Source organism: Alligator mississippiensis, chromosome 1 (assembly GCF_030867095.1).
Source record: "Alligator mississippiensis isolate rAllMis1 chromosome 1, rAllMis1, whole genome shotgun sequence".
In the NCBI taxonomy this organism is placed as follows: domain Eukaryota; kingdom Metazoa; phylum Chordata; order Crocodylia; family Alligatoridae; genus Alligator; species Alligator mississippiensis.
In genome coordinates, this window is record NC_081824.1 from 245314306 (window position 1) to 245458484 (window position 144179).

A 144179-nucleotide genomic window follows, 5' to 3' on the forward strand; every position below is an offset into this window, starting at 1 on the left:
AGGGCACTGTTGAGGCTGTAATAGCCGTATATATGTCCCCTGCTGGAGAAGAAGTTGCAGTCACTGCTTTCTTTCCCTGAGTGATTTTTTTGTGTCTGTTTTTCACCAGCATATTGTCTCCAGAAACAATCTTATCTGTTCATGGGTAATTAACTTTATGATGATAATCTCAGTGAAAAATTTAGTGGAGTTTGCTGGTTCCCAGTCAATAAAAAATGCTAGTAAAAAACTGTAGCCTGAATTTCATGTGGCAATCATAAAATGGGATTATGTTATATGTTCTAATTTAGATTCTCATGCTAATGATAGCCTGTCAGCCATCCTTCCTCAAATTGAAATTTTAGTGCATGGGAAAAGGGTGTGGTTTGCTGAACTCAAAGTTCCTTATAAGAGTCCAGGCTCTTTAAGGAAACAGTAGTAAATGATTTAGTAAAGAGTACACTTGTAGATTAGAAGGAGATAATAAAGTTTAATAAGCCAATAAAGCAGCACAGCATACATTTTACAGGATATAGCAGTAGGATGTAAAACTAGCCATGTGTGTACCTAAGCAAAGCTGAAAGACCTTTTGTTTCTGTGAACTGATGCTTATTTGAACTTTTCCAAATCTCTTTGGCCTGGAAAATGGTCTAGAATTTTTACAAAATCAAGTTATTCAGAGATACGTGCAGCCTACTCTGTATGCAGCACTTCAGGATGCAGATTGCCAAATAGAGAGCGTATGACAAAGACTGACTTCTAAACCACTGGATGCCATTTTCTCTCCTCATAACAACAAATCCACACCCCTTCAAAACTTCTCACTCCCTCCATTGCCTCCAGATGTTCCTTCACTGCCTCCACACATGCTGCTTACCTCACCCTTCTCTTTGCCCACTTCCTGCCTATTGCTTATGAGTTTGTGTTCCAGTGTGCAGAACTGCTAGGTTGAAGAGGAATTCAGTGGATAAAGGGAAGCTTTCACTCATGTTCTGACTTACACTCACCTCTCCACCATTCAGTGATATCCTAAGAATTTCCTAATTTTTTACTATTGCTATCTTTCATCTTCAGACTTCATCCCTTCAAAGTTGCATTCTGCACTCCACTTCCTCACAGGTGAAAGTAATATATATTACATCATAGAGCTTGAAATAGTTACTTGGAAAATGTTTTGTTAGTGTTGGAGTGAAGTAGCCATGGCGGTCCACCTCTTTATTTTAATGCAGAATCCATTGACTGAAACATTTTGTGAATTTGTGTTGATTTGTTAAATTGTTTCAAAATGTGTGCTGAATTTTCCAAATTGTTTAGAACTTCATCATTGCAAAGAGAGAGAGAGAGAGGCTTTGTGTTGATAAAATGAAATGTTTTGGTTTTTTCATTGAAAATTTTATTTCAAAGATTTAAAAAGTTTTAAAACACCTGAAAACCAATTGTTTATGAAGAAGCAGATTCAAAATGAAGTATTTTTTGACTTTTCTATTCATTGAATACTTCTTCAGTTTTTCAGAACTTCCAGTAAACTGAAATCAGTTATTTGCTCAGCTCTTATTTTAGCGTTCATTCTCAACGGGGGTACAAGTATGGTAATAACAAAAGTCACCCACTCTTTCAACACAGGCCAACAGTTGGTCATCAGACGGTCATGCTTTTTAGTCCCTCCTTTCAGAATGGACAGAATCTTCATTGGCTTAATCCTCACAGGTCAGGGAGCAGCAACTTGTTTGACTTTATCCCTTCTTGGAAAAATATGAAAGTTGCTAATGGAGTTGCAGATACACCCCTATTTTGAGAACAAAACACAAAGAAAATTCCACCTCTCTACTCATATGGTCATAGAAAGTAGGGTTGAAAGGGAACTCAGGAGATCATAAAAACATAAGAATTGTCATTTACTGGGTCAGACCATAGGTCCATCTTGTTCAGTATTCTGTCACATAATGGCAGAGAGTTAATGCTGAAAGGGAGCGTGAACTGGACATGACCAGGGTTTTTTTTTTCATTGTTCCTCTCTCACTTGCAGCCTCCAGCATTTAGGCTAAGAACAGACAGCCAAAAAGCCTGAGGCTGAATTGATTTAGTCTTTGCAGGTTAGTCTAAGGTGCGTAGACTGAACCAATACGCAAGTGAAGGACATTCATTCATTTTTGATTCTGGAAATGCAGCCATGTGCCTGCAGTGGCCAAGACCAGAAGTTGCGGGGAGCTAGAGCATGCCCCCCTGCTGTTACCAGATTTGCCCATTACTTTAGGGTGAGCTCATTTATTAGGGATAGTTTCTAGGGTCTTGGTGATTCTGTCAATGTGCTGCTTGTGTTACTATACGGAGCTGTATCTCTCCCTTCTGCAAGCCCTCACCCCCAATGGAGCTATCTTGCAGGACTCAATCTCAATGGGGCTGGGTTCCTCCAGTCACCAAATCAGTCATACACACAAACACACACAAATTAACGTGACACACCTGACCCGGCCGGGCTGATCAGCATGGACAGGCTGACACTCTCATATGCCAAGAATCAGTTCATAAGAGCAACAATAAAATGCAGTCAGACACAAGCACACAGGTGAACAGAATCCCTCTGAATCCGGCTGGGTGTCCAGCTGACACCCTCATGGGCCAGCATTCAGTTCATAAGGGCACATCTGAGTCAAACTGGGTCAATCAGCTGATCCCCTTATGTGTTTCAAACTCAGCACGTCCCAATCTTTGGCCTCTTGATGACCAGACCCCACAGTATTTTTGGGCTTCACAGGGATCTTTAGCTTAGTTAAAAGAAGCATTGCTGCAGAGCACAGGAGGAAAGAGAAGCAGAGAAGGAAAAATATACCCAATTACTACCAGTTTGACTATAAAAGTTATTTATTGCTAAGAATATGAAATATATAATGGTACTAATAATAATAGACATGCAAAAGAAAAACAAACACAAACAATTGCAGTACTACCCTGGTTTCACTAAGTATTTGGGGAAACTTAGCTCAAGCTTAACTGATACAGTTCAGGTTCAGAAGTTTATGCCTAGAGAGAAAAGAGAGAGAGAGTGCTGGGATCTCACCAGTCCAAGGTACTCGGGCAGCAAAGCTGACAGGCACAGTCCTTGAAGGGAGATGATCTGTTCTTCCAGCATCCCAAGAATGACAGGGGATGGTGTCAGCACAGGAGTTTTTTTCTTCTTTCTTCTTCTGAAGCACCTCTCTCTTCTTCTTCTTCTTTCTGAAGTGCACACACTTTTTACAGATTTTTATACCCTCAGTTCAGCTGCTTCAAAGCATCCTTAGTTGTGTAAATCATTGTCTTTTCTATTGACAAGGGGTTATCTGGTTTGGAACGTCTCAAGAAACTGATTGATAATCAGGAAACACTTAAGATTAGGGAGTAACCAAATACTTGGGAGCCAGCTTGAAACTCCTATGGATGGCAGATATACTGATGGGATATCTCATGGTTTCTTCAGAAACAATAGATAGCTTGCAGCATCAGGATTTTGGATTTTTACTTGTTGTGACCAAGCCTCAGCTTAGCATGACTTTTCCAGATCTTACTATAGTCTTTTAACAGACTTAAAGCAATTATTGGGGTGTTCATAACCTTTTGTGGAGAGGACTCCCACCAGTCGTCTCGGGAAAAGTATGACAACACGTGTGATTAGGGCTCCAACGGGCTGGACACTGTGATGAACCTTAACCATTTTTCAAATGTTGCCCATACCCCCTCTGACTCGGTCTCTTGCCTCAGCATGCCCTAACCCGGCAACCGAGTTTTAGTCAATCAAGTTTAAATAGGCCTCCCATATTGGGACCGGGGAATGTACGGCCCGAGATGCCTATTAAACTTGGAGGTGTGTGTGTGTCTGGGGGCGGGGAAAGGTCCTTAGTAAATCCAGATTAGAACTGGTCTGATAAATGCTGAGCTGGGTGTGAGTGAACATGGGTTGATTACCATTTGGAGCACAGATTCCCCATCATGCAGTGCTCCCCTGCTTCTCTGGTCCCAGAATTCACTGCAGTCTCTGCTTCAGGCTTTCTGTTTTCCATCTCTCATGTAAATGAATGGTCATCTGGTTCCATCTCGGATGCAAATGAGACCTAGGGCAGTTGTTTCACTCATGTCACCCTTATCTGGAGGGTTTTAGGTGCGTCTCTCATTGCATCTTAATCAGTTTCATTTATATAGGGAAGGGGAGGGAGGGGGGGTGAGTCCTTGTGAGTCAGACAGACTGCATCCTGTGCCAGGGTTGCCCAAGAACACACAGCTGAGATGTAATGCTGCTCAGCTGGAGCAGAGTGCTTGGGCCAAGGCTTGCTCAACCACACTGTGAGGGGGGTTTGCAGAGAAGGTACAAAGCACCCTGGCATGCGGGGAAACTGTGAGTTCATTTGAATCTGGAGGGGATCTGGGACAGAAGTTCAATAAACTGATTTAACTTAAATCAGTTAAGTCTGATACAACATCCATCCAGGTTTATTTTAAACTGGTTTCGGCCACTTTGAAAGTGGTTTATGTGCAGTAAACTTCTATTGTGTTACAGTTTTGAACCAGCTTCCAATCACTTATACTAGTTTATGTGTAATTTCTGTCCCAGAGACTGCCAGGTCTCTTTCCTGTGTGATAACAGCTACTATAGAGCCCATCATAATGTAACAATGGGTTATAGTGATGGGCGTTGGGTTATTTTTGCCCAGGTTCACCACTTTACACTTATCTACATTGAATTGCACCTGCCATTTAGTTGCCCATTTGCTCAATAGTACCTGATCCTTCTGTGGTTCCTCACAGTCTGCCTTGGTCTTTACCACTTTGAATAATTTTGTGTCATTGGCAAATTTAGCCACTTTACTACTCACTCCTTTTCCAGATCATTTATGAATATGTTAAAGAGCACCAGACCCAATACAGTTCCCTGGAGGACCCTGCTGTTTACATGTTTCCATTTGGAAATCTGACAATTTATACTCACTTTTTGCTTTCTATCTTTGAGCCAATTCCTAATCTACAAGTAGATGTTCCCTGTAGTCCCATGACTACCTAATTTAGTTAAGATGGGGGCATCTTGATGGGGGACCTTGTCAAAGGCTTTTTGGAAGTCCAAATATATTATGTTAACTGGATCGCCCCATTCCACCTGCTTATTGATAACTTTAAAGAACTTTCGGTGAGACATGATTTCCCTTTGACAAAGCCGTGTTGATTCCTCACCAGTAAGTTATGTTCATCTATGTATTGAACAATTCTTTTTTTGTTATTATTGTTTCTACCAGTTTTCCAGGAACAGAAGCTAGTTTTGCTGGCCTATAGTTCCCTGTGTCCCATCTAGAGCCTTTTTTAAATATGGGAGTCAAATTTGCAACTTTCCAGGCTCTGCTACCAAAGCTGTTTTTTGGCAATAGGTTGTATATGACAGTTAAGAGGTTGGCAATTTCTGAGTTAAGAGTTTTTGCAAGTTCTGAGGAAGTTTATACATGTGCTTTGGGAGTGTGTGTGTGTGGGGGGGGGGGATGGAAATATGCTTTAATTAGAGTGGCTCCAGCGCTGAAAAATAGCAGCAGGGGCACTTTAACTAAAGCTTGTCAAATGAGCTTTAGTTAAAGTATCCCTGCTATCATTTTTCAATGCAGGGATGCTAATACATGAGAGGCTGGAGTCTGATGGAGCATAGTAATTACCATGTTCCAGCAGACTCAATTAATTGAGTCTGCTCCAACATGTTGTGATTACAGTGCATTGAAGCAGACTCACTGCACTTGTATAGACACCCTGAGTTGCTTCATGATCCTAGGGTGAATGCCATCAGATCTTGGTGATTTGCTACTGTTTAGTTTATCAGTTTCTTCTATGACCTCATCTTCTGAAACCTCAGTTTGGGTCAGCTTCACTGACTTGCCCTAAGAGAAGAGTGGATTGAGTGATGGGATTTCCCTAACATCTTCTACAGTGAAGACACAGACAAGGAATGCATTTAGTTTCTTAGCAATGGCCCTACCATTCGTTAGCACCCCTTTTACACGCTGATCATGTAAAGGCCCGCCTGACTCCCTGGCAGGTCTTCAGCTTTTAATGTATTTAAATAATTTTTTATTGTTACCTTTTGTGTCTCTAGCAAGCTTTACCTCACCTTCTCTCTTAACTTGTCTTATTACAGTTTTGCATTTAATTTGCCAGTGTATATGATTTTTTTTTTTTTTAATTTTCCTCATTGGGATTTGACTTCTACTTTTTTAAATATTTTTTTTTTCTGCCTATTGCCCCTGTTAGCTAGTCCAAGGTCATCTAGTCTAACCCTGTATTCAAGGCAAGATCAACCCAAACAAATACTTGTTTAACCTCCACTTAAAAACAAACAAACAAACAAACAACACCCCCCACCCCCAACAACTTTGTTAGTAATTTGTTCCATTACTATACTGCTTTCATAGTTAGGAATTTCTTCCTAATAGCCAACCTAGAAGCTACAATTTCAGCCCATTATTTTTTTTTGTGTCCACAGGGGACACAGGGAGTAGTTGGTCAATATCCTCTTTATAACAAACTTTTTTATATTTGAAGACAGCTGTCATATCGCCCTTCAGTGTTTTCGTCTCCCGGTTAAATAATACAGCCTTTTCTCACAATTCACTGCAACTATGGCCCTCACTCACCACTCTCTTATATTTCAAGAATTCAGTGGGTACAGAAGCTAAAAAGAAACACAGGTAGTTGTGGACCATAAGAGCACCATGTCTGTGGTTTGCAACACAACTTTCCAGACCATCACAAATACAACTGAATATTTTGTATATGTCAAAACTAAGTCAATTGTACAGCAGGACGCATCTGACACTTACCTTTCTTTTAACTAGCTGAGCACCTGACAGTGTTTGCATTTCACATTGTTGTTTCCTGCAGAGGAAGTAGCTGACAGGCAAAAGTTTAGTGTGCAAAGGCAGGCCCAGAACACCTTCTCCTTCCGCTTCCCTCTCACTTCTAATTTAGAGTCCCAAAGTTCTTTTAACATTGTATAGAGACACAGTCAGAACCTGTATTGTTTGGAATTAGAGAATCACATATGAAATCATAAGGGACAGACCCTCCAGGTACAACACCTGCTGCAAGTTCTCTATTTCTATTCCTTACTCCTTGTTTCAGGATTTTAAATGTCTTGTTCTGCATGCAGAAGAGGAAGGAACTGTAGGGCCTTGGTGCTATTTAAACGTCAATGGCTTTTGTAGGTCTGTGTGAGGCAGAAAAACTCTAACTCCCTAACACTATATATTAAAGCAGCCTATAAAAGATACTTAAAATGATATATTATTAAACCCATGATACATAGTGTCATGAGTGGTTATACAGCTGAGGTATGTAAGCCATATTTCAAGATGGGCCATTATACTCTGCTGTCCTAAATTCACCTGAAGCTCAAAATTAATTATCTGCTTTCTTTCCTGAACTGCTGTGTAATGCAGCAGTGCATGCACTGTTAATCAAAGGTTGCATTTTAGCAGTGGGTGAAATGACCCTAAAAATTCTATTACTTTCATATAGTTACTCCTCTAAAAATGAGATATAGCCACATGGAGATTATAAATTCCAGGCCTTTATGTTAAACTGAATTTCCCACAACACTGGTTTGAACCAGTCAATCTAAGAGTCACTCTTAAAAAACCACAAGATGGAACTGTCCTGCATACCTCTGTTTTTCAGGAGGCATGATTCTACCTTTTCCAAGTAGTCAACCTGATTTTGTCAGTCCTTAAAAGTGTCTTTAGGCCATTAGTTCTCAACTAGGTGCTGCAGAACTCTGGGGTGGCACAATAACCTTCCAGGGATGTAAAAAAGTCACCTTTTGGAAGCAGCTGAAAGGAAAAGCAGCGCCTTCAGACACGATCTTATGCAGGCAGTTGTGCTACTTCTGCTGTAGCTCTCTCCAGTCCACCTCCGACATACCTCCTAGCACACAGTTCCACCTCCCTGCATGCCTCTGTTTCTCAGAGACACTGTGCAGGGTTCAATGGCAGATGATTGGGAAGGGCTGCAGCAATTAATAACATAATAATTAGAAATAGAATTACAATATGTGTATTATATTATAATATACATAATAGAGTTATATCCATTTTTTAAAATGGGTGCTGCTGAATTTTTAAAAGGTTTGGAGGATTGCCTCAAGTCTAAAAAGGTTGAGGACCACTGCTCTAGTCTAGACCATACCCAGAACAACGGACATAAACAATTCTTAGTGGATAATTTGTTTGATAAATTTTGCTATTTTTTCTGAGTGCAAGTTTCTGACATAAGATTGTCATTTTCTTGATTGTGTTCATAAACTCATAGGGTGCGTCTACACATCGCCCTATGGTGACATTGTTACTGCACTGTGCTTTAGTATTTCCTTTTGGAAGTACTAACACATGGCACAGTAACTGCCTGTACTGCACTATGCATGGTTAGTTTTAGCTGCTACTTCACTGTAGCAGCTTGCTAAAATGGGGGAGTGCGCCACTATGGCGAAGTAGCTGCCAGTCACATGTAGATTCGTGTGATGGCTACATTACCATAGCATGTTGTACGGCAATGTAGCACAGTGCTACGGTGATATAGGGCACTGTGTAGATGCCCCTGTAGAATAGGAGGGTTAGAAAGGACCCTAGGAAACCATCTAATCCAACCCCTGCTCAAGACAGAATCTTTCTTGACTAAATCATCCTAATCAAGTGTCTAATTGGCTTAAAAAGTCCAAGGATGGAGAGTCCATCACCTTTCTGGGCAGCCTGTTCTAATGTTTAAACATCTTCAGAATAAGAAAGTTCTTCCTAATATTCAACATAAACTTCCTTTTCTTCAAGATTATTGCTCCTTCTCCTGTCCTCTGCAGCCACAGAGAATAGTTTAACTTCATCCTCTTTGTAATCACCAGGGATCTGGGTTTTCAGTTTGGGACGGAAAAATGCGGTAAAACTTGGATGTTCTCATTTTAAGGAGAAAACCCAGGAGAAAAATGCAGGAAACTGGGTTTCCCTTTGTAGGCTGGCAGAATTCCAGCCTGCAAGGGACAGGGGGGAGTAGGAGAAGGGCGATCAGCCAGGGGGCACCATGTGCATGTGCACACGTACACATGCAGATGGCCACCAGGCAGCCTGGAGAGCAGTTTTGGAAGGTAAGTCTGGTGGTGGTGGTGAGGGGTTGGAGGTGGATTGATGCCCCCATATTGAGGAAGGGAGGGAGCTAGGTTAGGGGCTGGGGCTGCTGCACAGCCTGTGAGGTGTGTGCGTCTTGGGGCTTGGGACTGGAATGCATGGCAGCACAGCCTGGGTGGGGAGCAGGATGGGTCCATGGATGACTTGTCCGGGGGGCAGTATGGGGACGGGCTCCCCGCCACTGTGTGCACTCCTGGGGAGAGCATGGGTGCCCGTGCCCCCAGATCTGTGTGTGGGGTGGTTGCAGGCTGTCCACTCTGGGCTCTGGCTCCCTGCCTTGCTGCCCTCCCCTCAGGGCCTCTGCAGCCCAGTGGGCATGAGCCAGCGTGGCAGGGCAGAGTGGGGCTGGGCAGGGAAGCTTATTGCCACTGACACAAGCCCCATGGCAAAGCATCCCTTGCCTGCCCAGCAGCAGCAAGAGGCACAACTCCACACTGCCACCCCCACTGCCCAGGTGGGCAGAGGGAGCTTTGCTATGATAGCATAGGGCTTGTGGCAGTGGCACTGAGCTTCCCTGCCTAGCCCTGCTCTGCCCTGTTGCACTCGGTCCCACCCACCCATGGAGGCCCCAGAGGGAGGGCAGCTGGGTAGGGAGCCTGAGCCCACAGTAGGAAGCCCATATCCACCCCTGCTATGGGCTGTGCTCTAGCCATGCCACCCATGGGGGACAGGGAGCTGGGCTCCACACTCTATTCCACCACAGCAGCCACTACTTCTCATGGGGGGTCCTGGTGAGTGAAGGGGGCAGGAGGAGCTCTGCTTTTCCATGATAAAAAACCCCAAATCAGATGTCAAAATGTATAGGTATTTAGAATTAATTTTATTATAGTGATTGAGGCACTGGTAGGCTTCCAAATTGCTTTAAAATTATAAATATATCAATAAACATTGTGTTCAACTGATACCTATATATATAGTGGTGTTTCATTTTAAATCATGGAGAAATGCAGATGTTGGGGTTTTTAATAAGATAACTTGCACTTTTATCAGAGAATTTGTGATTTTTAAGCAGAGAAAACCAGGATCCCTGATAATTATTCTTCAGGTATTTGAAGACTGTTATCAAATGCTTCTCAATCTTTTCTTCTCCAGACTAAACAGTTCTGGTTTTTCCAGCCTATGGGCTCCTATACATGAGCGCTGAGGGTGCTCTGAGATGCTGGAATTTTAGCACATGCTGGAATACGGTTACAATGGCTTGACCATGTTAGGAGAATGGGAGAAGACCGTATCCCCAAGAATAGTTTGTATAGACTCAAGACAGCTCTAGAAAGTGGGGTCACCCTCTATGGTGGGACCACAATGTGTGCAAAAATGATATGAAGTCATCCAACATCAATGTAGAAAGCTGGGGGGAGCACATAGAATCTGGTCTAATCTGGAGGGAACATCTGGCACTGCATGAAGCTCAGCATGAAGTGGCTTTGATCCAGAGAATGGAAGCAAATTGAGAAAGAACAAAACAGCATGTTGTAAATTTGGACTTCAACTTGAGAAACTTGTAACAAGCCATGTTGCTCTCAAATTGGGCTTGTCAGCTACAAACAGATTCATCCGACACCTGACTAGACCTCTTACATGTGCACCATGATCCAGGGGATTGATGATTGCCTACTATTATTTGCAAACATTTTTGCAGTATTTATTCATATCTAGTTCACAGGCAATTTGGCCATTAGTGCTTTCTTGATTACTTTAAAATGGTAGATCCTATCATTTTATGGAAACTGTACAACATGAAAAAGAAAGAAGCCAAACTCAATAGCGACATATATTTTCTAAGCCTATGCAAGAAACACAACTTTGTTCCTGGAAGACTAAACATCTACAATCCTCTGACTACAACACATAACTTCAAATATGCTTCATAGGTATGCAGAAGAACTTCAGAGACAATTAGAAATCATCTACTTCACCTAATCTACTACAAAAGAGACCAACTCAGAAAGGAAATCACCACATACTACAACAACTTAAAAGACAGAAATCCAATCATCTTCGCTAATAATATACAATGGATACAAAGAGACTACAAAAAACTTTCTACAGCATTCATCCTACATATAAAGAAAAAATGGAACAAGTTACTCCAGGAACAAGTTCCCCAGCCACAAAACAACCATCAGAGGAACAACACCAACACCTTACAACATTCCAACCTCAGACTTGATAAAACTGAAAGCAGCAACCAACCCACAAATATTATCAATCTCTCCAGACACACGCTTACCAAAACTGAAAAATCTGTCCTTTCTAAAGGCCTAAATTTCTGTCCAGAAAAATACCCTAATAAAATACTTCAGTGTGGAGAACTAGAAGAATTCTTCCGACGCCTCTGCCTCAACGAATATTTTCATGACCAAACTGAATCCACTCCCAACAACAACTCATTCTCTGATGACATTCAGGAAAAGATCAACTCCAAAAATCCCCCCAAAAATCAGATTGGACACCTCATAGTGGATGAAACACTAACCTTGACCGCTACATTGACTGCTTCAGGGAATGAAATAATCAGCAACACGCGCCACCACAACAACCTCTCTCTACTAGAGAAAAAGGCCATAGAATCTCTAAGATCTAACCACCAAATAGTAATAAAACCAGCAGATAAAGGAGGAGCCATAGTCATCCTAAACCATGAAGACTACATAAAGGAAGCCACAACACAACTCTCTGACACCACCTACTACAAAGAACTACAAGAAGATCCTACTCGCCTTTTCACCAAGAAACTCAACAATACCATCAAATCATTTCCATCAGGACTACAAGAAAAACTACAGACTTTGATCCCCCCGCTACCTAACCCGGGGACTTTTTACATGCTCCCTAAAATCCACAAACAAGGGAACCCCTGGCAGACCTATCATATCCAACCATGGGACCCTAACTGAGGAAATATCAGGTTTCATTGAATCAATCCTAAAACCACTCATCACCCACAAAGCAAGTTTTGTCCAAGACACTACAGACTTTCTATGGAAACTTAAAAACATAGACCACGTTCCCAGCAACACCCTCCTAGCCACCATGGACGTTACCAGCCTATATAGCAACATCCTACACCAGGAAGGCATTTAAGCCTGCCTTATATATCTATAGGAACAAGATTACAACCCAGAATACAGACCCAAAGATATTACTGACCTTGTGCACTTCATCCTCACACACAACAGTTTCACTTTTAATAACCAACACTTCCTCCAGACAATGGGAACAGCTGTGGGCGCCAAAATGGCCCCACAGTATGCCAACCTTTTTATAAGCCACCTGGAAGAAGACTTCCTCAAGGACTGCACCATCAAAACCTTGCTATACTTAAGATATATCGATGACATCTTCATCATTTGGACTGAAAACCTGCAATCTCTGATTGAGTTCCATCAGAAATTCAATCACCATCCCTCCATCCGACTTTCTCTAGAATACTCCAGCACCAACATCTCCTTTTTAGACACGATGATCAGTATCCAGAATGATAAAATACAGACCACATTATACAAGAAACCCACAGACCAACATACATATCTGCACAGAACCAGCAATCACCCGAAACACACCAAAAAAGCTGTGATATACAGCCAAGCCCTCAGATACCACCTCATTTGTACTGAAGAGAACACCCGGGATCGCCACCTCACCAATCTTAAAAAGGCTTTCACCTAACAAGGACAGTCCTCCAGAGAGACAGACCACACATTTGAAAGAGCCACCCAGATACCACATGAAGAACTGCTGCAGTACAGAAGAAAAACGCCCACAAATCGCACACCGCTGGTTATGACCTATCACCCCTCCCTTGAACCCGTACGGAAAGTCCTCAAACAATTGCAACCCATACTAGAAAGAGACCCTATTCTTAAAGAGATCTTCCCAGAGCCACCCATCCTAGCCTTCAAACAAGCACCGAACCTCGCTAACCTCATCACCAGAAACAAACTTCCTCAGGCCCAGAACACACCAAATGGATCCAGACTGTGCCATGACAAGAAATCCAAAACCTGCCGACACATCTCAACCCCACCCCCACAATTACTACATGCCACAAGTGGTGGATGGATTGTACTCAGCCTGGCAAGATGTGAGCAGTGGGGTCCCCCAGGGCTCAGTCCTCGGGCCCGCACTGTTTAATATCTTCATCAGCGACTTGGAGAAGGGGTTTGAAAGCACATTTTCCAAGTTTGCTGATGACACTAAGATGTGGAGTGAGGTGGACACACTTGAAGGGAGAGAGAAGATGCAAATAGATTTAGATAGACTACAAAAGTGGGCAGATGAGAATAGGATGGGGTTCAACGTAGATAAGTGCAGGGTGCTGCACCTTGGGAGAAGGAATCCACAGCATACATACAGGCTGGGGAGTTCCCTTCTTGAAAGCACAGAGGCGGAAAGGGATCTCGGAGTCATTACTGACTCCAAGATGAACATGAGCCGCCAATGCCAGACTGCAGCCAGCAAGGCCAGCCATACCTTGTCATGCATCCAAAGGTGCATCTCAAGCCGGTCCAGAGAGGTGATACTCCCCCTCTATGTGACATTGGTCAGGCTGCGTCCAGTACTGGGTGCTGCACTTTAAAAAGGATGTGGCCAGCCTAGAGAGGGTTCAGAGGAGGGCCACCTGTTTGGTGAGAGGGCAGCAGAACAGGCCCTATGAGGAGAGACTGAGGGACCTGAACCTATTCAGCCTTGGCAAGAGGAGGCTGAGGGGAGACCTGGTGGCTGCCTACAAACTCATCAGGGGAGATCAACAGCAAACAGGGGTGCCAAGGAACAATGGTAATATGCTGATGGAGAATAGGTTTAGTTTAGTGATCAGGAGGCAATATTTTACAGTTAGGGTGGCCAGAATCTGGAACCAACTTCCCAGGGAAGTGGTCCTTGCCCCTACCCTGGGCAAATTCAAAGAGAGGTTAGATGATCACGTGTCTGGGGTCTTGTGAAATCAGCATTCATTCTTGCCTGTGACAGGGGGTCAGGCTAAATCAGGCTTGTTCAACATATGGCCCACGGGCTGCCATGCCGCCCACCAAGCCATTTTATCTGGCCTGCGGCAGCGGTGACACTGCTGCCACCACCGTGCAGCGCGGAGCCACGGCAGCAGAGCACAGAACTGCAGCAGCGGCGGTGGAATGCAGAGCCGCTGCGGCAGCGGCGTGGAGCCGTGGCAGCAGTGTGCGGAGTCACGGTGGTGGCGGCAGAGCGCAGAGCTGTGGCAGTGGTGGTGGAGCGCAGCCACGGTGGCAGACCGCGGAGCCACAGTGGCGGCGGTGGAGCACAGAGCTGCGGCGGTGGTGGCAGCGGCGGTGGAGCCACAGCGGTGGAGTGCAGAGCCGCTGCGGCAGCGGCAGCACCGGTGGAGCCATGGAGCTGCGGTGGTGGAGTGCGGATTCGCAGCAGTGAGGCAGCCAGGGCCGGCCCATGGGCCCCAGCCAGCATCAAGGGGAGGGGAGATGAGGAGACGAGGTGATTAGCCATGAAGGCAAAGAGTAGTGAGTGACACCTGTGTTCAAGAATATGTGATCTAGCCTGGGGAGCTCTGGGGCAGCCTCCCTTTTGAGTTGAAAGGGAAATTGCCCAAAGAACGTAAAGGTGACCAGGGCTTGGGGGGGCTCCAGGGATGTCATGGCCACCCCTGGGACAGTACCCTGTTACACTCCTATTGGTTTCAATAGATTTGTCCTATTAAATATGAGTATTATTTGTTTATTTAGTACATCTAGTTTGTCTGTTGCCTTGGTATACATATTTTTGCAGCACTGGAGAGCTGTGCCAAACAGCCAACATGTTTCTTGCCTTGGAGATTTACTCCAGGGGTACAAACTGAAATAGTACTAGCAAAATAGGACTGTACTGTGATGCAGCCTTTTTTCACCTGATGTGCCTCAATCACCTGTGTTTTCTGCAGCCAGAGAGTGAAAGAGTTCTGCGTATTTCAGGCACAGTGAGAGAAGATAGAGAGTAAAATTAAAAACATAAGAAATGCCTGCGGAGCAGACTCATTTAATTGTCACTTCCTGCAACTTCATTGGTGTCAAAGGTCACGTGACATCACTTCCTCATGTGATGTCACTTCCTGTGAGGTCTTTGAATATGGTTCGCCAGCCCACTGGGTGATAAAAAGTTCATGATCCGGCCCCACATTCAAAAAGGTTGGACACCCCTGGGCTAGATGATCTGTTCAGGTCCCTCCTGACCCTAGCTGCTATGAAACAGCCATCAGTATTCCCGGATCTTACAGCTGCACCTCCAGAAGTGTAATATATCTCATCCAATGCACCAAATGCCCTGATGGAAAATACGTAGGAGAGACCAAACAACAACTGCGCACCAGAATGAATGCACACCGGACCTCTTTCAAAGACAGGAATATCCAATTACCGGTGGGGGCACATTTTTCACAAGAAATCCACTCTCTCCAATCTCTCAGTCCGGATCCTCAAAGGAAACCTACAAAACACTTCCCAGAGATGAGCCTATAAACTCCACTTCATCAACCTCCTGGATACTAAAAATCATGGACTAAATATAGACATGGGATTTATGACACATTATAACCTGCCTGACATCTGACTCCCCAGGTATCTCTCCACTTTCATCCCCCTTCTCTCTTCCCCCCTCCCCCCCAGCCAGCCTATCTCTCACCCATTGACTCCCCAGTCTACATCTTCACTGACTACCTGTCTTGTATGCAGACCAGCCCAGCCTCTGACTTCTTTACTTTTCATTCCATCCAGGAAGAGCACACACCAACTGCTGAAACTTCCTCTGCCTGACGAAGGGTTTTTGAACCTGAAAGCTTGCTTAATAATTTTTTTCCAACTATTTAAGTTGGTTTAATAAAAGGTATCAGATTCACCTGAAGAACCGTGTCTGCTTAGATCCTATCAAGCATTTTCACATCTTTGTGACAGGTGGAAAGCACTGGTTGTTCCATGTAAAAGTGGATACTTTCTCTCCTACTTCAAAGCTTCTTGGGACAGGATAATTTAAAGTAATTGTGCAGTGAACTAACCTGCCTTTTTCTGGTTATACATACAACCTATTAAGGCTATTGTAGAAGTACTGTGATGGCTGTGGAAATTCCTAATGAAAATGCAGAGGCATATACACAAGTCATGATTTTTACCTCATTTGCTCTTTTACATATGTAACCCGGGTGGTGGCCCAATAGTTGCCACCCCTGCCCAATATCAGGGCTGGTGTGGTGAGAGTGGGGCAGGGCTTCCGGCCAGCACCAATTTACTTTCTAGCCGGCCCCTGCTCCCCACAGAGCAGCCTGTGGTCCCAAGAAGGTCTAACACTTAACTGAATTAACTATTTACACTTTATTTAGAAAACAAGAATAATAGGAAAGGTTATTTACAAGTGAACTTAAATGGCATAACCAGAATCACAAAACAAACCAGAATGCATTAGTCAGCCCTTGACTCAAGAACCACGGGTAGGGTAACTGGCAGCTTTCAGCCACTGCTGAGATGCTACCACAAGGAAGCAAGGTGGTCACTGCCAGCAGCTCCAGCAGGCTTCCCAATAAGCGACAGACTGCAACAGGTTAAGCTCTCCTGGTCTGCAGCAATCAAATTGTATCAAACCCCAACCTCCCAAAGAGGCTGAAGGGTGACCCTCCCTGGCAACCAACAAGGCAAGCAACAAGCAACAGAGTAGGTTTCTGCAGCAATCGGCATGACCCAAGCACAAAGCTCAGGGACTCCGTCCGGTGACAATCAGCTGCAGAATAAGGGACAGGACTGAGTCCCCTCTGGGGCAGTCAGTGGCAAAAGGTCAGCAGCACAGGCAGCTCCCAGGGGTTGTTGCTCTAAACCCTTGCTCCAGATGACTGGCCGAGCACCCCACACACCTCGCGGCTTGCCAATCCCACTCTGAGCACCGGCCTGTGCCCCGAGCTCCTGAGAACCCTCGTCCTGGTGCTCTGCTGCTCCTCAGGATCCCAGTGCCTTGCCTGCTGTTGTCCTGCTTCCCCAGGGAAGGTAAGGGGTTTCCTCAACTCACCAGCCCAGCTCCCTGCTCTGGATAAGGATGCCTCCTGTGCTCCTGGCCACTGCTTCTTGTCTGCAGTGGAGTGGGGGGCCAACTGCCACCCCAGCCTCTGGTACGCCCAGCACGTCCAGCACACTGCAATGGGGCCTTGGGGCACCAGCTCTCTGCCCCAAGCCCTGGCTGCTGCTCCCTCTCTGCTGCAGGGCTGGAGCACAGCTGACTGCCGTTGCTGCCTTCTCCCAGGGCCTTCGAGGCTCTTCAGAGGGGTCTCTCTGCTCCCTCTGCTGGGTCAGCTCACCCCAGCTCTTCTAAGGCCTCCTGCATCGTTCCCCGGAGCCACTATTGCAGCCCCCACATGCCAGTTCGGCTGCTGCTTTTATCCCCTCCAGCAGTCCCTCCCTGGCTTGCATACCGGGCAACCAGGGTCAGGGTGGCTGGCCCCCAGCTCCAGCCATCCCCCTTCCATCTAAATGAGGGGATTGAAAACCCTTTCTTTCGATTGGCTTCTCCTTTTCCACAGGGCAGGGCTCCCGTGCTTCATCCGTGGGGTCGCTCAGAATTCAGCAGCAGTTTCTAGCCCAGGATAAATATCATAAGCCAAACTGGTGACCCCACATTGGCAGTCTATTACATATGCATTTACTCTGCAGACAAATAACAGATGTATTTTTTCTATTATATTCAGAATAATTTTTCTTGAAAAAATATTTTAGATTAAAAAAATAATTATATGAAGGACGCCCACAGAGTCCACATTATTGCACATGACCATCTGAACTCTACCAAAATTGTACATAGAGAAAACTGCATATTTTAACTTGTGCACATGATGGGGAGGGCATATCAGTGTTCATGAAAATACTTCAGTGGAACAGGTTAGATCATAGGTAGGCAACCTCAGCACAGGAGCCAGTGTGTGGCACGTGAAGGCATTTTGCTTGGTGAGCCTTGGGGCAGACCGTGGGGAAGGGGCCAGGGCTTTGCTGCCACACCAAGGATAGGGGCCCTCATGGCTCCCCTGCTATGTGGCCCTGGCATGCCAACATTTTATAAGTCAAGGTTGTGGGTGTTTTTGGCATTGTGCCAAAAAAAAGTTGCCAACCCTTGGGTTGGATGGAGCCCTTGGAGGGAAGTGGATCAAGGGAGCAGGAAGTCCATCTCTTCAAAATAGTTTTCACTAAGTGATAGTGTCCTTTGACCCACAAACACATAGGGCATTTTTATGCATGTAAGCACCGCAGTGCCAGGCATTTTGAAAAGCACCCAGTGCTATAATACTTATAGCTGTATAAGTGGCAAAATGTGCATCAGCCCTGAGAAAATGGCAGTGGCATGCTTTTGAACTAAAACACATCAGAGGTGCTTTAGTTGAAAAGCGCACTGCTGCCATTTTCTGCATGCTGAAGTGCATTTCACCATTTATGCAACTGCACACAGTGCAGCACAGCTCACCTCAACTCAATTAATTGAGTCTGCTTGGAAGCAGTGGATCTCCGGTGCATCACGGGACAGAAAAGTGAGTGTATAAATGCCCATAGAAAGATGCCTCTGGAAAAGGGAAAGAAAGTAAAGACACCATTATGGTTTGCCATCTTCAGCATTTAGATAGCATGATGGAAACAACCTAAGTCATGGATGTCAAATTTGTTGGGCCCCACATACCAGATCCTGACTGCAGAGATTCTCATGGGGTGGTTCTGGACTCTGGGGCTTCCTGTGGCCTGGGCAACCCATGAGCAGCAATGACAGCATTAATTTCGAGGGTTGCCAGAGCTGCTGCTTCAGCATGGATCTGAAACCCAAAGAGTTAACACTACTACTGCTTGCCCACCCTTTTCCCCTGATGCCAATCTTAATCTCCAGGACAGATTAAAACTATGATTTGAGTAGTTGCTGAGTGGGTGGAGGTTTGGGGGGGGTGAAGGAAGGGGGATCCAAAGCCATGTTGAAATAGCAAGAATTAGTGCTGCCACCACAATTGCTCTGGCAGTTCTGGTGATGAACACCGTGGGCTGAATCCAACAGACAAAAGTGGATGGCTCCGCTTGCCAGAAGACCTGTGGGTCAGATGACCTACCTCCATGAGTTGGATCTGGCCTACAGGCTATTTGATGCCCGTGACCTAAGGTATCCATACCAAAAGTAAAATTCTGTGGCACTGAACATGGAAGGACACATGGTTGAAAACGTTAGTCTCAAACAATGAAATACATGTTTGATGATTCCCTTCATTTTCCTTTAAATAGTATATACTAGAATTTTTCTTTGAAGACTTATGAGCACTTTTAATGATGCCCTAATATACTTAAGATGTTTTCCTAGCTGCATTTATTAACAACTTTTTAAAAAGCGCACACATGAAAGCCAGCACTCATGAAAAAAAAAATTAAATTAAACGAAAAGTATAAATATTTGTTTGGAAAAGCTTCTTCTTTTACTTACAGTAAATAGCTCTGTATGCATCTGGCCACTCTAGGAGTGTGCTGGTGGTCTTGGACTCCCTGTAACCTACCTCAAAGTACAAATAATGACAAGACAAACTGATAAGTACCCTATTCACAAAGAAATAGCTTATGTATGAACTGAAAAATAAATAGACTCAAGGCAGATGGCCTGCACATTTCACAGGGAGCCCAATGAGCAGTTGAAAACTAGGATGGATGCATGGAAGTAGATGAAGGCTGAAATACATGCAAGTTTTAGTGAGAGGAAAGGATTCAGAAAAATGAAGGCATCCCTGACTACAATGGAGGTGGTAACATGTGTGGTATTCAGAATAGCACTGCCCATTAGTCAGAGGCACAAGACTTTGTGTGTCCTAAAGTAGTGCTTTGTGAAGATAGCCTAAACCACAAGGAGGGAGATTTCACTCTACATCTGTTCATAATTGTCACAAGGAGTAAAGCATTTTGGCCATACCTGGGGAGGTGTAGGCACTTTCATGTAGCTCACTTGCACAACTGGGATTGAAACCCTTTAATAATGGACAGGGTTATGATTAGAAAGCAATATTCTGAGATGTTAGAACCAAAAACCTGTATATTTCCTTGGGATTAGATTCCTTTGCTCTTGCTTTAGATTAGAACTATTTCAAGATAAAGACCTTAATTCTTTGTTTATGACTGCAAAACTATTACCACAGAAGTGGAGTCATCATACACTGAGAACTGAGGCTTAAGTTTAGGGATAAATATTAGGAAAGCAAATGAACTAAGGCACAAAAATCCTTCACTATGGATTCCTATGTAAAATCTCTTGGGTTTATCTTGTGAATCATGTTTGCACAAGCTAACCTTGCCTGGCACCCTGCAGCACCTTTCAAAGGATCACAAAACACCCCAGCATGCCCTGGCACCCTGGTTGAGAATCACTGTTTTAGGAGGAAGAAAAACATTGCTCACAACATGAAGGTGCAATTGCCTTAAAAGATAATTTTTAAAGGATTTTTCAAGAAGCATTATTAAGTTTTTAAATTACAGGCCAACATTTCTGAAGACAGGGTAACTTCTACTGTTACCTCATTAGCCTTCCCCATTAACAGACAAGAGAATACTTCTCTGCCTTTTGCTTCTAATCTTTTCTCCTGGGGTATGTCTTCTATAGGTTTCCATGGTCTTTGGATCAGACACTTACGGTATGTCTTGTATGATTCAGGTAAGCCAATATAGCTGTAAGGCACTAAGGTTTTCTCTTATGTTACATACTGTATAACACAGCCAGCAGTGTTCATCTTCAATTTAAGACAATATTAGGTTTCATTATTGCCTCTTTCCTCCCATAAAAGTCTTTAATGGGACAGCTCATTGTCCTTCCACAGTAAATGCCATCACATTTTTCTCTTTGAAGTTTCTGTTGCAGCCAGGAAGCTGGATAACATCTAAGTATTTTGTTCTGAGAACATCAGGATTTAGGAGCTCAGCAGAATTAAGGATGGAGTGAGTTCTTCAGTGAGTGACCCACAAAAAAAATCATTTTGTTTTAGAAAAGAGAGATGTTCTTTTGGCTAAGACACTGGATTCACCTCCCACTTCAAATTCACCCTTCCTGGGTAACCCTGGCTGAATCATTTAGGCCTTGCCTTATCAAGGAAATATGGGTTTTTTACCATGTAACAAAGAACAAGCATGAATAAAGCAGCAGTAATGTACATACATGTTCACAGGCTGAGATAAACCTTATGCCAGAGCTTTCCAAACTGTGTGCCGCGACACATTAGTGTGTCGGCGGCAGTGTGTAGGTGTGTCGTGCGAAATGCAGAAAATTTTGCGGAAGGGCACCGCGGAGCTCCCTTACTCGCGTCTGCTTCCTTTGGCCCCTCCCCCGGAACTTCCTAAAGCAGCTAATGTTAAAGCAGCTAAGCCTTAGCAGCTAAGGCTTAGCTGCTTTAACATTAGCTGCTTTAGGATCGTGTGGCGTCTTGACGTAGGACGCACGTGATTGGTGGTGTCAGAGAGGTACGGCGAGGAGTGTGGAGAATTCGGAATTCTCGTTGGAGACTCCTTTAACGGAGCAATTAGTTGCGAGTTAAACCACCCCCAACTCTCGGCTGTGCTGAGCGGAGGAGTCCCCCGGAGGTCCTGGACTGGGACTGCACCGAGCGGGCCGTCTACCATCTTGGCCAATCGGAACGGAGCTCAGTGGAGGCCAGAAGCCTCGGAATCAGCATGCTCCCAGTCACCCGGGCGAGCGCAGCTGCAGGCTGTCACCCAGTCAACCCACCTGCTGCTGGCTGAAGGTAGGCCACCCTCCCAAACCCAATGTGGCAAACAGCAAGCCACTCACCACGTGGCACTTATAATTTGATTTCTGCCATTTATTTTTATTTTTACTCTGCTGTAATTGTGGATTGACCACCCACCGGCTGTGTACCACTGGAGAGTGCTGGAACTGGACTCTGGACATAGGCATTGCAAATATTTGCAGCAATATAGCCTTGTAGTGAGACACATATATTTACACCATTTTTGTTGGACTTTTGCTTCTCTACTTCATGTGTTTTTGCAGCTGAGCTCCTACCTGGACCTATGTGTCCTAATATGTATTGTAAATACTTTAGTTAATTTTGTTTATTTTTCACATTTTCTCCTGGTCCTGATTCCTATCTTTATCTCACTTTATCACTGTGGGAGTGGAGTGCAGGTGCTGTTATTTTCATAAGAAAAAACAGAGAAAGATAAGCGCTAAAAACAGTCCTGTTATTTTCATATTTAGTTAATGCTAAAACCTAAAAATAAATTCGCATAGATTCATTCATTAAATTGCAGTTGAATTACCCGTAAAATGGATAAGTTTCTAATTAAGAAAAGAAAAGCTGGTGAAGATGACGTTTGCGATGAACAAAATGTAGCCGCTATAGAGGAAACTACGCAAGAATCAACTGTTGAACGGTCTGTATTAGTACGTAAGAAGTGTAAAGGAAAAATTTCCAAGCCTTGTTTATACAATAAAGATTATATGAAACTGGGGTTCACATTTTCTGGTAATGAAAACAATCCTTGTCCTCAGTGTTTAGTTTGTGGGAATATACTTGCAAATGAAAGTATGGTACCAAATAAATTAAAGCATCATTTTACCTCAAAACACAGTCATTTGTCAGAAAAACCAGTAGAATACTTTATTGAGCTTTCAAAATCTATAAAGAAGCAGTCTGCATCATTCACAAAGAGAATGAAGACATCAGAGAAAGCTCAAAAGGCAAGTTACTTGGTTGCTCAAATAATTGCCCAAAACAAGGACCCATACACTATTGCCGAAACCACCATAAAGGAATCTTGCTGTGCTATTGTTCGAACAATGTTTGGGCCCGAATTTGAGATAGAAGTTAATAAAATCCCTTTGGCAGATAACACGATTGGAAGACGTATTCAAGACATGTCTGATGACATTAAGCAGCAAATGAAGGATATTTTTCAAGACGATAATATGATCTTTACATTGCAATTAGACGAAGCAACAGATGTCAGTGGGTTAGCACAATTATTGGTTTTTATATGTTTCATTCATACTGACAGAATTATTGAGCAATTCTTGTATTCTCTAGAACTTCCAATGAGAACTAGAGGTGAAGATATATTTAAAACTTTAGATTGCTTCATGAAGGAAAATAATTTGCAATGGTTAAATTGTGTAGGAATATGCAGATGGCGCACTCTCAATGGTTGGTTCAACAAAAGGTTTTATAGCTTTAGCAAAGAAAGAGAATGAAAATATTATAATTACTCATTGCTTTTTATATCGTGAAGCACTAGTCACGCAAACCATTGGAAATGAATTAAGAAAAGTTTTGGACAAAGTGGTTCAAATGGTCAGTTACATTAAAAGTAGACCTCTTCAATCAAGATTATTTGCTCATATTTGTGAAGAAATGGGGGCAAGATTTAAAAATCTTCTACTACACACAGAAGTTCGTTGGCTCTCAAGAGGTCGAGTGCTTTGTCGTGTATACAAATTGAGGGAAATGATGCTTAAACTTTTTGTGGAAAATCAGCAAAATGAATTCTGCAATCTAATTCAAAACAAACTTTGGTGCACAAAATTGGCATATCTTGCTGACATATTTGAACATTTGAATAAAATAAACACCAGTATGCAAGGAAAAGGAGAAAATAACAGCGGTAGATAAAATTTGTGCTATGAGAGACAAAATAGCAATTTGGAAAAGGAAAGTGAAAGAAGGAAATTTTGAAATGTTTTCCAAAACTGCTGAGTGCAAGCTAAAATGTGATATCAGCTCGCTAATTGTTGACCGTTTAACATTGCTCAGAGAGAAAGTTCAGCATTACTTCCCAAATGTTGAAATCCAAGACTATGATTGGATCAGAAATCCATTTCTTTCAACTGCAACGAGGAACTTTTCACTTATTGAAGAAGAAGAATTAGCTGACATAAAAAATGATCGAAATCTGTTAATGATGTATGAAGAGGGTGACTTAGCTTTTGGATTCGCATTTCAAAAATGCATCCAAACATAGCTAAAAAAGCGTTAAAAATTCTTCTGCAGTTTTCTACTACATACATTTGTGAAGTATCCTTTGCAACGATGGCAAACTTAAAGACACTGAAACGTGGAAGCTTAAAAATGCTTGATGACGAAATGCGAGTGTCTTTATCTAATATTCCACCAAATATTCAGAAACTGTGTTCATCCCATCAACCTCATACATCCCATTAAAATGGTAAGTAGTTATTGGTGTTATTCAACTTTTTTTAATTCTTGCACATACTTACATACTGTTACTCATAAATGACAACAATGTATGTTATTATCTTACAAATCATATATTTTTAAAAATATAAATGAAAGGTTTTCATGAGATATGTTGTGTCCCCATACATTTCGTTATTACAATTTATGTATGTGTCCGTATCTCTTTTAACGAGTTAGTTTAACCTCCGGCTTGCTAGTAAAACTGAATTACTGTGTCGCGAAATGATGCATGTCTAAAAAGTGTGTCACCAACATGAAAAGTTTGGAAAGCTCTGCCTTATGCTGTCCCCAAGCATTCAAGTCAACCAGCTAATTTGCATGAAAACTACAAACCACTTTGTCTATTCTGGAGTTTACAAAATGTTAGCTGACACATGGTAACACACACACACACACACACACACACACGTATGTGTGTTTGGTCCCAGTTTCCTTTTATACTATAGCTATTTTACACTGCTCCAAATATAGAGGGGCTTTAAAGTACCTTACACCCACTTTAAGGTTACTTTATGCTCCCAGGCATGTGTAAAGGTGTCTTTAATATTAATAAGAATCGGTTGTGCCTCGGTTCCTTTCCCTGTTATCTACTTGCATTGTAAGCTCTATGAGACAGGGACAGGCTCTTACAATGTATTGTGCAACACCCAAAAATAGGGCCCTGTTTTTTGGTTAGGGCCTCTGCATATTATCATACTAGTAACCAAGAATAATAACGGAAAGTACAAATTCCTTTTTATAGACACCATTTGAATTCACTGACAGAGCTGTCCATCTAGCCCAAGTTAACAGTATAAAATATTCTTATAATATTTTTTTAGCTTTTAAACATGATTTTACAGTTCATGACAGAGTACAGCTTCACATTTCACATAGAGAAAAAAAAATATGAGCTACTACAGAATGTGCCTGTATGGTGAAGGGGCTTCCCAAGGGCAGAGCTGGGTGTCCTAACAGGTGTCCTCTCTCTCTTCCAGGGACAAATGGTTATATATCTCAGGGAGCAGGCACAAGAACAAGGAAAAAGGGGTGCCTACAGTATCAAGGATCACATGAGAGAAACTGGGGACAGCCAGCCACAAGCAGCCTCTTTCAAACACCTCCTAGAACAGAGATCAATGAAGTGTACATTCAACTCAGGTACCTAACTTGTAATTTTAAAAAGGTAGGGCCAATTTCATATTTGGTGCAATGCCATTCAGCGGGTATGATTTTACCCCACTGGTGCATTATACATAGTTATTTGAGGAAATCTGGAAAATATCTGGTTCATTTGCTTGAAATTTAAAGGAAAATGGATACAATAAATTGCCCACCAAACTGTGCACACAAAGAAAATAAAAAGACTGTTTAAACAGCTGGATTTAAAACATTATATTCCCAAGTTATTTATTTTAATAAAGGAACAGCTACAATTAAGGTTAAAATGATCACACAAGCGGGAAGAAAAACAATCCTGCTTTGTGCACTGAGTCCAAGAACTTATGCCCTGAGATAGTGTTGGTAAAGGGCCCTGTATTATAGATGGTAATTTAAGATAGAAATAAAGATATTTGAAAGCCACAACCAGTTGAAGCATGTGCACCGCTGTCCCATTTAATGGGGATCAAGTGAACAGAAGGGTCTGCACAGCCTGCTCCCATCTCCCCTCTCCCACCCAGCATAGCCACGTTCCTCAGGGCCCCTGGCTGGCTTAGCACCTCAGCCCTGCTTGACCAGCCACTTCTCCTGGCCCCCCAGCTTGCACCCTTTACCACCAGTAGCCTAAATAAAAGCACATGCACACCTCATTAAAGTGCTGCTTCACACAATCCATGGCAGAAATGTGTTTTGCTTTGTGGACTGTCTTCCCACTCATCCTGATCTTAAGTGCATCAGCCAGCCTCACTGTGCTGCGTGCACTGTCCTTTAAATCCTCCCAGTTTCCTGCAGTTTTTCCAACAGGCTGCACTTCCTTTTCTTATGGAAGAAATGCAAACTGAAATTCTCACTCTTTCACCAGTGTCTAGGAGCTGCAGATTAGGGAGAGACACCACCTATTGTGATAAAATCTTGAGTGGTGGCAACACTGCCATATACAAATTGGTTCTGTTTCCCCTCTGAACTGATTTGTTTCAGCACCTCTTTGAACCAGAAATAGCTGTGTGTGCCAGCTGTGTGTACCAGTCATGCAAAAGCATATTTAGTCCCATCCCATAAGTATAATTTGGAATTGATCTCACCAGGGCCACATACAGAAATTACACATGCACCAGTATAAGTGATCAGAAACCCATCTAAACCTGTAACAGAACAGAAGTTCAGTGCACATAGACTGGTTTAAAAGTGGCAGAACCTGGTCTAAGATAGAGCTGGATAGATGTAGTATCTGACTTAATCGGTTTAGGTTAGACCAGTCTATTGAACTTCTGCATCAGATCCTCTATTGATTTATGTTAGGACATTGTCTGCCAGCATCTCAGGCGCCTTTGCAGAGCTCCCTGCTAAGCCCCCACCTCGCAGAGAGCTGCAGCTCAGCTGCTTCAGCCAAGTGCGTAGCCAGCCCTGCCCCCAATCTCTTTAGTTGTCAGCCAGTTAGAGGAGGGAGGTGGGAACTGGGGCTTCTGAGCTGCTGGGTGGAGGCAGTGCCAGCGGTGAGCCCTGTGCGGGGCTGTCCGAGGCCCTTTTTCCGCGCGGTGGGCTGTGGCCAGCAGCCTGGACATGCCGGGTCGGGGAAGGCAGGCAGCACGCTAGAATTAGGCACGGACGCTTAGTGGTTGATTTAAGATTATTTTACTTACACCGAAGATGGTCGCGGTGCAGGCAGGAAAACTTGCTTGAGTTGCAGTTACAGAACAAAACAAAACAAAACAAAACAAAACTCGAACCTGCAGAACATGAGGGTACGTCGCAATGGGGTTTCGGTGACGGGAAGATAAACCTGCAGGACTCGAACCCGGGTAGAGCTCTGGATTCACTCACACGAAGTTTGCTAGGCTCCGTGGAACTTTGCGCGCAGGGAAGGGTACGTCGAGGGATCAGGCGGCGATGGGGAGAGGCGAGAGGCTGATCAGACCCCTATAGCCTTCTTGAGATACGCGCTGGGTCCGATAGGCTCCGCAGCGCTTAGAGATCTTCACGAGATGTGAAGTTCTCTTCCTCCTGATAGTCGTGGAGTTCTCCAACTTGGGCGGAAACCACTCAAGCCTCTTATACGGCTAGCAAGCCAATCGCTAGCCACCATGTAGGAATAATTTAGAACTGGCCAATAGTGGGGCACAAATTTAAATACAAATGGCGGGAACTCCTTGCAGCGTGCATTTCTCTTTCTGCAACCTAGAAATGCACCCTGCAAAGAAAGCTACGAGTGGTGGGAAATAATTTAGCAGTGCCGAAGCACACACAAACAAAATCACACCCTTGGGTTGTGACATCCCCCCTTGCTGAAGGCATAGCTGAATTATGCTTCATGCTCATCACTCGGGTTATCAAGAGCTCTTACCACAGGTCGTCGAACTAAACAGGTAAACACAAAATCTACTAACATAAGAAGTTTGTCCTCTAGGGATCAAACCAAATAATAACCAACACAAATACATATACACATGATCAGATTCATAACAAAGAACTGCACGATCAGGGCTTCAGTGGGCGTCATGGCAAAGTCGCGCATCAGGCCCTCACTTCTTCCGATGATATTATCCTTCTTGGGGCTTCTCTTCACCACGCACTCTGAATTCCGGATCTGTAAATAAAACTCTCAAAAAATAAGTTAACGTATCTCAAAATATTTACAAAATTTCCATGGAACTATACTATCAATTTTAAAACATATAATACAGATGTTTGCTACTTTGAACTACCCTCTCTTGCACACTCAACTAGATGAAATCGTCGAGAAGCTGTCATCTAGTTCTTCTAGATAATGGAAACCTAACTCATAGGCCAGTTCCCATTGGCCTGCGTCTCCTAAAATCCGAAGTTGCCGCTTATTGAGTCCAGAACGCTGTAGGAGAAATCCAAACATGTATCGCTCCTCTGGTGTTCTCGGTGGCAGTGATGGAAGATCGGATTCATGATGTTTTGTGCCTTGAATCTCGGTTGGGTGTCGACGTTCCCGATCACCGGATAATCTTGGCTCCATTAGGATACGCAGTCGTGATAACTGATGCAGAAGATTACTCACGGGTTGGTTTACCATTGGGTTAAGCAGAATCCGGAGGACAGCAATGTTCTTTCTCCCATAAACCTCAAGACAACTATCTATGCTGTGAACGGTCACTGGAACGGTTCCAGGATTTCGTAGATGACGGTGAGGCCATGGTCTTATTCGCTGGAGTGATGTCAGTCCTAGTGCACATGCTCTGGGGTTCCAGGCACAGTACGAGACTCCGATGATCGCTAGCATGAGTTGCTCTGCGCCGGTATGTTCTGGCCGTCCGCCATGCCATGCGCGGGCTTTCTGGCCGATCAGTCCTGCAACAAGCGCTGGCAGTGGAATAGGCCAGTGAACGTTAACCGCTACCATGTCGATGTCAGTGACATGTCCTTTACTCCACGAAGCTTGTCTTACCAAGAAGCTTGCTTCTTCCTGGTTTAGCAGGTCGGATCCAAGTTCTACGACCAAACGTCCCAACCATACAGCTAGAGTTTCTTCAGGTTGGATTCTTGATTCTCTGCACAAATCCTGTAGTTCAGTTCTGGTGCGAGCATAGTAGGCAGTAGCAACTCGGTTAGTTGTTGTTACAGGCTAAACTACTGCTGCGGGAGTCATTGCTGCTGTTATTACTTCAGGCAGGAGGGGCGGATGCACTCCTCCACTCGATTCTCTCTTTCGTTGGCATGAAGGCGTGGTCTCCGGAAGCGACGCTGCGTCGGTGGGCGGAGTTGCTGACCGAACTCTCGCGGGTTCCTCCGAAGCTCCACCCTTCTCTTCCGGTTCTTCCACGCGGTCTCCCTCTTGCTCGGCGCCATATTGTCGTGGTGTTTCAGGATTCTCTTTCGCAGCCGCTTCTTTGACCGCTCGAACAGCCATATGCAGCTGGGCTTTCAAACTTAAATTCTTATGCATTAGATCGGTTACAGTACGAAAAGTTGCAGTTAGCACTCCCCCCTTGTCGTATTGTGGGGCCACCCTCTCATCCGCGGCGCGTTCCTCCGTCTCCAGATCTTCGTGGAGCTCGGATGGAAGCTCGCGACCCCTTAATCTAGATGCCAGCATAAAGGGGGCAAACTGGTCGATCGGCACTGGTTCTTCACTCTCCCGAGCACATCTTAGGCAACGGGCACACTCCCGGGTGAGGGTCGGGTTCACTTCGCCCGCCGGGTTGACTCTGGTGAGGGACACAGTGTCGAGGGGCCTGAACAGGACCCGCTTATCGCCCATTATACACCCGAATGCCGCGGGGTGAAGATACACTTCCCTCTCTCTTGGGGCTCCGTCTTCGGAAGCTCCCTCTTCTCCCTTCAGCGAAAGGCGTCCGCTGATAAATCTCTCACCCATTCCTCCCGCCTGGTGGTAAGCGATATGCACCTCCAGTTCCATGAAGTTCTCTACTTGGCGTTTTCCACTGCGCCAAGGGCAGTTCTTAACTAATTCTAGCTCCAGCATGCTTTCCCCTGATCCCATCCTCGTCACCATGTGCGGGCCGGGAGCGGTCCGAGGCCCTTTTTCCGCGCGGTGGGCTGTGGCCAGCAGCCCGGATACGACAGGTCGGGGAAGGCAGGCGGCACGCTAGAATTAGGCACGGACGCTTAGTGGTTGATTTAAGATTATTTTACTTACACCGAAGATGGTTGCGGTGCAAGCAGGAAAACTTGCTTGAGTTGCAGTTACAAAACAAAACAAAACAAAACTCGAACCTGCAGAACGTAAGGGTACGTCGCAATGGGGTTTCGGCGACGGGAAGATGAACAAAAACCTCGAGAGTACGTCGCAATGGGGTTTTGGCGACGGGAAGATAAACCTGCAGGACTCGAACCTGGGTAGAGCTCTGGATTCACTCACACGAAGTTTGCTAGGCTCCGTGGAACTTTGCACGCAGGGAAGGGCACGTTGAGGGATCAGGCGGCGACGGGGAGAGGCAAGAGTTTGAGCCTTCTTGAGATACACGCTGGGTCCGATAGGCTCCGCAGCGCTTAGGGATCTTCACGAGATGTGAAGTTCTCTTCCTCCTGATAGTTGTGGAGTTCTCCAACTTGGGTGGAAACCGCTCAAGCCTCTTATACGGCTAGCAAGCCAATCGCTAGCCGCCACGTAGGAATAATTTAGAACTGGCCAATAGTGGGGCACAAATTTAAATACAAATGGCGGGAACTCCTTGCAGCGTGCATTTCTCTTTCTGCAACCTAGAAACGCACCCTGCAAAGAAAGCTACGAGTGGCGGGAAATAATTTAGCAGTGCCGAAGCGCACACAAACAAAAATCACTCCCTTGGGTTGTGACAAGCCCCACATTCCTGGCCTGGGTCGGCCGGGCACAGTGTCACTCCCCTATCCTAGTTCTGTCTGAGACCCGAAACCATGTGCTAGAGTGGCTCCTTGAAGGGCCCTGAGGATTACACCTCCCCCCAAGCCAGTGCTGAGTTCCTGGCTGAAGCCCTTTTCCTTGCAGCCACAAGGGTATGGCTAACCCCCCCACCCTGGCTGCAGGAGAAAGGGCTTCTGCTGGGGGGTGGGGGGAAATCTTTAGTACTCTTCCTGGAACCACTCCAATGCACAGTCATGGGGCTTGGATGAAACTGGGACAGGGGAGGGACATTCTGTGACAGAGGATTTCCACCTCCACTTCCACTTCCACTTTGGAGCCAGTGCTGAGTTCCTGACCAAAGTCCGTTTCCATGCAGATGCAATGATAATGCGAGGCTGGGGTTTCCATGGAGACCAGCCCCAGCAGCACTGGCAGGGCCCACAGCAGGGTGTGGAGCTGCTCCAGAGCCTGGCTAGGATCCTGCAGTGGTGACAGTGTGGTCTGGAGCTGGGGCAAACCTGGGGCAGGCAGGCTGCAGATTGTGGCTCTGCCCTAGCTCTGAACCATGCTGTCACCACTGCAAGATCCCACCCAGGCTCCAGAGCAGCTCTGTGCCCTGCTGAGCACCCTGCCAGCAGGGGCAGCACTGGGGAGGTGGGGGGCCTATAGCCATTCCAAAATTCTCTGTAAACCCCTATACCTACCCCTCCCAGTGGTGCCACTGCCGCCACTGCCTGCTCTACACAGGAGACAGTAGCTGGGCCAGCCCTGCTCCCACCCGCAGCACAGACCACCCACATCCCTTCCTCAGCCCCCCACCAGGAAGAGGCTGGTGCCACTGCTCCCTACTAGCGCTGCTGGGGCCAGTCTCCACGGAAACCTGAGCCCTGCACTATCACAGCATGGCTGCTGCTGGGGTCTCCTTGGAAACTGACCCCAGCCAAGTGGGCAGGGGCTGCTGGGAAATGGAGTCTACTGCTGGCTGGATCTAGCCCATGGACCAGACTGTGCCTACCTCTGGGCTATGTGCACTTCTCAGGTTTTGACTCAGATCAATTAGGGCCTTCTCAAATGAGACATCTGTTTGCAGCCTAAAAGCAGAAAACATTTCTTTTTCTTCTTGTGTTCAGGAAAGGTACTGACCTTGCAGGATCAATGCTACAACCTGAAAATGAATAGACAAATTCCTTACCTAGTACACAGAGAGAAAACACAGGCCTCCAGGTGTGTTTTCCATTTGCTCTGTGGTACTCAGTGTACACAGACAAATTACAGCTCAGCTCAGATGTGCTCAGAAATCACTGGGTTGATGTTTTGGAGCTTCTCCAGCTTCAGGTCTAAACAGTCACATGTACACCACTACCATTTCACTGAAGTGGCTATATACATCTTTGGCACAGGTTGCAAAAGATAACAAATGTCTTTGAATTTTTGTTCCAGTAAAACAGGAATCAGGCCAACAACACTTGTTAACAAGAATGAAAGCTACATAGCTGAGTTTTCCATGCAATCTGATGAAAATGTACCTCAGGATATATAGTGGTAAACCCAAAGCAAAACCCTACAGAAACCAGCTGTAAAACAGAAAAGGTTTTACATATTTACACACAGACATTTCCATTTAATGGCTGGTGTTGAAAGGAAATACACGGAAGCTCAGCAGCAATGTGAAGTATTTGTATAATCCTGGTTGCACATACCATGAGGGCTGTATCAGAACCTGCTGGGTCCACGGCCTAGCTCAGGTTGGTAGGAGTGTGATCCAAGGAGCAGAAATCAAACACTGATTTTTGGATACTGAAATATTTGATCAGTGATCAGGGAAATCTGGCCCTATTTATTTAGCAAATACTTTTTTCCTGTACCAATCCAAGGTAAGCACTCTCTCTCTCTCTCTCTGATCTTGTGAGAGATGTGCACTTTAAGAGTAATTATTCATTGCTTTCTAGTACTCTTACTAGAATATTCACATTAGCAAAAGTGTATGTTTCCTGGAACTAGCAGGTGTCCACTTTGGAAGCAGTAAAGAATTTCATATTGCTTCTACTGAAGAGCATAAATCTGGCTCATTAAGTTCTTCAGTGTAGTAGGTTATGCTAGAGCTCGATTACAATGGCTCATCTTCATGCATGCAACTGAATTACCCTGCCTTTAAACTAATGAAGCTCAATTAGAGCAGAATCAGAGTACTCAGACTAGCCTCACTGGTATAATCCAGCTGCTTTGCATCACTTTAATGATGCAAAGCAGCTGTACACCTGGCTTAAATAACCAGTTTGGCTGGATTCACAAGTGATTTTTTGCTGCTGGATTGCAGTGGTGAATCTGGCCCTTAACATGCAGAGACATATTTCTTTAAATTAGCTTGCTGGTGTAAAATCAATACAAGTGAAACCAAATGCAGGCCATTGGGAACTTTAAATGTGGTTCTCTAAAGACAGGGTTACCATATTTCCAGTCTAAAAAAAGAGGACCCATGTGTGTGCAGGAGGGAGTACATGATTGTGATGGGGAACAATGATATGCCCATGCCCTGCCCCTCACTACCAAGTCACAGCCCCACCCCCAGCCCTGCTGTTGCCCCTCACTCCCAACCTTAAGCCTTCCTGTCCCTGCTGATACCCCTCACCCTGGACCCACAGCCCCCTGGCCCTACCTGTTCCCCATAGTCCTGACCATGCTCCTGGTGACCCTCACTCTCAACCCACAGCCCCTGGCCCACGCAGTTCCCTGCTGTCCCTGAAGAACCTACCCACCCCCTTCCCCCACCTCCCCTGTCACCTAGCCCTGCTGCAGCCTCAGCACCAGCAGGCACCTTCCCTTCTTGTATGCTGATCCACAGACACACACACATATTTGCCTTCAGCTACCAGGGTGCGTGCAGAGGCACATAGTGCCCCAGCTTCCAATTGCCTTCCCCTGCTCCCCCCAGCCCCAAGCATCTCCTTGCTGGGGCAAGCCTGGAAGTGCAGGGAAAACAGAGGCACAGCAAAATGCTGGACATTTGTGGATATTTAAAAAAAACACCTGGATTGGGGTGGGAGGACCCAAAAAGAGGACATGTCCAAGAAAACCCTGACATATGGTAAACCTATTAAAGAAGAATGTAGGCAAGAGGTCAATGATGAAAATCTGTTCTTTCATTAGAAAGGGACAAATATTGAAGCCAATAATCTGGACAACTGTAATTAGAAGCCAAGATGTATAATTTTTTGCTAGCATTTTCAATATAAGTCATACTAACTGCCTAATGTTTTCTACCTCTTTTTCTATTTTGGACAGAACAAAAATATGCAGTAAGAATACTTTTTCTTTCTTTTTTCCCCCCATGCCACCAAAAGTGAGATCATATTGAAAACACGACACTCAAATATTTTTCAGCTTTCCAATTCAGGGAAATAAAACAGTGACTGTTCAACAGTAGATGTAAAGTTTTCTGTTGTAAAAAATAATCCATTTGTAAAAAGAGCAGGGTATTAACAAATCATCATATTTTTAATGTTACGTGGCTGGAGTGTTGTTGCAGTAGATCTGGATAGGTCACTAGCACAGCTGGTTAGGTCACTATCATGACAACAGCATGAAAACTACCTAGTAACTAATCCTTAGAAAGTTATTTGAAATAACTAGGCTTCTTAGGTCTTCACTATCAGCTCAGTCTTTTGGATGCTAAAATGTTGGGCATGTAGGATTGAGAGGATGGCAATGGTTTAGCAATGGATTGAATCTCAGATGAGATTCAATAAGGACATGTCCCAAGTGCAGAACTTTGCGCTTAATAATTGCAGGCACAAATACAATCTAGGGAATGATTGACGAGGTTGCACTACTGCAGAGAAGGACCTTGGGGTTACAGTAGAACATAAGCTGAATATGAGCTCTTGCTGGGAAAAAAAAGCCAACAGAATTCTGTGTTACATTAACAGGAGTGTCACATGCAAATCAAGGGAAGGGATTCTTCTCTATTCAGCACTGGTGAGATCTCACCTTGAGTACTGTGTCAAGTTTTGGGCCTGGGCATATTGGTTGTAGCTAGGGGTGCAATGATAGAAATTTTTGGGGCAGATACTGAGGGCCGATTTTTAGTGAGCCGTATTGGCTGATACCAATCCGATTCTGATATGCAGCTGGGCAGCAGGGAGAGCGGTGTCTGGCTGGTAAGCCTGTTGTGGGGGAAGGACTAAGGGGGGAGGGAAGGGGCATGGCAGGAGGCAGATCGAGGCTGCAGTGGTGAGGGAAGGAGTGAGGCTGGAGCAGGGACAGGTACTGTCTAGCCAGGATGGGGTGGGGTACAGGATGGAGCCATGAGTGGCTCATCCAGGGAGGTATGGGGGGGAGGCTCCTGCCACTGCATACACCCCAGGAGGGCACAGGGAGCATGTGCCTCTGGATCTGCTTGTGGGGTGAGGGTGGGCTGCCCCTGTGGGCTGGGGCTGGGCTGCACTGGGCTCTTCCCAGTGAGGGGCTGGGCCAGGCTGAGCTTGGGGCAGGTGGGGGTGGTGCTGGGAGAAGGGCTAAAGAGCAGGGAGCTGCAGTCACCCCAAAATTTGCCATAGCCCCTGTAGCTCTTCTCCCAGCACTGCTGCCACCTGCCCCAAGCACAGCACAGCCCAGCCCAGCCCCCCTGCCAGGAAGAGCCTGGTGCAGCCCTGGCCTCAGCCCGCAGTGGCAGCCCAACCTAGCCCCCCATACAGATCTGGGGGAACACGCCCCCCCTGTGCTCTCCTGGGGTGCGCGCAGTGGTGGGAGCCACCCTCCTCCCCATGCCCTCTGGATGAGCCACTTGCAGCTCCATCCTGTGCCTTGCCCCACCCCGGCTGTGAAGTGTCTGCCCCTGCCCTTGCTGCAGACCCAACCCCACTCCCTCTCTCACCTCTGGGGGCTGGATATGCCCCTCCCCCATGCCCCTTCCTTCACAACAGACTTACTAGCCAGACCCGGCTGCTCTCCATGCTGCTGGGCTGCATTCCTAGCTGCCTGTGCGCTGTGTTGTGCCTGCACGCACGCACGTGGTGTTTATTGGCCACATCAGCCAAAAAAACCCAATTGCCGATACAGTCAATTTTCCTTATATCAGTGCTGATCCGATATGGGACTGATGTATCAGTGCACCTTTAGTTGTAGCCATGTTGGTCTAACATGGGGTGGGCACTTATTTTGGGCGGAGGGCCACTTACTCAGTTTTGGCAGGCTGAGGAGGGCCGCATGGGTAACCCCATTCCTGGACAAGTGCCCCACCCCTTGACAATTGCCCCACCCCTTGACAGGTGCCCTTCCCCCGGTCACCATCTTGGGATCAATGCCCCAATGTTTTGGGACAAATGTCCCAGGGCCAGCACTGGTGGGGCCCAGAGTAGGGCACAGGCCAGCAGGGGTCTGTGGAGCCGGGCTGGGCAGCACCAGCAGGGAGCGGGGAGCTGGCCTGGCTCCATAGAGCCCATGCCAACTGGGACCCCACGCTCCTGCCACCCTGCTCTGGGCCCCACCGGCACTGGCCCTGGGACACTGGTGCAGGTCCTGTGCTCCTACTGGCTCTCTGCCTGCTCACACCCAGTGCCCCCCAGCCCCATGGTACAGGCAGGGGGCAGCACACAGCCCTGACCCCCTGCTTGCCAGCATGGAAGAAGCTGGTGCTGAGCGTGGGGAAAAGTGGCCCCTTGCCTGCCCCATGGCCGGTGCCCTGTGCTGAAGGTGGTTGCAGCCCATGTGGGGCTGTCTGGAGCAGGCACAGGCAGCCTTATGTGGGCTGCAGGTGGCTGCAGCATGGGGCACTGGAAATGGGGCGGGCGAGGGGCCACTTTTCCCCGCACTCAACACCAGCTTGTAACCCGGCCCCGCAGCCAGCCTGGTGGGGTGGGGGGGGGAGAAAGCAGCCCCTCCTCACCTGATGCCTGGCACCCCATGCTGCAACCGCTTGCAGCCGGCCTGGGGCTGCCTGTGCCTGCTCTGGAGAGCCCCGCGTGGGCTGTGAGCGCCTGCAGTGCGGGGTGCTAGCCATGGGGCGGGTGAGGGGCCACTTTTCTCCATGCATGGAAGGAGCCCAAGGAAAAGCTGAGCACAGGGGTGGGGGAAGCAGCTCCTCCCTCACTCCCCACCCAGTGCCCCACGCTGCAGGCGCTCACATGGGGCTGTCTGGAGTGGGCACAGGCAGCCCCACGTGGGCTGCAAGTAGCTACAGGGCATGAGTGAGGAGGGGCCGCTTCCCCCCCCCCCTCGCACTCCTTTCTTGCCCGGGGTCCCCCCCCCACCATTTACCTGAGCTTCCTGTGCCGGGGCAGCCACGTGCTCCCAGCCCAGAAACCACGGCTGGGGCTTCCAGCTGGGGGGTGCGGCTGGGCGGGCCCCGCTGTTGTTGGAGCCTGCCGTGCTTCCCTTGGGTCCTACTGCCCTTGGTTCCTGTCATTTTGACAGGAACCAAGGGCAGAGAAATATTAATTTTCTACATTTTTTTAGGGGCCCCACAGGCTGGATAGAATGGCCTCACAGGCCGGATTCAGCCTGCAGGCCATATTTTGCCCACCCCTGGTCTAACGACATGAGCAGACAAGGTTATTTGGGTAAATGTGATATCTTTTATTAGATCAACTGAACAGTTGAAAAAATTGTCCTTTGCAAGCTTTTGGGAACAAGAATCTTTCTTCAGCCATAAAGAGAGTCTGCTAGTGTTAGTCTTCTCTCTAGGGTTGAATAGAAACTTAAGCCAATATGCAAAATGCAGGTCTATGAAAATGCAAATGCATGGCAGGGCAGATCACAGGGGATAGGACTTAATGGGTGTGAGACAGATATGTGGGGTGGGGAAACAAAAGGGGAATGTCGACCAGTGATAAAGTGATAAAATGTAGCTGGTAAAATGTAGAGAGGTTACCTGGGGTAAATCAGATGGGAGGCAGGTTGTAATGTGCCATAAAACCAATGTCTATATTTAGGTCATGATTTTTGTATCCAGTAGATTTATGAAGTGAAGTTCATAGGCTCATATATAAAAGGTGTTTTGTAAATTCCCTTTGAGGATTTGAAATGAGAGATTGAAGAGAGAGTGGTTGGCTTGTGAAAAATGTACACCCACAGGTAACTTCAAGTTTTGGAAAGATTGGAAAAAGTCCAGCAGAAGCCTGGAACACATCACGTATGAGCTGGGATGTGGGTTTTCCCTTTGCCACAGAAAAATGTGGTAAAACACAGATTTTCTCATTTTAAGGAGAAAAACACAGATTTTCTCTTTTACAGGAGAAAAACATGGGAAACAGTGGGTTTCCCCTTGCAGGATGGCAGAATTTCAGCCTGCAAGGGGCTGGGGGAGTGGGAGGAGGACAGTCAGGCAGGGGCTGCGACATGCATGTGTGTATGCACACATGCACTTGGCAGCCAAGGCAGTATGGAGAGCAGCTCCTACAGCTCCCCACAGGTAAGTCTTGTGGGGGTGGGAAATTGAGGGCCCCATAGTGTAAGAGGGAGGGAGTTTGACTGGGCTGGGACTGGGCTTGCTGCTCAGCTGGGGCAGTGCATGGGGCCTGGGGCTTGTGGTCTTGGGCCAGAATGTGCAGCCACAGGGCCCAGGCTAGGAGCAGAATGGACACACCTGTGGCTTATTCAGGGGAAAGTGGGGAGCTCCAACTCTCTGCCACTGTGCACACTCCTTGGGGGAAGCATGGGGCATGTGCTCGTCAGATATGTGCGTGGGGCACCTGTGGGCTGGTGGCTGTGGGCTCAGGGCTCCCCACCCTGCTGCCTGCCCCCCTGGGACCTCCATTGCTCAGTGGATGGGCCCCAGCATGGCAAAGCAGAGTGGGGTGGGGTGGCTCATGCTGCCATGGCAAGATGCTCTTTGCCAGCCTAGCAGCAGTGGGGGTGGTGGTGTAGAGTAGTGCCCCCCACTGCTGCCAGATGGGCAGGGGGCACATTGCCATGGTGGTGTGGGGCACCTGGTGGTGGAATTAACCCCCTCCTGTGCTGTCATGCTGAGTCTCACCTTCTGGGGCTGTGGAGGGCCTAGGGGGAGGGCAGCAGGGCGTGGAGCCCTCAGCCTGCAGCCATGACCCTGCATCTGCCCCCATCACAGGCTCCGCTCTGGCCATGCTGCCCATGGGGGACGGGGAGCCAGGCTCCATGCTCCACTCTGGCCACAGCAGTTGCCACCTCTCACAGGTGGCAGCTGGGGCTTGGGCGCCACTGGGAGCAGAGTAGGGGGCTGTGGACCCAAGTCCCTGACTCCGTAACCCTGGAAGTTGGGTGTCACCTCCAACAGGGCTGTGGGGGCAGGGGGCTGTGGGCGGAGAGTGGGGGGCCCCAGCATGGCCAGGGGACTGTGGGTGGGGAGTGAGGGGCACCAGTAGGGCCATAAAGCTGTGGGTCAGGATTAAAGGTCATGAACAGGGCCAGGGGGCTGTGGATCAGGTATGAGGGGCACCAGCAGGGCCATGGGCTGTGGGTGGGGGGTGAGGGGCACCAGCAGGACCAGGGGGCTGTGGGTTCTGAGTGAGGGACATTGGAAGGGCCAGGGGGCTGTGCATTTAGACTGAGGGGCACCATCAGGGCTGTGGGGCTGGGGTTTGAGACTGAGGGGTAATGGCATGGGTAGGCACTGGAATATTGGGGTGCTCAGTGCCACAAAGCAGTCAGGGGTGGGGGGCTGCCACAGCTGGGCCCACATTCCAGTGAGCAATGGGGGCAGGGGGAACTCTGATTTTCCTTAATAAAAACCCAAAATCAAATGCCAGAATTTATAGGTATTTATAATTTTATTACTAGAGTGATTGAAGAACTGGTAGGCTTCCAAATTGCTTTACAATTGTAACTATAGCAATAAAACATTGTGTTCAACTGATACCTATATATAGAGTGGCATTTCATTCTAAACATGGAAAAAATATGGATTTGGGGTTTTTTTAACTCAGAGAATTCACATTTTTTTAATCAGAGAATTTGCAATTTTTAAACACAGAAAATCAGGATCCCTGCTGATGAGGAACAGCTGAAAGAACTAGGGTTGTTTAGTTTGCAGAAGAGAAGACTGAGGGGGATTTGACAACAGTCTTCAAATATATGAAAGGTTATTATAAAGAGGATGGAAACAGGCTGTTCTTTGTGGCCATAGGGGACAGGACTAGGAGCAATGGCCTCAAATGACAACAGAGGAAATGTATTTGCAACATGCTACATAGAGAATCTGTGGAATCTTTGTCCTTGAAAGCTTTCAAGATCAGGTTACACAGAAATGGGGGCTGTTTGTGGCCAGCTCAGCATTTTCTAAACTGTGTTAACTGATTTGTGTCACACAGTTCAAATCAAATTTCAATTTGAACTAAGGGTTAGTAGATGATCATTGACCATCACAGCAGGGGGCACTGGTTATACACAGTCTATACACTTGACAGCCCCTTAACAGAGGTTGGAAGTATTTAGGATAATAAGCCTGTTTAAACACTGCTACATTGTGGCAGTTATCTAGCGGTTCCAGAAGTCATAACTGACCTGATGCTTAGTCATGGTGAGGTGTTATTGGCACATTTTACTTTGTAAAGGTGTTACTTTGTGCTTGACAGCCTCTGTTATGTTGCAAAAAACAAATGAGTTTCCCTTGTGTGGACTGATATTTGCAATGCTTACTACTTATCTGAGTTTCTAGGGACTGTTTCTCCTAAAAGTAATGCTGCATATGGATGTTAATTAAGTGCCTACATTTAATTGCCTTATTTGGACTGCCCCAGTTCACATTAACTTCAATCCTCATTCAACAGGGATTCGTTATTTTGGACTGGAGCCAATTTTAATTCAGACTACAGACATCCACGTGTATGTAGTGATGGCTATAGTCCAGCTTAAACCTAGAAAAACATAATATGTATAAACAGCTTTGGCTGGGATGTTTTCAGGGTTGCCAACCCAATAATATTTTTTATCAGCAATCTGCTAACTTTTTACTGACAACCAAATTTTTATTGCTATATGTTTTTACTGATATATTTAAATTAACTCATTTGTACATTACATAATGTAAATTTAACTCACTTGCCAGGCCCTGCCTGGTTGACTTTAGCAATGGTTTTTCATGATGCTGCCCCTACCCCAAAGGCCCCTTGTATGGACTGACTTGGGACTAATCTTAGTGTAATCATTAGACAGAAATAATATCTTGTGTGATCTCATGTTTAAGTCAAATCTTACAGATTTTTTAAAATTAATTTACTTTAATCTGGCACCAAGCAGTTAACTCCAAGGCAGTCACATCCATTTAATTAAATATGATATAAAATTCTGTTCAATTTGGAAAATCAATTTATGAGAGGCAGAAACACCTCAATCAATTCAATATTTGTGATTTATCATATTTGTACGGTTTACGGTTTATAGGTCTCACAAGTGGGGGTTTGAGAGAGCATTGTAAATCCTTTCTTACACCTTTTCCTATTATTTTCACAATAATTTTACCAATTCTAATTAGTTTCCTTGCCCACCCACAAATGCAAAGTCCAAAATCCATCTCCTCATTCCCCATGAGGAACTCCATCATCCAGAGTAAAACATAACAAGTTATTGTTGTTATTGCTGTTATGCAAAAGGGAGTAGGGAATGAACACAAACTAAATATTCTCTTCCAGTAACATGCATGGCAATTCGGTGGCCAGTGCAGGAATCTTCTGCCACTTCTTATTCACAATGCATCCGCTCTACAGCTAAAGACAGAGCTGTCAAACCAGTACCTTTCACCAGCACTGATTTCCCATGTTGTATTTATGTACTTCTTTGTTTGAATTTGACTAGCCACCTTGTGAGAATTGCCTGCTTCTGACAGGGCCAAAAATATAACTGTCTGCAAGGGTACTTGATGGTAAGGGAAGGCTCTCCGCTTAGGGATCCTGCAGCAGCTTCCCGGGGGCCTGAGCAGGGCTACTGGTTACCGGTTACCCCAGGATCCCACTATTTAGGTGAGGGTGCATGTAGTGCTGTCCCCAGGGTTACATCCACCCCACTGACCTCTTAGTATTAAATTATAGCAGGGGGCACCTGTTGCTCACACAATGCTGATATGTGCAGATCAGCAAAAATTGTGCTGTTTCATTAATTTACATAGTTTAATTAAGTGTAAGTTTAGTACTTCCATTAATGCCATAATTTTGACACATATATTTACATAACTTTTTCTTTCTTATTTGTAATTAAGCATTATTTATTATTTTAAATGTTTTTATTATTATAATTTTATGTTTATTCTTTTTATTCAAGTAAAGTTTATTTACTGTTGAAAACTGCTTGTATTCCTTTTTTTCCTCTCAAACATGGCATTTGGGTGGGAAGCTGGGAGGATAGTTTTTGGGGTATTCTGCAGTGGCGGGGGGGTCCGAGCTGATGCAGCCCCAGTGTGCCGTAGATGACCACACAACAGCCCTGGGCTCTGCTTGGGATGGCAGTGAGTTTGAGGGTGTTTGCTTTTTTGGGTCCAAGCTGCTGCAGCCCCTGTGTGAGGCGGGCAGCCACACAACAGCCCTGTGTGACAGAGAGACACAGCAGAGATGGGGGGGGAAGGGAATTGGGCTGGCTTGCTATGGAAAGTGGCCAGAGGGAAGGGCCGGCAGTCAGGCTGGATGTGGCCAACATAAAGTGTGGTGATGGCCATACAGGATCTATTGGGGGTGGATGGCTCAGCCCTGCAAGTCTATACAGCTTACCATGTTTCCTGGGCACCCTCCTTGCACTGTCGACCTTTGAGCTGAGGCCAGGCACCACTGGGTCCCGGTGCAAAGCATCTTATCTCTGCAATGTTGCGAACTCACAGAAAAGGCTTCTGTCTTTTTCCTGTTCAGGGCCAACATCTGGATGTGGGGGTGAGGGAGCAGGGCCTTGGGGAAATGCAGCCTCAGAGGCATCCACCAACCCGCCCTGCTGAAGGTGCCTGGGCATGGACCAGGGACTGGACCCTGCTCCAGCACCAGAATCCAAGCCATGGACAGCCATTGGCAGCCTCAGTAATAGGGTCTGATGCACTGTGCCAACATTAAATATGAGTGCATGCAGCTTTATATTATTCCCTGGGCAGCCCACCCAACTTGGGAGCAAAGTGGGCCATGGGCATTCAAGTCCCAGGCATTTAATACTATGACTACAGAAAGAGCAAACCCCACACTCCCCAAAGTCCACCTCTTAAAGAAAGAGAGCGTGCATCAAGTTAAAAAGTCCAAAAAGGCAAATAGTAAACTTTATTTACTAACAACAGAAATACAATACTGAAAAAAGGACTAAAGGCAGTCCTCGGACTTATGAACTTGGTTCCTGAAAATCGCATCTTAAATTGAAATATTGTAACTCAGAACTGATTTTCCCATAGGAAACAATGTTATAAATGAGGGATTGGTTCCTGAACCAAGGCCCAATACCCTATTTTCACAAAAAATAACCAAGAATTTTGTACTCAATCAATTATAGATGAGTAATATAGCTACATTAATGTATTTATACTGTAAATAGCAATCATATTGATTTGGAAGGACTTCTTTGAGTTGGCTTTGCTGGATTTTTGAAGGGCTCTTGGTTGGACTTCTTGAAGGGTTCTTGGCTGGAGTCTTCTCAGGAGTCTTGGCTGCATGTTTTTCTGGAGTCTTGTCTGCTTTCTTAAAGAAAGTGTCCAAGGAAGTTTGGACAGATGTTCTCCAGGGAGATGGGCAACGCGGCAAACTTGTTCACTGGCGTGGCATCATATCAGATCAAGCGTTGTAAAGTTCAAATTGATGTCAGAAAGTTGAAAAGGTGTCAATTTATGAATGTAAGTGTGAAATGTTGTAACTCGAAATGTTGTAAGTCGAGGACTGCCTATATAAATAACTATGAATCAGTATTCTGTAACTATACTATACTAGTAATACACTACTGCTATTCCATAACAATAAGTATGTAAACTATTACTAAAACAAGAACAAAACAATTACTTAAAAAAAAGAAACAACAATGCAGTAGTTATTTTGAGCTGCAGAAAGAATTATCCATTGGCATTGGGCGAATATGTGCCAAACCTTGCTGCTGACTGGCATGAGAAGTAGGGCTCTGCAAAATTTCACTGGGTGTTTCATTTCAACGCTGTTTTGTCTCGTTTCAAGCTCAAAACAGTGACATTGAAATGAAATGAAAGGCTTCAAAACAGCCTCAAAACAAAACGAGGGCAGTTGAAATGTTTCAAAAGTTTTGAAACGTTTCAAGTTTCAAAGCTCAAGCTGCGTTTGCCCACAGGGAAACAAAAAGTAAGGAAAGGGAGGGGGAAGAGGGGGGAAGGACTGCTCTCATATTGACTGTGTAGCTGGCCAGTGACTGTGATCCTTCCTTGAGGTCCCTTCCAATCCCAGTGCTCTTGAGGAGGGACAGAAAAACAACTGTGCCTTAATACACACAGACAGTCACCTGTCACACGTTTTGCTTGGCAGCAGCTTGAGGTGCAGTTTCCCAGAAACCCCTATACCTGTCTCCTTGAAACTTGGCAGACTTTGTGGCCTCAGTAGGGGCTACCAGGCCTACTGTTTTCACCCCCCTGTGCCTTTACACTTACAAGTGACATGAGTTTTGCTTTCAAGAATTTGAGGTTCAGTTTCCCAGAAATGCTTGCACCTATCTCCTTGAAACATGGCAGGCACCATGGCCTCAGATGGGGCTACTATACCTGAAAGTTTAATCCAAATCAGGCAAGAAATTACAAAGTTATAGGCAGTTTCATGCTTCCCCATTATAGCCTATGGGCGAAATGTTGAAACAGCATCGAAACAGTGAAACAGTTTCAATGAAATGAAATGGAATGTGCTTCTAAATGAAACAAAACTCAAAACAAAACACTGTCCTCTCAGAATGGCAAAATGGAAGTCAAAACGAAATGGTGCTATTTCTCACAGGCCTAATGAGAGGGTGCAAGGGGTGCTGCAGAACTGGGTCTGACAACCACCAGCACCAAAGTGGTGAGCAGGATACCCGCCAGTAGTTGCCAGTCCTGCTAGATCTGTTTATGCATCTTTGACTCAATGCAGTCATAGTGGTTTTTGTGATACCCTCATGAGGCTTCCCACGGATCAACGGACCTATCTGACCAGCTATCTTAAACACAGTTCACATTCCCTTAGGGCATTCATCAGCCTGTCAGTTCTACCACCCACTGCTGCCTGGCTGGGCTGTCTCTGTATCCTTGGTGGCAGCATTGCAATCAGACCTGGAAATGCACATCAAAAGAACTTTATAAATAAATGTGGTAATAAGACTTAATTATGAATGCTTGCCACTACAAAACTGAGTGAATCTTGTGAGCAGAAAAAAAAAATTGTTTGTCCCCAAATGCCCAAGAAGCGGGGTAGCAGGCCCTGATTGGCTGTAAAGAAGTGCTAGCCCAATGCAAAACTGCAGATGAAAAAAAAATCCCTTCCCTCTCTTTCAACTCACAAATAACTTTAATTGAAGCTGTCACTTTAGGTGACAGATCATTCCCCAGGGCTTAACATACCTTGTGTAGAGGAGGAGGTCCCTGGTCTCTCCTGTTCTTCAGAACAAGATGATGACATGCCTGGGTCCCTTCCACTTTCCACTGCACTTGAGTGGCCTAGATTGCCAGCAAGCAGCAGGCATAATTGGCAAAGTGCCTGCAGGCAAAGTGCCTGCAGGCAAGGATACCACAGAGGCTTCTGTTGCTTACTGTTCACGCTGATCCAGTACCTCCATTAGCAGCTGGAGGTACTGATAGTGAAGCACATGATGCACTGGGGTGCCCAGGTGCTGTGCTCAGGTGACATCCTGTGGAATTTTGCCCACGGTGTCTTGGTCTTGACACAGCACTGTAGTGTGGTCCTGTTGTGACCCCACTCTGATGTCCTCTGGACAACATCAATGAAGATGTGCCAAACTGGTGCACAGCCTCAGAGTCTCCCAGTACATGTTTCAGGCTCTTAACTTCTGTGAAGGTCCAAGCAGACTGAGACCTACGTGATGCAGGGTGCTCACTTCTGCCATGAACCTCAGACATCTCAGATCAATAATGGATATCTCCCCAGTGTGCCATGTGCTCAATTTATAGGTCTTGAGGTGACCTGTCCAAGGAAAGTTCAACCTCTCCTGACTGTAGTGCCCGTGCAAAGTTTGAAGATAAGGCATGCTGGAGAACTATTGCAATTTCTGGCACCAGACTGAGAGGTGCACAGGGTCAGGGGAGGCCAGGCTAGGCTTTGGGGCCAGGCTGGGTCGGGATGGGGTGGGGGATTTTGCTTTAGTGTTCTGGGGCCTAACACATGCAGTACCCACCTGAGCCTGAATTCAGGGTTCAGGTCTTAAAGTGTTCTGCTGAGCAACTACACATTTTTACCATTGAAGGCATTGCATGTAAAAAGGGGGTGCTGGGGTGGGGTGGGGAGGGGAGACATCTCAAAACTTAGCTTAGCTAAGCCTGTGATAATGGGACCTGTGAAGACATGGTGGGGGTATGCCTGAGACCTATGCGCTGCTGGCTGCTCACTTCTGATACGAACCTCAGACATCTTGGATCAAGAAGGGTTTTCTCCCCCTCCCCTCTTGGGGGTAGCTGTGTGCTCAATCAAAAGGCGTTGAGGTGACCTGTCCAAGGCAAGTTCAACATCCCCTAACCCGATAGTGCCTGGGCAAAGTTTGAAGAGCAGAGATGTTCTGCAACTGTATCAATTTTTGGTGACAAACTGAGGTGTTCACCTAGGTCATTTTGGGGCCAGGCTCTGTCTGAGCCCAAAGCCCCTCTGTGCATCAAAGGGCATGCTGGATATGGAAGACATGGGACAGTGAGCACACACTATTCATAAACCTTCTCTGCTTTTAGGTCAATGAGCAGGTTCATAGAAGCCCACTTTTCAGTGTTACGTAAAAGTGCCCAGACATTGATGGCACTCGGGGAGAGAGGGGGCAGTCAAACCTCAGACCAGATCAGGTCTGCCAAGGAGGCATAACTACCAACATCCTCCATTCTCCCCCGCTACCCCCCCTCCGCCCCCCCCAGGTCTTGTCCCACTTCACCCTACACCAGCAGTTCGTAACCCCAGGTCATGACCCAAATTAGTGTCATAGGGCCAGTGCCAGCGGCGCTGCACAGAAAAGACAAGCCACGCTGCATGTTGGGAGCTCTCCTGCCTCTGGGCTGCTGCTGCTGCCTCTGCCACACTCCACTTCCAGCTGTGGGACACAGAAAAAAAAAAGGTTGGGAACCATTGCCCTACACCCTTCACCACTCCCCTACACCCTTCACCACTCCCATATATATTATAACAGTGGTGATGCTCCTGCCACCCACACTGTTCATGCTTTAGCCACCCACTGTGGTGTGGCTTCCATCCCCCACCCCTGGATTCCCACAAACTCACTCATTCCAGCCCCCACACCATCAGCAGCAATACTGCCATGTCTCTTTCCCAATTACCCTTCCACTGTGCGTTGCTTGACAACGACCGATGCATCCACACAGACCCCTGCAGAAGGATGTTTAGTCACACTGAGTGCATAGGTATTTTCACAGAAGGCTTTGGGACATATCTCTCAGGAAATCTGCTATAAGGGGAGGCAAGAAAACTGAGTTTAGGAGTATGGGGCAAAACCCAATGTCTTCTTTCTTCTCCTGCACCATGCCTAGTGCTTCTTGAAGAGGAAGGCAGACGAATTCGAAGGGGTCATTTAGGATAGGGGAGTGGGTATATAAAAATGTTTCAGACATTTTTGACCATTTTTTGCCTTTGTTATTTATTTATATTTGAATTAAAGTTTTATTCCTGTAAGTTTTTATGTTTTCAATCAAAGTACTCAGGGATTTACCTGTGTGGCATCAGTCCTGTCGCTGGTGGTTGCTGTTTGTGATGTAGGTCTCCCTTGAGGCGGGGGGGCGCTGGTTTTATTTTTGTGTGGGGGATGCTTTTGCCTGTAAGGGGTGTCCCATAGTGTCCATAACCATATTGGGGAGGGGGCATGACATGTGCAGTTACCACCTGAGCCTGAATTTGGAATTTGGGCGAAGTGTTCTGCTGAGGGCAACTGCTGTCAACAGCGGGTGCTGGGAGACCTTGCAAAACTGTGAGTGGCATTTTAATCTTGGGGTCTGGTGCCTAGCTGTGGCAGTGATAATGGGACTGCTAAAAAATGGAGTGCAAGGAAGGAACCTAACATGCACAGTAATCAGCTGAGCCTAAAGTTGGGGTTCGGGCACTGAAGTGTTCTGCTGAGCACCCACATAGTTTTACTGGTGAGGGCATCTCATGTAAAAAGTGGAGGGCTTGTAACACGATTTTACTGAATGCTCCTGTGCTCCTGTGCTCCTGGATGCTTGACATAGTTCAGGCACCCCAAACTTCAATTCCCCAACACACCCTAGCTGTCAGTACAGTGAAATAGGAGACAACACAAAACAGGTTGTTTTAAATATTTATTCAATTTAATTAATGAACTAAAAAAAAGTGGTGAGCAGAATATTGGTCCATGTTGGGCTTTGCAGGTATACCTGGTGTGCTAAAGCATTCATTACACAGAATACCTGCAAAATGCACTGCAAATTACCTGCAAGTACCTATGAATTGCAGTAGCACCTGGTAGGGGGCTCAGGACACGTAACTTAGTGAGTTGCCATGTACACATGACAGTTTTTGTTTCCACAATGGGACAATTTGCCATGGTCAAACTAAAATACATTGAAATGAAGCCTAGTTTGCCACAATGTGGGACAATTTGACACAACCAAACCTCATGCACATGTATATGGTGATGCCATCATGCTAGACAAATAGTGATTTTTTTTTGTCACATGTACATGGGAAAACCATCATGTGTACAAATGCTCTAAGCCATTAAAGCACCTCAGTTTCTTAAAGACTCCTACAATACTTTTGGTGGCTCTGATGTTTCAGAATTATGGTTTTCAGTTACTCAGCCATGAGGAAAACAAAATAAATATTCAGAAGTAACTTGTACCTGGGTAAGTAATGGGGACATGCAAATGTAGTTATTGGGAGTCTGAGCATTAGAAAAGTATGGAAACCAGTGGTTTAAGCAGTGGTCCTCAACATTTTTAGATGATTTGTTACAGGGTTTATCTCTTTCCAGAGGGGGGCAGGCAGTAGGCACAGAGAGTAGCCAGGCAGGGAGCCTGAGCCTGGCCTTGTCTGCTTATCTCCTCCCACTGCACTTATCTCATTACAATTCCTGTGACCCCCTTTAAAGGATCTTGTGGCACCCCAGAAGGAATCACTGGGTTAAAGGAAGAGGGAAATGGGGACCCAGTAAAGGCAAGGATGCTAGAAAAAGGACAGAGGAACCTCTGAAGTAGAAGCCAAGAACTCCAGGCTGGTGGAAGAAAGAAAGCTTGAAGGAAAGAGACTGGCAGAGTGGTGCTGGGTCAAGAGAATGAGAAGATACCTGGGAGCAGGGGGAAATATGGTAGGAAAAGTGAGAATGTAAAAGTCTCATTTTTTGGAAGGAGGTGGGGAAAGAGTGAAAGATGAGATTCTGGGGCCAGAGGTTTCACTTTCCCTGTTCCTCTGTTGTATGTCTCATGGCAGCTGGCCATGTTGGGCACTGACTCAGGTGCATTTATTTCATGTGTTTCCATAATGAACACTAAGAACTGTCTCTATGCAGAGGGTTTCCAGCCTCTCCCTGTGAGTTCCCCTTTCCAGTCCTTGGGCTGGCTCGTAAATCTGTGTGAAGTCACATGAGGTGTCACCATCACCTCTGGCTGATCTTGTAGGATGGTTTGGCTTTTTTCCTCGATGAACCATAGCCCTGACAACCAAGCTTTGTTTTGTGTCTGGACTGTCCTGTTGCTATATGTAGAGAACTCCAGCTATTACCATTATCTTGTATGGATATGGACCCAATCCAAAGTCCAGTGAAGTTGATAAATTAAGTTCAAAGGACTTTGGACCAGATCCGTGGTGCATATTATAAAAATATGCCGTTCTGATGGCTTCAAACTCCACCTTTCTCCTTTTCTGGAAGACGTGTCTGCATGACCATCTCTCCTTTTTGTGAAGTTTGACTGATGGGAATTTTGATGCTACATGGGATAGCTCAGTCTTTGTTACAACATACTAAGAACTGTCTTGTAAGGGTCACAAATGAAAGGAAAAGAAATAAAACCCCTACAAACAAAATAAGACAGAGTAGCAGAAAGTCCCTACTGCATTAACATGTCAGATTACCTAAATTTCTCCATCTTTAAAATTAAAATGATACTAATGTAACCCGGGTGGTGGCCCAATAGTTGCCACCCCTGCCCAATATCAGGGATGGTGTGGTGAGAGTGGGGCAGGGCTTCTGGCCAGCACCAATTTACTTTCCAGCCGGCCCCTGCTCCCTGTGGACTCAGAGCAGCCCGTGGTCCCAAGAAGGTCTAACACTTAACTGATTTAACTATTTACACTTTATTTAGAAAACAAGAATAATAGGAAAGGTTATTTACAAGTGAACTTAAATGGCATAACCAGAATCACAAAACAAACCAGAATGCATTAGTCAGCCCTTGACTCAAGAACCACGGGTAGGGTAACTGGCAGCTTTCAGGCACTGCTGAGATGCTACAGCAAGGAAGCAGGGTGCTCGCTTCCAGCAGGTCCCACAGGCTTCCCAATAAGTGACAGACTGCAACAGGTTAAGCTCTTCAGGTCTGCAGCAATCAAATTGTATCAAACCCCAACCCCCAAAGAGGCTGAAGGGTGACCCTCCATGACAACCAACAAGGCAAGCAACAAGCAACAGAGTAGGTTTCTGCAGCAATCGGCATGACCCAAGCACAAAGCTCAGGGACTCCGTCCGGTGACAATCAGCTGCAGAATAAGGGACAGGACTGAGTCCCCTGAGGCAGTCAGTGGCAGAGGGCCAGCAGCACAGGCAGCTCCCAGGGGTCGTTGCCCTAAATCCTTGCTCCAGTTGACTGGCCAGGCACCCCACACACCTCGCGGCTTGCCAATCCCTCTCTGAGCTCCAGCCTGTGCCCCGAGCTCCCAGGGACCCTCATCCTGGCGCTTTGCTGCTCCTCAGGATCCCAGTGCCTTGCCTGCTGTTGTCCTGCTTCCCCAGGGAAGGTAAGGGGTTTCCTCCACTCACCTGCCCAGCTCCCTGCTCCGGATAAGGATGCCTCCTGTGCTCCTGGTCACTGCTTCTCCTCAGTGGAGTGGGGGGGCCGACTGCCACCCCTAGCCTCTGGGACACCCAGCACGTGCAGCACACTGCGATGGGGCCTTGGGGCACCAGCTCTCTGCCCCAAGCCCTGGCTGCTGCTCCCTCTCTGCTGCAGGGCTTGTGGCACGGCCGACTGCTGCTGCCTTCTTCTCCCAGGGCCTTCCAGGCTCTTCAGAGGGGTCTCTCTGCTCCCTCTGCTGGGTCAGCTCACCCCAGCTCTTCTTAGGCCTCCTGCATCGTTCCCCGGAGCCACTATCGCAGCCCCCACATGCCAGTTCGGCTGCTGCTTTTATCCCCTCCAGCAGTCCTTCCCTGGCTTGCAAACCAGGCAACCAGGGTCAGGGTGGCTGGCCCCCAACTCCAGCCATCCCCCTTCCATCTGAATGAGGGGATTGAAACCCCCTTCTTTCGATTGGCTTCTCCTTTTCCACAGGGCAGGGCTCCCCTGCTCCACCCTTGGGGTCGCTCATGATTCACTGGCACTGTTTCTATCTCATGCCAATCTGGTGACCCCACATTGGCAGTCTGTTACACCAACTACTTTGGAAAAGCACTGGATTAAAAACCTGGGTATTTGAAAAATGATAAAGAAAGTGAATAGAGAATATGATTCAATATTTCTTTGCATAGCACTGCTAGAAATAACACCTCAGTGATCAAATGCAACCACCTCATAGTTTTAGGCCATAGCAGAAGCTCTCATGGTGCAGCCTGTCAGAGTCCAATGAATCTGCAAATTCTGCTAAATACCTTGTCACAAAGACATGAAAAAGAGAAGGAAGGAAGAGGAAAATAATATAACCGAGATGGGCCAGAATCTGGCTTTTGCTCAGTATCACAAAGGTATCAAATGCTGGCTGGAGCATGTTGCCATGGTTGACAAAAAAGGCTCATTTTCATTCTGAGGGATGGCCTAAGCATAGTTCTGAGTTTGGAACATACTCTGGCCCATGTTGGCTGGGTCACACTGGCCTCATCTACACAAGCAACTGACTGTGAAGTGGCCCAAGATTAGCGTGCAGTAGCGTTGCATGGCAGAAAGCGTGATGTGATGCTACTGCACAGTAGTCTCAGGCTACTGCACAGTCAGTGTCACAAAAAAGCCATTCCTCAGCACTACTGCACAGTAACTTGGGTTACTACACAGTCATTTAGTACTTGTTTATGCAAGTACTAAATGACTGCAAACTGTGTCTTGTGTAGACATGGCCACTGACACCATGAACTCCAAAGGAGTCCCTGCATAAGCTGCAGATCCCACCACGCAGTGTGGGCAGTGGGGGGCAGCAGGGATCACTCCCCCCCTGTCCAGCAGCACCTGGTGATTGGGGGCTTTTTTTTAAAGCACTGGGAGCTGGGGTCGGCAGGGCAGCCCTGGGGTGGGGCTGGAGAAGCAGGCAGGGATGGGGGCTGGCAGAGGTCCTCCCTTGGTCCCCTCCTCCGCCCCCTACTTACCAGTTCCGAGTCTGACTGCAGCTCTCTGCTGCAGCCACCAGGGACTGTCCAAATCATCGAAGCTCTCCAAATCTTTGGAAAAGATTTGGAGAGCTTCAAATCGATTTGGACCTTTTAGTTGGTCACCTGATTTGATTCAGATTTGGAGATTCGGCCACTGAAGCGGGACAAATCTCCTTCAAATCGAATCACCACCCGAAGCTTTGCACAGCCCTACTAACAGCCCTCAACTCTCACTGATTTAACTCGTGCTTCAGATGTCATCCTATGACACCAAAACTGATTCTTTTAATTATGAAACCAATTTTGTTTTCATTTGGTCCTGATCTGAATAGGAGAGCATTCCTGGGCAGTCACCATCACCTCTCTTGATCTCCAAAGAGAGATGACACTATATTCATTCAGTCACTTGAAAAAATATCATCTCTTCCAGATGATAAGAGTTTTGACAGGAAATAGCACTACAGAGCCTGCCCCCATGTCAACAAAGGAGAGGAGATTGCAAGGAGAGGGTTCTTTGCCAGCTGGCTTCTGTAGCTTGGTCAACATTTAGGAAGATGTGAATTCTTTGATCACTGGATATCTGCTGCTTTTTTTCTTCTTGCTCTTTTTGCACCAGATAAGAGCACATTTTCTGACATTCAGTCGTGTAGCCTTGCAAAGTGACAATTACAGCTTGGGAAGAAATTTGTTTTTAGTGGACGGCTGTCAAGGGAGGATTCTTTCACTGAGAGTTGCACAGTGTTCTCCAGCTTTACACATGGCATGTATTGGGGGAGGGGTTTTACCTTTACCTGCATATTAAGAAAAGGGGCAGGATGTTTTGGCAGTCAAGATGTGGGCCTAGGAAACCCTAGAGACCTGGCTCTAAACCTGTCCCTTCCACAGACTTTCTGTGTGGCCTTGTGCAAGTCATAGACAGGCCCCCATTCTCTAATGAGGATCATTCCAGGACAGGGACTTACATTTTTCTGTGCCCGAATTCCCTATCCGCACAGTAGAGATGCTGCTGCTTCCTTTTTTGTCTGCTTCGTCTGTTCACATTGTAAATTTTTCATGGCAGAGGCTCTCATACTGTACATAAAACTTCTACCACGCTGGGGGGAGGGGGGTGGGGCTTGGGAGGTTTCTCTAGGCAATGCAAATAATAACTGACAGCAGTTGGGATGGGTTTGGGTTTCCCCTGCTGAACAGTCCTTCTTTCATTGTCCACCTCCATGATTTAAGCACCAATGATTCTGAAGTGTGTATGGATGCCTTGTACAGCTGCTCAGTTATCTAGAATGAAGAGGTTACATAAAGATGGGGTCATTTCCCCCTCCCGCACTGTAACATGCTATCCCATGATTCTGAGGGGTAACAACTGATTCAGCTGATGAGGTGGTCATGCAGAGCACAGCTGTGGAATTTATTTCCTAGAGGAGCATCTGCATGGTAAGATCAAAAGCATCTGATGGATCATGAAGTTGTTTGGCACAGGCAAATGGATGTATGTACTGTGAGGCCCGAATTTGATCTCACTCCAGCTGGTGTAAATTGTGAGTCACCCTGCTGCATAACGTAAGTGTTAGACTAGGTTAAGTGTGGTCAGAATTTTCTCTGCATTTTGGAGGAGGTTCTGTCAAAAAGGAGCAGCTTTGAGTTACTGGACCCCCACCAGCTAGCAGAGGTAGTTTGGGCAATATGCTGAATAAGTACATTGCCATCCTAGAGTTTGGACAGGCTTCTTTCTCAAGCAGCATTGCTCATTGCCTGGGCTCTGTCAGCTGTCTCCAGGCAGCTGGGTAAGTGAAACAAATGACACCCAAGTAGGTTTATTAGATTTTGCCCCATGTCACAAAGAAAAGGCCTTTGAAAGAAAAACAAAAACCAACCGACTTGGACAAACTTTTGGGTAGAGAACTATATTTTCTCAGAGTTGTCATCTTCCCCTTTTTTATGACTGTCATGAATGCATGATCAAATTTGGTACTTGGAGCCCAGAAAAGTTAAAGATAGTACCTCTTGGAGAATTAAAAGTTTGCAAAGAGCAATAAGTGTCAACTGAATGAGCATCAAGCAGCCTGGATTGGAAACTGGTAACCTGAAATATTTTTGGAGAACTTTCTGTGTTTAGCAGGATGTCTGCCTTGATTTACATTTTATCTTGAAGGAATGAATGGAATTATTTGCTTTGTCTGCATTGTAAGCCCTTTTGGCTGATTCCTTGGAAGCCCTTTTGGCCCATTCCAAACTTTGATCAATAATTTTTTTTTAATTTTAATGTTTTCTTCATTGCCTTCTTGTGACCCCATTTAACATAGTAAAAGATTATTTGTGTGCCCACAGAAATTAATTTAACTGATGGAAAAGTTTGTTTCATTTTCTCATATTGAGTCATCTTTTGAAAAACATTTGCAAATCTGAATGTTGCTGACATTGTCGGTCAACCAGAGATTGTGCTTTATGAGGAAGGCTGCTGGAACAATTCCCCACTTCTTTTGAGCGCCATATTTTAAAGGGTACAGGGGAAAAATATATTATTGTCAGCTTTGTCTCAATTTATGTAGGTTTGGAGGAAAGTTATACTCATTAGGGCATATCTGGGTGCAACTGATGTGGAAGGGGAGGCCATGTGGGAGGGAGGCACATAAAGTCGACAGCTTCTTGGATGTGGAGCCAGATTCTACATTGGGCTTTGTGTTGTAGTTTGGAGGTACTGTACTCTTCAATGTGTGTTTATGGTTTCCATATGGCTTTACACTAGCTATGCTTCACTCATCCCCTTCCCTGGCACAGTCCCCGCTGAGGAGGCTTTAAGGGGCAAGAATGTCATTGAAGAAAGGCAGTGAGACAGTAGGAAAATCAAACATGGGATCTCTCTCAGAGCCATTGGGCCCTTTAACAGATGGCTGAAATAGAAATGGCAATGTAATGTGAGGTCCAAGACATATAACAGGTGACAAAAGTAACCTGTGTTGCAACAGATCAGTGTTAACTGACCGACTAAGAGATAAGTGTAGTTACTATAGAGACACGGATAGGTAGATAGGTCTGAGTTGGGAGGAAGAAGATAAGTGTAGAGAAGGAGCAGTGGCCAACTTTGGAGACCACTTTATGAAGGCGTGTCAGGGGCAAAGTCCTCCAAAGACAACTAAACTTGTGGCTCAAACAGTGGAAAAGTGAGGAGGGAATAAGATAAAGCACTTTACACTTTTATTATACTTCCAACTACACTTTAACTTATGACAGTTTTTCCTATACAAAAGGGTTTTTTCCTTCTCAGGCAGGAAGTTTCCTCTCACACTGAACATTTCAGCACAAAAATAGATTGAAAACAACTTGAATCTGGCACTTTTTATATTTGGCATATAGTTAAAACTACGGGGAACTGTATTTGTGATAACTTGATACAATTTACAGAAATTATACATATACACATTACATATATTAAATTATATTAAATAAACTAAATATATTAAATACATTATTCTTTAATCAATTACATTTTTGCATGAATTTCATGTGCATAATCAATGAATTTCAAAAAGAGATTGGATAAATTCTTGGAAGAAAAGCTATTGGGGGTGTTGGTTGTAGCCATGTTGGTCTAAGAACATAGGTAGATAGGGTTATTTGGGTAAATGTGATATATTTTATTAGACCAACTGAATAGTTGGAAAATTGTTCTTGGAAGCTTTTGGGCACAACACCCTTCTTCAGGCACAGGGAGAGTCTGCTGGTTTTTGTGTACTCTCTAGGGTTGAATAGAAACTTAAGCCAACTGGGGTTTGGCCAGCAGGATGGGGTCCAGGTCACAGCTGCACTGTGGGGGCAGGTACTGGGGTATCACTGAAGTTGGAGCAACCATGGCATGGGGAGGCATGCTGTCCTTGCACTGTGTACACTGCTTCTGGCCAGGGAAGTGGCTGGCCAGGGAGCAGAGAGTGAGCTTGCCTTTTCAAGATGGCTGCTGGCTGCTGGCAGCTGCAGCCACTGCCTTGAGCTCTCCCTGGTAGTGACAGAGACCTATTGCAGGGCTGCAGGAAGCGGGAGCAGTTTGCTTTTAACAGCAAACCTGCTGCCACATCTCTGCATGTGGATAAGCCTGCCTGGGAGCGTTTACACATGAGTAGTTTACTCACAAGTAAACTGATCTGAAGTCAAAAGCATGTGTAGATGTGACCACTGAGTGTGGCACTGCTGCATGGTAAGCATGCTTTCCCTAGCAGCAGGATCTCACTGCAGTTAAGCCCAGTGGCTCCAAGCTGAGCTTAGAGCGGCCAGGTGGCCAAACTCTGGAGCTGAGGAAAACATGCTTTCCCTGGCTCCAAGGTCTCACAGCAGTTAACCCAGGACAATGCAGCTGCTCTAAGCATGAAGGGGTGGGGTGGGGTGGGGGGGGAAGGAGAAATCAGTAGTGGTTTGGAGGGTGGAGATGGCTAGAGTGGTTGGGAGGCATACATGCCAGAACTGTGGAGGACTGCAAATTGATTGTTTTAGCTCCCAGGAGCTGTCTAACAATCCCTGGAAAAACCTGGGCAAAATGGATCAAAGATGAACATTAGCAGGCCAAATTTAGAGAGTGGTGCAATTGAAACAAAGTTGATGTAATTTCCACCTTTTCCTATCCTCATTAGCACCTAAACAGCATCAAGTCTTGCAAACTTCCAGTCTTGCAAACTTCAAGTCTTGCAAATGATTTCCAAAGTGCAGCTTACCCTCTTTATACAAGCCTTTGGAATGTGGCTCATGGGACTCCTACACTGAAGAAGTGGAAGAAAGAGATATAGCAGGAAAAGCAGCTCCTTGGACTATAAAGAAGATAAAGCTAATGTTGGTTCGTTGCCACCGTGGCATGTTAGAAGCAGACCCTCTTGTGACCACTTGGTGAGTGTAATTTACACAATGTCCTTCTGCAAATCTTAATTTGGTTGTGCCTTTGTCAAGTCCAGTCAGAGTGTGTTCAGTCAGTATTGACATCATTGGCTAAACTATCTAGAGTACAAACTGTTGGCTACCTGGAATTAAATATGTGCAATAGCTACATTTTGGGTTCCTAAAGTATCCATAACAAATAGGGGAATGAAAGGCCACCTATAATTCCAAACAAATTAGTTCCAAGCAGAAGTACTTTCTGTTACATGTCTGCAGTTCTTTCTGAAAATAGTTTAGTTCAAAGAATACTGAAGGCTAAAGAAAATCCTACTGCCCAGTAGGCCTGTGCGAAGCGGCTAGTATTTGCTTTGGATTTGGATTCGGCCGATTCAGGGGACAGTGATTTGATTCAGTGATTTGAATCACTGTCCCAAATCCATTTGGCCAAACCTGATTTGGAGATTCAGTCACTGCTGAATTGGCCAAAGCTCCAAATTGGCCCCATCCCCGTCGGCTCTCAATGGCTGCCCCACCCGCTCTCCCAGCTCCCAGCCCTTTAAAAAAAAAAAAAAGCTCCCACTCAACATCTGCTGCCAGGCAGGGGGGCAATTCCCACTGCCCTCCCACCCCCCACTGCCTCACGCTGCAGGGGGGGCTCTGCCACGAGCTCTCTTAGCAAACCACCAGCTCTCCAGCTGCTTTTCTGAGTAGTTCTCTATCTGGATTAAGTATTAAATACTTATACATTTGAAGAGTGGTATCAGCAGAGTATTACTTTGTATTACTCCAATGAGAAAACACTAGGCACCACGTATGAGATAGGAGTGCAAAGGATTAGTACCAGTGTTACATGACCAGGGATCAACATCTAATGACTCAAACATGACTATCTTCAGAGCATTTTTTTTTTCTACTGAGCAAACACCACTATCCTTCAGACAAAAAAAAAAAAAAGATGACACCTGTCTGTGAGGGGTTACTTGGAAAGTTTTCTGTCTCTCAAAACTCCTTCCCCTGATTTTCATAAGAAGCTATGTCTGCAATATAGTCCATGCATGACTTGGGTAGATATACCTGATTAGCTATAAACAGCTAGCCAACTTGTAGTTACACCAGCAATGCAGACATACCCTTAATTATGTGTGAAAAAGGAAGGCCTTCAGAGCATAGGACTGGAAAGAATCTCTTGGATCCCTGCGTCCAGTTCCCTACTGCTAAACACATCAGCGTAACATTTTTTATAAGGGGCTCAAATACGATTTCAAAACTAGGTGGGCATTTTGCCCCAAATACTCCTAATTAAAGTTTCCGATAGAACCTCACTCCTGTGATGATTAGAAAACTTCTACATTCCATCCTCAATTTATTCATCTAAGCTGGCTAGTAGAAAATGCTGAAAAGATGGACCAACTCATGGGATTCACACCCTGAAACTCTCTTCTGGACTTTTGGAAACAGGCGACTGGCTTGTTCTCTTTTTTTAAGGAAGGAATGTGGGACAAGTGGTTGGAGAATTTCTCCAGAAATGGGGGGACTTGGGCACAGTGTCCTCCTAAGCCTGAACAGAGGCTCAAACCAACACCTCCCAGGAGCATACCCTAACCACCAATCTACAAGCTACCTGGAAAAGGACACCTTTCATCCCTCACAGAAGTAATGAAAATGCAGAAGGAATGAAAGATTCATGGGGCCAGAAGGAGAGCAAACACAAAGGAGAATTACTTTGTAGCACAGGAGTTAGGTCCCTCATCTGGGAGAGGGAAATTGTGGGTCCTAGTTCTTTCTTCAAGGATTATTTTTGTTTTTATTTCTCTAATGACTGTTTACTATAACATTCATAAACAATCATGGGAGCGGGGCATGGATCCCAAGACTCTCCCTTCCCAAGAGTCCTTAAGAACTTGACAACTGGCTCATGCTGATTACTAACTCCCATTGCAACCAGTGAGACTGTGCACATGCTTAAGTCTTTTGCTGAATCAAGGACAAAGTGCCTACCCATAAGTGCTTTGCTCAGCTGGGGTCATAAATCTATATCTAACAGTTTAAATAAGTGTTCAGATTTTAAGGGGTGATGAATAACTTACAGCTCCTATGGACTTCATTGGGAATTCTTCATCTCTGAAAATCAGGCCATTTTTATTTTGGTACCTAAATATAGATTTAAATGTCTAACTTTAATTTACAGGTTTGAAAACATAGTCTCAGTATGCTCATTTTTTTCAGTATGTTTTGCTTGGTTGTTCAGGGATGCAGGTATTCTTTTAGACTTCAGAAAAATTATAATTCAACATTTTATGGTTAATGGACAGCAGGCCACAAAGTCTGCTAAACTGACAGAATTGTAACTACAATGAAATGGAGGTCATTAAGACGGTAGATGGAGCTCTGTAGTAGTTTCATCTATATCACAGGTTCTTTTCAATACTTTGCTTCTTGCTATAAATTTAAGAACTTTAATGTCAGTGCTGTATTTCTGGGAGGAGATTAGCATTTGTGAAGAAAGTTCAACTTTCAGCAAACTGAAGAGCTTACTACAGCTGCTGAATGTGAGACTAAGTTTGCATTGAAGGAATCTGTATATGTTTTTCCTCCTGAAAATTAAAACCTGCTAGAAGCTAAAGCTAGAAGCTAAAATCTGTCTGTAGTTTCTGTAATTCTTTAAATGTTGGATTTTTCAGAAAAATCAGTTTTTGGAGATCTAAGTTATTTTTATTTATGAAATATTTTCACTGTATTACATTAATACTTGCAAGCAGCTGCAGACCAGCAGTCAGGGCAATGCTACACTTTCACAGAGAAATATTATATTTTTATTGAGCATTCTGATCTTGCCTACAACTATGGAAAATGGGGGGGGGGGGGGGAGAGAGAGAGAGAGAGAGAGAGAGAGAGAGAGAGAGAGAGAGAGAGAGAGAGAGTCTCTTAATGGAAAGTTTCATAGTTTCATAGTTGTCAGGGGCTGGAAGGGACTTTACAGATCATCGGGTCCAGCCCTTCTGCACTTGAGCAGGAAAGACTGCTGGGATCAGATGACCCCAGTACACAAAGCGATAGGGACAGATCCTAAGATGGTTTATATAACTCCACTGACTTGAAAGGAGCTATAGCACTGGACAGCAGTGGAGGATCTGGCTCATATAGCTTTACATCCACTTCCCACTCACTTTGAGCTAGAGCTCATGCTTGCAGAAGACAGAAAGTGATTCAGGCCTGGTGTCTCTATCTGCTTTTGGTAAATCCCCAGGAATCTCCAGGCACTACCCTTATCTAAATAACAAAGAGCAATAATTTAAAAAAATACTTTAAATATTTTTTTCAGTGGAAGATACTTTACTGTGAGCCTGAGGCCAACATCTTCCCACATAACTAGCAGGGACAGGATAGGCAGAAGCATGGCCTACTCTACATCAGGATCTGCAGTATTTACCAGTAGTAGGGCAGAATGACCCACCTGAGGTCCGAGGATGGCTGCTATTAAGAACAGGATGCAGCATACTGCCCAGCTTCAGCATATTGTGGTTAAATCCTCCTCTTAAACATCATTGAAGCCACGGGTTAGCCTGTGGACCACAGGCTGCCAAATCCTGCCCTCCAGGGTGAATAGAGATGAATTCAGTGGCTGAGTCTTCATATCCTGAACATGCAAAAATGTACATCCTGAACATGTAAATCAAAATATGATGCCTGATGCAGTTGAGGGATGAATTGTGTTGATATACTCAATTGGCTTTAAACAATTATACTAGTTGCAATCACTTCTATTGTGTAGGCATATTTACCCCTGCACCTGCTCAATGAACCAACCACCATTGGCTTCCTGCAGGTTTTAGAGGGCTTTTTCTTTTAGGTGTTGTTTAGTTCTGTTCTACTATAACAACATAGGGGTCTAGGCTGATATATAAAAAATATGTAGGCCACTCTTTTATGTCATGTAAATGACTGTCTGGTAGCTTGCATCTCTTCACGCCCTATATTGCTTTGTCTTTTCTCTTGTCTAATCTTCATTCTCAGGTGATGACACATGATCCCTACTAGATGTTTTGGTGGGCAGTGGTGTGGCTGCTGTGGGTAATGGGGCTGGAGGAAGAGACTTGAGGTTCAGGAGAGACATGGGTGGAGCAAAAACTAGAGCTCAGTGCTGGCACTTGATTTATGACCCAGATACCTTGTTCTGGGTGGACCCAAACCCTCAGACTGACCACAATCTCTTCATTCGATAGTAGGCAAATTGTATTGATACATAGTGATAACAGATAAGAATAATGTAAATAATTCTATATCTACCAGTCCTAGAGCTGTCACAGAAGAAAGATATGTCTGGCCAGTATACAAGCTTCACCCTGAGCTCTTTCTTGAATGTCAGATGTCAGCAGCCGGGAGGTTGGAGGCCGAGAGCCAGCCCCCACTAGTGGGCTGGGTGAGACAGGCTGGTGGTGTGCTGTTGGTGGTCTCGGGCTCCCCTCTTGGGGACTCTTTGCTGCTCTGATATCCCTCCTTTTGTATTCTTTCTTCCCTCTGATGGCTCTTCATTCCTAGGCATCATTGATTGGTTTCCCTGTGGTCATCATACTGTCTACGTTCTGTCCTGTCAGCATATTCCTTTGTTTCACAAACACATCACATGCATACATATCTTAATTTGGTTATTTATCAGTCTCCTAATTTGGTCCATCCACCAAATCCAGAAATCCCAAGGGCTCTGCAGCTGGTCACTGTGACCTGGCCAATGTGGCGGAGTCCCTTGTCTCTGTTATGGAACACTGTGGTACATGTCTTTCATTTCCCAGATGTGTATGTATGCCTGCTTGTTTGTTGGCCTCAGGCACAATGTCTGCTAATTCTAGACACAGTGGGCCTTGAAGGAAACTCTGTCACAAACAGGCTTTTAGAAATCAATTAATTCTTGATGCTGCCCTAGACCATTGTTCCAACGCATATCTACTTTACCTACAAGCCAATTCACAAAAGCAAACCTCTAAATAGCATTTTCGAGCCATCACTCAAGAGTGCTATCTGCTGGCCAAGATGCCATCAGAGCCACACACGCTTCTTTGCATAGACTCCTCAGTTGTGATCACTGTGTCACCACACTGCCTGCTTGCCCTATTGCTCATTACAGGAGCCTGTCTGAGGTGCCAAGTGCTTATCACTTCCCTTGACTTCCTTAGAACTGCAGGTGCTGAGCACGTCTGCAAGTCAGACTCAAATTGCTACTTTAGACCAACCTGGGATCCTCTCAGAATTCCTCCACAGCAGCTAACTCTCCATCCCCTGTTGTTATGCATTTGCATTCACTCCTGAAGTGGGTCCTCTTTAGGTTCTGGGGATCTACGACTTCAGATGTATTTGAAAATGCTCATTCCCGGTGTTTTGGTTTGGGTTGGGTATTTGAAAGGTCAGATAAAATTTGGCCAATTGACTGATCAAATATTGGTCAAAAATTGTAAAATATTGCCAATAGGTTCAAATAATACACAGAAAAAAACACAAATTTTCCATTAAGAAATGTGTCAAAAGCAATCAAAATCATATTTCTGTCAAGAAAACTACAAAAAATTTAGGGGTTTTTTTGGGTAAAATTGCTATAATCTTTGACCAGTCAAAAAAATATGCAGTCAGTTGACTGGTTAATTGACAACATTTGACTGGCCAATTGACTAGCTTGCTCACACCTAGTTCTGAACTCAACCCAGTGTTGCTTGCTTTGTGGGAGCCCACCTAACACAACTGTCTTGCCCCTCCTCCTCATGAGTCAGATTACCATTGCCATTGTGCATCCTCTAGAAGCTAGTAGATAAAGCCCTCCCTCCTGCCTCTAGTCTAACATGCTTCCTGCAGAGAGAGAGGAAGTATCCTGAACATGTGTGCAGAGATCAGTGTGAGAGGGGACATGAGGGTTCCCTTATTTAGCATGTGCTGGTGGTTCTGGGACAACATTTCCTTCAGCCCAGTCTACCTGCCAGTTATGAGTGGGAAACATTTCCTCCTTTTGCTTTTCTGTGAGATCACAGGTGCCCATACTAGTAGAATCATATATTAGATTTGGAAAAATTAATTGGTCACTCCGTGTTTTATGAATATGAACCTGGCAGATGAGGCAAGTAGGACTTTTAAATGAACCGCAAAAGATCTTTTAGAGCAGTGGGGCCTAATCTTTTTGGCATGTGAGCCAAAAGTTAAGCCCTGCACCCTCCCCAAATGCTACTTTGATCCCTTTCCCTGCGTGATCTGCTGGACTGCTTTCTGCTTCCTGCTGGGTTCCCTACTCCCTCCCTGATGTGCAGCATGCCACATACAGCCTGGCTTTGCCACTTGTGGCACACATGCCACTAGTTGGCCACCCCTGTTTCAGAGGGTGGGAGGTCAGCAGCCTTACCTTGTTATCTGGCACCCCATTAAGGTGACAAGGCAGAAGGTAGACATCTCCAGGAGACAGCAGGCATTCAAGTCACCAGCCACAGTGGGCAACTGGGTGTGAGGGAAAGAGGGAATGTTTTGGGAACTGAAGGATGAATTAACTGACATGTTGGGTTCATTGCCCATTTCCTGACTACTGAACAATTCCATGGCTAGGTTCATATAGCAGGTCATTCAGCTCTACTTTAATGAAGTTCTGGCTAGACTTCCTGGCCCAGAGAAATAACATTGCTTAAGGTCTTGCAGCACTGGTTTGAGGAGGGAAAAAGTGAACTGGACTATGTATATCACATCTACAACACTATAACAAGCGTTTTTCATTTTTGGCAGCCTCACCACCATTCGAAAGTGAACCAGAATTTTGCCTGATGTGAAGTCCAAAGATATCAAAATATGAAACCTTTGTTGATAAATTTTCTTTTGACATATGCATTTCTCAAAAAAGTGCTGACTTAGAGTTCTGAAAAAGTGGGACAATTGAAAACTACACAGTGCAAGGACACTAAAGATTGTCTGCTTTTCTAAACACTTAACACAGGTTCAGTAAAATGTCAGCACAACAATGTGGTTATGTTTTCAGACAGACGTATGTGGAAGGCTGTCAATCGGCATATCATCAATAGTTTAAAGCACCTTTCTTACCAAAATGACTACCCCCTTCCACCCGCTAAGAACAAAAGAGCCATGTCTCTAAGTGATTTTGACTGGTGCAGCACTGGTGTTATTTTTTGAAACTATGTTCTTTGTGTTATTTTGTCTTGGTGAGGTAAGTTTGGACATTGAACAATCATATCAACTGTATTTTCAGTCTGTAATTTTCAGTTTTCTAAGGAAGATACATGAAATGGAAATTGGCAAACTTATGCTTCCACTTAAGGGTGTCTGGTGAAAATATTTTGGATTGGTAGCTTTTATAAAAGACTGGAGAATTGGCCAGACTTTCTGCATGTTACATGCCAGAAGAGCCAAAGCAGCATCCATTCACAATTCAAACACTTTTTGAAGACTTTAAAAAGTATTAATTAGTTATACTAGCCACTACTTATGCAGTATACTTTATGAAATGGGCTATAAAGGAAAGCTGAAATGATCCATTAATTGATGGATTGGCTATATTCTGGGGACATTTTCCCTGAAACATAAACATTTGTCTTCAGCATTTAAAAAAAATTACAGTAGAGTAGGAGCCAGCCAAATATTTAGTGGTTTTGTGAAGTTATTTGGTATTCATGTCTACTACAGTTCTATACAAAACAGTTTTAAATGCTGTTTCTTTTGCCATATGGCAACTCAGAGAAGAGCACAGGGTTACAAACCTTAAAGATGTGACAAAAAAGAATGCAATTTGTAGCTGTTTTAATACTTCCTAAAAAGAACCAAACCAAAACAAAAATAACCTTTTCAGAGAGGCTGGATTCATGTCCTGCCAACACTTATTACACTGTTTATTTGTAGAACTGTCATTTTTTTCATATACTCAGTGAGTTGCAAGGGCGTAATGCTGTAATGCTTTCAGCTCTCGTGCTTCCCACCTTTCTGCAATCTGATTGGTTGGCTATGGAACTTTTTCTCTTCCCCACCCTTGTTTACATCCTCACTGTCCTGGAGAGCAGATATTTCAAGAGCAAAGTTCTGAAGAGCTCCAGCGTCCCTGTTTTTTCTTTCCCTTTCCTTTTAGACATATATTATACATATGAATGGAGAAATCTTGTCTACCCCTTGAATGGGGGGGGGACAGGTGAGGAGGGTGCCCTATTCAGGAGCTGGCCACAGATACAGTCTATGCAGTCTCTGAGCACACAGATGTCTCCCTGCTGTCATTATCAAAGCAGCAAGATTTGTTTGGTAATATATTACTGCATCAGCTCTATAGTTACGAGAGTTGTTAGAGAAGCTTTTTGGCACAGGGTGCCCTTCCTCAGGTCTGAGAAAAGAGCAGGCATGCACTTTGTGCCCCAAATTGTCTAACATCTTTCCCAATTATAGAGTTGGTCCAATAAAAAATACTACCAAAACTTACTTCTTGCATATTCCTTTCACAGCCACAACAATAGTCTGGCCCTACTACATCATCAAAAAGGTAGAGGAGAAACAAGCCCAGGACCTTCTGTCTCATCATCTAGCCAGTCTGTCTGTCTGGCTAGGCAGGACAGAACATGTTGCATTCTTACAGCGTGTCCACACGTGTAGACATGCGTGATTGCAGCAGCTCAAATAGGAGTAGCACAAATTTGAGCTGGGGATTTTTGCTTCAGCACACATGCCCAGACATGCACTTTGGAATGGGACAAGTTGTGCCACTTGGGGCAAAATAACCCTGCTCAGCTCCTCCTGGATCTGTACCCAGGGGGAGCTAGAGGCCCTGCCCCATGCTAGCCCCAGCAGTATAAAAAGCTGCCCTGGCAAGTAGCTCAGGGCTACTTGCTCTCAGGAGCTTCTGGGGGAGGATCTTCTGAGGTGAAGTTGGCCATACCGCTTCCTGTCCCAGGCTGCTGCTGGCTTGCTCTCAGGAGCTTCTGGGGTAGGTGGGCATGGGTAGACCCTGCTGCACTGGCCCAGTGCATGGGTTTACCCATGACACGTGTGACCTGATGCCTAGTCCAGGAGGTGAAATCTGCCTTATCTCCTGACGCCCTTGCCTTTATTGACCAGGTCCTGTGTGATGGAGGTCCCTGCCTCCCCGTGTCCTCCAGCCCACCAGAGTTTGTTGTAGGGCCAGCGCCTCACCTGGCCTCATGGTGCTCTCCGCTCCACCAACTGAGGTGGCTGGAGGACACCAAACCCATCTGCATTTTCACTGTCCATTGCCGCCACCTCTACATGCTCATGCGCCACATGATCCATAATGCTGCCATCATGTCCTGCCCAGACACCAAGTGGCAGGACCTGCTCAGCGAGGGCATAGCTGGGGCACCTCATTGGCTGAGCCTGTACTCCACCCTCATCCCACGAGGCACTGGGGACTTCAGCTGGTGGATCCTCCATGGGGCTGTCACCACGGGTGTGTATGTGGCGAGCTTCACAGCACCCCAGTCTCCTGCCCCTTCTGTGGGCCAAGGGAGACCCTGGCGCACATGACACTTGAGTGTGCCAGGTTGCAGCCCCTCCTCCTCCACCTCCAAAACCTCCTCCTGAAGTTCTGGTCAAACTTCACCCCCCACTTTTTTATTTGTTGGCACCCCATCCGCAGCCCCACCAAGTCCTGGGACCTCCTGGTCAGTCTCCTCCTAGCCTTGGCCAAGTGGGCCTGTACATGACCAGCAAGGAGGCTCTGGCTGGGAAGGTGCTCAGGGACTGCAGGGCTGCTTTTCTCTCACTCATGCTTCTGGGCAGAGCACCACTGGGTGGTGTCTACTGGCCCCTTGGATTCCTTTAAGGACTGGTGGGTGCGGCTCAAGGGGTTCTGCTTGGTGTCTTCCTCAGGCATACTTCTTTTCATGTTTTGACCCTTTGACCCACATGACACTCTCACCCTGTTTTCGCCTTAGTTGTCCCAAGCATTTTGTTGTGGCATTCATTCATTGGCTCCACAAGGAGCTATTAGTTAGCTAGGTGGGCCTTAGGGCCCACGGTACTTGAATACAAATAGACAGGAGCTTCTGGTGTTGCATCCTGCCCAGACACCAAGTGGTGGGACCTGCTCAGAGAAGGAGTAGCTGGAGTGCCCCAGTGACTGAGCCTGTATTCCACCCCATGAGGCCCATCCTGAAAAGGCTTCTGGGAAGAGGCCAAACTAACAACCCGGAATTGGGGGTCAGCTTCGCGGAAACCGGAGGCCATGGGACACTGACCTAATGCATCTGCTGATCTGCTAAAAATAAGAAAAGAGAACTGCAAATGAGTACTGTAGCGGCTCTGGAAAAGTACCCGAACTAACAGCTGAAAAGGGGAACTGCAGCATGGCCTAAAGTAACTCTCTGTACTGTAGTGGAAAGGGAAACTGCGGCAAGGGAGGAGTAACCCTGTTTGATAGCTTGCAGTGCTTGCTCTAATCCATAAAAAGTGGCAAAGCTGAAAACTATTAGGGGATTGGAGAAACTGAAGGTAATGGAAAGAAGGGAAGATATAAAAGTCATAAAAACGGAACCTTGGGCAGAACTACTTCGGGGAGAACAAGGCTAAAGACTTGATAAAGGAGGTAGTCTTACCACCCTGAACGCAGGGTGGGGTTCCCGAAACCCATCAGGTAACAACATAGGACAGGGTGGGGAGTGCCTTTCCTCCAACCCAATGCGCTTGCAGCTTATAGACATATGGTAATAGCTTAGTGTGTGTGTTGTTCTTTTCCGATAAAGAATCATACCTAAGTTTTGCCTTAGTGTGTCACTTGTGGGTTACTCACCTTCCCCCTTAGGAAGGGAGGGAACCCCAACAATTCGTGGAGCATGAGGGCATGAAAGACCCCCCCGCCTCCTCACGGACAGCCTGGCCAGCTGTATCTGAGGAGCGGTAGACATGTTCACACCCCAGGGAAAAACCACGAGTCTCTCTGAACTTAGTAAGAAAGTACATCCATGGTCATCCTCTGGGGTAAGGGACCACAGGTCCCTTGCCACGGTGGAGGGAGTTTTTGCCCAATGGCAGATAGGCAGAAAACCCAGGAAAACAGCATTACTAGAAGGCACCATTTCTTTGTTGTAGGAAGTGGTGGAGACTTTGTTGTCAGCAGAGGATCTGGAACCTGGGGGGGGAGGGGGGGGAGCGAGCAAGAAGTGGCGGTGACCGACCTGGTCAGGGACCAGGGTGACCAACCTGCACTCTCCACTTTGGGACCAGAAGAAGAGATGACTCCTCCGGAGGGGCCAAAAGCAAGTGCCATGATAAAAGCCAGGGTACAACAGGATTCAACTGGACAGACTACTGGGCAGGAATGGAAAGTGGTTCCCTGAAAGCCAACAGACCTCCAAATTGAGCTAGCAGGCTGCGTGAAAAACGCAAAAGAAACCTGGGCTATGTAAGATAATTGGGTAGAGGCCCAAAAGTTAAATAAGTTCTTCACTCCCAGAGAGTCATTGGCTGTGTTAGCAAGAATTTTCATCAGGGAATGGTACAAGTCAGCACAAACTTCCCTAAGAGTAAATTCAAATAAGCCACGATATTCTACTTAACAACTAATATAATTTACGTTAAAATCATCAGACAACTAAAAATTGTCCAAAGATCAACACGCTAAAAAACCTAAGTAAGTGAATTAGAGGAAAGCAATATGCCAATTCAGTGGGGATCCGTTCATTGAAGCAGCTTTGGGGGACCAGTTAGAAAATGATCCCTTAAGAGTCATAATCACTAAAACTGCATAGAAAAGTACCCTTCATAAGAGGACAAGTCCCTTGCAGAGCCTTCTAATGCAACGATCTGATACCTGAATGAGCCAAACTCTAAAAGATATTATAAAGGAGTTGCAGACTTTAATTAATTTATCAACGGATCACCCAAAACTAAAACAGGTGGCGGGAATAAAGAAGATGTCGGGGAATTTGAAAAAGATTCCCCACCAACAGCTATAAATAGAGCTGAGAAAGAAGGGGATCCCATTAGAACATATTAATGAGAAGCCCACAAGTGAGTTGTATAGACTCTGGAAAGAAAATAACCTTGAGGGAAAGGAGGAGGACTGTGGTGCTGTGGTGGTTGTTCCTTTGGCACCACCCTTAGGAAGAGAGCCCGAGACTCCAGGAGGGCTCTACCCCAACTTAAAAAGTTTACATTTAAATTAGAGGGGCCCCGGGAGGGGAAGTGGGGGATGCCTCCTCCCTTGCTCCCCGTGGGACGAGTCCCCGGGGATTCCAGGGGGTACCTTTTTGCTCAAATTAAAATTCAAGGGGGTGAGGTGGTAGGGTGGTTTCTCATAAATACTGGGGCGGAGGTTACCATTTTTCAATGGGAGCATCCCCCCCAAGTGGGCGCCCTGTAGTACTAAAAGGAGTAGGGGGGAAGCAATTAGAAAAAGGGAGGTTAAAGGAGTAGTAAAATTAGGAAAGTGGGAGGTCTCCACAATACTGACGGCTACCTGCCACCCGCTATGGATATTGGGAACCAATGCCCTGAGTCACTGTGTTATAGATGGCCCACAACGGAGAGTAATGGCCATTGAGAAGGCAGTCCCCATGCCAAAAGACGGGCCATGGGTCCGCTCGGAGTAGAATGTGAAAAACACTAAAAATAAAATACAAATCAAACTGAAAAAACGAGTAAAACCACGTTTTGTGCGCCCTTACTCCTTAACACCCAAAGCTAAGAAAGGGGTAAGTGAAATAATTCAAGAACTATTGCAGGTCAGATTGGTGGAGCCCACTATTTCCCAGTGGAACGCCCCCTCATGGCCTGTACAAAAAGCTAGTGAAAAATAGAGAATGGTAATAAATTACCAGAAAGTAAACTAAAGGACAAAAAAATTAGACCCAGTGGTCAGCACTCTACCTAATATGTTGAACACAGCTCAAAAAGCAAATGCTTCCCATTTCACTGTGATTAACATTTCAAATTTTTTCTGGGCAATTTCCGTACGAGAAGGAAATCGAAATATATTCGCCTTCATGTTCAAAGGCAAACAATATCGGCCATTGTGCCTGCCCCAAGGCTGGTGCGACTCACCAATATTAGCACATCAGCAGGTACGTAAGGCACTTAAGTCCCAGCTGCAGGTTCAAAGTTATGTAGATGACATATTAATCTAGCCAAACACTCCTAAGGAGTGTGCGAGTATCTCCCACAGAGTACTACAGGTTTTAAAAACAGCAGAGTTTCAAGTGAATCAAAAAAAGGTTCAATGAGTGCAGTGCTCAGTAAAGTATCTAAGTATGCAGTTGGATGCCCAGGGCTTAGAAATCCTGGAACAAACCAAAAGAGCATTAACCCAACTTCTCCCGCCCCCGCACCTGAAAAAAACTACAGTCCCAATTAGGGTTAATGGAGTGGTGTTGAGTGGCAGTGCCAAACTTTGTGGCCCTAGCACAGCTGCTCTATAGGGTGCTAATAGTCAAAGATAATCCATGAAGTTGGGAGGAAGAAAAAGAGGGGCTCCACCAAGCAATGCTGTGAGCTATATTGGAGATCCCTCCCCTGTTTCCTCCAAACCCCAGCACCCCTAAGTATCTGAAAGCAGAAGTCCGGGAAAATACCGTTAGTGCAGTGCTATACCAACAAAGTCACCAAGACTAAAAAACCTGGGAGTTGTTGGGGCCTTGGAGCCGAGCACTATCCAATACTGAGACTCACTATGAACCATTGCAAAAAAAAATGTTAGCAGTAGTTTTTAGGCTTAAAAAAGAAAAAAAAGTTAATAAAAGATGCCCCTTTAAAAATTCGAGCATGGCCAGGAATTTTAACTGCCTTGAAAAAAAGCCCACCTGCAGGGTCTCCTCACCAAACCCAGTAGCTAAAGTAGCTTCTGGTGTTGCATCCTGCCCAGACACCAAGTGGCAGGACCTGCTCAGAGAAGGAGTAGCTGGAGTGCCCCAGTGACTGAGCCTGTATTCCACCCTCATCTCACGAGCCACTGGGGACCTCAGCTGGTAGCTCCTCTATGGAGCTGTTGCCATGGGCGAGTATGTGGTGAGCTTTACCGATATTCCAGCCTCCTGCCCCTTCTGCAGGCAGGAGACCCTGGCACACATGACGCTTGAATGCACCAGGCTGCAGCCTCTCCACCTCCACCTCCGGAACCTGCTTCTGAGGTTCTGGTGAGGTTTTACCCCTCACCTTTTTATTTTTGGACACCTCATCTGCGGCCCCACCAAGTCCCAGGACATCCTGGTCCACCTTCTCCTGGCCCTGACCAAGTGGGCCTTGTACGTGACCAGGAAGGAAGCTCTGGCTGGGAAGGTACCTGGGGACTGCGGGGCCACTTTCCTTTCACTGGTCCGCACACGCGTCTGAGCGGAGCACCTTTGGGCAGCATCCACCGGCTCTTTGGATGCCTTTGAGGACTAGGTGTGGCCCAGGGGCCTCTGCTCAAGGTCCTCCTCAGGAGCACTCATTTTCACATTTTGACCCTTTGACCCTTACATCACTCCTGTCCTGTTTCTTGCATTTGTTGTCCCAAGAATTTTGTTGTAGCGTTCACCCATTAGCCCCCATACAGTAGGGGCTACTAGTTAGCTTAGTGGGCCTTAGGGCTCATGAAAATTGTATGTTACAAATAGACAGGAGCTTCTGAAGCCCAGCCAACTGGTATCTGGGGACACTACCCCTTGTGCCAGCTGGACTGCTGAAGCAGCCCTGAGAGTCCCCTGCACCCTCTACCCACTGCAGCAGTCTGGCAGTGGGGGCTGCTACATGGCTATGACCTGCTGCCATCTGTGACAGCATGTGGCCCCAAGGCTGCACACCTGCCAGACCCACACAGAGACTGCACAGCTACAGCACAGGCATCTGTGCCAGTGGGCTGTGGCTGCACAGTTGGCCTTTGTGTGGCACTATTGCCATGTGTGCTGCTGTCCTGCCATCTGGGCAGCTATTGCCCAGAAGATGTTCTCAGTGTGGTGGCCACTCTCTCTCTCTCTCTATATATATATAATGCGGGGAATGTTTTTTTGGTTCCAACGTGCCTCTTGCCACATCTCACACAGCTTTGAGACATGGTAAGAGGCACATGCGAGCTTGTCTGGACGTGTCCTTATTGTACACGGGTACATTTGGAAGCTCTGAGAAATAGTTTCCTGATCTCTTGCTGCAACGGTGCACTGCCATCCTCCTCCTAATGCCTTAAAAGATATAAAGTCACATATTCAGTTGATGTAAACTGGCACAGCTTCTTTTGAAATAAATGGAGCTACGTGGATTTACACTAGCTGAGGAGGTAGGTCACAATTTGACTTGAAATGGATGCACTAAGGGCAATACTGAACTTAGCATAAATTTGGCTTCTGTTGATGCAGACTTTCTGACCTTAGCAATTTCTTAATTCTGATTCAGGAGATGAGTGTCTTTATTCCCTCTTGGTTACCCCTGTCCATATAGGCCTGCACATTCCCCAAAGACAACTGACTATAACAGCCTGCCACATGGGAAACAGTTTTCATGGATAACATTGTAAGAGCGCTTTGTGCTTAGTAACAGCCCAGTGCAAGATGAGCCCCTATGGGGTAACAAGGGACTTGACTGTCATTTTTGTTGAGTTACCTATAGCGTAGGTGCAAATGAGACCATTATAATTTTCCCACGTATGTACTAGAGACCCTTTGCTAAATGTTGTGACTTAGGTCTCAACACAAATGTTTGAGCTTCTAGGTCAGGCACTTGCTCAGCTTATAAATACGTGCAATATTAAACAGTTGCTTCCTTCCATCTTCTCCTTCCCATGCTCTCATTTAAATGTTCATATTCAAATACAGCTGGGGGCAAGGGAGAATCTATGAATAACAAACCCTTTTGCAATCTTTGGCATTTGAGGTTTGAGCTGACAGACAATAAAAGAAACCATCTTCAACTCCTACTGGTGCCAGACATCTGCTCCCCTGCCCTCATTGTGCCTGACTTCACCTTTCTCTGCACTGTTGTTGGGCCTCTACTCTATCCTCCTCTTCCTCTGCTCTCCTATTTCATTATGAGAGCTGGCATGAAATATACAGTTCCAGCTTGGGTTGCACAGTTGAACAGGTCATTTATGAACATCTGTGACCTCATTTCTACTTCTTATCCATGGCTCAATTAAATCGTTGAAATGAATTTACCAGTCTCCCTCTGATCACTTAATAATTTAAACAGCATTTTTTAAAATACAGAGCCTTGTTTAAATGAAAACATGAAATATTTATCTATCTTGCCAGTTCAAGAATCCTGAGTTTTCTTCCCAGTCCAGCTCACCCAGCCATGTGGACTAAACTATACATAACCTGCTTTGTGAGAATCACTTCCCCTTTGGTGATGATAAACGAGACACAGTTCCAATGAAAAGGAATGCTCCCAAATTAAGGGCAAGCAAATTACATCCGATCAAACATTACAGCCAAAAAATCACCATTGCTTTTAAACCTTAAACATTCCCATTCTCTCAGGGTGCCTGTAGATGTGCACATTCATCTCCTAATTAGAATGCATTCTAATCCATGTTCTAATTAGAATGCTTCACTGTCGCCTCACCATCATGTGTATTAAGATCCCAGACATTTCAAAATGGCCACAGGAGAAATTTATCTAAACCTCATCAGATGAGCTTTAGATAAAAGTGTCCCATGGCCATTTTGAAATGCTCAGGGGCTTAATACATGTGACAGTGAGCAATTTTAATTAAAATGACTGTCCAGGAACCGCTCTAATTAAAACAGACCCCCACCCCTGAGCATGTGTACAGGCAGCCTTATTGTCTTCAGGTTGTCAGTTAATGTACTAAAACACAAACCCTGCTCTTGGATATGTACTAAGTACTGAAGGTCAGGTGAAACATTATTCCTGGCACCTGATGCCTAATTCATGGTATAGGATATGTGACTCTGGAAGATTGATGAGTGAATTGATTCAGGAAATGTAAGAACCTTTTGAGTTTTGCCTACTCTACAAACAGAAGAATACATGGCTTGTGTCCTAAAACATTTTGGCTCTAAATTGTAAGGGATGCACTGAGCCTCATTTCAAATGGTTTATACTATTTTTTTATATGGATGCAGTTCCATTCACAACAATAGGAACAGGAAAATAAGATGTCCAGGAAAGGAACTCAGAATGCCTCATTTGTAGAATACCACAGAAAGGTAGCTGTGACATTTAGGAAAATGAGATACAGAAACCCCCATGCTTTAACCAGTATGTATACTATGTACATACTGGCACAGTGCCAGCTACATCATGCCCACAAGGCAAAGGGCACAAATTCAAGACCACAGGCAGAATTCTGCTTGAAATACACAGGTCTGTGCACTTGAGTTAGAGACGATTACCACATATTGCAACATTAGAGGTCATGTACCCTCTTCAACTGCAGCCACTAAAAAGCATCATATTCATGTACCTAAGTTAATTCATAGATTGTAGAGTCGGAAGGGACCACAATGGATCATCATGTCCAACCCCCTACTCCTGGCAGGAAAGAGGACCAAGGTCAGATGACCCCAGCCAGATGACTATCAAGCCTCCTCTTGAAGACCTCCAAGTTAGGTGATAGTACCACCTCTCTTGGCAGCCCATTCCAGATTCTGGCCACCCTTACTGTAAATTTTTTTTTCTTAATGTCTAACCTAAATCTGCTCTCCACTAGTTTGCACCCATTATTCCTAGTTACTCCCTGGGGTGCTCTGGTAAATAGTGCATTATCAGTTCCCTGTTGTCCTCCCTTGATAATCTTATAGGTGGCTACAAGGTCTCCCCTCAGACATCTCTTGTGACGGCTGAAGAGATCCAGATCTGTCAACCTCCCCTCATAGGGTCTATCACGGAGGCCACTAATCATGTGAGTGGCCCTCCTCTGAACCCTCTCCAGATTATCCGTGTCCCTCTTGAAGTGTGGCACCCAGAACTGGACACAGTACTCCAACTGCAGCCTGACCAATGCTGCACAGAGGGGGAGCATCACCTCCCTTGATCTGTTGGTTATGCATCTGCTAATACATGACAAGGTGGTAATACATGACAAGGCCTTGTTGATGGCCTTGTTACACTGCCGGCTCATGTTCATCTTGGAGTCAACTATGACTCCAAGATCCCTCTCTGCCTCTGAGCTGCTAAGGAGGTCATCCCCCAACCTATAGGTGTGCTGGGGATTCCTCCTTCCTAGGTGGAGTACCTTACATTTATCTTTGTTGAACTGTATCCTATTTCATTCCGCCCATTGATCCAACCTGTTCAGGTTGGCCTGTATCTACTCCCTGCCTTGTCGTTTCTGAACTTGTCCTTTCAAACATCCCCTCCAGTCTTAAAAAAAATCAATGAGGCTACAGGCTCCCAATAATCTAAACATAATGTAGATAATTTTAGAAAAAGACAGGTATCTTTTTAAGAGGGATTCCTTTAAGTCTCAATGGAGAAGCAGTTAGAATTTCAACAAATAGTACTGTCATAAATTAAAAGGCCAAAATTATGGCATTCTCTAAGAAGGCAGGAGTATGCTATCTATCAGCACAATTCACTATTTAGAAAGTATAAGAACTGTTTTTCTGTAGAGGAGTTTAGTTCTGCTGTTAGAAACTTGTAGAAGTTGGATGGCTTGCATCACAAGAGCACTTGGTTTCTAGCTATTTGTGAATTTTAATCCTATAATCTCACAAACATTTAATAAATTAGGATCTCCCTGTTCACCCTGAAAATCTGACTCAAGTTTGAAACAGCAACGTAAAAAATGCCTTCAGCTCCTTATGATTTCAGTGGTAAAGTGCTGAACATTCTCACATTCAGGATTCCATTTTCTATTACTTTATTTAAAAGTTTAGTACTTTCCCTCTATCAAGGAGGTTTTAAATAACACAGCTTCCTGGAAAATGTATGAAGATGTACAATATTTCCCAGCAAATTCAGTATCTTTTGTGAGTCCTTTTGTGTTCATTATACACCAATACCACTGTAACGCAAATCCTTAGAGCTTTGAAAATGCCTGTGTTTGTTACTGCTTTCTTTATGCAGACATGTTCTCATCAGATTCAATTTCTTGTCTTACGAAACATAGAATCTGTTTTCTCCCTCCTACTGTAGTTTCTGTCTTACATAACTTTAATGCAGTATTTTTTTCTTCTTCACTATAACATTGTTGATGATAAATCTGATTCCTGGGCCATGTGAAACACTGTCATCCTGCATTCTTTGAACATCATTTCATATTTTCAGTTAGCTAGGATTCCAGTAAAACACTCTAGAGAGATAATGATGATTTGTGACAACTGGATAATGAATTGCAACATTCACTGGAGTTTAAAGTGTCTTTAATCATTATCATTACTAATGCTGGATAAATCTATGAAGATTTATGGGATTTATTTATTGCTTTTTTTTTTAGAACACCATTCAAAAGTATGCGTGATGCTGGGAGTTATGTCTGGCATTAGCTAGATGATGCTAGAATATATTTATTAGAGCTGGACATTGGCAACTGCATTTTCTCCTCAGCAAAATCTCACTTGTCATACTTTGCTTTTCTAATAACACTCGCAAAAACAATCAGTTTTATTTATGGATTCAGAGTCTATAAAAACAGAATATTTTATGTTTCCAGTCTCCCCTGCTCATGATATTAGCAAATTAAAATAATTATGGCCTTTTATCCTTTAAACTAGCCTTTGCTTGTTTCAAGCACAACAAGGGCTATAAAAAGAAAACATGCAAGCCACACTCGTGTTGCTAATATACATATAAATACATGCATCAGAACAACCCCCCACTATGACCAATATAAATATAAGTATATGAAAACACTAAATGAACTTGTACCCAGAGAGCCTACAATATCCTCTGACAGTTGCATCTCTCAGCTTCCTATCCAGTCTGCACACTACTTCCAGAAATTATTTTCTAATGCCAGCATTCTAATCCTTACTTCTGACCTAGCCTATATCCTCTTTTATCATTTCCCCTACTCAGGTTCTATATCATAAAAAGGACAATCACAATTGAAATAAGTTCTTCCCTTCATGGAGCCATTTAAAACTGGACTTGAAAATGGGGTCACTACCTTCATTCAGCTCTGGTTCAGTCCCTATGCTGTAGGGAACATCCCTATACTATTCTGTTCTTGAAAAAAAATCATGGGAGAGAGAGAGAGATGAATAAGTAATCAACAGGAAAAAAAGAAATCAAGTGAGAAGGAGTATAATAAGTGCAAGGAGGAGGAAAAATGACTACAAAATGGAAACAAAGAAAAGAAAAAGACAACTACAGAATTAATGACATGAGAAGAGTCTGTATCTGGAGGAAGACACAAATGAAATCAGGGCTGTAAGCAGGTTGTTTGGTAGGGCTGTGTGAAATTTTGCCGACTGTTTCGTTTTGACGCTGTTTGAACTTGTTTCGAGTTCAAAACAGCGAAATTGAAACAAAACGAAGGGCTTTGAAACAGGCTCGAAATGAAACGAGGGCAGTCAAAATGTTTAGAAAGTTTCAAAATGTTTCAAGTTTCAAAGCTGAAGCTGGGCTTACCTGCAGGAAAACAGAAAGTAAGGGGAGGGAGGGGGAACAGGGGGAAAGGACTGCTCTGACATTGACTGTGTAGCTATCTAGTGCCTGTGATCCTTCCCTGAGGTCCCTTCCAATCCCAGTGCTCTGGGGGAGGGATGGAAAAACAGCATAAAAGGCAGCATTGTTTGAACTGGCCTGCTTTCTGCCTTGGGGTCAGTTACTGAGCTGTCTTCCAGAATCTCACAAGCATTAGACAACAAAGGCTACTACTACCATTGATTTGATTTCCTAGTTGCTAGCCTAGCAAGTGGGATTCCGCAATACTTTTTGCTTTCTTTCTAGACCCTATTATTTTATTATTATATTAATTGATTAATTATTATATAAATTGATTAATTTATTCTTTTCAATTTCATAATTATATTGGATATTATAATATGGAATTTATATAGGAAAGTGCATACATTTATATATTTTTATTTTTATACATATATATCTTGCATATTGTAGTATAGAATTTATATAGGAAGGCACATATACATGTATATATTTTTATAGACAAGACACTGTGAAACACACTACGAAGCATGCTGGAAAGGCAGCCAGCAATCCTTCAGGGAGGGGTAGAAGAGGGGTTAGACGTAGAGGTGTAAGTTCCCCTCCAACCCAGACTGAGATGCAGCCTCTTTCCTACAACTACCAGGGATGAAGCTTCCAATTCTACAGGCAGCAAGGAGAGGGGAGCAGTGCCAGTGCCACAGCCTGTGCCTGAGACTGCATCTCCTCCAAGAGCACTAGCCATAACCCACCCCCAACCATGACAACAAGCAGCAGCACCTGCACCAGCATGACAGTCTCCTCCAACCCCACTTCACATCCCATGCTGAGCCTTGCGAGGAGGTGCCAGAGGAAGAGCTGGATCTGGATCTGAGTGTCCTAGCAAGGGAAATTCTGGGGAAGGAGGGGGAATCAGCTGAGTTTGTGCTCCACACCTTTCACATTTCCCCTATAGCTAGGTCTTCTTCCTGAGAAGGCTTTTCAGAGGAGGCTGAGGTAATGGTTGCCAAGGCAAGTGGCTCAGCTGAGTCCGCTCTTCCTGTTGCTGTGCCTCTGCCTGCTGAGGAGGGGAAAATTGCAGCATCCACACATGCACCCACCGCTCAGAAGTGAGTGGGTGGTGTGGTGTGGGATAATTTTGAGCTGGCAGATGATCCCACATATACTGTCTGCCTGTACTGCTGAGCCAAAACCAGCTGGGGTAAGGGAACAAAACACATGAGCAGCACAGGGATGCTGATGCATCTCCGCAGGCACCACCCCCTTGCTCTTGCTTCTCCTCAGCCTGGCACCAACCAAAGGGAACTCCCCCTCTCACTCCAAAGCTCCTATCCTCCCAAAGCAGAGGCAGGCCACTCTGGAACAGTGGGGGAAAGGTGGACAGAAAGGGGGGCGCATTGCAAGGCTGAGCGAGATCACCCAGGCCATAGAGGAGATGCTTGCTGTCAAAGGCCAGCCCTTCTTCTTAGTTGAGCAGCCAGGGTTCAGGAGGCTTATGGCGTTCATGGCCCCATCCTACCAAGTGCCCGCACTCACCACCTTCAGCAGGATGGTGGTGCCCTTCCTGTATGAGACATGTGGGGAGTACTTGAGGGAGGAGTTGTGCAAGGCAGGTCCGCACGTGGCCTTACACTTCACCTCAGACATCTGGAGCACCTGGGTGGAGATTATGGCTACCTCTCCCTCACCAGGCACTGGTGTGGCCAGTCAGGCCAGTGGTGGGCTCTCCTTCAAGTGGAGGTGATGGTTGAGTCTCACATGGCAACAGAAATCATGGGGGCCATGAACCGCTTGGTGCAGGGGTGGCTCACTGGGCAGGGTGAGCTCACTCATGGGTTCATGGTCACTGACAATGGGGCCAATATGGTCAAGGTGATCCATGATGCCAACTTTGTTGGCATCTGCTATGGGGCACACAAGTTCCACCTCGTAGTCAGAGGGGAACAGGGCTGCCAACACCACCAGCAAGCTCATTTCCAAATGCAGGAAGGTGGCAGGCTACTTCCACCAGAGCATCAAGGCCAGCAAGATGCTGGCAAGGGGGGCAAGATGCTGGGGGACAAACAAGGAGAGCTGAACATCCCGCAGCACAAAATCATCCAGGATGTGGAGACTTGGTGGAACTCCACATACCTGATGCTTGAGAGGCTGGTGGAGCAACAGAAGGCCATCCATGAGATGGCCTTGCTCAGGGATATCAGGATCAGCGGCCCCCTTAGAGCTGAATTGGATACCATCTCCCAGATCTTGGCGGTCCTCAAGCCCTTCCTCAAGATCACTGAGACCCTCAGCACTGGTGAGGCCCTCCTTAGCCAGGTGATCCCTGTAGTGAGGGAGCTTCAGAGCCAAATGGAGAGCTTCCAGGGGATCAATGTTCCTGGCTGGGACAAGCCGCTGTCACCAGATGTGTAGGCACTGAAGGAGGGCATCAGGAAAAGGTGTGATCCCTTGCAGTCCAGTATGGTCCATGTGCTGGCCGTCATGTGTGACCCAAGGGTGAAGGGCAGCGCATGCAGCAGCCAAAGTCTGAATCAGTGGATGGAGGTGCTGTTGAAGAGTTAGGGAGGCAGAATGGCAGAGGCAGGGGAACATAGAAGAGGGGGATCCACCAGCCAGTCTTCTTCTCCACCACAGGTGCTGCCAATGTTGGCCAAGGGCATGGCTTCCATGGTGGGGTCCAGAGGCACCAGACCCCATCATCAGGCAGGTAGCTCTCAGGACTTGGTGGCTGCCTAGCTTGCCGAGGACGTGGAGCCACTGCTGTGCGACCCGTTGGCCAACTGGGCAAGCTGCCTATATGTGGCTGGATATGGCCACAGTTGCCCAGGAACACCTGTCCTGTCCCCTGCAACCAGTGTTCCAAGTGAGAGGGTGTTCAGTATTCCTGGGGATGCAGTGACACCCCACCGCATCTGCTTGGATCCTGGTTTGGTGGAGCAGCTGGTGCTCCTCAAGGTGAACCTCCCAGTGCTGGGGTTCCCCAAGCTCCAGGTGCAGACAGAGTGAATGCCACCCTCCTCACTCCATCCACACATATTTCCTTTTTTCATTAAAAAACCCAAACATTTAATGCCCCACTCTCAGAGCTAGAGGGGGCATTCACTGTATCATCAGCCATCAGGGGAAGAAGCTTCCATGCCAGGACAAACTTGGAGGTATGGGCTGGGGCTTTGGGGAAGGAAGCTTTGGGGAAGGAGAAGGCCCCAGGTCCTGGGCGTGACCACTAAATCTGCACTCTGCCAGGGTCAGGAGTCCTGGTGGGACTCCTGGCAGTGTGGCAGCCCCAGGAAATGCCAGGACCGAGGATCCCCCTGGTGAAAGGTAGGTAGGAGATGCCATAACCTCCAGCTACCACACGCATGCACACAGTCCTGGCTGGGGAAAGCGCCATGTCTTTGACAGGCCTGAGGCTTGTGGGTTACAATGGAGTTGTGAGGGTCCAGGTGAACTCAGCTTACCTGCCTGGGATGCCAGCTTTCAGGTTGAAAAACCCTTTGTCAGGCTGAGGAAGCACCTGCAGTTGGTGTGTCTGCTGGTCCTGGATGGAAGCAATAGTAAAGAAGCCAGAGGCTGGCATGCAATGCAGCCAAGAAAGCCAGTCAGTGAAAATGGAAATGGAGACATCAGGGGGTGAGCGACAGGCTGGAGTGGTGGGTGGGGGGGGAGGGTGATGTAGCAGCACAGGCTAAAAGTGAAGAGGTACCTCGGGAGTCAGATGTCTGGCAGGTTGTAGTGTGTCAGAATTCCAATGTCTATATTGAGTCCAAGATTTTTTGTACCTAGGAGGCTGATAAAGTGCAGTTCATAGGCTCATCTGTCAAAAGTGTTTTGTAAATTCCCTTTGAAGATCGGGCCTGAGAGATTGGAGACAGGTGGTGTTCTGTTGTTGTCTTTGATAGATTTTTGGTGTGTGCTTATTCTGGTGCATAGCTGTTGCTTGATGTCTCCACATATTTTTCAACAGGGCACATGGTGCTCTGATGGAGATATTTATTGTATTGTGAAGATATCTCTATACTGGAGATACTGTTGGCAGGTTTTGCGTGTCTTGTCATGGCTTGGCCTGGATCCATTCAGTATGTTTTGGGCTGGAGGAAGTTGGCTTCTGGTGATGAGGTTAGTGAGGTTCAGTGCTTGTTTGAATTTACAAACCACTTTTCACAGATGAGCCTATGATCTCCACTTCATCAACACTGTCCTGTCAAAATGGCGAAATGGAAGTCGAAACAAAATGGTGCTGTTTTGCACAGCCCTATTGCTTAGTTTGCTGGTTTCTGCAGGGGAGTTTTACTCTGGGAAAAACTCAGCCAGTCCTCCCAAAGACTCAGCCAGTTTTGAAATACCAAATAAGCAAACAAATAAACAAAACTAAACCCTCCTGTGCTGTCCTGTCCTGGGGACTAGGAGAGGAACATTGTGGCTCTGGCCCCAGCACAGGAGCTTGGCCCCTCTGTGCAATAATTAATTCAGCTCACAGACTGCTTTTTTTCTCCAAGCAAACTGTTCCCTCACAGGTTGCCTCCTCCCCACTCTTTCAGTGCTGTGGGGACGGACCATCCTGATACAAGGACAAAAGCAGAGAATCAGAAAAAGAGATTGAGAACAGTGAGACAGTCAGGAATAAAATAACTAGTTAGAAAATAGAATGTATATTTGAATTGGCATTAATAGGAGAAAGTAACTACCAATATGGCCAAAATATTTAATGCCCTATAAAATGCCAGCTTCATGAACATAATGGTACTGGCAGGTAGTGAATGTTTTTCTAGCTTCAGGACTCACTTGGCATTATGAATTTTTGGAAGGGTAGACAAGAATTCTACCCTTCCTTATCCAAAGTCAAAGTTTTTTCCAAAACTACTGGGAAGCAGCAGTTTGCCTTTTCCTTAAAAGATGTGGGAACATTAATTTAAACAACTCACCCTAACATGTGCATAACTATTTTTCATTTCCAAATACACTACAAAAATGAAATGGTACACAACCCGTGATGAAGTATCTAACCTAATATAAATTATTCCAGCTGAGTGCTATTGCTTTAGTAATTGATGACAATGATGAATAAGTATGGATGGCTTTTTGATATATATAAACTATCAAAACAAATATCCTCATTGAAAGAATATGCTCCTCAATGCCACTCATGTATATTTCTGCACAGTTGAGAATATTTTATGATTTTTTCCAGGTTCACTCTGATAAGCAATACCTTACACAGATATTGTATTTTCACTCTAAGTGAATTAAGCCTTAGATTAGCGATCCCAAAGCCATTGCTTGTTAGTGGCATGTGACTCATGAGACACTTTGAAGTTGGTTACACCTGTAGGAAATGGAAAAAATAAATCTGAGGTTGACAGGGAGAGCAAGATGTGATGCTGTACACATGTTACTTATTCAGTATTGTTGCCCATGGGGACCATTGCTTTGGATGTATCCTTTGAGGCATAGTCAATAAACATCGTTCCCATTCTTGAGAATTAAGAGGGTCATAGAGAAGGCAAGTGATTTGCCCACATTGGCACAGTGAGTCAGTTACAGAAACAAGGACAAAACCTACAAGTTCTGGTTCTAGCTCCTGTTCATGAAGTTTACAATATGGTCTGTGGTATTCTTTGCAAATTAAAAGCCCTTGTTCAAGAAAGTTTAAATTTGGGTTTGAAAATAGTCCACAGACAGAAGAGCCTTCAAGCTTGTGAAAAATCAGGTTTCATCTGATGGCACCATCCTCAGCCAAATAAAATGGACTGCAGTCAATCTATACAAGAAACTTGCTCAGGTACAATATATCTACTTTGGTTGGTCTCTAAGGTAAAAATCTGCCCGACCTTCTACTTGACTTCCCATTAACATGGCTAATGATGTCTCTGAGTTATAAGCAAACACACCTGCATATCAGTATGAGGAGGAAGTTTGGATTGAAAAATACAGATGAAAGTTTGGATTTGGATCCATTTCTAAGCAGTGTAGATTAGTTGATTGAGGTACTGGAATTAAATGATGTGTGGGAGGTTTAAAAGATGTTGCCAGTATTCAGAAATCAAACAATGTTAACACTGCATTTGCACTGTTAATTCGCCTTGCTGTGTGCTATGCTTGTATTGCTATATTCATTCTGGGGTGAAAAGGTACAGTAGATAGTAAAAAAGTCATAGCTTTTCCCATTATTACTTATGGTTGTTGAGTAACTGCCCATTTTTATCTTGAACCTTAGTCCAGATTGCCCTATCAGTAACTCTGGGATGGAGGTGAATGGTGTCTTTGAGAAAAGAGAGGAGTTATATGTACATTGCCTCAAATTATTTCACTGTGGTGAATAATACATATGAAATCACTTGTTTTAAATTTCAGCTTTTGTTTTATAAACAATGAGAACATCTGTAATTCACAAATCATTGCTATAGACAGCAAACATAATTAGTCAACTCTTCTTTATAATGAGTGGCCTTTTCTTATGAAGCAAGTAATTAAGATAATATTTAGGATCAGAGGAACGAAGGGTTGGAAGGAACCTTATGAGGTCATCTAATCCAACCCTCATGACTAAACCATCCCAGAGAAGGATCTGTTTAACTGGCTTTTGAAAATTTCCAGGGATGGAGATTTCACAGCCTTTCTGGGTAGCCTGTTCCAGTGCTTATCTACAGTCATAATGAGAAAGTTGTTTTTCATATCCAACATAAATTTTCCTTGTCGCAATTTAATTTCATTGCTCTTTGTCCTGTTTAGCAGCCAGAGAAGTGAGTTACATATCCCTCTACAGTAATTTCATTTGATTTCTATTTTCTTAGTTTACTAATGCGAATGTTGCAGGAGACTGTGTCAAAAGCCTTGCTAAAGTAAACTACAAGAAAAAATACACAAACAAGGGAACCCAGGCAGACCTATAATATCCAAGCAAGGAACACTAACTGACGACATATTAGGTTTCATCGAATCCATCCTAAAACCTCGTTGCACAAAGAGCGAGTATTGTCCAAGACACAACAGACTTTCTATGAAAACTTAAAAACATAGACCACCTTCCCAGCAATACCCTCCTAGCCACCAAGAATGTTACCAGCTTACCGACATCCAGGACAGCATCCAAGCCTGCCTTACATATCTACAAGAGCAAGATTACAACTCAGAGAACAGACCTAAAGATATTACTGAATTTATACACTTCATCCGCACATACAATAACTTTCATTTCAATAACCAATACTTCTTCTAGGCCATGGGCACAGCTATGGGCATCAAAATGCCCCCCCAATATGCCAACCTTTTTATGGGTCTCTTGGAAGAAGAATTCCTCCAGAACTGCACCATCAAATCCATGCTATACTTAAGATATATAGATGATCTCATCATTTGGACCAAAAACCTGCAATCTGATTGATTTCCAGCACAAATTTAATAATCATCACCCCTCCATCAGACTATTTTTTGAATACTCCAGCACCAACATTTCCTTTTTAAACATTATGGGCATGTCTACATGAGATGTGTTAATGTGCATTAGCCTAATTTAATGTGCAGTATGGGCACATGTCTATACGTGCGTGCCCTTACTGTGCATTAAAAATGGTGAAATTAGGCTAATTGCACCCAAATTTAGGCATGATTAGTTAAAGTGCCTTCATGCATGTGTAGATGCAACCTGGCACTAACTTTAGTGCTGAGTCTGCCAAGCCACTAGGGGGCTGCTGGCACAGGGTACCCCCATTTTTTTGAATACTCTGGTCTATGGGCAGTCTTCCCCACTCTCATCTTCCATGCCTTGATGTTAATAGATATATATAGTGCAGAAGGCTGTCCTGATCTTATTATAATGACTCTGATCTTATTATAATGAATTGTGGTCATGGCCTCATGGGCCAATCACATGATTCCGTACCTCTCCTAACCATGTCCTGTGCCTGGCAGATGGCATCCTTACAGATGTTCTACCAGTTGCTGATATAGCTTCTCACTGGGCCTTCCAGCCCTTCAGCATCTCCCAGCCCCACTCATGGCCTTCAAACCCCTTGGTCTCTCTCTTGGCCTCACTCAAGTTGCCAGACCCTTCTGTGTCATCCTGGTGTGAAGTGGCCAGTCGTGTCCCTCAGAGGTCCATGCTTGGACCAGTGCTTTTCAGCATATTTATCAATGATTTGGATGGGGGAGTGAAAAGCTCACTGGCCAAGTTCACGGATGACACCAAGTTACGGGGCAGTGTGGTCACATCAGAAGATAGGTTGCAGATACAAGCAGACCTGGACAGGCTTGAGAGATGGGCAGACCGGAACCAGATGAAGTTTAACATGTCCAAGTGTAAGGTGCTCCATCTTTAGGGTGCAAACAATCCTCAACATACATACAGGCTTGGTGGTGACAGCCTGATTTACACCACGGCCAAAAGGGACCTAGGGGTAATGATTGACCATTGCATGAATATGAGCTGTCAGTGTGAGGTGGTTGTCAGCAGGGCAAATAACACGCTGACATGCATCAACCAATGCATCTCATGTAAAACTAAGGAAGTGATACTCCCATTGTACTCAGCACTGGTGAGACCACAGCTGGAGTACTGCATCCAGTACTGGGCACCGCACTTCAATAAGGACTTGGAAAAACTTGATAGGGTCCAGAAAAGAGCCATCCATATAATCAGGGACTTGCAAGGCAAGCCATACGAGGATAGGCTCAGCGATCTGGGTCTCTCTAGCCTAAAGAAGAGAAGGTTGAGAGGGGATTTGATAGCAGCTTACCGCTATATCAGAGGAGTGAATCAGGAGCTCAGTGAACAACTGTTCACTAGGGCACCTCTGAAGTAGACCAGGACCAATGGATACAAACTCCTGGAAGGCCGCTTCAGGCTTCATACCAGAAAAAATTCCTTCATAGTCATGGTGTCCGGACTGTGGAATAAACTCCTGCCAGAGGTGGTGCAGTCACTTACCCTCGAGGTTTTCAAGAGGAGACTCGACAATCACCTCGCTGGGGTCACCTAACTCCAGTTGTCTTCCTGCCTAGAGTGGGGGTGCTGGACCCGATGATCTGCAAGGTCCCTTCCAGCCCCTAACAATATATGAATCTATGAATCTAAGATTGTGCTGTGGTCTCTGTGTCAGGGGAAAGATTCTATTACAGCTTATGCTTCCTTCTTCCACTGCTACACAGTAGACAGACATACAGTACAGACAGAGCAGCTCGGCTCCATTATTTCTGCAGGGGGAGATCAAGGATGGATTAGCTCAGGTGGAAACAACCTCAGAATTTGATGCATTTATGGACCTGGCAATCCAGATTGACCTCCACCTGCAGGAATAAAGAGAAGAAAAGAAAGATGGCTTGCCACCTCCAGGGCCTCACCCTCCCATGGTTGCTCTCAATCCCATGCCAGTGGGTGGGGAGCCCCAGTGCCCCATACCAGAAGAAAGGGAACTCCACCAGCAGCATGAGTGGTGCCACGATTGTGGGGCCTCACAACATGAGAGCACCACATGTCCCCAGTGAGGGGCTCAAGGTAAAGGAGTGATCACAGGCCTGGTAAAGGGGACCAGTTTGGGGTCATTCAAAGTCCCAAAAGCAACTGCAGCTCATGAAGTCTGTGGCAAACCCAGCCCACAGAATCCCCAGTTACCATTATCTGTCCATGTTCGATTCCCAGGGCAAAACAACTCCTTTGTTCCCAGGGCAGAACAACTCATTCCCTGACCACCCTGATGACCTCTGGAACCACATGTAATTTCATACATGAGACCGTGGTGCAAGGGCTGCAAATCCTGCTAAAGTGGTGATGCAGACTGAAAACCAGAGACCATACATGACTGATCTCTGGCTTCAGGGCCTATGGAATGGGAGGTCCTATGGATGGGAGACCGCCACCTTTGAGATGAATCTCTTTGGACACAGAGAAACCAGACACTTTGAGGCCATTTGTTCCTTGCACTACCCCTTGATTCTGGGGTTTCCCTGGCTTGCACACAACAACTCATTAATCAAAAGGAAATCCTGGGAGGTCCAGTTGAACTCACACTACTGTCAAAAACACTGTTGGAAGGCCAGGGGGACAGACTCCCCTGCAATTCAAGCCAGAGGCTTGCCTGCTGCAGCCCCACAAAGGTACATCCTCCAGAACCCAAAACCCATTTCCCCAGAAAACACTAGGAGTTCATGGACATCTTTGAACATTGCAAGACATCCTCTGCATTGAGAATATGACTATCCCATTGATCTACAGCTGGGAGTGAAAATTCCAGTGGAATATATTTATGCTATTTCAAAACCCAAACTCTCTGCCCTCTGTGCACTCAGAAGAGAACCTGGCCTGGGGCTTCAAATGCAGTCTACCTCATCTTCAGGAGCCCCCGTTCTGTTTGTTAAAAAAGCACAGGAGTCTCCATCTATGCACTGATTATTGGGCAGTGAACCAGATACCCTCTACGCCTCATCCTGGACCTGCTTGAGTGGCTCAAAATGGCTTATAACTTTACCAAACTTGATCTTCAGGAAGCCTATAACCTGGTGAAAATCTGTGCTGAAGACAAATGGAAAACCACTTTTAGGACATGGTATGGGCATTTCAAATACTTAGTCATTCCCTTCAAACTCACCAATGCCCTGGCTACTTCCCAACACTTTTGAAACAATGTACTACAAAACCTACTGGGCCAATGTTTAACCGCCTACCTGGATGACATTCTGATTTTCTCAGCCAACATGCTATGCACATTTGAACAGTACTGGAAAGACTGTACCAACATGGCTGGTTTGCCAAGTTAGAGAAATGCACCTTTGACCAAACAATAATTGAGTTCCTTGGATTTGTTCTATCTTCTAAAGGCCTGACAATGGACTCCAGGAAGATTCAAGCCATCTGAGAATGAAAAGCTCCCTGGAATGTCAAAGAGCTTCAGAGATTCTTAGGATTTGTGAATTTTTACTGCAGATTCACTGCAAACTTTGCCCAGGTGGTAAGCCTCCTCATGATGCTTCTGCAGAAGAATGTCCACTTCTATTGGTCCAAGGAAGCCCAGCAAGCAACCCTGCCCTGCCATTTGTGGTAGACAGATGCATCTAATGCTGCCATAGGTGCAGGCTTCTCCTAATGGCAGGACCTAAAACAGACCCTATACCCCTGCACTTTCTTTTCCCCAAAACTTAACCCATCAGAACAAAATTACAAGATTCTGGATTGTGAACTCCTGGCCATCCTTGTGGCTGTCAGGGAATGGTGGCAGTACTCTGAAGGAGTATGACACAAGACACAGGTCCTCACTAGGGTGGCCATCATAGAGGATATTCTGGTTTTCTGCTGCTCTGTCCTCTGTCCTCTATTGATACAAAACCGGACACCTTTATGTCATCTATTTTTTTCTTCAAGAGAGGACAGAAACAACCAGACTGTCCTCTATGATGGCCACCCTCAGCTAAAGACATTGCCCAATTATGGTTGGCCATGTGATTTGCCTTTATGGTCTCCCAGACCACATAACCTCTGACTGCAGACTCCAGTTCATTTCCTGATTCTGGCAAAAAGCCCCTGCATTTGCTAGGAGTCCATGCCCAGCTTTCATCCACATATCACTCATAAATAAATTGTCAAACAGCGAAAGCAAAACAGGTCCTAGAGCAGGTCATCGGGTGCTACCTCAGTTTCCAGCAAGACAACTGGGCACCCCTGCTAACACTCACCAAGTTTGCCTGTAACAACTCCACAGCTTCCTTGACTGGGCAAAAGTCTTTCTTTGCCAATGGGTTTCACCCCCAGCTACATCCCGCCTTACCTGTCACTTCTGATAACTCTGTAGCTATGGACTGGGTACAACATGTGCACAAAGTAAAAAAGGAGATAAAAACTAGGGCTGTGCAAAGCTTTGGCTGCTGATTTGATTCAGAGGAGATTCAGGCCGATTCAGCAGCCGAATCTCCAAATCCGAATTGAATCAGGAGACCAATTAAAAGGTCTGAATTGATTCAAAGCTCTCTGAATCAATTCAGAAAAGATTCCGAGAGCTTAGGAGATTCGGGCAGTCCTCACCCACCGCTGGAGGGAGCTGGACCCGGACTCTGTGCCGGTAAGTAGGGGGCAGGGGGGAACATGGGGGGACCCCCACCAGATCCCATCCCTTGCCTGCTCCACCAGCCTCCCTGAGTGCCCCCTGACCCCCATCCACTCTCCCAGTGCTCTCCATGGCTGCTCTGCTTGGTCCCAGCTCCTGGCTCTTTAAAAACAAATAAAAAGCCCCTACTCACTGGCTGCTGCCAGGCAAGGGGATGGGGATGATCCCTGCTGCCCCATGCCATGTGGGGGGGCTCTGTCATGAGCCCCCCGACCCCTGCCCGTTCTCCCAGCCCACACCCCATGGATACCCCACCCAGCCTCAGCTCCCAGGTCTTAAAAGAAAAAACAAAAAAGAAAAAAGCCCCACACTCACTGGCTGCTGCAGCAGCTGCCGGGGCTTCTGGGACCTCACAGCAGAGCCCCTCCCTGCAGCGCAGGGCAGCAGGGAGCAGTGGGGATTGCCCCGCTGCCTGGCAGCAACCGGTGAATCAGGGCTTTTAAAATTATTTTTTAGTTTTTAAAGAGCCAGGAGCTGGGGCCAGGAGAGCGGGCAGGGGATGGGGGCTTGTGACTGAGTCCTACATGCAGCATGGGGCAATGGGGGGCTGCAGGCATTGTCCCCCTGCCTGGCAGCACCTGGTGACTGCTGGGCTTTTTTTTCAAAAGGCATCTGTGGAGGGGAGGGAGGGGAGTGGGGCCAGACCTGAGGTGGTGGGGGGGAGAGGGGAGCAGGGATGGACCTGAAGCAGTGTAGGAGAGCAGGGTCAGACCCAAAGTGTGTGGGGTGGGGGGGAGAGCAGGGCCGGACCTGAAGTGGTGAGGGGGTGGGGAGGGAGCAGGGTCAGACCCAAAGTGAGGGGGTGGAGGGGATCAGGGTCAGACCCAGAGTAGTGGGGGGTGGTGGGGAGCAGGGTCAGACCTGAAGTGGGGGGGAAAGGGGGAGGCAGGGTTGGACAAGAAGCAGCAGGGTGGAAGGAGGGAGAGGGGTTGGATCCAAAGTGGTGGGGTGGGGGTGGGGGAAGCAGGGTTGGACCCAAAGTGGTAGAAGAGGGGTAGGGGTAGAGTAGGGCTGGACCTGGAGCAGCAGGGGGGTTACCCCTAGTAACAGGCCAAGAAAACAGCTTGCATATTCAGAAAGAGAGTGCAGGAATCCTTACACCCAGTACTTGTGGTAACTATCTTTCTACCTGGAAGATGACAATTATTTATACTGTAGTTCTTGTCTGAAAAGTAGATTTAAATTTGTCCTTGTGTGGTTTCATGTTTAGTCTATGCCACCAAGTTCTGATTAAATTTACTTAGTTCACAAATAAAAGTGTTTTTTTTCCCCTGTAACATGCTAGTAATAATTCCTTGGGCCAGATTTAATCTTTGACAGTACCATTGGAATCTTAATGAAGGCAAATGGAACTATAGTTAACTAAGGATATAGAGTCTGCCACTGAGCATGATGCAGAAGAATTTTGGGTTAGATATAAGGAAAAACTCTCAAGAGGAGGGTAGTAAAGCACTGGAACAGTTACCCAGAGAGGTTGTGGAAACTCCATCCTTGGTAGTTTTGAAGACCCAGCTAGACAAAGTGCTAGTTAAGATGATCTAGTTGGGGATGGTCCTGCCTTGAGCAGGGGGTTGGACTAGATGACCTCTTGGTGTCCCTTCCAACCCTAATTTTCTATGATTCTATGAAAAGAAAGGATATAGTTTGATTATCAGAGCCCAGATTGAATCTTAAGGTCTCATAGTTTGGAAAATATATATATTTGGAACCTGCTAATCTAATTGGACATCCTAGATGCACTGTGAAAACTGAAGCCCATGCTAGCATGTCCAGAGCACAACTGTTCTTGACTATCATTAGACATGATTGTTCTGCCCCTGCAGTAGCAGAGCAACCACAATGAGTTTCAGCAAGTCTGATTTCCTGCTGCAAGTCTGGGTTCCTGCTTCCCTGTTGTTTTAGACAGGAAGTAACTGGTGTAGGGCATAAAATTTCCCATTTTCTGGACAGTGAGTTGCTGAAGCCAAAGCTTCAACTGCTCTCCATTGCTGATGGCTGTCCACTTGCAAAAAGAGGGAGTAGTAACTAGCACCAGCTATGCTTTCCTCCCTGTAGATTCCAGTAATCTGTGCATATGGAGTTCTCAATATGTCTCCATGAATGGATACATTTAGGATTTTGAAAAAGGGGGTGCAGGTGGTGTAGTGTATCATTCCATAACACAATGCATTTTTTCAATTAAAAAGAAAACGAGAAGCTTTACTAAAATGCTAGAGGATTAGGGATATACAGTATTATTCAATCTATGAGCCAAGCAAAAACAAGCGGCCTGGATGCCGAAGCAGCCACACGTGTGCTCCAGCATATGTGTGCTCTCGGCTCCCCCCAACCACAGCAGAGCACAGTGGAGCAGAGCGGCCTGATTGACGGACAAGGAACGATGATCAGGTAAGCTGGGAGAGGGGGAGGGGCAAGGAACTGGGCCAGCTGTAGGGGATGGGGAAGGGTTTTTTTCACCCTCCTGCCCCCATATAGCTGAGTTGGGCAGGAGCCACTCGAATAGGCTGGGTAAACAGGTCCGCTCTTCAGGGGTGCACTGGAGTTTTCACGGGAGTTCATGTGGGAGGATGCACAGGAGGGGCCTGAACTCCATGAGTCAGGAGCTTCAGACACAGACTTCAGGTGAGTGAATGAGGAGGGGTGTTACCATGGAGGTGGTAACATGGAGTGTAGCCAGGGATCCTGCCCTGCTGCTGCCACTGCTCTGGAGCTTTTGTGGGGCCTCCACCCAGACAGGGCCTTTGGCTGGGTCAGCAGTGCCCTGCCCCCCAGTCTGCGGGAGTCACCTGGTGGGACCTCTGGGGCCTGGGGGCACTGTGGGGGCTGGGGGTCTCTTCACCTGTCCCACATGTGCCCAGATTGAGGCTCTGGAGGGGCAGGTGAGGGAACTCCAGGCTGAGGTGAGCAACCTGTGGGGGATCAGGGCTGCAGCAGATGAAATTGATGGGTACTTTCATTCTCTACAGGACCAGACACCTAGTACAGAGACACCACAAAAGGATCCCAAGGCAGCGGAATGGAAGACGGTCACTTCCAGAGCTAGACAGTGTGTGGCTGTGACTGCTTCCCCAACACAACTGGGGAACAGATACCCGGCCCTGGCAGCACTGAAGGATGATGAAGCAGAGGAAGTCACAGGAGAAGACAAGACTGCAACAACTATGCAGACTGAGCAACAACTGGGCAGCTGGAAGAAGAGACGCTGGGTCATCGTGCTGGGTGACTCCCTCCTGAGAGGAATGGAGGAGCCTATTTGTCGACCAGATCCCACATTGCGGGAGGTTTGCTGCCTGCCTGGTGCCAGGATTTGAGACATCACTGTGAGGCTTCCTGGCCTCATCTGGCCCCCCGATTACTGTCCCATGGTCCTTGTCCATGTGGGCATGAATGATGCAGCCAGGAGTAGTATGAACCACATCACGAGTGATTACAAGGCTCTGGGGGCCAGGCTTAGGAAGTTGGGGGAACAAGTGGTCTTCTCATCGATCCTCCTGGTCAGTGGTGGCCATCAACACCAAGATGCCTGAATCAGAAAAGTCAACCTGCGGCTCCAGAGTTGGTGTCATCATGTGGGTTTTGGCTTCTACAACCACGATCTGCACTTCCATGAGAGAGGTATCCTGGGATGAGATGGCCTTCATCTTTCTTCTAAAGGTAAGAGTCTGTTCTCTTACAGGTTGGCTAATCTCCTCTGAACTAGGTCTGTCAGGGGATGGGGATGCAGTGGACAACAAGAACCTAAGTTAGAGAATTCTCACCCCATTCTCATAAAAAAGCTAGGTGACTTCAGCATTGATGCCCATGCAGTGAGATGGGTGGCAAATTGGCTCAATGGTCACACTCAGAGAGTGGTGGTGGATGGGTCACTTTCAACCTGGAGGGATGTGGGCAGTGGAGTTTCCCAGGGTTTGGTCCTCGGGCCTGTGCTATTCAACATCTTTATCAGTGACTTGGAGGTGGGAGTGGAAAGCACACTGTCCAAATTCGCTGATGACACAAAGATGTGGGGAGAAGTGGCACACTGGAGGGGAGGGACAGAATACAACTAGATCTAGACAGGTTACAGAGGTGGGTGGATGAGAATAGAATGGAATTCAATGCAGACAAGTGCAAGGTGCTGCATCTAGGGAGAAGGAACCTGAAACATACCTATAGGCTGGAGAACACCCTGCTCAGCAACAAAGTGGCTGAATGGGATCTTGGAGTCATTGTTGACTCCAGGATGGACATGAGCCGCCAATGCGAGGAAGTGGTCAGTAAGGCTAACTGCACCATGTCTACAGATGCATCACAAGAAGGTCCAGGGAGGTGATCCTTCCCCTCTATGCGGGGGAAGCAGTTGGAGTACTGTGTCCAGTTCTGGGCGCCGCACTTCAAGAGGGATGTGGCTAACCTTGAGAGGGTCCAGAGTAGAGCCACTCACATGGTCAGGGGACAGCAGGCCAGGCCCTATGAAGATAGAATAAAGGGCCTGAATCTATTCAGCCTCCACAAGAGAAGACTGAGAGGGGATTTGGTGGCCATCTATAAACTCACCAGGGGGGACCAGTGAAAAATAGGTGAGACTCTGTTCCCCTGGGCACCACCGGGGATAACAAGGAATAAAGGCCACAAATTGATTGAGAGTAGGTTCAGACTTGATATCAAGAGGCATTACTTTACGGTTAGGGCTGCCAGGCTCTGGAATGGGCTCCCAAGGAAGGTGGTGCTCTCCCCTACCTTGGGGGTCTTCAAGAGGAGGTTAGATAGATATCTGGCTGGGGTATTATGATCCGAGCACTCATTTCTGCCCAGGGCAGGGGGTCAGACTTGATGATCTGTTCAGGTCCCTTGCAACCCTAGAAACTATGAAACTATGAATCACGAGCCATATGCTGGATCAGCCCAGGTAAGCACTACAGGACCCGATAGACAACAGGACAGGGGGGCACCAAGGGCACCCATTGCAGGGCTTAAATGTCTCTACACTACTGCTAGAAGCATGGGAAACAAACAGGAGGAACTTGCACTCCTGTTTGCAAGCAACAACTTCGACCTGGTTGGGCTAACTGAAACCTGGTGGGACCCTACTCACAATTCGGTGGTAGGTATTGAAGGTTATAGATTGCACAGACGGGATAGGGTGGGGAAAAAAAGTGAGAGGTGGGGTGTTGTTCTCTATGTTAAGAAGCAATATACAAGATGGGATCAGAGGAGGGCCAAACTGAGGTACAGTGGGTTAAGATACAAGGGGGTCGTGGGGAAAAGGACTTGGTAGTGGGGGTCTACTATACACCGCCACACCAGGAGGATGAGCTAGACCTGGAATTCTCTGGGCAGCTCTGAGGCTGTATGGTCAAGAGATACGGTTGTTATGGGTGACCTAAACTACCTCGACATCTGCTGGGAGGATCAGTGAGCCAGAACTAATCGCTCATGTAGGTTCTTAACCTGCATAAAGGACCTCCACCTAACACAGGAGGTATATGATTCCACTAGGGGGAACGCCTTGCTGGACTTGGTGCTGGCTACGGAGGATGAGCTGGTGGGGAATTTGCAGGTACAAGGCAACCTAGGGGATAGTGACCATCAATTGATTGAATTCAGTATCCGGTGAAGGATGGGAAAAGTAATCAGCAGGGCAGAAGTGCTAGACTTCAGAAAGGCTGACTTCAATGTGCTTAGCAGATTAGTTAGTGGGGCATTAAAGTTCAAGAGCATTGACAAAATGTGAGTCTAGGAAGGGTGGTCGTTCCTCAAGGAAGCATTCCTTCGGGCACAGCAAGAGGCAATCCCACTGCATAGAAAAGGGGGCAAAGGGGCCATGAAGCCCTCCTGGCTAAACAGGGAAATCCAGGAAAGCCTAAGGGCAAAAAGGGGCATACAGGCTGAGGAGTATACCTCCTTGGCTTACAGTTGCAGGGAATCAGTTAGGAAGGCCAAAGCAGCATTAGAACTCAGGCTGGCGTCAAAAATTAAGGACAACAAAAAGTCCTTCTTCAGGTATATAGGGAGCAAAAAGTAGGCACAAGGCAGCATAGGACCCCTACAGGATAGACAAGGGCAGTGGGTGACAGATAGGAGGGACAAAGCAGAGCTCTTCAATGAGTTTTTGCCTCTGTAATCTTGAACTCGGATCTAGACAAATCTTCCAAATGCATTACTGACAGAAGCAGGAGAAACACCAGCCCACCAGCTGTCAGCACTGACCTAGTAAAGAGACACATGGAGGGGCTCCATCCAAGGGTGCTGAATTAGCCAGTGTCATAGCACAGCCACTGGCATGACTGTTTGAGCACTCATGGTGCTCAGGTGAGATCCCAGAGGACTGGAAAAGGGCCAATGTGGCCCCTATTTTCAAGAAGATGGGGGGAAGGATGATCCGGGTAACTATAGACCAGTTAGTCTCACCTCTACCCTTGGGAAAACCCTTGAAAAAATTATCAAGAATCACATTTGTAGGAGTCCAGTGGGTAATACAATGTTGAAGGGCAACCAGCACGGGTTCATAGCAGGTAGATCCTGCCTGACTAACCTGGTTTGTTTTTATGACCAGGTCACTAAATGCCTAGATGCAGGAGTCGAGGTAGATGTCATCTACTTGGATTTTAATAAGGCCTTTGACATGGTATCCCACCCTATTCTTATAAACAAATTGAATGGCTGTGCCATAGACGATTACACGGTCATGTGGGTGGCAAAATGGCTTAAGGGTCATATCTAGAGAGTGGTGGTGGGCAGCTTGGTATCAACCTTGAAAGATGTGGGAAGTGGGGGTCCCCCAAGGCTCGTTCCTTGGGCCGGTGCTGTTCAATATCTTTATCAGTGACCTGGATGAGGGCATGGAAAGCACTCTGTCCAAATTTGCAGATGACACAAAACTATGGGGCGAAGCAAACACACTGATGGGAAGAAACTGAATCCAGGCAGACCTGGATAGGTTAGAGAAGAGGCAGAGAGAATTGGATGCAGTTCAACAAGGACAAGTGCAAGGTGCTGCACCTAGGGAGAGGGAATCACCAGCACACCTATAGGCTGGGGGATGACCTCGTCAGCAGCACAGCAGCAGAAAGATCTTGGAGTCATTGTCAACTCCAAGATGAATATGTGTTGTCAATGTGATGAAGTAATTAGCAAAGCTAACCGCACTTTGTCATGCATTAGTAGCTGCATCACGAACAGGTCCAGGGAGGTGATGCTCCCCCTCTATGAGGCACTGGTCAGGCCACAGCTAGAGTACTGCATCCAATTCTGGGCACTGCAATTCAAGAAGGATGTGGACAACCTTGAGAGGGTCTAGAGGGGGGCCACTTGTATGGTTAGAGGCCTGCAGGGAAGGCCTTATGAGGAAAGACTGAGGGGGCAGCAGGGAATAGGAGATGCTCTATTCACCAGAGCACCCCTTAGAATAACTAGAAACAATGCCCATAAGCTGATGGAGAATAGATTTAGGTTGGACATCAGAAAGAACTTCTTGACAGTTAGGGTTGCCAGAATCTGAAATGGGCTTCCAAGGGAGGTGGTGTTCTCCCCTATCTTGAGGGTCTTCAAAAGGAGACTGGACAGGCACCTGGTTGGGGTCACATGACCCCAGCACTTTTTCCTGCCACTGGCAGGGGGTCAGACTCAATGATCCATTGAGGTCCCTTCTGACCATAGCATCTACGAATCTATGAAATAAAACGAAGTCTGTAGGGGTCTGAATGCCTTTAACCCTAGCCCTCCCCTTCCTGTCTCTGATTTGTTGTGGGTTCAAAACCCCTAAGAACAAAGCCAACTAGTACAGGTTCCTAGGTAGCAGCACATCTTTCTTGGATATTTCAGGGGATGAGTAGAGGAACTTTATCAGGAATAGATAATAGGTGGGATAATTCATAGATTCACAGATGCTAGGGTCAGAAGTGACTTCAACAAATCATTGAGTCCGACCTCCTGCCCTGGGCAGGAAAGAGTGCTGGGGTCAGATAACCCCAGCCAGATGCCTATCCAGTCTTCTCTTAAAGACCCCCAAGGTAGGTCTTGGAAGCCCATTCCAAATTCTGGCCACACTCACTGTGAAGAAGTTCTTCCTGGTGTCCAGCCTAAATCTGCTCTCTGTCAGTTTGTGACTGTTGTTCCTTGTTAACCTAAGAGGCACCCTGGTGAACAGAGCATTTCTGATTCCTTGCTGCCCTCTGCCTCAATGAATTTGTAGGTGACCACAAGATCACCTCTCAACCTTCTCTTGCGGAGGCTGAAAAGGTCCAGGTCCCTCAGACTTTCCTCATAAGGCTTGGCCTACAAACCCGTAAGCATATGAGTGGCCCTCCTCTGGATGCTTTCGAGGTTATCCACATCCTTCTTAAAGTACGGTGTCCAAAACGGGACTCAGTACTCCAACTGCAGTCTGACCAATTCTGCATAGCAGGGAAGTATCACCTCCTTGGATCCACCACCTGCTGATGCATGATAAAGTGCAGTTAGCTTTGCTGATGATTTCATCACACTGCTGACTCATGTTCATCTTGGAGTCCACTATGACTCCGAGATCCCTTTCCACTTCTGCGCTGCTGAGAGGGTCATTTCCCAGCCAGTAAGTGTGCTGGATATTTTTACGCTCTAGGTGTAGCACTCTGCACTTGTTCTTGTTGAACTGCGTCCTATTGTGTTTTGCCCACTTTTCCAAACTATCCAGGTCCACCTGCAATTGTTTCCTACCCTCCGGTGTGTTCACTTCACCCCACAATTTAGTATCACCCACAAACGTGGACAGAGTACACTTCACACACACATCTAAGTCACTGATGAAAACATGGAAGAGTACAGGTCCAAGGACTGAGCTTTGCGGGACCCCACTGCCCAAATTCTTCCAGGTCGATACTGACCCGTCCACCACCACTCTCTGGGTGCGACCCCCAAGCCAATTGTATAAGAAAAGGCTAGCTTGATTAGAGGAAGATCAAGGGGCAATTAACATCTGTGGAGTGAGAGATTAGCAGAAATCATGTAGATAACAATTAGGGCTGGGAGAAGCTTCAGTCCCTGATTTGATTCAGCAGAGGTTCGGCCTGATTGTGTGGCTGAATCGCTGAATCCAAATTGAATCAGAGCATCCTTTAATCTCTCCGAATCGAATCAGAACCCTCCAAATCCATTTGGAGAGATTCAGAAAGATTTGGAGATTTGGGCATACAGACAGCATTAAATGTTTTTTCCACATACCTCTAGGTAGCAGGGGCTTGTGAGTGCTGAGATGCTGGGGGGCATGGAGAGTTCCAGAGGAGTGTGGGGGGGCTCCCCAGCATGCTTGGCAGCAGACCCAGAAGTGGACCAGAAGCACTTCTGGGTCTGCCGGACAGCATGCAGGAGGCCTCCCCCCATGCAGCCCTATCTCAGTGACTGGTCCCTCCTGAGTCTGGAGGGGGCACCTGGGGTCCCTCTGCAGCTGATCGTCAAGCAGGGGGCAGGTGCAGGGGTGGCCCCTGCGCACTCCCCGGCGGACCGGAGGTGGACTGGAAGTACTTCCTGGCTTGCTGCTGAGCATGTGAAGGGCCTCCCTGCACTCCTTTGGGACACGCCATACTCCCCAACATATTAGCATTTATGAGCCGTGCCTGCTACCTCATGCAGAAAAAACTCTACGTGTATGTAGAAAAAACTATTAAAGCTGTGTTTTTGTCCAAATCGCTGAGTCTCTGAATCAGCATCAAAATTGTCAGATTTGGATTCGGCCAAATTGAATCAGGGACAGCGATCCGAATCAAGGAATTGAATCACTGTCCCTGATTCGGGCCAAATCTGAATCCAAATCCAATAGGGCCCACTTTGCACACCCCTAATAACAATGATTCGTGAGCTCAGTTGACTCCCTCAGCTCCTAGCAATGAGGCTGTCCCTGTGAGACAGCTTGTTTTAGACTTTCAGTGGAACAGGAATCAAAGGGGGTGGGACAGCACCCCACCCCTCCAATCCCTGGATCCACCCTTTCTCCATGCCATCCTGGGTGGGTATGCAATACAATTCCTGCATTTTTTCTCCTGTTTTCCTTCTAGGTTTATTTCCCTCTATATTTTTAGCTCATTTTTGTTTAGTTGCCCAGCAGCCCTAAGGCATCAAACACCAATAAATTAAAATATCTCATGTTATTACTGCACTTCTTCACTGTAATGTATGGTGCTTTATTCCATCGAGGAAGCCGTTACTTCAAAGAACACTTATTCCAAAAGCAATAGAATGGAAGCTAAATGCACTCAGGGGAAGTGCATATAGTACAGTCAGCTTGTAGGGTACTGGTTGGTCACTATCAAGCTGCTTGTATGTCAGATCTCCCTAGACCAAGCATACATTCTTCACACAGAGGCTGTGTATTTTGATTTCCATCCTGCATAAATTCTCAATAAACTCAGGGAACCATGCACATACATTACCCAAATTCTTAAACAACATTTCAGCTCTTGGGGAGAAAAACAACGAAGTTTGAAGTGGGGATTTGTTTTTTCTTTTTCTCAGTGGATTCTGCTGTAGTGAACAAAAATAGCAGGTCCTAGTAAGCCAAGATTTTATATTAATCAATCATGCAAGGTGTACAGTATATAAATGTTTTTCTACTGGGCTCTGTCACAAGCTGTTAATTCCAGTAATGCGAATGTTTGACCAACTTTGGTGCTTATTGATAGCCTATAGACAAAACTTAATGGGAAACATAAACTAAAAGGATGGGTAGATTGGAGCTAGCACAGAATCACTCATTTCAAAACAGTTCTAGGAGCCAACAGTTGATTGGATCTATTCTTGACTTAAGACAAGTTTATTATTTCAAATTTCTTTAGAGAATTTCACTGAGTTTTTCTGCAAAGACAAAACATGAAAATTAGAATAATTCTTTTTGATGATTAATTTTATTGTTCTTTAACAGACCTAAAAGCACGAGCAGAAAACCATTTAGGGTCATAGCTGTACTCTCACTAATATTCATGCTACTAACGAAACAACCAGTTATGCATGTTTGTGTGATCATGAGTAACTTACCTTTGATGTGAGAACCCAGCCCTTTCCTGGGATAAGTTATAGGAAAGGAGTTCATAACGTCAAGTCAGTACCAAAAATTCACATATAACGAATGCCAGCTCAGACTGTGAATGTATCAGGTAACAGTGAGACTTGATTTATGACTACATATTTATCATCTAATTATCAGTTCATAAGAGATTATTATTAAAGAGGTTCAGCAAACTTAATAAGAATTAAGGTATGTACTTGCTCTATTAGAAATACTCCTCAAAATACATGCATCAACACAATTATATGATTAACTTGAGCAAATTGGGGGTTCTGTAGAGTGTAGAGCAAAGCACAGCACCCTTTCATAGGAGCATTTTCTACACCTCACATAAAAGTCTTCAGTATCCAGGCAGGGCATTGGGAAAAGCTCACAAGCATCAATGTTACTGTCTGCTCACCATAGCTATGACCTTCTGGTGGATCATTTTGATGACCAGATGAAGCAAGTCTTATTAGTTCTGATGCAGAAATACAAAGGCTTTTGAAGATTTATCTGGGGTACAGGGAACTGGAGGCAAGAACTGAGGATGGGAAACACCCCTTGAAAAGCTGAGTTCAGAAAAACAACTTAGGCTGAATGCACATTTCTTGAAGAAACATAGAGAGTCCAGCTCTGTGGAGTTCCTGGTGTGCTTCTACCTTTTAAGATTGCAGACAGGGCAAAACAGGGTTATGGGAAGGACTGAAGCAATTACTGCTACTTGGATTCTGTGGCTGTACCTAGGGTCCTACTGAAATCAAGGAGAAAAATGGACGATTTCCTGGGCTGATTGAAGCACTGGCTGCCATTTTCATGGGCTTATTGCAGTGAGCCCCCCTGGCTTCCACTGCTGATTGGCCAAGAGGGCTACCTTTTGTGGAGCCCTGCCCCTTGCTGCTAATTGGTGGAGAGGGCTGCCCTTCATGTGTCCCCACTCCTTACCACAGATTGGTGGAGAGGGGTGGGGCCACATGAAAAGCAACCCTCTCAGCCAATTAGTGGTGGAGGGAAGATGGATTAGTCACCATCTTTGCTGTTCCCTTTCGTGCCAGCCCTCCCACACCGCCCCTGTTTTCCATGGGTTGCAAGGCTGGGCTGCAGTGGCCACTGTTCCCACTGGGGAGCTCCTATTTTATTTTTAGTAAGTTTTTTTTTTTCCCCTGTCAATTCTGCACAAAATCATTAAAACCACTTTTTTGTGGTTTTTATGAAAATTCTGTGAAAATAGTTCCCTACCTATACCCCTGAACAGGGCAGCTGGGCCACAGAACTCGAGAGCCAAGGAGTCACAAATGTGCAGTGACTTTACTTCCACTCCACCATCTGCGTGGGGAAGGGAGTTATTCTCAGAGGAGTGATCTACAGGCTAGACAAGATACTTGTGCTTGGTCCAAGGGAGCTTCTTTGGGGATTGGCTTTTCCGGGAATATCACAACTTAGTGACTGACCTGAAAGAGCGGGTGTGGAGGCAGGCAAAAGCTCCCAGCTACCGGAGGCACAATCAGGAAATCCACACATGCCCATACACTGACACTCCATGGCCTCTTTCTTCTATCATTGAAATGTAAAGGATTTATAGCATAAAAAGAGCCAAAATCATTATGAGGGCAATGGTGGCTCTAGACTGTTTCTTAAAGGTATCCCCTCTGATCTGCTCTGGGAAAGCAAATGGGGAACAGACAAAACAGGGCAGGCTCTCTAACACACAGTGAGAGTGTGTGGTGTGGTTATATGCAGTACAGAGAGCAAGCCTTTGGGTTTGTCAGCTGAAGGAAAATCTTTGGTCTGCCTGAAGGATTAAAATCATTAATGAAGGCAGACTTAGCTGACTGAGGTTAAATCAGTTTCTTAAACTTCTGTCCCAGATCCCCTCCAGATTCAAGTTAACACACAGTACCCCAGCATCCCAGGATGCTTTGCAACTCCCCTGAAAACCTCACCTCACAGGACAGGCAGGTGGGCTAGCCTTAGCCCAGGTTGTCTACTCCAGCTGAGCAGGGAGGTATGCTCTAGTGCCTCCTGGCTTCTGGTCTAGGCCACTGCAGGCATGTGGTTGCATTTCTGGTATCAAAAGTGAAGGTCTGTTCACTTGCTTATCAGTTCAATCTATGCAGCTTAGACTAACTTGCCATTGATTCAGCCTTGGGCTTTTTGACTGTTTGTATTTAGCCATAGAGTGGCCCTGCAAGCTTTTAAGGTAGAGGACCGGCTAGAAAGGAAGGACTGGAACTGTGTGAAAGGAAGGCACTGTGGACAGGTGGAAGCCCTGTGACCCTACTGCATTCAGGTGAACAGGGCTTCATGTACACCCTTTGTAAACAAACATGATTATTTCAGTGGAATGCTCATTTAATTCTCCTCCTAATGCAAACAACATGCAAGGCATGAAAATTGGCTGACCACTCAGGTCAAGGAATGTTAATATTTCCATACAATAAAGTCACTTTGGTAAAGAACATTTTCTTTATAAAGGTCTAACTGCCAGGTGTGACAGTCAACTGTTAGGTTGTAGACCTGCATAAAGCCATGTGAGTTTGGACAGTTAACAGATGGACACTTTAGATACCATATTGTTTGTGGAAAAACTTATTAACAGCAAAAAAAAAAAAAAATGAATGTGATATTCCAAAGGACAGTTTATCTACAAGGCTAGTGGAAGATGCACATCACCAGCAAAAAGGGTAAAACCCACTGATAAACAGATGTCAGATACCAGATTTGTTTGGAATACTTTTTGGAAAGAGTTGAACAGCAACAGAAGCATGCAGTGCAAGGGATATAGTGCATGCAATAAAGCAAATATTTGAAAACAGCTCCTGAATATAATGAACTCAGAAAATCCACATTTAATGTTCTAAGAGCAGCAGTATCCATTCTGGAAACCAGCAAGAGACAAGTATAAAACGATGTCATTTTCTTGCAGTCTTTTCTCAGAGCAGAAACCTTAAACTGTATCCCAGATGAATGAAAAAGATTCACTGGCAAATGAAGGGGTGGAACTTCAAACAAACAAATGGGATTGTACAAATGACGACATGACTTTTCCAGATGTTTACAAAGTTAAAATGCACACCATTTTAAACATGTTAATAGCTCCTACTGCAATTAAAAAACAAGAGACCCAGCTTCAGTGCATGCATGGCCACCCCTGGGGTATCAATTTAATGACCTGCTTGCCAAAAGGGGAAGCTGGAGAAACAGAAGAAATGTGGCTGGGGTTAAGTCTAGTGAAACAATTAAAGAATGTGTAAAAACATGATACATGAATACTTCTGCTGGTTCTTCTTCCCTTTCCCCATGCTGCTACAAGATGTGGAGCCACCTTTTCTTCCTGTGCAATTCCTTGCATAGGCTATTTGTGTGGGGTCTTTGTCTGTAGGTCCATTTCCCTTCACTCCATGTGTGGGACAGAGCAGGAGAGCTTCCTGCCCAGGGTAAATAGGCTCTATTCTGACTGAACTGCATATTTATCTGGGATGTCACCACTTCCTCCCTCTCTCTCTCTCAATGTACACCATTTTGGCTACATTCAACTTATTCAATGCATTTGAACTTTCCCTAAACCTTATTTCTGGGGAAATTAAAAAAGAAGCATGTATTGTAGATTCTTTAATTCATTTTTAGCTATAGAAATATTGTGTTTGGCTGAACAATTAAGACTAACATTCATCTGACATTCAGGGCACACAATTTTCTAGTCTGTCTGTTACATGCTGATGGACAGCAAAATAATGGGAGGTAAAATCTTGTGCATTCAGTGGGAGAGCCTCACAGGGAATGGCTTGAACTAGAGGGATATGGAAATGTGAGCTCAGGCAGCAGCATCCTTCCGACTGGCCGCATATGTGTGAAGCTTGAGCAAAACTCAGCTGCTCTGGGTGTACTGAGATGCTCTATCAATTGAGACTCACTCATCTTTTTAGAACTTTATAGAACCATAAATTTCCTCATTTTTATTATTATTATCATTTAAGAATGGGTGCTGGGATTTTCAATTGGGCCTAAGGGAGTTAAGGGATCAGTTATTCCTGCAAGCCACGGGATTTTGGCACCTAGCCCTTTCCTTTGAAACTTCCCGTCTTCATAGGTTCATTTACATCAGTTCCTAAATGATTTCAAATCAAACTGAGTCACAGCAGAAAGAATACAGAGGACATTTGCTTGTATGGCTTTTAATTTCAGGATGTTCTTTTTCTTACTATTTTGCTGGCATGCTTTCTAACAAATTGCAGAACTCAGAGCTGCTGCTGTTAACACTTGAACAAGTGCGTCTTGGCTTATGCCACAAACAGTGCATGGAATTCAGACGTATCATGCCGTGAGTTTCCTTTATGGGCCACCAAGGGTTTGAGAATGACTCCTTCTGGGATGACCTGCAGGAGGGGCCCACCTACTTGCCAAGGGATACTGCTTCGTGTTTGATTCAGGGAAGAAGTACACTCAGTGAGTTTTGAAAGAAGAAAAACAACAACACTCCCCCCCCCAGCAACGCCTAACCTCAACCAAATAACAACTTCTCTTTTATGCCTTTCGAATAAGCAGAGCAAAGCCCTAAGCTTGGTTAGTATTTTGGCTCAGAACTATAAATTGTCCTAGCCTTGCAAACCCTGTGTTGAATCCAGTCTGGATCTGCCTGAGGTAAGATGCAGGCAGGGAGGAACACGTGGTCTGGAGTGGATTGTGGACACTCCAGACAGCTCTGTTGACAGCTCTTATCACTGAAGCAGAGACAGAGCTACAGCACATGCCATTTAGGAAACTGTTTCTAAAGCAGGCTTACAGGATGCACCTGCACTATCCTATGTGTAAAAAGACATACTCACCTATGTACCAATGTGCCTCCTGCTTTCAGTCCTAGTATACTGGTATATGCACTCGCAATCAGAGGTGACCCGAGCAGGGTGCGGGGCCCAGGGCAAATCAACCCATGTGGGGCCCCACCCCTGCTCTGATCCCGGACCCAAAGAAGTTGCTGCCGCCATCCGCAGTGGGTAGCAAGCAGCTGGACATGGAGCCGCTGCTGCACCCAGCTCTGCACTGCCACTGCTCTGCCCAGCTCCGTGGGGCCCCCCAAAGCACAGGGCCTGGGGCAGTCGCCTTGATTCCTACCCTCGGGATGGCCCTGCTCACAATATTCTTGCCCTACCTTGGTTTTATTTGGAAAATGAGCCATTTGTTCTCCCTCAAAGCTCCTCACCTGACCTCTGTCTTACAACCCTAGACTCCAGATCATGCCACCCATGTATTCTGCATCCTCCGGCTTCCCATTTCTTTCATCTGGTTCCTTGCCCAATTACACTAACCTTGTCAGATCGGTCTCACCTCCTCTGCTTTTTAGTTGTTGAACATTAAGTCCCCACTAAGCACATAGAAGCTGCTTTTTGTTCTGTGTTGCTGAGATCCCGCACAATACATTTAACATCAGGCCCTATGGTCACTATGGCAATCAAGGAACAAAGCCCCGCATGCCAAAAAAAAAAAAAAAAAGAAAAGGAAAAACAAAGAAAAAGGAAAAAAAGAGCCCATTGTTTTGGGCACATGAAAATGTCCCTTGCTAAATGCTCAAGTTACTTAAAGAAATGCTCACCAGAATTTTTTTAAAGTTGGGAAAGGGGGGAAAAAAGAAGAAACTCACCCCCGCCCCGTCCGCCCCTTCTCTCCCAGTATTCTTAGTCTAATTCTTAGAAATGGCTGAACCATTCTGGCTGAAATAATAAAACACAGCATGAAGCAGACACCTGGCACCGGAAATTTCCCTCCAAACCATTCAAGTCTGGCAAAGACACAAGTAAGTGAATGCAGGGGGAAACGCTGGTCAATTTTAAGAACAAGCGATGCTACCAACCCTGCCGGTACTGTGGGCTAGAGTTGGTTAGCTTACAAGACGTTGTCGTTAAGGTTGTAAATCCTGTTTCCTAATCAGACTGATTCAATTTTGTCTAGTGTGTGCAGACTTCAGACTTCATGTGTTCCTGAGTCTGTTCCAGAGCCTGAGATCTCTTTCTCACAGGAAATTTAAGTCTAAACATTCAGTATTATTCAGCTATGCTTTGTGGGAACATGGACCCATTAAATATGCCTGACTACAAGAAGGGGAAATGTTTCTTAAGCATTGCATTTTTTTTCCTTGCAGTCATGAGGAACTCTGTGAGCCAAAAATACAGAAAGTGGTTAGCAGACATATACAACAATAATACTGTTACTGGCCTTTTAAGAAAAGTTATGCATTGAAGTTTAGCCCTTTAAGTATCCTGGGCTAAAAAGCTGGACTTTTATGTTATATCCTTTAAAAACTTTGAAATAATTTTCTTGTAATTTGACCTGGTATTTGAACTGATGTAACAAGTTGTTATGGGTTTTTTTTTCCATATGCTGTCTTAATTTTTTTCCTGGCTACTACCTTAAACTTTGTTTTGGACCAATGGTTTTCAACCTTTTTTCATTTGCAGACCCCTAAAAAATTTTGAATGGAGGTGTGGACCCCTTTGAATTGTAAGTATTCACAAACTTGTGATTGATTATAGTAATCTTTTGTGGACCCCTTAGACAGTCTGTGAACCACAGGCTGAAAACCACTGTTTTGGAAGGACGGCTGATTAGTGAAGGGTACAGGACTGAGTTAGCCATATGTAAATATCTTTCAGATCTTAAAGGGAAGAAAGACTGAATCTTGCTAAAGACTGATGATATGTCACTGACTACATAATTCAATACACAATTTATTCAAAGGTCTGTTATGGTAGGCTTCTGCCCCACAGTAGAAATAACAAAACTTTGGTATTCTATAAAGACTCTTTTAAGATATAACCTGAGGAAATGGCACCTAAGAATCATAGCAAATATTGTTTACACCCTCTTGTTATAAAACACAAGAATTATTACACGTGACATCCTTTGACTAGAGATGGCTTCAGGCCAAAAAGTTTGGTATGCTCACATCTGGCACATATGTTTATCTCATAGAGCCACATGGCATCTGGCAGAGATTCAGATCTGGGTCCATTATTAGTTCCTTGCTTTCCATCTTCCTAAAATTGAGGAATGCACAGGTCTGGAATTTTGATTTGAGACCATCTCAACTTTTTAAAAACAAATATCTATATCCATCCATCCACTGAAGATTTAACACTTTTCTGCAACATACAAAGCACACAAGAGATTAAACCACATGATACACCATGATAAAGCCAACTGGTCTCATTAACTAGAAACACAATTTGTACTTTGAGTGGCTGAGATAGAAGAGATACACTTGATACATTCAATTACTTTGTCCATTGTCAATAAGTTGTAAGAATCATATTTGGAACACTGCATAGCTCTGGTATATTTTTTAAGATACTGCAATAAGAAGTAGATGTTGAATAGAGGTGCCTCATGGATTGTATCAAGATCTATGTACTTAAATGGCTGTAAATTTCTAAGGCATTTTGCTCCTTACTAAAAGGGTGAAACTGCACAACCTTTCTACATTTTTCCTTTATCCAAATGTATATATTGATGTTCCCAGTTCTAGGAGTAACCAGGAGGTATGTAGATTCATGCTGAGAAAATTCTGCAGAGTGACTTATCTGCACTACCAGGTGAATCAAAGAAGGAAGACAGCTGGCTGGCTGGCGACAATAGCTGAAGTGAGGTGGGGTTACACCAAATAGTAAAGTGAGGATGGTGGCTAAGGAGATGGTTATTTTGCCCTGGAAAGGGGTTTTAGGCAGAGACAGAGCATGTGTACACTTCTCTAATTGTGTTAATATTGGGGAAACATGTTAGGGGAAAATGTTTATAATGGAACACGTGCCTGCTCAGTAACCATGTGACAATTTTTTTTAAATTGCCACCCAACCTCCTATTTCCCAACTTACCACTGTAGTTCTCACATGTTGCATTACATATACTACTAAAAAGTAAGTTCTCTGGGGCAGAACCTCATACATTTTGGATACTACTGCAATACTCCATACATACAACCCCCTACTCTCCTCATCATGTGCAGAGAATGTTACGGTCACAAACTGAAGCACTCAAAAGAGAAGGAATACTAGAGGAGTTTAGTTTGCTACACCCCAAGTAATTTAAGGTGCATTACGCCACCGAATTTGCTACAGCGGCTGAAATTACTGTGCAATACGCCTTGGATGCATGCAAACACCAACACCATTAAAGCTGTGGAAAAGCATTTAACCCACTTTAAAGTGTTGTGCACGCATGCCCCTCATTTCATCTACACATGGACTAGGATGACCTCTACAGGAAACAAGTTTTAGGGGTAGGGGAGAAGAAAGCAGGGAGAGGAATGAGGCAAGCAGTGCAGAGAGAAACTTTTCAAGTGCATTTCAAAACTACTCACTGAAATCAGAGGTGGCACATCTACACATGTTATTAATTTGAAGTAGGCTTACTGCGCAGTAAAATATTGTGCAGTAAGCCTACCCAGGAGCACATCTACACATGCTCCCTCTTGGGAGCATATGTTATCCCAATGGAAGCAGCCTGGTACAGGGCTGCTTCTGCCCTACTCTGACTTCCTGTAGCAGCCAGGGGGAACTCTAGGCCCCCCCGGTGCTACTTTAGGTACTGGCAAAGGGCACGGGGCCAGGCCCAGTGGGCACAGGGCCAGGAGAGCTCTGCTGGTGGCAGCGGCAACTGACACCTGGCCCTGTGCACATTAGGAAGGGACCTCAGAGCTTTCAGGAATGGTTAGCCTTCAAAAGCAAATTCCTTAGAAAACCACTAGGTACTAAATGGATGGAATGTCCAGGAAACGCTGAGATTCAGTTAGAGAGTTCAGCCATCTTGTATTTCCAAAGTCATCCCAACAGGTTGAAGAAAATACCTGGGACAAATGTTAAAAAAAGTAGAACTAGTGGGAGTCATGGCAGGTACCAACCAAAAAAATCCCTTTGTTAAACACTGCTTAGGAAAGGAAACATTATGGGAATGAACATAAAGGACATGTAAAGAGAAGACCATGACAAACAGGAGTGAAGGAGTATTTCATAGATTTATAGATGGTAGGGTCGGAAGGAACCTCAGTAGGTCATCGAGTCCGATCCCCTGCCCTGGGCAGGAGCGCTGGGGTCAAACAACCCCAGCTAGGTGCTTGTCCAGCCTCCTCTTGAAGGCCCCCAAGAGAGGGGAGAACACCACCTCCCTTGGAAGCCCATTCTAGATTCTGGCAACCCTTATTGTGAAGAAGTTCTTTCTAATGTCCAACCTAAATCTGCTCTCCGTCAATTTGTGGCCATTGTTCCTAGTTACTCCAGGGAGTGCCCTAGTAAATTAGAGCATCTCCTATTCTCTGCTGTCCTCCCCGGATGAATTTATAGGCAGCTTCAAGATCACTTCTCAGCCTTTTCTTGTGAAGGCCGAAAAGACCTAGGTCCCTCAGGCTCTCCTCGCAGGGCCTTGCCTGCAGGCCTCTGACCATATGAGTGGCCCTTCTCTGGACCCTCTTGAGTCTATCAACTTCCTTCTTAAATTACGGTGCCCAAAACTGGATGCAGTACTCCAACTGCGGTCTGGCCAGTGCCACATAGAAGGAAAGTATAACCTCCTTGGATCTATCTGAACCCTCTCAAGATTCTCTGCATCCCTTTTGAAGTGCGGTGCCCAAAACTGGAATATCTAGTAACTAGTTTTGTAGTATCCAAACCTCTGATGGTAAGGGAAATATTCTGAATAGAGTGATTTGGCCCACAAGATAACTATGAGCTTCAGATCCTGTACCAGCACATAGGTGGAGTATGTCTTAATTTATAGCACCAAGTCCTCTTATGTTTCCCATCACAGACCATCCTCATGGAAGTGATATCAATTCGTTACAGGTGGGATTTTCAAGTGTTCTGCATTCCTCTAACCTGTCACTGAAGTGAACTGTAAAGCTTCAAATTACTGCAGTAGGAGCCACATTAGGATTGCAAGTATTAGCAGAATATATCTATACTTCACCTGTCTCTCAAAGCAATTTATCAGTCCTTAATATAGAGAGGCAGCCCCATCTAAACCAGTATTCTGTGAACAAAGTGTGGTCCACAGGACAGTGTGAGAATCCGTGACTTAGAGGCAGCAAAAGCCATGATGCTTAGGACTCATGTTGCCCTATCAGCCCTAATTTACTCTTCAATAAAGCAGATGGGACAATTAATGCAATGAATGTAGGTTTCTTTTTCCATGTCTCATTTATGATCAATTTACACTTTTCCAAAATGTATTTACTCATTTACATTTGTAGAATACATTTATTTCATGCAGATAATTCTGTAGAATTTTATCATCAGTTGGATTCAAATAAGAAGGACACCCTTAGCAATATCAACCCCTTAAAAATAAGTTTTAAGAAAGCTGATGTTGAAAGTGTGCTTCAGTGAAGCTGAGTTAATGCCCCAAAACATAACATGTTACATTCTCCCCCTACTCTCTCCCCTCCAAAAAAATTAGAATGTCTGGAAATGAACAGTTAAGGGACCCATCTAGTTATCACTACCACAAAATGATTTAATAATGTAACCCAGGCAGTACTCCAAGAGGTACCCCCTCTCTAATTGAAGGGATCAGAGCAGGTGCACAAGCGCTGTGGGAGGTGTAGGGACCCTCCTCCCCATATAGAGCAGAGCCAGATCACTAATGGGGACTTAACCATATACCTTTTAATGAGGGAACAATACTGGGAACATAACAGGTATAAACCAGGGGGTATAGGGGACACTACAATGCCACGAGGGGGCAGGATTCAATAAAGGTTAGACACTTACAATCATAGACATATTCATCCAGCTGACAAAAGACAGGGTTAACAAAATATAAAACACAAACAGCAGAACAAACAACACTAGTTGATGAAATATAAAACGCACAAAATACAAAATGTCAAATAACAAGGAATATAGAGCCTAGGTACCTGGGGGCAGAGGGGGGGGAGAGGGAAAACACAATGGCCCTTTTCCACTGCAACAAGAATTTCTCCCTGTCACTTCACTTACCCCAAGTCATCCCAGCTGGGACTTGGGTCTCCCATGTGGTAGGCAGAAGCTCTACCACACAGCCACCAGTGCTGGGCCTGCTCCAACCTGCTAGGGGTCTTGACCTTCCTGGAGCCCTGGCCTCATGTTGAGCTTCCTGGCCTCTTATTGGAGGAGCTGGAAGCAGAGCTGGGAACTTCTCAGGTCGCTGCTTGGATCCTTGCTGGAGCTGGGGAGCCCCTCCTGCTGGCCACAGCCTCTCGTAGGGGATCCTGCCACCCAGCGGGGAGCCTCTCCTGCTGGCCGCATGCCGTGCTGCTGAGGGTCCAACTGCTGCCTGCAGGTCCCACTCCTTCAGGTGCTTCTAGGGCAACCACTCCCGCCCCGCTGGCCCAGCTCTTGCTAGCTCTTTGAAGCTCTTTCCTTGTGGTCCCTCACTGGTCTCTTCTGAGTCAGCTGTGCTGCCCCTTTTATCCCCCTCCAGGTGACCCAAGGGGCCAATCAGGGGACACAGAGAGTGAGTCTCTGGGGCCTGATTGGTAAGGAAAGGGAATCCCAAGCCCTCCAATCATCTTTTAACAAATCACCCCTAGCTAGCCCATCACAATAATTTAATCATTTAATAATGATTGATTGATAACTGTTCACTGGCATGTGCCATCCTTTTAGCCTTAACTTAATCCTTTGCATGATTCTGTAACAATTTGTCCCTGAGCTGAAGAAAGGGTGAGTCTAGACAGGGCATTTGAGGATTAGAGCAGAGTTATGGGAGTCAGGAACTCCCAGCCTTAATACTCTTGCTCTCTGTGCCCTTGGCAAATCCTTTCCCCTTTCATGCTTTCAGCTGCTCTGATGAGGAAGGAAGAGTTTCCCCTCTGACTTTAGCAAGAGCTATAGGCTTTCCTTTCTTTAAGCTATGGGCAGAGAGCAGTATCTGTTTCTCCCTTCCACTTCTATGAGGTATCCAACCAGATTTCTACTGCTAACATTTCCCAGTATAAGCACCTGGATAAACAGAGAGATTAGACAGATAGGTAGGTAACAGTTTTAAAATCCTTCTTCCAGAATATTATTTAGCATTTGCTTAAAATTTGCTATTTCCATGAGCTTTCCTGCCAGCAAACTCATTGGCAAGAGACACTGTGGAAACAAACACCAAAGGAAGGTGAACAGCAGCCTAAGCAAATGGAATGTTTTATTTTTTATTGGTGCTGGTACTCAGGTATTTGCCCAGATTTCCGTGTTAAACACTGTAGCTCCTAGACCACCTATGACAGTGCAGGGTTATAAACTGGGTCCTAATTTATTAAACAGATGTTGTCCCAGATAAGACAGTGTAAATACTACAGATCTGATAGAATACAATTTGTTTAATGATTTCTTGGAGTCTGTTTTTCTCATAAGGTTCTGGGAATGCAACTTGGAAAATCTAAATCAAATTTCCTCTTATTTAAGTTTGTTACAAGAGGCAAAAAAGCAGAAAGCATAAGACCTAGTAGGAAGGCTTGTTAATTCCATTTATGTGACAGGCTTTTTCCTTACCTTATCATACTTGTAACATTCTTGTGTTATGAGATTCTTTTTATTCTCATGAAGTAAAGTGTCTTGAATGTATTATTCATCCCACTGCATGACACTTGTTTCGAATATATTATTCATCCCACTGCATGGTACTTGTTTTGAAACAAGGTCATATGCAGTGTCTTATTTATAACTCTGGGAAAGTAACACTGCTCTAGAGTGAAGATGAAATACATAGTAATGCCCATTTTTACTAATTCTGTTCTAAACTTGGACCTTACCTAAAGTCTGGCTAATTTGTTTGATATAATTAATGGGTATGATTAATGGATTATCAAAGAGTAAATGGAGTGCAAGAGACTAACAGTCTCCAACAATCATATTTTGAAAAATGGGGCCCTATTTAATAGGTTTGACATCTGAGCAAGTGCTGCTAGCTAAAGCTGGCCACTGATTTTTGTGCCTCTTTAAGGTGGTAAGTGGAGTCATGGAATCAAGCACCATCAAATTTGATGGTGCTTGGCATTTCCGCTTCCCATTGGCTTCAGTGGGGCTACTCATATGCTTAAAGTTAGTTAGATAGCTACTTAAATAGCTTGTTGATTTGAGACCTACATTCTTTTGCCTTGTGGCTTCTCATACACTTCACTATCTCTTGGCTTCTGTTGGTAATTCCTCTTCTGTCTTCACATAGCAATGTTTTGTAAACTCTGTTTGTAACAGAGGAGACACATCTCCTCTGAAGTTTACTAGCATATAAAAAGTGTGCAAGAACAGAAGATCAAAACATCTCAATTAGTGACAACCAATTTCAGTGAAAGATCAATACATCTATTTAACTGTGGCAATCCAAAAAAATGTTGGGGAAAACAGGGTCTCAAGCAAAATGTGAGACCTGGTGACACTGAAGATGCAGGCAATGATCCCTTAAGCATAAGCTTTGGTTAGACAAGACTGTATGGTAAATCAAACTACCATATTAACAACATTATAATGATGAATTAAGCTCTCTTCTTATCATTTCTTTAGAGTCAAAATTCATAAAGACTCTGGAATGTGCTCTGAAAATACTTCCTGTTGTATATTTAATTCTCCAGTTACAGGCATCATTGTGCTAAGGGGTCATCTGAAGCTATATGTTCCAAGCTATATGTTCCTTATTAAAATGTAAATTCATTACTGCAGATGCTCTTGCAGGAGGGAAAATTTATCAACGTATACATTTGCCTAGAGCAGTGGTTCTCAACCTTTTTGGACTTGGGGCACCCCTCACTGGACTTGATGCTCCCCTCCATAACTTTTGTGAATGAAGTGGCACCCAATTAAAAAAAATTATGTATATATTAAGTTCTTGCCTCCTTGCACAGGGGCCAGGCAGTGGGGGTGGAACAAGCCTGAGCCTGCACTTATCTGCTTATCCGCTCACATCTTGTGGCACCCCAGGGTTCTGTAGCACCTTGGCTAAGAATCACTGGCCTAGATCTAATTACTCTAGTAGCATGTTTAAAAAATGACTTACAAGGTCTCTGTTTGTAGGTGTAACAGGGGACCAGTACCGGCTCCTGTTTGAGAGAAGAAACACAGTGAGTTACTTACCAGAGACAGACGTGCAATGCAGCCCAATGACGTCATGCAGTGGGTTGTTTTAAAAGCTTCTGAAACTGGCAGTGCAGGAGACATCCCTGATTGGTCCAGATGGCCAAAAGAACCTATAAAAGAGGTAACACCAGAGAAGAGGTAACACTCCTCAGAGAGGGGACAGCTGGGCAACCAAGAGGGTTGCAACAGTCTACATGGAGGTGTAGAACTACATGGACTTAAATGATCGTGGATACATGGCAGTGCCAACAACACAGCCACAAGGTAGCTGCACAATTGAGATGAGGCACTGGGGGCTGGGTAACCAGTGGGAAAGGGTATAGACAGCGACATGAGGAGGCCATCTTTGTGTTTGTGGCCCTGCTACCTGGAAGGCCTAAAGGAAAAGGGAGAGACACTGGGGGCCAGGGGTGGCAGAAGCCCTTTTGCCCAACTATGGACTACTGAGGACCCTGCTAGGGGTAACGTGGAGAGGTAGGAATAGACTATGTACTTATCAAGTCAATAGGAAGAGCTGCTGGCTGAAAAAACCTGCTGAAGCTGCAAGATGGGTGAAGAGTTCACAGCCACCAGAAAGACAGATCTCTGAAACGTGATTGGTCGGGCATGGACAGGGTATGCAATGGAGGCCAGTACATGCATCATTCTATATGAGTTGTCCTTTCCCCGTTTTGGTATGTTCTTTATTTTCTGCCATCAAAGTGTGGCAGGAGAATCCAAGAAGGAATAAGGACCAGTGTGAGCACTAAAGATCAGGAAGGTGCTCTATAACAGTAGGGAAATATCTAATTTTCCTCCATCCTGTGGCAAATGTTCTCCTTTTTACTTTTCTTTTTGAGGACTGAAACCCCATGCTCAGTACCTGGATCCTGACAAGTATTCTGAGTAGGATGCATTTGACTTCTGTAGCCATTCCTAGTAGTTTTAAATTAAGTTAATGTGTAGTTGCAGTCAGAACTATAGGACTATAGAACAGTCGGGACTGTATTAAAACAAAACAAAAGAAAGATTCCTCTGACTGCCTCTTTTGTGTATTAGTGTCAGATTTTACTGTTCCAGGCAAAGCTCTGGAGAGTATCTTCATTCCTTCCAGGTTTGCAGTATTAAGCAGAACTATGCTAACAACTCATTTTATAGTTTGTCTGTAGTACTGAAAAAAAAAAAATAAAAAAAATGTTGAGCCCAAACCTAAATCTTTAGTTTTCAAGGTTCTTTCTTCTAATAAACTGAAGTACCAGTAAGTTTCACAGTATTTTTTTATTACATATAAGAGAACTTTTCATTTTCCAAATGTTGTAACAAAGGTCCAAATTCCACTTATGAGCATCTAAGCAGACTTCAACTCACTGTGATTCTATTCCACCCTTTTCAAGTCCCTGAAGATCCATTAATGCATCTACCTTTGTAACACACTACTATCTGACCCTTAAGCGTGACTCTTAAAATGGTGGCAAGGAGGTGGAAGACCTACCACCTTTGTATTAACTGATTTTTAAGGATGTGAGTAGAGGGGAATAGAATTACACTCAGATGCCTAAAACTACTTGCATGTCCAATATGTTGAATCTGACCTAAAATGCTTTGCTTTTTCAGACTCCTACACTCCTGACCAAAGCAATTTTGTGAATACAACAAATATTTTATTAAGTCTCTTGATGGCCCAAATCTACATTTTTTGGGGAAAAACAAGTTTGAAAAACTTTGTCCAGATCTACTCCCACATACAAAAGAGAGAGTGTGTGTGTGCAGTCCTCTGCACAATCCCTCGGGATAGCTCAAAGAGCCTGAACTCCAGCTTAGGAAAATTCTGATCTTTTAAGCCAGTCATTCAGCAAAGGACAGACAAAAGAAGCTTTTAATAAAGAAAAGAAAAAAAAAACTGCAATTGCCAACCATTTTCACTAGAGCATGAGTCCGTGTTCATGCATCCCTGTGTGCCTATTGTGTGGATATCTGGCACAGAATTACAATCTAAAACATTTAAAACATGCTTGTGGAAACACTCAAGATACAAATGAAAAGCTATAGGGAATGATTCTGGGTTTTACTTTTGAGGTGCTTTTGAGCTGAGTAAAGCAGATTACACAATGGGATATGAACAAAGGACTGATCAGCAGGATGATATCAGATAAATAGAATGGAAAGGTCTTGAAGAGGCCACACTGACTGAGAAAAATTGCACAATGTTTACTAAAGTAACCATGAACTCAGACAAATTCTTATTTACTAACTTAGGCCAAATATATGTTGAGGCAATGCTTGTCAGAAGGAAAATGCTTTGTAAGATATAAACAACTACAGTATAAGAGGCCAAGCAAAGGCATGCATCTTAGGAGTTGAGTGCCCATTGTTCTCTCCCTAGGCATGCTACAAACTGATCACTTGTGGTAGCCTAATAAAGAAACATTCTTACTTTGAAATGAAAACCATTGTTTGCATGTGAGCTTGCCACCACTCTGCCACCTTACAGGTTTAGTAACTCCTGTGTAAGCTTCCAGGGAATTAATTTCCCTTCAGCTATCTATAGTTCATCTGAAGTGTGACTAGATATGTCTATGTGAATGTGGCTGCAGACCAAGGGTGGGCAAAATATGGCCCATGGGCCAGATATAGCCCACCAACTGATTGGATCCAGCCTGTGGCTCCAGTTCTGGCAGCCACATGGTGCTGGGCAGCTGGGGCTGCTTCCGATGGGCTGGAAATTCTCTCTCTCTCTTTCTCTGGGCTGGGGCTGCCACCAGCACAGAAGTGGAAGTAGAAACCTGAACTTGCCTGCAGCTGTACCATACCCTCCTCCTTCCCCCCCCAGGACTCCATACCTGACAGGTGCTGGCTGCATCTATAGCTGCCCAAATGCAGCCAGCAGCTTCTTGGCTGGGGCGTGGTATAGCTGCAGGTGTGTTCAGGGTTCTGTGCTGGTTGCAGCCTGCAGCTGTAGCATGCCCCACTCCCACTCTCCATGTCTGGAGCCCCAACTCGGAAGCTGCCATTTGGGCAGCTGTGGACATGGCTGACAGCTGCTGGGTCCAGACCTGGTGGGGGGGAGGGGGGGGCAGGATACACTCCAGCTGCAGGATGGGGAAGTGGGGTGGCATCCTTGACAGGTCACCAAAACTCATTAAGTGGCCCTCCAACCCAAATAATTGCCCACCCCTGCTTCAGACTAATCCACCTCACTCTAGCTACATATGGTCTAGGGACATTTTTGACAATTAGCATTTGCTCTACTGACTATTACCTGTCATATTATAAAAATACAAAAATACATTTCAGATTCACACACAAAAAGATGACAGAACATAGTTTAACATGGCCTAGAAACAGAGGCCAAACACTATGTTAGTAAACCTAATATGGGGAAAATATTTATGCATAATACGCACAGTACAAGAGATGCTTACTGCACATTAGCCTAATAATACTGAGCAGTAGTGTGTCACAGCAAAAACTGTGCTAATAGCCTACTGAGTAGTGTCATTAGGCTAATGTGCAGTAAGCATCACTGAATAATAGTGCGCCAACACTACTGTGCAGTAGTTAGTACTTTATTAAGCAAGTACTAAAGTAAATGCACAGTATCTAAGGCTCATTAATGAATGTGTAGAGTGAATTCTTGACAGATTCATGTCAGCTTAATTCCATGTTTCTGCTGGTGAAACTCTATTCAATTAATCGAGTTTACATGGGTACAGGGCTGAAGCAAAGTAAATTAAAGTATTAGACCTAAAAAGTAGGGCTGCGAGAAGCTTCGGTCCCCGATTTGATTCAGTGAAGATTCGGCCCAATTCAGTGGCTGCATCTCCAAATCCGAGTTGAATCAGAGGATCCTTTAATCTCTCCGAATCAAATTGGAACCGTCTGAATCAATTTGGAGAGATTCGGAGAGATTCAGAGATTTGGACATAGACACAGCTTTAAATGTTTTTTCTACATACCACTAGGTAGCAGGCAGCTCGTGAATGCTGAGATACTGGGGCAGATGGAGCATCCAGGGGGCTCCCTAGCGCACTCAGCAGCAGACCCAGAAGTAGACCAGAAGCACTACCGGTTCACTTCCGGGTCCACTGGGGAGCACGTTGAGGGCCCCCCCCCATAATCCCCTGGCTTGGTGACTGGTGCTTCCTGGGTCTGGGGGGGCACCCGTGGTCCCTTTATGGCCAATTTCCAAGACCAGGGGGCATGCGGGGATCCCCCACATGCTCCCCGGCAGACCCAGAAGTGGACTGAAAGTACTTCCAGTCCACTTCTGAGCTCACAGCCATGTACGTGGGGGGGCCCCCCCGCACTCCTGTGGGATGCTCCATCTGCTCCAGCATTGCAGTGTTCACAAGCCACACCTGGTATCGTGAGGTTTGTAGAAAAAACATTCAAAGCTGTGTCTATCACCAAATCACTGATTCTCCAAATCAGCATCGAATCTTCAGATTTGGATTCAGCTGAACAGAATCAGGGACAGTGATCCTAATCACCAAGTTGAATCACTGTCCCCAATTTGGGTCGGATCCAAATCTGAATTGAATACGGCCTGTTTTGCACACCCCTACTGAAAAGGTCTGCTTCTGCTCTCATTTCCCCTGGTGTAATCACAGCCGACCCCTCTAAACCTGTTCCTGATACACACTGCTGTTGCATAACTGCATACAACATGTGGTTTGGGCTTTTAGTGAGTTTCAACTCCTTATTGGAAAAAAAGGCAGACAAAATAATAAAAGCTTTGTCATCTTCCATAAGCAAACTGTACAGGTACACTCTTTAAGAATATTCTCATGCACCATATCACCTTAATTCATTTTCATCATAACTGTAACTGTGCATGCCTAGTTGAGTGTGTAAACTCTGTGCAGGTAACAGTTTCCACAGCAAAAGGATTTCCTTGATGTGTAGATTTATACATGGAAAAGAGTGCAAAGACATTTTTTGACAAAATATTAAATGTGCAAGCTAGTGACAATTAACAAATTGCATATACAGTGTTAAAACTTTTTATGGTTTGCATACAGCATGAACACCTGATTTAGCTGAGGCAAATTGGAAAAGACATTAAACAGTATAAAATGGCCACTATAATTTGAAAAATGTCTTAGTAAGTCCCTGTAAAAACATGTATAATTATCAGGTTGTAAAAGAGTTACTGGGGATATCAACATCAAAAGCAGCTGCCATTGCCATTCAAAGAGTGTAGGTTTACAGACGTAATTAAATGTTTATTTGCTGGAAAAGTCTCAAAGTAGGTAGTTGTAGAATAAAATCTCTTTCAACCTATTTGTTAGGTGTCATTATTATACAATGATTAATTCACAGCCTGGAGGCCAGATGCAACTTATCCTTTCAATGTGACAATTATTAATTCATAAGGAAAAGCAAGAAAGTTCCTTTACCATATGGGAACCAGCTTACTCTGTTAAAACCAATGTAAAAATGTTAGCCAAGCTTCTTGGCAGGTAAACTATAATGGGATGATGTACAAATAGACTGCTGATGATCAGAATAATTCATGAAAGCATGAAGTCATTCAGTGATATTAATCACTTAATTTAGTGTATCTGCTACATAAATCTCCCATAAATCCCCCTCTATGTGAATGCTGAAAATGGGTATGAAAAAGAAGATTGAGAATCTCTGCTGTTAACAGCTAAGCACCATGGCATTAAATAATATTTTATTAGGAGTTTATAGCATGCCTTCTAGGGCTGTGCAAAATGTTGGCGGCCGTTGCACTTCGTTTCGGATTCGGACGTTTTGACGGTTGAAACACTGAATCTGAAATGAAATGCAGGGCTCTGAAACAGCTCCAATGTGAAATGGGCTATCCAAAATGTTTTGGATGTTTTGGAGGCATACTTGCAGGGAAAGAGGGAGGAGGTGGGAGAGGGAAAAGGCCTGCTCTGATCTTGACATCTGTAGCTGGCCACTGGCCAGTGACAATGATCTGTCTCTGAGGTCCCTTCCAACCCCAGTACTGGGGAATCAAACCAGGGGCTTGGGAATTGAGCCAGGAACAAGGGGAATGTTCAGGTCCCTGAACATTCCCCCAGTTCCCAGATCAATTCCCCAGCTCCCTGATCTTTCCCCCAGCTCTCCCTGGGGGGCGTGGGCCCCTGGATGATGTGGGATAACAGCAGGCTGCTGCTACCAGCCTGGGATGGTGGCAGCTCTGGGCTATTTCCCCAGCTGGCAGCAGCAGCCTGCTGAAACCCTGTGTGCAGATTGGGGGGGCTGTACCCCTCAGGAAGAGCTTGGGGAATGATCAGAGAGCTGGGAATTGAACCGGGAGCTCCGGCTGACTGCTGAAGCTGCTCCAGCTCCCAGACAGCATGCAACACCCTGCCAAGCTGCACTGTATCCACTCCATGGGGCTGTGTGGGTGCCAGGCAGGGGGGCAATCTCTGCTGGCTCCTACTGCACCGTGCTGCATGGGGGGGCTCTTCCACGAGTGCCCATAGGCCCTTGATTGCCACTGCTGCAGCTGTTGAATGTGGGGCTTGTTAAAAAAAAAAAAAAAGCCCCACACTCACTGGCTGCAGCAGTGGCGATCAGGGGCCTCTGGGCACTTGTGGCAGAGCCTCCCCGCACAGTGTGGGGCAGTAAGGGGCAGAGGGGATTGCCCCCCCACCTGGCACCTGTGCGGCTACTGCCCCATGGTGCGGGTGCAGCGCGGCTCGGCAGGGTGCTGCACGCTGTCCAAGAGCTGGGATGGCTCCAGCAGTCAGCCAGAGCCTGGCACTGCTCAGTCCCAGCAGCTCCAGCTCCCAGACAGCGCGTGGTGCCCTGGTGAGCCATGCGGCACCCATGTGATGTGAAAGCTGCTATGCAGGTGCCAGGTGGGGGAGGCAATTGCCGTTGCCTCCCGCTGTCCCCCGCTGCACAGGAGGCTTTGTCACAAGTGCCCAGAGGCCCCAATCACCACTCCTGCAGCTCGTGAGTGAGGGGCTTTTTTTTTCAAAACCTCTGCACTGACCGGCTGTGGAGCATGTGGATAATAGCATGGTGCTGCTGTCAGCTGGGGCTGGGGCCAGCGCTACCACCTGAATCTGCCCAGCACAGCCTATGTTGAGTGCCAGGAAGAACCCAGTGCTGGCGCTGGCCCCAGCCGGCCGTGTCAGCCTACTCTCATCCTGCATGTAGATCTGGGGCCCTGCACCCATGGGAGGGCTGTGGGGCTCTGCCAGACTCCTCTTGGGGGGCGCAGGCACCTGGATCTACATGCAGGTTGACAGCATGCTGCTGCTGCTGGCTGGGGCCAGCACCAGCACTTGAGTCTGCCTGGCGCAGCCTGCACTAAGGCTGGGAAGAACCCAGTGCTGGTGCTGGTTCCAGCCGGCAGTGGCAGCTTGCTGTCATCCCTCATGCAGATCTGGGGTCCCGTACCCCTGAGAAGGCTGCGGGGCTGTGCCAGACTCCTCCCAGGGGGTGTGGGCCCCCAGATCTGTGGGCAGGATGACAGCATTCTGTTGCTGCTGGCTGGGCCAGCGGCAGCACCAGGCTTCCCGGCGCTTGGTATGGGCTGTGCCCAGTGCCAGTCCCAGCCAGCAGCGGCAGCCTGATGTCATCCCACGTGCAGATCCAGGGGCCTGCACCCCCCTGGGAGGAGTCTGGCACAGCCTCATAACCCTCCTGGGGAAAAACGGTCGAAATTGCAGAACAGTTTCGGTCAAAATGAAATGGGACAGTGATTCAAAACACTGAAATGAATTGATGCCCCTCCAAAATGCTGGATCTGAAACAAAACAGCCATTTTGGACAGCCCTATGAAGCGCTGAAATGAAACACTGTCCCTCCCATATGCCAAATCCAAACCTGAAACGAAACACAGGCATTTCATATGGCCCTAATGCCTTCTGTTTCAGACCTCTTTACTGTGGTCATTACAAGTGTTTGCATTTCAAAATGGTCAGGAGAAGATTAACACAACACCAATGCCTCTTTAATAATCCCTTTGCTTGTCTGCTATAGAATTCTTGATGCTGGTAATTCACAATATGGAAAGCATCAACATATGGAAGGAACACAGGTATATGCAGAAAGCTCATGTTTCATATCCTGATATATTCACTGAGCACCAGTAAAAGCAGAGGACACAAGGTGTTAAATTTCCAACTCTCTCTGTACTTGGAGGAGCTTGAAGGCAACATAGATCCATTTTTACAGCAATGGAACAACTCAGCAATTGAAACCTGAACTTTCCCAAAAAGAGAGGTTTCAGACTCATCTCTACCTAAAACATAATTTAAAAAGTGTTAAATTAACCACACTTGGTGAGACATCAGAGGCTATTGCTATTAAGGATACCTCAGGGTCAATACATTTATTTGTTTGTACATAGGGTCCAAATAGTTTTAGATTTTAAATCCTCACAACATCTCTGTGAGGTATATCAGCTCTATTTTCCCCATTTTACAGATGGGGAAACAGAAGCAGGAGGCAGTTACACGACAGATGCAAAGACACAGAGCTGGGATTAGAACTTTAAGATCCAGAAGCTCAAGTCACACAGCCAACTGCATCATGTTGCTACCTTCTTCAAGTCCCTGCTTTCCTCAAGTCTGCCTCTGTCATTCTCTCCTCCTTCAAAGGAAAGACCTTTCTACCAGACTCAGGTGCTGTGGGAGCACCTCTGTGGGCATGTCTACATGTGCAGTTAATGTACCTGAATTTTCTGTGCAGAAAATTCAGGCAAATTGAACTGTGCCAAGGCACATGTCTGAAAGTGAGCCCATCTCAGAAGCAAATTTGCTCCTGATGGGAGCAATTAAGTCCAGGGCTGTTCTGCCCTGCTCTCTCCCCCTGCAGCAGCCAAGGGGAGCTCCAGCCTACCTCCAGTGTGGGGCACTTGGGGTAGGTCTGGGCTGGCAGAGGGCATGGAGTGGGGTAAGGTCTGGGTTGGGGGGGAAGGGTGGCAGAGCTGAGGACAGCTTCCTTCCTGCTCCCCAGAGCACCTCTGAGCCCAATGGAGCTGGAAGCTCTGCCAGGCAGGCAGGGAACTCAGGATAGCTGTCAGCCCGCTCCCCAGAGTTGCTCCAAAGCCCAGGACCAGCAGGGAGGAAAATGATTTGGCAGACAACCTACTAATACAGAGGCAGAAAATGAATGTCCATAGGATCTGGTAGCTTTAGACTAATCCTAGTGGAGACCTATGGGCTAAGAACAGATGTTCAAAAAGCCCGAGTCAGAATCAATCTAAGTTATGCAGTTTTCTGTAAGAGGCATAGTTTAGATCAGTAGTGAACAGAACACACATTTGCCCTTTGGTGGGGGCACAAATCTCAGACAAGGTTCTGACATTTTTAAAGTCATATGTGTGCCAAACTTCTGTTCTGTTACAGTCATAGACCAGTTTCCAATCACTTCTACCAGTACAAGTGTAATGTTTGTACCTGGCCTGAGGTAACCCAGAAGCCGGTCCTCCAGAGAGAATTCCGTGTTCCTAGGAGGACTTACTCTGTGTCACAAAGGGCACTTCTGCACGTGTGCTTTAATGCGCAGTAGCCTATTTTACTGTGCATTAAAGTGCCATGTAAAAAGTGTAATGTTTGTACCTGGCCTTGATGAGGAGACAAAGAAATATCAACCAGACTAGCATTCCACTGAGATTGGGATCTGCCTTTCAACACAAGAATGAATAAATGGAAATGCGGTTGTTGGCTGTGACATGTGCACCTTCAGTTCCTTTCACACTTTTGCTTCATTATTTGTGCAGGCAGCCAGTAGTATACAGCAGGGCCTGCAACCCTCTCTTCTTCTATCCCATTCCTTCTTCAATCATCTCTCTTACAGAACAAGCTTAGAATCACAAACTGTGGTTTTCCTATTGACTTCATGTGGCAGCTGCTTTGACACTAGAGGGCTTTGTACTTCTACCCACTCTATTGAAGTAGAAAGGACATAACATGACCTAGTTATACAGGTCAGTAAAAACACATTCCTTCCCAAGCTCATCTGCACTTAGGGTGTCAACAGCTTTTCTCTTTTCCAGGTTGTAACCTCTTCCACCTCAGCCTGTACCACTGCTGTTTCAGGTTAATGATAATCTTTCAAGGTTTGGCTCTTTACCCCCATGTATTCTCCAAGGTTCTGGTGCTGCCTCCACTGATGTTACTGGAAAAGCTTTCTGGCTTCAATGACTGCAGAACTGGGCTGCTAATGAATGTGTTGTGTATAACACCAGAACTCTACAGAAAATATAAAGCCATAGAGTCAGAGAAAATAGCTGATGATCACAGGTACTACTACCATATTATAAAAACAGAAAAAGCATTGTAATTGCATTGTGCCGTACGTGTCTCTAACACTATTCTTTCTTATTCTAACATGCAGTACTTGGCTTTTTCAATTTTCTTTCTTTTGGTTTCAGATTTACATGCCAATAACCACTTGCAAAAAAAAAATTGGATTTGCTAGGCCAAATGAAAATGTACATTCCTGATACAGCATCCAATTGGGAACTTGAAGAGGGTACAGTACATCCAAGAGGAATTCTTCCTCCAACTCATCATCCCAACAAGTTTCCCTTCTCCTCTGCTGTTTCAAACCCTTTCAGTCAGTGCTCTAGAGGGCAAACCAGCTTCTAAGACCATACATAATGTTACCGTCACCATTTCTCTAGACCTGTAGATTTGTTCCTGGGTGCCAAACATGGTTTAAGAAAATACACCAGCCTTAATCTTTGCCTAGAATTTGTACCATGCCAGACCTGGGACTGTTTTGTTTTTGGGGGGGAGTTGAGAGGGGAGACAGGAAATAAACCCAGAGATTTCAAACAGGAATCCGTAGTGTTACGTCTTGACTTATTTTGCCCTTTCTGGGCGTGTCCAGATGAGAGTGCACATGGCTCTTGTTTGAGTTGCCACAAAAGGCATGCTGCGAATGAAAAAATGTTCCCAGGAAACGTATCTGGAAATCCAGGTATTAAAAAAAACATGTGGGAAAAAGGTGGAGCAAGGCACAGTCCTAGACCGTGCCCTGAGGTAACCCAGAAGCCTGTCCTCCAGAGAGAATTCTGTGTTCCTAGGAGGGCTTACTCTGTGTCACCAAGGGCACGTCTGCACGTGTGCTTTAATGCCTAGTAGCCTATTTTACTGTGCATTAAAAGTGTCATGTAAAGAACAGTGCTATTAAGCTAATGTGCAGTAAAATAGACTACTGTGCATTAAGCATCACCCAAAAACCATGCACAATCATTACTGCACATTAAGGTAACCTAATGTGCTTCTGTTTAGTACCTCACAATAGAGGTACTAAATTTAATGTGCATTAGGAAAACGTGCCTTAATGCATGAGTTGATGTGCCTACAGTCAGCCATGATGCTAGAATTTTTTTTTCTACATTCTCCTTTCTAAAAAACAAGATGAATGTTTCATTTGCAGGCATGTTGCATGCCACAAAATATGGTATTCTATATGCAAGAATCCTATTAACATTTTATCACAATGAAGCCATGCTTTTAATGAGAAAAAGGGATAGTTAATGAATACGGTCAATTGTGTGAATTTATAGTATTGACTTACTTTTGCTATGGGCTTTAATTAATAACATCCTGTTGCAACAGATCATCAAACATAACATTCCAGGTTATCACTTAGCACTACATCCAGACTCGCTTTGGCCAAAAAAAGCATTTCCAGCTATTTAGGGGAAATAAAGTACTCAGTCAGATAGGAAGCCTTTCTCTGTTATTATGCCTTTGTCATATTTTGGTGTTACTGTACAAATTTCATTAGCCTTTGTGACGGGAAGGAGGGAAGGAAGGAAGGAGAGCAGGAAGGAGAGTTATTAGAACCAATTCCTATTTTCAAAAAGCCATCGGAAAAGTTCAAATATTGATAGAACAAAGAGATCAGTTAAAATCTCAGACTCGAGAAACTTCCAAATTGAAAACTTTTTCCCAAAAACTCTGTGAAACTTGGAAACAGACTCATATTCTACAGCCAAGACCCAATTCTAATTTGGATGGTGCTGCAGTAGGATAAGGTAGTCGATAAAAGCCAAGGCACAAACTGAACTCAGGCTAGCTTTGGAGATCAAGGACAACAAAAAGTCCTTCTTCAGATATGTGGGAAGTCAAAACAAAGAATAAAGATAGCATTAGGCCCCTGCAGGATCAAACGGGGCAGCTGACATCTGCTGCCCAAGAAAAGGCCAATCTCTTAAATGACTTTTTTCTGTCGGTTTTTCACCCTCCCAAGGGGGTCACACTGTCAGAAAGGACACGAATCAGCCTGGGAGTGGGTGGCAGGCCCAAAATTGATGTGGATCAGGTAAAGGAACACCTTGAGAATCTGGACATTCACAAGTCCACGGACCCTGACGGCATGCACCCGAGAGTCTTGAAGGAGCTGGCAGATATCATTGCACCCCACCTTGGCAAAGATATTTGAAAATTCATGGCACTCAGGTGAGATTCTGGAAGACTGGAAAAGGGCCAATGTGGTCCCTATCTTCAAGAAAGGGAGGAGGGATGACCCAGGGAATTATAGACCAATCAGTCTGACATCCATCCCTGGAAAAACGCTAGAGAAAATTGTCAAGGGATCTATCAAGACCAGACTAACAGAAGGCAAGCTTCTGAAAGCCAGCCAACATGGTTTTGTGACTGGCAGGTCTTGCCTGACCAACCTCATCATCTTCTGTGACCAGGTGACATGAGCCCTGGACAAGGGAGATGATGTGGATATCATATATCTGGATTTCAAGAAAGCCTTTGACCTAGTTCCCCACAATGTCCTCATGGCTAAACTGGGGAGCTGTGGCCTTGACCATCTTATGGTCTGATGGCTAGGTAACTGGCTACAGGGTTGGATCCAAAGAGTACTAGTTGACGGGAACAAATCAACGTGGCACAGGGTGAGCAGTGGAGTCCTTCAGTGCTTGGTACTTGGGCTGGTGCTCTTTAACATCTTCATTAACAATCTGGAGTCTGAAGTCAGATGCAAACTGGCAAAATTCATGGATGACACCAAATTATGGGGGAGGGCAGTCACACTGCAGGACAGGCTGGGGATACAGGCTGACTTGGACACGCTCTCAAGGTGGGCTGACCAAAACCAGATGGCTTTCAATATTGAGAAGTGTAAGATGCTTCACTTCAGTAGAAAGAACCCTCAACACACTTAGAAGCTCAGCAGTGCTACGCTTACTAGCACAATGACTGAAAGAGACTTGGGGGTCCTGACTGACCACAAGATGAATATGAGTCACCAATGTGATGCTGTGGCTGGCAAAGCAAATCAAACTCTGGTGTGCATCTACCAATGCATCTCAAGCAAAACCGGGGACGTCATCCTCCTACTTTACTTGGCCGTGGTGAGGCCACAGCTGGAGTACTGTGTCCAGTTTTGGGCCCCCCCCGCTTCAAGAGGGATGTGGAAAAGCTTAAGAGAGTCCAGAGGAAAGCCACTTGTATGATCCAAGGCCTGGAGGACAGGCCGTACAAGGAGAGGCTGAGGGATTTGGGACTCTTCAGTCTGGAAAAGAGAAGACTCAGGGGTGATCTGGCAGCAGTCTAAAGTTTTATAAGAGGGGTACATCAGGACCTGGGAGAACAGCTGTTCACCTGAGCTCCCCAAGTGATAACAAGGTCTAATGGCCATAAACTCCAGGAATGCCAGTTTAGACTCACCATAAGAATAAAGTTCTTTATGGTGTGAGTGTCCAGGGTCGAGGACAGATTCCCCCTAGAGGTGATACAAACACCTACTCTGGACTCTTTAAAAAAACATCTGGATATTTTTCTTACTGGGATCACTTGATCCCAGCTGACTTCCTGCCTATGGTAGGGGGGCTGGACTCAATGATCTCACAAGGTCCCTTTCAGCCACTAATGTCTGTGAAATAAATGAAATCTATAAAATATTGATAAGGTTGATAATGTTATTCCTAGACATTTGTAATGCCACACAGAACTGTTCAAAACTACCCTTGGGTATGTACAGCCATTACTTTTAGATCGCCCATCTGTGCAGGCATTCAGAGCAGTTAAATAGGGTAAAAAATTGGCATGCCTGATCCAAGTTAGTTCACCTGAGTAGGTCCACTTAGCTAGAGATCAGGTTAACCCTATATACAAAAGGGTCAATCTGATCTCATGAATGCCTGTACTTGTTCTCAGTGCAGCCCTAGGCTTGGGAAAGCCCAGCTGCTCACTCCAGTAGCTTGCTAATTGAACGGAGCTTTCAAGGTCCAGGTTGCTTAGGTGTAAAAGGTACAAACTATCTTGCTTGATACCCCAAAGATGCAAAAGCAGATGCAATGTGTACCCCTCTTTTTATGTGGGATGAAATCCTGCCTCTACTTAATTCAGTGGCAAGGTTGTTATCAATTTGAATAGATCCCAGGATGTCAATGTCGGTCTTTCTAGGACAGTGGTCTCCAACCTTTTTAAGGTGAAGCTAATTTTTTGAAGGAAAGGGCAACCCAGGATCTACAGCCTCCCTGACCCACCCACCCCTTCCCTCACCCAGCAGGTCAGTCGATGGGATGAGGGGAATGGTGGAGGGGGGCAGATCAAGGCCCCTGTGGTGAAGGAAGAAGTGGGGCAAGGGCAAGTGGGACCCCGGCCAGGCTCGTCCAGGTGTGTGGGGGTGGTTCTGCCACTGCATGCACACTGGTGGAAGCCTGGGGGCCCATGGCCCCCGATCTGTGCATAAGGCAAGGCAGCTACCGCTGCACACTGGGCTTTGCACCCCAAGCCCCACTGCAGCCACGCGCAGTGCGCAGTGGTAGCCACCTCGTTCTGCGCACAGATTGGGGGGCTTTGGGCACAAAGCCCAGGGTGAGATGGCTGCTGCTGCATGTGGCTGCAGCAGGGTTTGGGGCACAAAGCCCAGTATGCAATGGCAGCTGCCTCACCCCACACAGATCAGGGGGGCATATGACCCCCGGGCCTCTGCCACGGTGTGCAGCAGTGGGAGGCCCCCCCCCCCCCCCGCACCTGCCCAAGACGCTCCCCTGGCTGGGGCCCCACTCATCCAGTGGAAGGGGGCATGAAGGGGGATTGTCCCACTCCCTCGACCCAGCAACAGTGGCAGGGGGTGTGGCTCAGCCCAGCCACATGCATACCACCACTCCCGATTGCAGAACCTCTGACAGTCAATCTTAGTTTGGGAGGGGTGAGCCCCCGCAGACTGACATCGACTGCCAGAGGCTCCCCGATCAACCAGTTCATCACGATCAGCCAGCTGGTGACCACTGTTCTAGGAATTGAGAGTGTGTAAGTGCTAGGAAGGGGAAAACAATAGTCTGACCATTGTGTCCTCCCCTGCATTGTAGACCATGAAGCAATCATAGTCACAAGATTAATAGGGCCACAGGAGATGTGATGGTAGGGAAGACAAAGCATGTTTCAACCCACAAAGAGGTCAGCAATTTCCAAAATGGATGTCAACAACAATAACATCAGCTTCAAATCCTCAAACAATCTGAGTCAAATCAGGAAATTTAGATGGCCTGAATATGAGAGTCCTTTTTGCTTTAAACTGACACCTTGAGTTCTTCAGCATATTCTCCTTCTCTTCCTCATTCTCCCCAAAATAAGACAAAACATCAGGTTATTATTCCAGCAGAAAAGCAAAGATCATAAGCAAGGAGATAATTAACGTAATTGCATCTCATTGTAATGTTTTTGCAAGTGTTCGTTAAGCATTTTATAGTCAGACTGCTACAACATTGTGATTTGAAGACCAACAGCTGTTGAATTTCTGTATATAGAGAACCTACTAAGATTAAAACTGGCATGATTTGCTGGCACAAGTATCACTCTGTTACATGATGCTTGCAACTGGCAGTGCAGGGAGAGAAGCAGCTCAAGTTCTTGGAGTATTTTACTGTAGGCTTAAAGTTGTTTTAATAAGATGAGCAGATCAAGCACCTATTTGACCCCTAAGCCCTCTACCAGCTTCCAAAGAAGAAATTAATAAAATATTTATAAAATGAAAAATGGAAAGAAAATAAACCTATTCCAACTAGAGATCTGATTCCACAAAGGGAAAAAGCCCTAGAGACTCGATGAAGTCCACTGGGGACTACACTATTGATTATGATATGACCTGAAAATGCTTATATAATACAATGATCGTGGAAGTATAGAGTTCAAAGATAGATAGAAAAGTAGATGGTAGCATTAAGTAAGAGAAACTGAGGGAAGACAGATTTTAGTCAGTACAGGAAAGCTACCACAGTGGCTAATTACCAGTGCTTTACAAAGTAACTCCAACACCTCTCAAGGTAGTTAGATGGGTAGTGGCATAAGATTACAATCCCAGTGACACTACTAAAAGCTCAAATTTCAAAACAATGCTTAAGCAGTTGTGGTGAGATGGTATAACCATCCATGATATAACCAACCAGGGCAGATGTCACCCAATACTAGGAGTGCACCAATAAAGATATTTTTGGCTGATACCGATGGCTGATTACTCACTAGCCATATCGGCTGATACCGCTCCGATAGCCGATATGTAGCCTGGCAGCTTGAAGAGCAGTGCCTGGCTGGTAAGTCAGATGCGCATGTTATTTTTCAGTGACATTATTGGCTATACCAGCCAAAAAAAGCCAATTGCCAATAATGTCAATTTTCCTTTTAGCAGTGTTGATCTGTTATGGATGAATATATTGGTGTAACTCTACCCGATACATTTTTTACCCAATAACCAAATCTACCCAATACAATTGACTTAACTATTCATAACCACCCATGAATGAGACAAGTCTGGAACTTTTGCTGTTCACAAATTACAGACTTTTAACCTTACAGATTTGCCCTTTTTTCAATAGTATTCACAGAACAGTTTAAGTAAACAAATTCCAGCCTGAAAATCGGTCACAGACTATTAGCTGTGACACACCCTTTGCATGCTCAGTATGTTTTCACACTGTGATTGGTTGTGTATATCACATGACTTAATTTCAGCTCCCTGAACAGATGATTCTCTGAAACAGACCAAGAATTAATACTGTTGGTATGAGTATTACTAAATATATATATATTTACAAAAGTGTCCATGACACTTGATCAGCAAATGTACCTGTGAAATAATTGGCTCATATGAATGCTGGTAGAAAATGAATTCCAAATTTTAATTTCTATTTTGTTCAAACAAGTGTTCAGTATAATTTTTAATGCATTATTTGCCCATCTCTACTTCTAATGTTATTTCATTACATTAGAATTACCAAGTCATAATACCATGTTAACTTCTGATTTACCAAAACTACTGAGGCACTACCTTGCCTTTGTCTTTCCCTAAGCTTCCTGACAGAAGTCTCCTACTTTTGTAATAACCTGAAGCACATACAAGCAGTATCCCACAGCCAGACACATCTCTGTAACTCTAGGCTGCCTCCTTCTCTAACATGGTCATTTATAAGTACAGTTGTTAAGTAAAGAGCGCTTACAAAGTTTTTGCTTCATGGTGTAACAGAGCAACACCTGAATCAACAAAATCTGGTATTTTTCACCATTGAAGAAAAACTGGGTTTACATATTCACAGAAGAGTTTTCCTTAGCTGTACCCAACACGCTTAGGTGTTTAACTACTTAAGCAAGCACAGACATTGCATTTGTCCCATGACCAATTGTGCCTGAGTTTGTCCTGAAATAGAAAAGTCCTGGGATTGGCCTGTACACACATAAACTGGGGTTAGTGACCAGCTGAACACATGCCATTGATTCAATGATGCAATCCTAGGACAATTTTCTGATTCACTTTTTATCCCATCAACCTTTTCAGAGTTTGTCCCAGGACAACAGACATGAGTATGTGAATGACTGCACTTTGTCCTGGGAGAAAATGGTTTCTCCGGGATCCCGTGCAATTTCTCTCTTTAGCATCAGAGTCCTCAGAGGAAAAATAAATATAGCCTTAAAAATAATACAATATTTTATAATCATGATACAAATCATTACTGTTATATCACTGTGATTTATTACTGGACCACTCAATTACTTAGGCAGAATATTATAATTATTTTTTTGGAAAAAAATACAAAAGGTTGGCAAGATTTCAGATGTTACATAGGAATGTTGAGCTTATCCAAGTTACCCTAAATTCAGATATTAGCACTCTATCTCTAGTTGCAGATAAATTACTCTTGCTGGTAGATGGATCTTGTTACCTCTATCTAGTAGACCAGTGTGAAGCGGCTAGCATTCACATTGTATTTGGCCAATTCAGGGGACAGTGATTCGATTTGGTGATTCGAATCACTGTCCTGAATCGATTCGGCCAAATTTGATTTGGTGATTGGGTTGCAGCTGAATTGGCCAAATCTCCAAATTGGCCCCATCCCCCTGCCTGCTCTCAATCCTCTCCCAGCTCCTGGCTCTTTAAAAAAAAAAAAAGCCTGCAGTCAACGGCTGCTGCCAGGCGGGGGGAGGGGGCAATTCCCACTGCCCCCCGCTGTGAGGGGGGCTCTGCCATGAGCCCCCTGACCCCTGCCCACTGTCCCAGACCCCCCTCATGGCTGCCCTGCCTGCTTTAGCTCCCGGTCCTTTAAAAGAAAAAAAAAGTCTCGAATCACCAGCTGCTGCCAGGTGCGGGGGCGATCCCTGCTGCCCACTGCTGTGTGGGGGCTCCGCCACGAGCCCCCAGAAGCCTTGATGGTTGCTGCAGCAACCGGTGAGTCCGATGGAGGGTGTTAAAGAGCCAGGAGCTGGGGCTGGGTGGGGCAGCCATGGGGGGGCTGGGGGAGCAGGCAGTGGATGACGCCTGGCAGGGGTACCCCCATGGTCTCCTCTCCCTTCCTCCAGCCCCCCCTCCCCACCCCCTACTTACCAGCATGGAGTCAAGGTCCAGCTCCCTGAGGCAGCGAGTGGGGACTGCCCGAATCACCAGTGCTCTCTGAATCTTTTCCAAATCGATTCAGAGAGCTTTGAATCAATTCAGATCTTTTAATTGGTCTCTTGATTCAATTCTGATTTGGAGATTCGGCCACCAAATCGGGCTGAATCTCCTCCAAATCCAATCAGCACCCAAAGCTTCGCACAGCCCTACTGTCTAGCATATAAAAGGGGTTGTGTATATGGCTGTGCAAATAATTGATTATTCATTTGATGGGCAAATCAAGAAAGTAAAAAATTGATTTTTAATGTTTTTAATTTAGGTGTTTAGATTAAACTGAATGATTTTTAATGTGTATTTGCTCACCAAAATTTAAAAAAAAAAGAAAATCTAGTTTCACTCATTCAACCTAAACCAGAATTTCATCATGAGAAATTTGTAATAAACACAAAAATAAGTACAAATGTTACTTATGTCCCCTTCTTATCCATTAACCCAATGTCCCCATCTTATCCAGTGACCCAGTCGGATACCTGGGTTAAAATCCTTTCTTGGTCAGAGGGGGTTAACACTGCATCTCCCACCTCCTACGAGAGTGCCATAACCCTTAAACTATTATGGAGTGAGGTGCTTTCAGGCCATGCTTTGGGGGCTAGAATGGAACACTCATTTTCACTGACCCAGAGAAATCAGCACATGACTTTCCAGACTGGTTTTAAGGCCACTCACTTGGCCTGTAATCCAAGGATTATATATACACTTTAGAAAAATATGGAACAGTATCCAGAGGAGAGACTGAGAGCAGCTCACAACAGAATAGCAGGGTGAGTTAGGCATTTCCTTGGGATGTAAGAGATGTGAGTTAATTAATCTGGGATTCATCCTGAGTCAATACCTAATCCACTGGGCTATTGGATAAAAGAGGAGGAGGACACTTCTTCTTTCTTGGTTCTGTGAATGGCATTTAAGTGTAACTTTAAAATTCCATTATTTTGCCTGCACTAAACGCTCCAAATGGGAAGAAAATATTGCAATTGAGATCAAACATTTTCCCTTAATTTGCTGGGTTGATTACTGAATTGAAAAATCACTTGCACAGCACTATGATAGGGCTGTGAAAAGCTGTAATATCTATAGAAAAGCCTTATGAACAGGCTAAGTTTGAACACAAAATTTAGGCTGGGGTTTATGTTACCAGTGAGGACAAAACCCATGAGGGCAATAAATTGGGCTGTTTCCTCTATAGCACATGCACATAGATGGCCTATAAAGCAGGTCACAAATTCTGTCTCTGTGTGAAGAACAACAAGAATGTTTTAAATTACAAGCAACGTGACATTGAATTTATGTCTTTGAATCCCAATCTCAGAAAAAGGGCAGATTTCCCATTTGAAAAACAAAATGCTTTCAGAACGATAACAGAAATTAGTTCCCTTACTGACTAAGACTAAACTTACAGCTAAACTATTCAAAGGCTTTATTTACTTTAATTTGATGGGATCACAGGTTATAAATCATCCTTAATTTTATAGTCTGTCTTTGTTCAGCTTTATTTTGATATTTTGGCATGTTGTATCTGACCCAGGAGTTAAAATAAATTATAACCAAGCTCCAAATTCAAACACATTCTCTCAATGTTATCAAATCTTAGTATGTTTTTAAAAATGTGCTTACCAGATTTACAAGGTCAGTATACTTGACTTCTCCTCTGATTGTCTCCTCTAGACTCTGCTTTGTTCCATTCTTGGCATTAGTGTTAGCAGGATATAATTTAAGGTTTAGTGCTTATGAACTTATTAAGAGTTTGTCAAGGTCAAATAATGTTTATATCTTAGGGCTGGAACTTGGTGAAAAGTTCAGGGGAGAAAATCCAAGTGACCTAAAGGTGGCCCATGAATGATGGCAAAACTAGCCCTTGCCATTTGGCTCCTTCCCCTTGGCAACGCGTGCATTCTGCTGTGCAACCTTGCATCTAAGTTATTTCGCTCTCCACCCTGTATGCTCTCCACCCTGTCTCACCAGCACTTGGACCCCTGCTGTCCTCAGATAGACTTGTTCTCCATCTCTCCTTCAAACTCAGTTTCAGTCTCCTACCACACAGCTAGCTGTTCTTACCTTCTCTAGGAAAATGCACCTCATTCCATACCTCTTATTGGAGGCCCACTTTTTTTTTAATTTGAGAAATTAATAGCTCTGCATTGATTCTCCTCTAAGTGATTTCCCACTTGTTTAGAATTAAACTTTCCTTCAGAGGAGACTTGTTCCTGACCCCATTTCTCATTCTTCAGGGTCCTGGTACTCAGTATCATATATTCTGATGGCACAGATATGGCCACCTGAGAGAGTATATATATTAGGGCTGTGCAAAATTTCACCCGGTCTTTCATTTCAAAGCTGTGTTGATGCATTTCAAGCTTGAAACAGCAAAATCAAAATGAAACAAAAGCCTTTGAAACAGCTTCAGAATGAAACAAGGACACTCAAAACATTTTTAAGGTTTTGAAAAGTTTTGAGTTTCAAAGACAGGCTTACTTAGCTTCAGCACCAGTCCCAGCAGCAGCACCAGCCTCCTGTCATTCGGCAGGCAGATCGGGGTCTTGCTGCACCCCCGGGAGGGTTGTGGGGGCTGTGCTGGACTGCTTCCGGGGGTATGGGCCCCCAATCTGCCTCCCAGATCACAGGGGGCTGGGCCTGGGAGCCCACACCCAGTGCTGGGAAAATTGGTGCTGCTGCTGGCCCCAGCTGGCAGCACCAGCCTCCTGTGATCCAACAGGCAGTTCGGGGACCTGCACCCCTGGGAGCAGTCCAGCACAGTCCCCACAGCCCTCCCAGGGATGCAGGGGAGCCTCCGATCTGCCTGCTGGATCACAGAAGGCTATTTCAGCTGGCTGGATGCAGCCTGTGCTGGAAAGATAGGTGTGCCGCTGGCCCCAGCCAGCAGCACCAGCTTCCTGTCATCTGGCAGGCAGATCGGGGCTCCCCTGTTGTGCCAGACTGCTCCTGGGGGTGTGGGCCCCCATCTGCCTGCTGATCACAGGAGGCTGGTGCTGCTGCCTGGGGCCAGCAGCAGCACTGATCTTGCTGGTGCTGGCTGCGGAATAGACTATGGGCGAAACATCAAAACAGCATCAAAACAGTAAAACAGTTTTGACGAAACAAAACAGAACAGTGTTTTCTAAATGAAACAAAACTAAAAATGAAACACTGTTCCATCGAAAAGGAAGTCGAAGTGGAACGGTGCTGTTTCGCACAGCCCTAATACATATTGGTTCTACCTTGTAACAAGGAGTTCAGCCCATTTCCTGTATTCAGTATATTTACTTCTTTTCTGCCAGTGCCCGTGTTGCTACATAACTTCCCTAGGGTTTTTAGTGATTTTTTCCTTGTAGCATCCATTCCATAAACTCCTGTTTGATGTGACAGCCAAGACTACAATTAAGAAAAGAATAGGCAGCAGAGGGGTGCATGGAAAGTGAAAAAGCAGCCCAAAGCATGTGTAAAGAAGGAAAGGTGAGCCCATTGAGCATGGAGATTTAAAGGTTGCAAGGAGCCAAAAGACAGAAAGAAGCACAGAGAGGGAAGCAGTTCATGAAAAAATATTAAGATCATCTAGGGAGTGGTTTTGGTAGCTTGATGACTATGTTTGCTTTGATCCCCCAATATATTTTCTGCCCTAAGTCATTGTGCTCCTCTCCCAGCACCTTGAAATGATAGCTTACACTCATGTCTAATCAAGTCGGTGGGTCATTTCTCATGCAACCTGGCCACTGGTGATTTAAAACACTCAATACCACACAGAGTCTGACAAACACAGTGGGCTAAGCACACATTTCTGGAAATTTGGAAGACACATCAAGTTTCAGCTAAAGCAAGATTTGCATGAGGCCTTAGGGAACTTGTACAAAACTGGAAGGAAACATGGTATTGCCTGTAACTGTCCTTATACCTGCTTTATGCTGCACATCTACCCTTCTTCTTTATGTCCATTTCAGTTCAATCCACCTCTAAATCACTTGCTCCTCATCAACAGTTTCTGAAAACCCTGGCATTGCTAAAGTCAGACCCTGACCAGGAAAATGGGAGCACATAAAACAGCAAATGGAATGGTCTGATGAACACCCTATACATTTCAAGAAAGTGGGGAGGAGGGGAGAGCATATTGTGCAGACTCCCACAGCAGCACAGACAAGCCTACTAGAGAGCTGAGGTGGCAAGAACACTGGCACATTGGCAGGAGCATTGGCATATTGGCAAGGAGTGAGAGGAAGTTGCCACAGAAACAGAAGATAAATTCCCAAAGCTGGACAGTCTCTTTACTGTCAAAACTCTGGACAAGCCTGGGCTTGGATCCACTTCTTTTCGGGTATTAGTTAGAAGAACATCCTTTGATCTCATTCTAGCTAGCCTCCCAATGGATATTCACTGGGAAACTGGGAAGGATTGAGAACACACTGGAGGACAGGAACAAAATTCAGAAGGATCTTAATAAATTGGAAAGCTGGACTGGAGCAAACAGAGTACAGGTCAGTATTGACAGATGCAAGGTGCTGCACCTTGGGAAGAATAATAAAAAATGCAAATACAAAATGGGAGCACATAAAACAGCACAAGGAATGGTGTGGATCTAGGAGTCTTGGTGGATCATGACTCAATGAGTCTGTAGTGCAGATATACAAAAGGTAAATGTAGTTTTGGGTTGCTCCAAGAGGAGCATTAGGTGCAAGACATGGGAGGTGAAAATGCCTCTACTTTGCACTGGTTGAGCCTAATCTAGGGTACTACAGGGAGCTTTGGTTTCCACCTTTTAAAATGATGTGGAGAAGTTAGAGGATCCAGAAGTAGGTGACAAAAATGATAAAGGGCTTGGAAGGTAACCATACAAGGGGAGATTGAAAGAAATAGGCATGCTCAGCTTGGAGAATAGGCAGTTAAGAGGGGACATGGCAGTAGCCTTCAGATAGATGAAAGGCTCCATTGAAAGAGGAAGAATAGCTTTTTCCCATTGCTGCAGAGAGTAGGATGCATGTTGATGGCTTGAAGTTGCAGCAAAGTAGGCTTAGATTGTACGTCAGTAAAAACATATTCATTGCTGTAACAGTGAAGCAGTGGAATAGACTGCCAAGGGAAGCTGTGGAATCTTTGGAACTTTTCAAGAAGAGGTTGGATAAGCATTGGTCAGGGAGGATACTGAAGTAGTTATACCTGAATTCTTTGTAAAAAGCAACAGTTGGGATGCCAGACACCCCCATATCTCTATTTGGTCTCTCTCCTAGATCACTGGGAGATTACAAGAACTGCTCAGCAGCCTACAGCGGGTGAATATTGGAGAGGACAATGCTCAGTAGCAGGTGAATGAAGCAGAACTCCATGATGGCCTTAGTTATGAAAGAAGATTAAAGCAGCTGGGATAAGTTCATGAAGAGCTATAGAAAAAGGAATTCTGGCTTTATGGTTAGAGACTGTGATGTGTGGAAGCTTGCAGAGGGGAGAGTGTTTGGTTTTTTCCCCATGCTTCTTGGTTTTGCTGGTTACTGCATGGGACTGGGAAAGATTTATTCCCTCCTTTTGCTAAAGTTATCAGGAGTTTATCTCAGCTTCCTTAGAAGCACTGGGTGTTGCAGCCAAGGTTGCAGCCAAGGCCTGGGATTTTGAGCCAAGGCCAATGCTCCTGGTAGGGCTAACACCTGGAAGTTTCTGGTTAGAGGTTCTTGCCCGTCTAGGATCAGACCAATTTCGACATCTGGAATCAGGAAGGAATTTTACCCCACAATCAGACTGGAAGAGACCGTGGGATTTTTGCCTTCTTCTGTAGCAGATGGTGTGGCCATCTTCCTTGGATCTTGAGTGTATTTTAATATTCCTTGCAGCAGTGTGACACTGACAGGCCTCAACCCCTTGCTTTATCTAGGGCAGGATAGAGTGCTTTTGGTGCCTCTGGACAGTATGCCTTGTAGTTGTGCAACAGAGTTGATTGTGTATTTTTAGGAATAGGTGAGATAAGGACTTGTATTGGATGGTCAGCATAGGGATGATTCTGCCTTGAGCAGGGGGTTGGACTAGATTTTCTGAAGTCCTGTCCAGCCTTGCTTTTCTATGATTTTATGATTATTTTAACTAGAAAAGCTGTCATATGGGAAAGGCTTCCATCCTCTGCTCAGGAATGGAGCAGCAGGTGGTTGCCAGTGTTGACTGAGGAGCACTAGAAGCATATGGTGAGGCACATAACTGGGGGAAACTAGGATTGTTGTTCTTTCACTTTCATCATCATTACAACACATTTGACTCCTTATTATGAATTTATATAATTATGCCTCTTTTAAAGACCTCCCTTAAATATATTGTTCTTCTTAGTGACCTTTGGTGACTGGTCAGTCAGAAAATACCTAACATATGTATGTTCACGTAAATACACCCTTAGAACAATTCAGCCTTTTTCTCAAGGACATTAATGCACAACTGCTAAGCAATTCAAAACTGACATATGCATATGCACTTACAGAAGATGATTTCTATTTCAGCAATGACCTGACATTTCATAAATTGAACACCTTCTGCTCTAATAATACTTGGCACTTGCACAGCCATTTTCATCTATAGACCTCAAAGTGTTTTACCAGGAGGGGTAGTGTCACCAGGTCCATTTTACAGAGAAGAAAGATGAGGGGGAGAGGACCTCATTTACTCAGTAGCCTACAGTCCTACAGCAAGTACTGGTGGCAGAGTCAGCAGTAAGACCTGGATCTCCTGACTCCCAGTCTGTTACCTTGGCCATTCAGCCCACGCCCTTTGGCTGTCTAAACCTGATAAACTCCCTGAGTATGTTGCTTGTAACCACTTGGGCCTTGTCTGCTTTTGATGGGTTAATTAGCACTAAAAGCATTTTTTCCTCTGTGGTCTAGACATAGAAATATCCAGATTTTGTTTCCCTTGAAAGACAGCCCATTCTGGAAAATGTACTTGATCACCCACTTCCATGTTTTCCTTAGGCCAGATGGGGCTAAACATGATTTGAAGATTTTTTTTTCTTTTCCTTTCTGTAATGTTTCTTTTCCTTTCTTTCACTGACTAGGAGCTTGTTTGTTTTCTTTTGAGGATGATGCCAACTATAAAATAAAAATTCAATTTCCAAGGTGGAGAAACTAGAGAATGATGGATTTGCTGTTGCCAAGAAGAAATAATAATCCTTGGACCTAACAAATAAGCCTGAAAATAAAGAAAGGATTATTAAATGTTATATAAATTTCAGCAGTATAAAGGCAGGGAAGATTTTTTTTTAAAGGACATCACCATGATTTTCTTCAGTGCTGTGGAGAGTATATGAATCAGGTTCTGCACTTGTTATTAATCTGTTGTTCATTCAGCTTCATTTTAGTTATTCTGGATGTGCCCTCATGTCCAAAATGTCAAAGATCTTTGCAGCAGCAGATAGGGCTAGCATAGTGAAGCTACACCCATTTCAGACACCAACAGCCTACAAAAGACTAATGTGGTTTGTATCTCATCCAGGTGCCTTTGCTTCCCAAGCCCATATGAATAAGTACTGATTTACAGTTGGGTCAGTTGTGGGCAACTTTTGATACAAGCCCATAGCAGAATTTGAAGAAATTCCTCTAAGACATGAGCAAGGTCCTGTAATTGATCTGCCACCACATCCTGTGCAGTGTACCATGTAGTGGAGCAGTCTTTCTCAGTGTGCTCCTGTACATATATCCATGCATATCATACTGTCAGACATGAACCTGAGGCATAACCTTTGGATCCTTTGGAAAATATGAATTTTTCCCCAAATGTTGGAATTTTAGATTTGGACCCTCTTTGTCTCCAAACTGAATGGACCATATCCATGTACTCTCAGATCTGGGAGGATCTAGATTCTGGACTAATTCTGAATTTGAAACCTGGGCTATAGCTTTCCATCAATAAAGATGAACAATACTCTCCAAATAAAATTTAAAACACACTTCTAATCTATCTTTATAGGACACAAAGCTTATAAAATATGTTACATTAGGTTGTGATGCCAAGCTTTTATTGGCAAAAAACTGGATTCTATGTGTGATTCATTCATGGGGTTGCCACTTCAGTAAGACAACTTTATATTTCTAAATGGTGAATCCTGCTGGTCAAGATGGCAGCCTGGAGTGTGTCCTTATCAGAAATTCACTTGATGTCCACAGATTCCATAAAAGTAATACAAAAGCAAGACCTAATCTTCCCATGTTTCTTTCTTTCCAAATCACATAACTCTCACCAGGCTGTTACATACAGCAAATATCTTGTATATTGTCAATAACAAAGGGCTTTTCCTCAGTAAAATATGAACGCACAGCATTGGAAACAATCCAAAGACTAATGGCTCGGGCACTTGGCTAATATTTATTGGACATAAATATTATATTACCGCAGATTCCTTTCCAAAGCCAAGTTTTTGAATGTTGACATACAGTAGTGACATTTACATTCCTCATGAGGACTTTGAAAAATCTATTTCAAGTAATAAAAAAGTGGCAGTTTGATTAATTTATATAAAAACAATTTTTTCTTCCAAAATGTTACATTACATTTTAAAAAATGTAGGTAATATTAGTCATTCTCAACAAGCTGGGCCTGATGTACCAGTGTGTTATGCCAGTTTTATGCCAAGGTCATTTCCAAGATTACAATAGTATAACAGTAAAGTAATATAACACTCAGGCCCTTTGCTATTTCACAGTGCTGAAGGTGTAGTCTTCTTAGGGATACTTCCCATGAATTGAACTAGCAAGCACTGCAACTTCTTCTTTACCCCCAAGTCCATCCCCAAGCCATTATATTGTAACTCCTGAAAGAAACTAGCCAACTAATACTAATATGGTCAAGAGCCACTTTGGTCACAGATGACATATTAGGGGGTGTAACGAGGCATGTAGCTCAGCATCGGAAGCATAGCTGTACGTGGTTAAGAGTGATAACCTGCCTGCTTGGGGGAGAAAAGCGGGGAGGAGGGCACCTGTGAAAAATGAGTGTCTGGCCCAAAGAAAGTTAAAAGCCCCAGGAAACACAGCTGGGGGAGAGGAGGAAGAGGGCATTGCCAAGCAGGGAGTACTGAGCCCAAAGGAATATGCTGACAGAACAGAACATGGACAGTATGACGACCACAGGGAGACCAATCAATGATGTCTAGGAATGAAGAGTCAACAGAGGAGGAAAAGAATACAAAAGGAGGTATTTCAGAGCAGCAAAAGGTCCCAAGGGGGGAACCCGAGGCCTCCACGGACAGAGGACACACCACCAGCCCACCCCACAGAGGGGCAGGGGTGGGGGGGTAAGACTTGGCCCTCAACCTCTAGGCTGTTGACATCTGATATTCAAGAAAAAAAACATAAGATGAAGCTCACATACTGGCCAGATGTACCTTCCCTCTGTGACAGCCCTAGGACTGGTAGATATAGAATTGGGAAGGGGGAAAAGCAGTTATTTTGTTTGTCTTGCCTGCATTACTCTTATCTGTTATCACTGTGTATCAATAAAATTTGAAATATGAAAGTATTTGATAATCCAAGATGGTGACTGCAAGTGTTTATAATTACCCAAGATGGCGATTGTGAGTGTTATAATGAAACTCGCTGAGTGCTAAGTGGAATCAGGTATCAATTTAATATGAGTGTTATAGTGAAATAGCACTAAGCGAAACAGCGATAAGTGGGGGTTGCCTGTATTAAGGTCAAATGCACCCACTAACTTTGGGTACCTACTCTGAAACTCTGAAGACCCAATTCTGGGAGAATATGGCATTATGGGGCATCTAAATGTTCAAAGCATGGTTTTCAGGGAATCAGACCAAGGGATCTCAAGTCAGGCCCCCCCACAACATGAGGAACATACAAAGAAGGACTATTTAGGAAAAGTTTAAGTGACTTGCCTAACTTCACATAGGAACTCTTTCATGTATGCAGAGAAAGAATCACCTGCTAGAGATGCCATAACCAGGGGCCAATCCATTGCTTCATACACTACACAATTTACTGCCACTGGGAGATCTTTCATGTTGGGCCTGTGGATATGGACATGCTGATACCACAATAGAAATATTTCCTCGTACTTGCCCCTTCTTCAGGCAGTGGGCAACCTTGGGGCAATCTCCATAGAGTGTGCCTTAGCTGTAGCTTCTTCAGCTTTCACTCCACTTACTGACTCACACATATGGGCAGAGTTCCTCTGGGCTATTTGCTGTCCACATGGACTCCATTGTTATCATCTCAGAGATGCCTTCTAGATCCTTCACTTTTGATCCTATGGCCACACTCCCATGCCATTTTTAAATATTTTTGTCTCCTCCAGTAATGTGGACCTTGGTTATGTAGCTCAGCCACCTCACTTTAAAGTGAGTGGCTTTTAGTGCTAGATAGTAGAGCTATGAACAATTTTGCTGGCTGTTTCAGTTCAATGATGTTTTGACTCATTTCGAGCTCAAAACAGAAAAA